The 121,896-nt window shown below is 40.7% G+C and overlaps 1 protein-coding gene across 1 annotated transcript; it reads left to right on the forward strand.

Moving 5' to 3' along the window:
- The first annotated feature begins 34,100 nt into the window (after positions 1-34,100).
- Positions 34,101-119,496, forward strand: cwc22 (CWC22 spliceosome associated protein homolog). The gene is made up of 21 exons (XM_063052063.1): positions 34,101-34,293; positions 56,020-58,487; positions 64,520-64,710; positions 68,174-68,241; positions 71,192-71,305; positions 77,914-78,150; positions 80,186-80,314; positions 82,901-83,069; positions 83,186-83,239; positions 92,335-92,470; positions 92,557-92,763; positions 97,718-97,780; positions 98,909-99,010; positions 100,967-101,051; positions 104,352-104,412; positions 109,251-109,328; positions 109,543-109,695; positions 111,734-111,861; positions 114,518-114,619; positions 114,701-114,924; positions 118,514-119,496. Exons 1-21 carry the CDS (start codon positions 34,283-34,285, stop codon positions 119,101-119,103), a joined length of 5,370 nt encoding a protein of 1,789 aa, XP_062908133.1. The 5' UTR covers positions 34,101-34,282; the 3' UTR covers positions 119,104-119,496.
- Positions 119,497-121,896: the final 2,400 nt, after the last annotated feature.

A 121,896-nucleotide genomic window follows, 5' to 3' on the forward strand; every position in this document is an offset into this window, starting at 1 on the left:
CAAACGCAGTCTTATGGTGGTAGTGCAAAGAGTCCAAGTGATTTATGAAATAAGTGAGAGGAGAGACTTCCTGAACCAGCGATGAAGAAAAGACAAAACTGCTGACGTAGATCCCAGCCGAGAAATGCCTTGTCCGAAGAGATCATGAAGAATAAGATTTCTCACAGTAACTGACCTTTCGCTGGAGGTGGTCACCACACAACACCCAAGACCATGCAGGGGTTAACCGAAAGTGTGTGCCACAATACCCGTATGGACCATACCAAATTTCAATCACAGAATGCCGTTGATTTCTACCCAACTCTTTGGGTTCATACGAAGCTGGTAATATACATACCCCCTCCCCCTCCCCTTCCTCCTCCCTCCTTCCTCGAATACGTAACCACCGACTGTGACTCCCCAACGAAACAACTACTCAACAAACTGTGGTCTCCCCTTTTATACCAGTTGGAACATGCCATCACATGACATCACATCACCCCACTATCATGCTAATTACATCATACCAATCTCACGAGACAATTACATCATGCTCACGAGATACTCATGGGGGACAGGTAACACCAGCCACAGTTCCAATCTGCTATTTAAATCCTGCAAATCATTGTAATTAACGTTGTAAAACAATAAAACATGAACACTTCTGGGGAGTTTAGAATTAGTACATTTGGCTCATCGAGTCTGCTCTCCCATTTCATCATGGTTGATCCATTTTTCCTCTCGGTCCCAGTTTCCTGCCTTCCTCCTGTATCCCTTCATGCCCTGATCAATCAAGAATCTATCAACCTCTGCCTTAAGTATACATACAGACTTGGCCTCCACAACTGCCTGTGGGAATGAATTCCATAGATTCCCCATTCTCTGGCTGAAGAAATTACTCCTCATCTCAGTTCTAAAAGGATGCCCCTCTATTCTGAGGCTGTGACCTCTGGTCTTAGACTCTCCCACCATAGGAAGCATCCTCTCCACATCCACTCTATCAAGGCCTTTCACCACTCCATGGGTTTCAATGAAGATTTAATCTTATTCTTTTGAATTCCAGTGAATACAGGCCCAGAGCCATCAAATGCTTTTCACATGACAATAGATTCATACCAAGAATCATTTTCATGAACCTCCTTTGAACCCTCTCCAGTTTCAAAATATGTCTTTATGCAAACTCTTCCAGAAATTATTAAATAATTTTTCAAAATAAGGAAATTAGTTACGAAATGCAAACAGTTATTGAATAGGGGAGGCAGCTAGTTAATTCAAAAGACAACCAGTCTTCAAAAACAAAACTGTTTAAATGTAGCCTCTGGCAGTAATCAGTTGCCTGGAGTAAGCTGCCAATTCACAGTAGGAGTCCACTTAAGAGATCTGCTTTGGAAAATGGCAGGACAGAATCTTTAACTGACACTTGTAAAACACAGTAGATTCTGGTTAATTGGGACACATCAGGACCAATACAAGAAGCATGGCCTCAATTAGCTGAGGTTTCATGGAAATAGTTTAAAAAAGACAAACTACCATGTAACTGAAAAACAAATTTTGTATTTAAATGAAATACAGAACGAATTAGAACACTACCATTATCACTGCAGTACAATAAAACTGTGTATTAGTTCCTAATTTTATTGACAGAGGAATTCATTCAGCGTATGCTACTGAGTTCTTTTGATTGACTGTAAATGAACAAAATTGGTGTAGAAACCTATTGCAGATAATAGACTGCCTTCATTGCCTTCCTGTATGAGGTAGATTCAGAAATCACTGCTGCTTAGTTTGGCATTTGTCAGCCCAAATGAATAACATAGACAAGTACATGCAACTGACACTATTTAAAAACTATTTGCTCTAAGTACAGTGTAGTTGCTAAAGGCCACATAAGTATATGCAACTGATCCTAGTTGGAAACTGTTGCATCCTCCAAATCTACGTTTTCATTGCAATATTCAAGGTGATTGTTGATACCTTCAAATTCTTCGTAGTTCCTAATTTGTTGAAGTAGTGAAATTGTTTCATTTTCACTCTTAGTCGTTTCTCACATCTCCAAGTCTGAATGCTTGAAATCATAGTGAGCAAAACAGTTCTGAATTACCTTACTTGTTATTTCTCGCCAACTGTCAGTGACAAAAAACACTGCTTTTTGAACACAAACACACACAACTGACACCATTTATAAACTGTTCACTATCAACTTCAGAGGACGATGGAGACAGGAGCCCATCAATGGCCTATGCTCCACTTAGGAGCTAAGGGCCAAAGTAAGTAAGTAATATTGTCTAACAAAGAAGTTTAAAAACTAACGTTCTGTGTTGATTTCCTCCAGAACCCAAAGATACAGAAGTTCCTAGGCCCTTATGATATGTTGGAGCAACATTCCTCTGGACCAAGGCTCATTACACAGTACATATAACTCACACATAAAGTATTATTGCCACAAATAAATTAACAAATAATAACAAATATATGAGACAATTTAAAAAATAAGCAGTATAGTCTAGTGGCATTTCATACAGGATGGGAGTGTATGATAAGATTCATAGGTGGTGGCAGGGAGTCTTACGGCCTGGAGGAAGAAGTTGTTTCCCATCTTAATAGTTCTTGTCGGAATGCTACTGTATCTCCTCCCTCATGGTAGGGGGCCATAGAGATTGTTCGATGAATGTAGAGATCACTGACAATGCTAAGGATCTTGTGTATGTAGCATTCCTGATAAATATCTCTCATAGAGCCCAGGTGAGCCTCTCAGCAGTCCTCACAGTCCTTTGTAGGGACTTGCAGTCAGATGTCTTGCAATTCTGGGACCTGACAGTGATTTAGCTGGTCAGGATATTCTTGACGGTGTTGCTGTAAAAAATGGTTAAAATGGGGAGAGGAGGAGAAGCCTCACTCATTTCAGTCCTCTCAGTAAGTGGAGATGCTGCTGTGCTTTCTTGGACAAAATGGTGGTGTGGTGAGATCGTCTGTTATGTGCACTTCCAGCAACTCAGTGTTCCTGACTCTCTCCACAGGGGCACTGTGTATGTGCAGTGAGGAGTGGTCAGCCTGCACCTTCCTAAAGCCCACATTCATCTCCCTAGTCTTGCCCATGTTGATATTCAGGTTGTTGTACGCGCACCATTCTACTAACCACTCTGCCTCCTGTCTGTACGCTGCCTCGTCATCGTTGTTCACGAGGCCAGCTACTGCTGTGTCATCGCCGAACTTGATGACTCGGTTTGAACTGGATCTAGCAGTGCAGTCATGTGTCAACAGCATGAACAGCAGTGGGCTGAGCATGCAGTCCTGGAACGCACCAGTGCTCGGTGTGATGGAGCTAGAGATGTTTCTAACAACACAAACTGTCTGTGACATTTGTGCCAAGAAGTCCAGGATTCAGTAATGTAAAAAAGTGTGTAAATGTTTTGAAGAATCAAAGGAAGATGCAGACAATAAGACAAATTGTTTGATATAAAAGACATCAAGGTCAAATTTGAGTTTGTCATATGTACAGATACCAGAAAACATAAATAAAACCTAAATTATACATATTTTTCATGAGAAAATACACAATTAGAACATAGCAAAGTTCATTTTAGTGTAAAGTGGTTAATATGGTCATAGTAGTGATTTGGATAGTTAGGGTCGCTTGTGATGGAAAAAAATACTCAGAATCAATGTGGATGTCATCATGGTGCAGAATAAATTACAAATCAATCAGATGAAGCTTTATGAGATCATGAGATATCTATGATCCAACATCTTTAGAGGGATTGGAATTTGTGTCCTGAATCTGCGAAGGAACAAGAGGCAGGCAAGCATTACCACTTCACACTCCAGAAGGATACTGAAGAGGTAAATGAGGAACAGATTATTTCTGTACATTTTCCGATTCATCTTTTGTCTCACTGTCTTCTTGTGACAGTGAGACAACTTTCTGTATTTGACTGTCCCAGTTTTGATATTAGGATCTTCTTTCCCATATTACTTCTGCCAAACCATATTAATTTTAATCATGTCTTACCATTCATAAATAATTAAATGGTATCTTAGTTTTGTTGTCCCTGCGTGAAAGATGCCATGTTGCTTCTTCCCCTCTGCCATCCAACATTGAACCCATGAACACTACCTCACTTCTTTAAAATTATATTTCTGTTCTGCACTATTTTTAATCTAACTTTTTTGATTTACTTCTTTTTTTCCTTCTACAAACATTTGTATATGTCAGTGATAACAAACCTGATTTTGATTCTGATGCTGTTAATATGACCTGTTTGAACCCACAGTCTGCACCTACTTGGCATGATCAATGTGACAGAGAGCATTCCGTAACAACACACACACACACACACACACACACACACACACACACACACACACACACACACACACACACACAGCCTTGTCACTCTGCTATCATTGCGCTGAGTGTGCGCACTTCAATGTCTTCCCCGATATATTCTTATAATGGGTCCTAAACCGAGCCGATACACTCAGGTTGCCTTTATGGTGCCTTTCCCACCACATAAGGCAGAATATTCCATTTTTTTCGGAATGAGGATGTGTAAATGTGTAGTATTTCATGTAGAAACTTCTGTTTATTTTGTAATGATTGTAACTACATTATGGGGTGCATCATATTCTAAGTCATGTGTAGTCTTAAGTTAATTTTGTGGGTAATAAAAGATGGTATGTCCTGGTGCCGAATAAAATGAGGCTTTTCACCCTCAGTAGGAGAGGGAGATTGGGGCTGCCAGGACAAAATCGTATGGAGCTATTATTGTTTTCTAGTAGATATCTTTTATAAATATTGGCAGTTTTCTCTAATTTTGCAAACTTTGGACGTTTGATTTTTGACACATTTAATAAACATCCTTGTATTAAAGTGCTAAGCAACTACAGCCATTTTTTCCTTGGGCCAGAACTCACGTATCTAATAATCACAATTGATACTATAAGTTTGCTTATCCAGAAATTCCACAGAGAAATCCAAATCTCCAAAATTACTACTTTCATGGCACTACAAAATTGGAAAATGGGAGGATGAATTTATACTGCGTTCCCTATGCCAATCTCTTATGAGAACACAAAATTATTATTTCTCTTTTTATATTGACACTCAATTTTTCTGGCTGTAAGTTTGAAAAAATTGTGTACAGAACGAGGCATCAATATTAGAAAATCATGACTGCTCTGAAATGTGTACAGAACGAGGCATCAATATTAGAAAATCATGACTGCTCTGAAACGCGTCCAATCCCAAAATAGGACAAGGCTTCAGAGGAAATATGCAGGGATCATATGAAATATATAAGTGGTGAGGTTATCAGACCTTTGAAGCTTTTTTATGTGTAAAACTGTATAAATCTACTTTGTCCCATCACACTGATGTCTCAAACTCACCCATTAAAAAAAAACAAATGCTAAACGTATTGTGCAGCACTCTTGACAATATTAATGAAGCCTGGGTCCAACTCAGCAAGAATGTAGAATATCCTCTGCAACGAGTGTTAAACATACAAGTACTGAGCTGATGTGTTGATTTGCTTTGTATATGAGCAAAGTTCCAAGCAAATTGTTGAATTCAAGTTTGTCCCTCTTGTTATGCGAAATATTTTTTTCTTGATCTATTACACCACTCCTCAGCAAAAGCTCAGTCTGATGTGAGCCCTAGCAGAGCTCCTGATCTGTTTCATCGTGTCTTTGATCCAGTAGTTTTTGAGAAAATACAGTTGTTTACATAAATTTCAAAGGATCTAAGAAAAGAAGTATCATGAGATCTGTGAAATATTCCTTCAATGTAGACAAAATTTAGTGTGTAAAAGAGCATGATTTTCAATAGTTATTTAAGGACATCAGTGAATCCTCCACAATCACCGTTTGCACAGGTGCACCACAAGGCTGTGTGCTCAGCCCCCGACTTTACTTGCTTTTACTCATAACTGTAAAGTGGAACACAGCTCCAGTTCCATATTTAAGTTTGCTGATGACCCCACTGTTGGCTGAAAGAAAGATGGTGACAAATTAGCATATAGGAGGAAGATTGAAAATCTGGTTGGATGGTGCCATAACAACAACCTATTACTCTATATCAGCAAGATCTATGACGTGATTATTGAGTACAGGAGGAAAAAATTGGAGGTCCATGAGTCAGTCCTTATTTGGGGATCAGAGGTGGAGATCATCAGCAACCTTAAATTCCTTGGCAAAAGGCACCAAAGTATTCGGGCTCTCACGACCAGACTATGTAACAATTTCTTCCCCCAAGCCATCAGACTCCTCAATACCCAGAGCCTGGACTGACATCAGCCTACTGCCCTCTACTGTGCATATTGTCTTGTTTATTATTTATTGTAATGCCCTCACTGTTTTGTGCACTTTATGCAGTCCTAGGTAGGTCTGTAGTCTAGTGTAATTTTGTGTTGTTTTACGTAGTTCAGTGTAGTTTTTGTATTGTTCATGTAGCACCATGGTCCTGAAAAACGTCTCGTTTTTACTGTGTACCGTACCAGCAGTTACGGTCAAAAAGACAATAAAAAGTGACTTGACTTGACCGAAGTTTGCGTAGATTTGGCGCAGTGTTTATAGATGAACAGTGGAGAGTGTCAGAACTGGCTGCATCAAGGCCTGGTATGGAAACACCAATGACTAGGAATGGGAAAGTCTACAAACAGTGGTGGATACAGTCCAGTCTATCATAGGATAAGCCTTCCCCTCTATTGACCACAACTACAATGAAAGCTTCCACATACTTCCTATAATGAGGTGACCAGAAATGAACACAATACACCAAATGTGGTCTAACCAAAGTTTTATAGAGCTGCAAGATTACCTTACGGTTCCTGAACTCAATCTCCCAACTTCTGAAGGCCAAGACACTATAAACCTTCTTAATCACCTTATCAACTTGCACAACAACTTTAAGGGATCTATGGATATGGACCCCAAGATCACTCTGTTCCTCCCCCTGCTAAGAATCCATCCATTAACCTTGTGTTCTGCCTTCAAGTTTGATCTTCCAAATTGTCATAATTCACAATTTCTTGGATTGAACTCCATCTGTATCTTCTCTGCCCAGCTCTGCATCCTACCAATGCCCCATTGTAACCTACTACTGCCTTTTACATTAATTAAAAACACTTCCCACCATTGAGCACATCTACAAAAACTGCTGGCAAAAGGAAGCGGCATCCATCATTAAGGACACCCATCATCTAGGCCATGCTCCTTTCTTGCTGCTGCCATTGGGAAGGAGGTACAGGAGCCTTAGGGCCCCCACCACCAGGTTCAGGAACAGTTATTACCCTTCAATGGCATGGATAACTTCACTCATATCAGCTTTGTGCTGATTTCACAACCAATGGGCTCACTTTCAAGAACAATTAACTCATGTTCTCAGTATAATTTATTTACTACTTTATTATTATTATTTGTATTTGCACAGATTGTCTCCTTTTGCACATTGGTTGGTTGTCACTCTTGGTATATATTTTTTAATTGATTCTATTGTATTTCTTTGATCCACTATGAATGCCAGCAAGAATCTCAGTAATATGTATATGGTGACATATACATACTTGGATAAAACCTTTACTTTAAACTTTGAACTTGCAACTCAGAAAATGACATGAAAGTGAAAGTGGAACACTTTGTCTACAGTTCGGCCAATAACTGCTATACCGTATAATGAAAATGTTTTATTACACTGTGTCTATAAAAAGTATTCATCCTCCCCCTTGGAAGTTTTCACGTTTTATTGTTTTACAGCATTGAATCACACTGGACTTGATTTGACACTGATTAACAAAAAAAATACTCTTTTGTGTCAAAGTGAATACAGATCTCCACAAAGTGATCTGGATTAATTACAAATATCAAACACAAAATAATTGATTGCATAAGTATTCACCCCCTTTAATATGACACACCAAATCATCACTGGTATGGCCAATTGGTTTTAGAAGTCGCGTAATTAGTCAAGTGGAGATTACTGTGTGCAGTGAAGGTGTTTCAATTGATTGTAGTAAAACTACACCTGTATCTGGAAGGTCCAATTGCTGGTGAGCCAGTATCTTGGCAAAACCTACACCATGAAGACAAAGGAACACTCTAACCAATTCCGTAAAAAGGTTATTGAAAAGCACAAGTCAGGAGATGGATACAAGAAAATTTCCAGGCCACTGAATATTGCCTGGAGTACAGTTAAGTCAATCATCAGGAAATGGAACGAATATGGCATTGCAGTAAATCTACCTAGAGCAGGCCGTCCTCAAAAATTGAGCGACCATGCAAAAAGGGGACAATTGAGAGAAGTCACCAAGAGACCTATGACAACTCTGGAGGAGTCACAAGCTTCAGTGGCTGAGATGGGAGACACTGCGCATACAACAATTGTTGCCCGGGTGCTTCACCAGCCACAGTTTAATGGGAGAGTGGCAAAGAGAAAGCCACTGTTGAAAAAAACTCACATGAAAGCTCGGCTAGAGTTTGCCAGAAAGCACATGGGAGACTCTGAAGACAGCTGGAAGAAGGTGGCATGCATAGTCAAAACACTCAAAAGAGGCCACTATCCAAAAGAGACCAAAACATAGAACGGCCATGGCCCATCGCAATATCATTAGAGACTGCAGCAAAGGATGCAGCAGAACTACAGAAAAGGTTAGAATGTGAAATGCACAAAATGTCTATGAGTGGTGTAAAAAGCCGAAAATATTATTGATGTGGCGAATCCTCCCATGATGCAAATTACTGTTGGTTCAAGGAAAAAGACTGCAGAAAGTGTCACAGACAAGGTCACATAGAATGAGCAAAGCAGACAAAAGCACAACCAAGTGAAAAGCCTCAAACACAAAACTAAGCAAATACATAAAGTTACCGAATGTAAAACAGAATCAGACAACATAGAGTCTAATAAAGGTGAACTGTAATGCCTAGAACTGCACAGTACAACTGAAGCAGATCACAAAATCATCTGGAGCACAGTAGATGTGTCTGGTGTAAAACTGAAAATGGAACTGGATACAGGGCCAGCTTTGTCCATAGTTCCAGGCAGACTATTTTCTAAGGTACTATCAGATAAGAAATCATTGATGCTAAAGACTTACACAGGTGAAAAAGTGTCTCCCAAAGGCAAACTGAAAGTAAATGTGATGTATGGGGGTCAAACACAACAATTAGAGCTTTATATATTGGAAAGTCGAGGGCCAGCACTTTTCATATGTGAATGGTTGAGAAAAGTCCAACTAGAGTAGCACTCAATCAAAGCTCTCAGTGTAATATCAACAGGCAATAGCAGCCCAAATAGTAGCACTGACCAGAGATGGGCACAGCTGCTTAATGCTACTGAGAAGGTGTTTGAGAAGGGGATTGGTAATCTCAAAGGCTGAAGGCCAGAATTGAACTGGATGAAACAGCAACACCAAGATTCCATAAAGTGCATCCAGTGCCTTATGCACTATGTCCTAAAATGGATGCTGAACTGCAGAGCTTGGAGGCATCTAGAGTTCTCTCTAAGGTTGAGTGGAGCGATTGTGCCACTCCCAGTGTCCGGTGATCAAGAAAGGGAAAGCGGAGCTGTTGGCATACGTGGGGATTTCGAGGTGAACATCAACCCAATGCTGCGTACTGTGTTGTATCCCCTGACATGAATAGAAGACATTTCTGCATCTTTGGCAGGCACGGTGAGGCTTTCAAAGATTGACTTGTCACAAACCTATCTGTAAATGGAGATTGAGGAGATAAGCAGGAAATTCCTCACAATCAACACTCACAAAGGACTGTTCCAGTATAATCGTCTCATCATTGGCGTTGCATCAGCTCCAGCAATTTGGCAAAGAGCAATGGACCAAGTGCTCCAAGATAGCCCAGGAATACAGTGTTACCTCAATGACATCATCGTGACTGACAAAAATGATGAAGAGTACCTACAGAACCTTGGTAAAGCGCTTACCAGGCTGAATGAGTGTCATCTGCATGCTAAGAGAGAGAACTGTGAGTTTTTGAAAAATGAAATTTCGTATTGTGGACGTCATTGACAAGCATGGCTTACATAAGTCACAAGAGAAGATTGAAGCAGTGCTACAGGCACCCAAACTGGAAAATATGTCACAACTCATGTCATATTTGGCCCTTGTAAACTACTACCACTGGTTTCTCTCAAACATTGCTACAGTGCTGCATCCATTGAATGCATTGTTAAAGACAGGAGCAGAGTGGAATGAAGATCAGACGTGGAGATGTCATGCAGACCAGATACTGGATGCTCAACTGAAGAACATACCTGAGTCAATTTCATCCAATAAGACAGACACATTACAGTCACCGGACTTACCTCTCAGTGATGATCATGTCACTATCAGCAACGTGACACGGAAAACCGAGAACGTTGTCTTGGACAAGGCACCTACCAAACCCAATTCCTCTCCACAGGTCCAGAGGCATGACAAGAATGTTATCGTTGACAAGACAGCTGCCAAACCTGATGCCTCTCCGCAGGTCCAAAGGCTCTATCCTGAAAGAAACAGAGTGCCACCCAAAAGACTGAACCTTTAGAACTGTGAGCTGTGAAGTTAGTTACGGATTGTTATTGTGAAAGCATATTTATTTGGATATGGATTTATAAAAGGGAAATTGAATGTTTTGTTCATATACATTTTTATGTTGCATTAATCTAAAGGGGGAGTGTGTAATGTATGGAGCTATTTCTTTTAGAGCAATGGACCCCGCCCACCCCCCCCCCCAGTGCTATGGATTGATGGGTTGTCTACATATGCACTGTTGTCTACGTATGCACATTGTTCTCTCTCTTTCTCTCGTTACAATGTGAATTCACCAGTTAAAGGCATCTCCCACATGCATGCTTTTATTTAATCGATATGTAGTTGTGCACAGACACAGCAAGATCTGTTTTCACTTTGACACAAAAGAGTCTTTTTCTGTTGATTGGTATCAAAAAAGGCCAAATTAAATCCACTGTGATTCAATGTGTGCGTGAATACTTTTTACAGGCACTGTATTTCATTGTGATACTAAAAAAGACCATTCATCCCATGGAATTTATGTTGGTTTTTGAAACAATTTTATCACTCCTATTCCCAACTTAGTTCTCTGCAACCTTTTCTCTCTCGGATGTCCATCAACTCCCCACTGCGTTTCTGGCCACCCACTTACACCCTGGGCAATTTACAGTAGCCAATAAACCTCCTGATGGCTAATTGTTTCAAAAGTATAAGGAATTTGAAGAACCCATATGGCCACAGGAAGAATCTTCTAGCTCTTCACAGAGAGCACTGGAGTTCAGGATCAAACTGAGGATGCTGAGATTGAAGCCAAATCCAGGCAACTGTGCTCCCTTGATCTACATAACCTGCCAGCAAGTTCCTTGCGCTAATTGAAGCATACTATTATGAACAATAGAAGGAATGAAGCAGAATTTTAAAAGTAACAATATAGATGGTCATGAATCAGCCTGTTGTCAGATGTACATTCCTTTGCCTCACTCCCTGTTCTTAAGACACTGGCAGTAATGAAGGAACAGTGGTTAAAAAGTAACAGATGGTGGACAGTGGGAGGCCTAGAAAGCATTCCACAGAGTACTTGAGTCTATACAGCAACTGAGATCTCAGAGAAACATTATTGCACGTCAGTTAACAGATTAAAATGTTGTTTCCAGGTTTCAGGTTCACTGATGATACATTTAATTTATTGTTCTAGAAAATTAAATATGTTTCATTTGTTGCTTCAGTCAAAATAGGGCTCATCAGCAGTGGTTGGCGGCTCATCTAGGAAAAGGAAAGCTCTGGCCTCAAACTTCCGCTGCCTTGCAGCTATACCCACTCGTGGGGAAGGTTTCGAGAGTAAATCCCGAGGAAAAATCTTGAGCTGGGGTCCTTAAGGCAATCCTTTGTTGATTTCAACTCTGACTGGAAACTCCTGGTGCCAAACTGTATCGGTCTCTGCCATTCCTTTGGATTCATCAGCTGCATGGGGGTGGCTAATGCATGGACAACAGCTTGCTCTCCATATTGTACTGTCCTGACTTGTGTATATAATACAGATGGCTTGGACACAACATCCATGGTCAACCCTGACCAACAGAGACCTCTCTCATTTGTTGTATTAATGTAGCAGAGATGCATATTGTTCATTCATTTATGTATGATGATTACGTTAACCTCGGTTATGCACAATAACTGAGTTTTTTGCAGGAATAACATTTTAATTTTGGAAATAATTTCTATCATGTATATACAGAAAATACAATATAATCAGTTCACACCTTTATATTCATTGTGCCATTAAGTCAAAACCTTGTATTTATAAAACCTCTTTGAACAATACAACTTTAACTCTACACTGGCCAGAGCACCCCTGTGTCAATTGGAGGCAGGACCTTAGACTGCAGTCCTTCACCACAAAGCCTTTGCATTGACTGCACCAAGCAGTAGTGGGTCTCTTTCCACATGCTCCTGCAGCCTGGAATGTGCCAGGCAGCAGCTTTTACTTCTGGACATCTCATAATACCGGAAGACCAACAAGTTTCAGGCAGACCAAAGTGCATTGTTCACCTTATTGATGATCTTCCAACAGCACTTAGGGTTTGTCTTCATATCCATGTCTAAGGAACAGCCCATCGATCAGAGTTCTCTGTTATGAGCCTCAACAAGGATGCTCACATCCTTTTTCAGGACCTCCTTGCAAATGTACAGTCGACAAAGAAGTTGGTAATCATCATTCAACCAGCTGATCTATCTCACTCCTGTACACCCCCTCATCACCAGCTAAGATAATACCAACAGTGGCACCATCTGTGAATACGAATGACATTTGAGCTGTGCTTAGCCACACAGTCATGAGTATAGAAAGAGCAGAGCAGCAGGCTAACCACACTTCCTTGAGGTGCACCTGTGCTGACAGTTGTAATGATGAGATGTTATCGCCAATCCATACTGACTGTGGTCTCCTGATGAGGAAGTAACGGATACAACTGCAGAGTGAAGTACAGAGGCCCAGGTTTAGAAACTTGGTGATTAACACTGAGGGGTTTGAACAAAGAGCTACAATTGATAAACAGCAACCTGACATGTTTTTCAGTGCTCCAAAGCAGAGTGGAGAGCCAGTGAGATTGCATCTGTTGTAGATGTATTGTGATGGTTGGTAAATTGCAGCAGGTCCAGGTCTTTGCTCAGTCAGTAATTAATTCTAGGCATAACCAACCTCTCAAAGCACTTCATCACAGTTGGCGTGAGGACCAGAGGTCGCTGATTGTTGAGGCTGTGCACCCTGCTTCTCTTGGGCACCAGTATGATTGAGACCGTTTTGAAGCAGATGGGAATAGACTGCAGCAGTGAGAGGTTGAAAATGTTCTTGAGCTCTCTAGTCATCTGGTCTGCACAGGCTTTTCAGTTCCGTGCAGGATAAACCATTGGGGTCTGTCACCTTGTGGGGTTCACCCTCTTGAAGCACGTTCTGCCATCGGCCTCCAAGACAGATATCACAAGGTCACTGAATGCTGAACGCACATGTGTAGTTCTATTCTCCCTTTCAAAAAGTGCACAAAGGGCATTAAGCTCATCAGGGAGTGAGGCATTACTTCATTCTCCTTTAGGTTTCTCCTTGTTGGAAGTAATGGTGTGTAAGCTCTGTAACAGCTTTCATTCATCCAACTGTGTCTTTAATTTTTCATGGAACAGCCTTTTGACATGCACAATGGCCTTCCACTGATCATACCTGGACTCGTGGTGTTCTGGATTGGCTGTCTTAAAAACCACAGACCAAGCTCTCAGCAGACTGGAAATCTTCTGGTGCATCGCAGTCTTCTGGTTTTGGAAAATTCAGAATGTTTTCAAGGCACACTCTCATCCACATGGGTCTTGAAGAAACCAATAACTACCATGGCATGCCCATTCATACATGAAAATGAAATGCTGAATACGGTCCAGTTCACCAATTCAAATCAGCCCTGTGAACTCCCCTCTGCTTTCCTAGACCCTAATCAGTCCTCACCACTGTTGCTGTAGTCCCCATGCTCTGACTGCATGCTGGGAGTAGAAATACAGCCAGTTGATCTGACTGGCCAAAGAGTAGGCCTGGGATGGCATGATCAGCATTCTTGTTGATGGTATAAAGAGATTGATAATATTGGCTCCCCTAGTTCCACAGGTTACATGTTGGTGGTAGTTTGGCAGAGACTACTTGAAGTTGGCCCCACGATAGTTGGAAAGGGGTCAGGATACATCGGTGAACCAGGCTGTGTTCAAGGACTCATCAGTGGATCTGAATGAATACACTGCAGCTGTCACAGACTTTATTAAAACAGTTGCAAGTGAGTGTGCTCCCCAAAAAATTATTCGGATTTTTCCTCAACCAGAAGCTCTGAAGGAATCAAGAGATGAGAAATCTGCTTAGGGCTAGAGCAGAGGCATTCAAGTCTGGTGACCAAGAAAGTCACAAGAGGTCCAGGTACAATCTCCAGAAAGCCATCTTACAGGTGAAGTGACAATTCTGGACTAAACTTGACTCAATGAAGGATGGTCAACAGTTATGGCAGGCCTTGAATACCGGTCAGCTCTTATAAAGTTAAATCAAGTGACTTGGGTGACAACAGGGCTTCGTTTCAAGATGAGTTCAATGTCTTTTTTGCTCACTTTGACCATCAAAACATGGAGGAACCTTCACAACCTCCCACAGCCTCCAATGATCCTATGATACCAGTCTCTGAGGCTAACATGCGAACAGCCTTCAGGCGGTGAACCATGGAAAGCATCTGGGCCAGACAGGGTGCTTGACCAAGTGCTAAAGACCTGTGCTGATCAACTGACTGGAGTGTGCACTGATATCTTTCACGTCTCACTTCAGCAGTCTGAGATACTCACCTACTTCAAGCAGGCTTCAATATATACCAGTGCCTAAGAAGAACGTGGTAAACTGTCTCAATGACTATCATTCAGTAGCAAATACATCCACGGTGATGAAGTGTTTTGAGAGTTTGCTGATGAAACATATGAAATCCTGCCTGAGAAGCAACTTGGATCTGCTCCATTTTGACTACATTAGCAACAGGTACACAGGCAGATGCCACCTCATTGGCTCTTCACTCAACCCTGGAACATCTGGATAGCAAAGATGCTCTTTATGGACTGCAGCTCAGCATTCAATACTATCATCACCTCAAAACAATCCAATAAGCTACAGACCTTGGCCTCAATACCTCCTTGTGCAATTGGATTCTCGAACTCCTCACTTGCAGACCGCAGTCAGTTTGGATTGGCAGCAACATCTCCTTCTTGATCTCCATCAGCACAGGTGAACAAGGCTGTGTGCTTAGTCCCTTGCTTGACTTGCTTTACCGTTATGAGTGTGTGGCTACTGTTACATAAATGGAAACAATGAATATCAATTGAGACAGGTTATATAAAAACAACCAAACATTTATTAAACACGGATAAACGATTTAAAAAAAACAAATGAAAACTTTAACCAGAAGTTAATCGATATGCAGCCGTTCAACAAATTGAACGAAACCAAAGGTCCATGATCCAGTTTTCATCGGAGGATCAGAGGTGGAGAGGGTCAGCAACTTTTAATTTCTTGGTGTTATTATTTCAGAGAACTTCCCATGGACCTGGCATGTAAGTGCAATTATGAAGAAAACACGGCAGTGCTTCTCCTCCCTTAGGAGTTTGCGTACTGTGGATTTACCATAACATCTAAAACTTTCACAAACTTCAAAAGATATGTTGTGCAAAGTATATTCACTGGCTGTATCATAGCCTGGTATGGAAACACCAATGCCCTTGAATGGAAAATCCTACAAAAAGTAGTGGACGTGGCCCAGTCCATCATGATAAAACTCTCCCCACCATTGAGCACATCTACATGAAGTGCTGTTGCAGGAAAACAACATCCATCATCAGGGATCCCCATCGCCCAGGACAAGCTCGCTTCTTGCTGCTTCCATCAGGAAGAAGGTACAGTAACCTCAGGACTCACACCACCAGGTTCAGGAACAGTTATTACCCCTCAACCATCAGGTATTGAACCAGTGGGGATAACTTTAGTCAACTTCACTTGCCCCATCATTGAAATGTTCCCACAATCTATGGACTCACTTTCAAAGACTCTTCATCTCATGTTCTTGATATTTATTTCTTTTTGTATTTACGTTGTTTGTTGTCTTTTGCACATTGGTTGAAAACCCAAGGTGCTGCAGTCTTTCATTGATTCTGTCATGGTTGTTATTATATTATGGATTTATCGATTATACTTGCAAGAAATTGAAGCTCAGGGTTGTATATGGTAACATATATGTATGTACTTTGAAAATTAATTTACCTTGAACTTTGAGGATGCATTGTCTCATGACTTTTGATCGCAGTGCTCAGCTCTCCCAGAATTCAGTTTAATGATTTGCTTGTGCTGTTACTAGGATTACAACAGAAAACTTTCTTGAGAGATAGAATAGACAACAATTGACAGCTAGATGTTTCAGATTAGGGGAGTAGGATTGAGAAAGAACTGCCCCAACTGTTCACCACAATGAGTTAATCGTGAAGCAAGTCCCTTTGCCTTTACCTGACACTGCTGTCTGCTACACGTGTTGGATGGTAAAAAACCGCAGCTAGAGCATTGTGCCTGGAGTGTCGTGGTGAGCCAGCACTCACCCCTGTTGATTATTCAATATTTTAGTTGTATTTGAGAAATACAGTAAATGTATTGTTTGATTAAACATTCTTGTTTATTTAAAACAATGGTTGCAGGTTATATGTAAAAGTAAGTGAATTGCATATGCCATGAGGCCACCACGTGATATATGCGTGCTTTGCTTGAAGTAAACATGAACTAAGACTCGCATCTCTCAGCTCTCTTGCTTTCCTTTGAATTAGTTTAACATTTTAGAGTTACATGGTTTTAGGGGTATTTTGAAAAAGAACCCAAGACGACTATTTATCCATTGAAGCACATCGAGACATTCGAGTTTAAAAAAAGAAGCACATAGATCAAACAAACAGATAGATCAATAGGTACTTTATTGATCCCAAAGGAAATTAGTGTCACAGTAGCATTACAAGTGCACAGATATACCAAAATACAAATATTTGAAGGAAATAAGAAAGAATAAAAAATAAATTTCCTCAAACAGCCTAACTGGAGGGGGTCATCACTTCCTCAGCTATAGGTTGACTCATTATAGAGCCTAATGGCCGAGGATAAGAATGACCTCATATAGTCTCTTCGGAGCAGTGCAGTTGTTTTTGTCTTTAAAAAGTGCTCCTCTGTTAAGCCAAGGTGGCATGCAGAGGGTGAGAAACATTGTCCAGAATTGCCAGGATTTTGCATAGGGTCCTTTGTTCTGTCACAGCCTCCAGTGTGTTTGACTCCTAGAACAGAGCCAGGCTTTCTAATCAGTTTATTGAGCCTCTTGGCATCACCCATGTTGATGCTATTACCCCAGCACACCACTGCATAGGAGATTGTATTGGCAGCAACAGACTGGTAGAACATGTGAAAGAGAGGTCTGCATACTCCAAGGGACCTCCCTCTCCTCAGGAAGCAGAGAAGACTCTGGCCCTTCTTGTACACAGCCTCTGTGTTAGTGCTCCACCAAGTCCGTCACCCAGGTGCACTCCCAGGTACTTGTAGGCCCTCACCTCATCCATGTACACACCATCAATCGTAACAGAGAGCAGTGCAGGCTTAGTCTTCCTAAAGTCCATCACCATCGCCTTTGACTGATGTTGAGCTGCAGATGATTCAGCTTGTAGCATCTGACAAAGTCCTCCACCAGGGCTCTATATTCATCCTCCTATCTTCCCTTTATACACCCAACTATTGCGGATTAATCAGAAAATTTCTGCAGATGATTTGACTCAGTATTGTACCTAAAGTCTGAGGTATACAGGATAAACAGAAAGGGAGCCAATACAGTACCCTGCAGGGCCCCAGTGCTGCTTGTAGCCGTGTCTGACACACAGCTCGGAAGCCGCACAAACTGTGGTCTGCCAGTCAGGTAGTCCATTATCCATGATACAATGGAAGTGTCGAGCTGCATTGGATGGAGCTTATCCCCCAGCAATGAGGGCTGTATGATATTGAAGGTACGTGAGAAATCAAAAAACATGATCGTCGCAGTGCTGCCTTGCTTATCCAAATGGGAGTGTTCTCTGTTCAGCAGGTAGATGATAGCATCGTTGACTCCAATGTGCTCCTGGTAGGCAAACTGCAGGGACCGAGGGTTGATCTGACCAGGGGTCGGAGGAGAGCCAGGACCAGCCTCTCTAGGGTCTTCATGATGTGTGAGGTCAGGGCCACTGGGCTCATTCAAGACTTTCAGTTTGTCCTTCTTGGGAACTGGTACCACACATGATGCTTTCCACTCAGTCAGGACCGATGAAATAGCGTCCAATGATCAGGAAGGCATCACTGTGCGTTGATCTGTGACGGCTGATCACGATGCTCAGCTCCTCCAATGTTTGCCTGATATCAGCCAAGGATGGAATGTACACCGCTAGCGGGTAAAGACAGAAAAGCTCCCTCAGCAGATAAAATGGATGACACTTGACCACTAAATGTTCCAGGTCAGATGAGCAGGATTGAGGTTGAACTGCCACGTCTGCGTGCCACAATGAGTTAATCATGAAGCAGACCCTGTCAGGACTGGAACTGAGCCATCTGGTCTCAACTTGGTGAACTGCTGCTGTGCTCCAGCTGCAGATTGTACTGCTCAGCATCTTTTAGTGTTTTCATCTGGAGCCTGGACATGATATCCAGTCCACCATTAGCATGCCACATCATCCAGTTGCATAGATGATGTTGATGGCAACACTGGGAGGAGCCAGCTTCTTAATAAGCATGGGAACGATATACATGTTGATCCACTGGAGCAGAGTATTTCTCAACATTACATCAGCCACATCATTGGCTACGGTGATTGTAAAGTTGTTTCCCCACAGCAGGATACTCAAGCTAGGAGCCTGGCAATTGCAGTGACCCTTGACCATACTGACAACCTATGGGACCACAGTCACAATAATATTTGAATGTTGTGAAGATGCAGTATCTACACTCTTGCAGAAAACGTCAAACCAACCGTCACCTTGCCAAGGCTGCAACACAATATGCAGTGGTTTTCACACCATGCACTTTGATTGATGCAATGTTCACACCAAAAGTTCATGGTTTTTGAAGTTCACTGGACAATGGTCGATCAATGTCCTTGGCTTTTGTAAATTGTTACACTGTTTTCCCACAAAGCTACTAGCACTGATCACCCCACCTGTTCTCCCCTTGGTGAGAATGTGTGATCATTGTACACATGTATAAAAGGTCGAATCGAGGTGGCAGGCTTGGGACCAAGAGTGTATTGAAACAGCAGAGCTCAGGTCTGAGTGTGAGGAATAATCCGCTGTTTGGCTGACTTAAGCACCAGGCCAGATTGAAAAGATCAGGGTGTCAGGGCCAGAGGCAAAGGGCGAGTTGGAGGTCAGCTCACTGCGTGTGAGATTTACTCATCTGTGCGCTGAACTGAGGCTGTGACCTACAACCAACTGGCTCCTGGACAGCTCCCCCTCCCGGTTTCACCTTTCACCTTGTGTTTCACCCTCCCCTCCCTCCATCTTTTAACTCTGCTCATCATCTTTTTTTTCCCTCCAGTCCTGATGAAGGGTCTCAGCTTGAAACGTTGACTGTACTCTTTTCCATAGATGCTGCCTAGCCTGCTGAGTTCCTCTTACATTTTGCTTGTGTTGCATGGGCTCCTGGACCAGCTGCAGTGATGAACTGGCTTCATGGCTGTGGAGTCACTTTCATATACTTCAGTTCTGATGTTATTTGCTTACTTTTTGTTGTTCACAGTGATGCTTCACTTCCCTTGTCCTGGAAATTGTACAGCAGCTTCTGTCATCCTGCAGTGTACTTGAAGGCAACTTTGAAATATCAGTTACCTGTGGAGTCCTGGAGACAGTGGATGTCCTTGGCCTCAATCATACGGCATTCCACCATGGACTTCCTAAAGAAGAAATTATGGTTTATAGGTTTTCCTTTGCTGAGATTCTTTATAATCACCTTGACTGTGTTATGAACCCCTTATCTTGCAGCAGGGTTCCTTGTTGACACACTCATGAAGAAGCAATTTCTATCAGATTATAGTTGCTAAAAAGAGGAGTTAGATTGGTTGCTGATCAGTGTAAAGATCTACCCATGCATTAGTAAGTTCTCTAATCACACTGCTACATGATTCGAAGAAGACCTTGAAGAATTCTTGTAATCATCTTCCCCCTTCTCTGTCGTCTTCCTTGCGTTTATCATTATCCTTGAAAACCTCACTCTGAAGATCTCATAGTTGATTACAGTTTCTCCCCAACCAGGTTCAGATAGCATACACAAACTTAGCCAAGATCAAGTCTGTTTCCTGGATCGCAAAGAAGGTAATCCAGTCATTCTGGATGGCTGTTTTCCTGGCTGAACCATTGCTTTCCCTCTGCTACTATGAACAATGGACTTCACCACATCTCAACTATTTCCCATGCCTCTCTTTCACTCCACCTTTTCTGCCTCATTTCCACCCCATTGTCTTCACATTCACAGATCATTCTCTGTAATTTCTGTGACCTTCCACCACCAGACCCATCTTCCCCTATCCTCCACTTTTAGCATTTCACAGGAATGCAAAGTCAACGTGAGCACATGGTCAAAGAGTCAGAGAGCAGCAGAAATCTAATCAGCAAAAGGTCCATGCTATTGTCATTCTGAATGTGCATCAAAATAACACTGCTCATGGAATCCGCAGCAGGTTGCCAGCAGCCTTTGGTTGACCAGCAATTGTCATGCAAAATCTGAGTTTTGAATTTGCACTAGGCAAGATTAGAGGCTTCATTGACATAGAGCAGCCTTGTGAAAGAGAGAGGTAGGTTTCAATTAATGTGTGTATTTTTAAAATCAGTTACTGGCACAAATTTAATTTTAAACATACATAGTAGCTATCTAGTCTTTCAATTTTTAATATTTAACTCCGTAATAGCATGATTAATGTTTGTAATCTTTTGAAAATGCTTTCATTAATTGTGAATGCCAGGCATATTCCAGTTCTCTGACAGCCATGACAGCTGCTAAACCTGAGGGCATGGTTTAAAAGCATTATTGGGAGGGGACTTCCCAATCATACTTAGAGAGCTCTGTGCTGTGCTGGGCCTTGCTGATCAGTAGCTCGCTCCAGGCCATTGTGAGTTAGTCAGTGAGTGATGGGCACAGGTGATTCACCATTCACTGAGACAGGCTGGACAATTTTTGTGACAACTGGTGATTTGCTGAATTTGATGACTTAGATGTAGTCAACAGCAAAAGGTAGCCTTCCAGACATGAAGATATAAAATAATTTGAAAAGCATTGAAAAGGTTCTGCTATAAATGGGATGTCTAATGCAGCAATTATAGTTTAATTGAATCAAACTTCTCAACCTATTCTCAGTTGATACCAGTTTCCATTTACTCTGGATTAGGTTAGATTGAAACATAGAGTGAAATCTGCCATTTGCATCAATAACCAACATAGTCTGAGGATGTGCTGGGGACAGCCCGCAAGTATCGCCATGCTTCCGGAGCCAAAATACCATAGCCACAACTCACTAACCCTAACGTGTGCATCTTGGGAACGTGGAAGGAAACCGGAGCAGCTGGTAGAAACCCACGTAGTCATGGGAAGAATGTACAAACCCCTTACAGACATTCGCAGGAATTGAACCCCGATCTTCTGGTCGCTGGCATTGCATAAAAGCATTCATTGAATGTTTTAAGTAACCAAAAGCAAGCTTTTATATAGTGCCTATGATGTAATAAGACATTTGGAAAACAGAGAAGGATCTCAAAAACTTGGCATTTGTGAGAGATGCTGTGTTTAAAGCTTGTCATTTTCCTTGAATTTTTCCATGTAAATCTCAGCGATGTTTCAAATACGATTATAATTGTTTGTATGAACCATGCTGCTAGTATTCTTGTGTCTGGTTTGTGGTTGTGGTTTCTCATTCCAAGAACTTGAGCATGCAAATTTAATTGACAGCGTTCCATAATATCAAAGGTGCTGGTTTTCAAAAAGACATTGAATTATCTGCTCTCTTAAGCAAATGCAAAGAAGGAGGGAAAAAGATGGAGGCAGGAACAAATTGTAGCGATGTGCTACACACAGAGCTAGAAATAACGCCACGTGGTCTGTAAGTCGCACTCGAGACTCGTTTATTCAAACTTTGCGGCACTGGCTTTTAAGCAGTTCCCTTCCAGCCCTCTCCGGGCGGAAATGACGTCAGAGGTGCATTACAAAAGTCTTTCCCCGCGTGCGGGCTATTTTGTGAGCCGGTTCGCTTGTGTAGAAAGTGGGTTGCCACATAACCCCCACCCCAAGAACCAGCGATACACCCCCAATATCCACAGTCTGGATCAGTCTCTGTTTGGGCGGTCTGCCTCTGCGCCACAGTGCCTGAACCTCGACCGGCTGCGCCAAGTCCACATGGGCCAGTTTGAGTCGGTCCACCATGAAAACCTCCTCTCTCCCCCCAATGTCCATAGAAACCATAGAAACCATAGAAAAACTACAGCACAGAAACAGACCTTTTGGTCCTTCTTGGCTGTGCCGAACCATTTTCTGCCTAGTCCCACTGACCTGCACACAGACCATATCCCTCCATACATCTCCCATCCATGTATCTGTCCAATTTATTCTTAAATGTTAAAAAAGAACCCCCATTTACCACCTCGTCTGGCAGCTCATTCCATACTCACACCACTCTCTGTGTGAAGAAGCCCCCCCTAATGTTTCCTTTAAACTTTTCCCCCCTCACCCTTAACCCATGTCCTCTGGTTTTTTTCTCCCCTTGCCTCAGTGGAAAAAGCCTGCTTGCATTCACTCTATCTATACCCATCATAATTTTATATACCTCTATCAAATCTCCCCTCATTCTTCTGCGCTCCAGGGAATAAAGTCCTAACCTATTCAACCTTTCTCTGTAACTGAGTTTCTCAAGTCCCGGCAACATCCTTGTAAACCTTCTCTGCACTCTTTCAACCTTATTTATATCCTTCCTGTAATTTGGTGACCAAAACTGAACACAATACTCCAGATTCGGCCTCACCAATGCCTTATACAACCTCATCATAACATTCTAGCTCTTATACTCAATACTTTGATTAATAAAGGCCAATGTACCTAAAGTTCTCTTTACGACCCTATCTACCTGTGACGCCACTTTTAGGGAATTTTGTATCTGAATTCCCAGATCCCTCTGTTCTATTGCACTCCTCAGTGCCTTACCATTAACCCTGTATGTTCTACCTTGGTTTGTCCTTCCAATGTGCAATACCTCACACTTGTCTGTATTAAACTCCATCTGTCATTTTTCAGCCCATTTTTCCATCTGGTCCAAGTCCCTCTGCAGGCTCTGAAAACCTTCCTCACTGTCTACTACACCTCCAATCTTTGTATCGTCAGCAAATTTGTGATCCAATTTACCACATTATCATCCAGATGATTGATATAGATGACAAATAACAATGGACCCAGCACTGATCCCTGTGGCACACCACTAGTCACAGGCCTCCACTCGGAGAAGCAATTCTCTGCTACCACTCTTTGGCTTCTTCCATTGAGCCAATGTCTAATCCAATTTACCACCTCTCCATGTATACCTAGCGACTGAATTTTCCTAACTAATCTCGCATGCGGGACCTTGTCAAAGGCCTTACTGAAGTCCATGTAGACAATATCCACTGCCTTCCCTTCATCCACTTTCCGGGTAACCTCCTCGAAAAACTCCAATAGATTGGTCAAACATGACCTACCACGCACAAAGCCATGTTGACTCTCCCTCATAAGTCCCTGTCTATCCAAATGCTTGTAGATTCTGTCTCTTAGTACTCCCTCCAATAACTTGCCTGCTAGCAACGTTAAATTTACCAGCCTATAATTTCCCGGATTACTTTTCAATCCTTTTTTAAACAACGGAACAACATGAGCCACTCTCCGATCCTCCGGCACCTCACCTGTAGACAGCGATATTTTAAATATTTCGGCCAGGGCCTCTGCAATTTCAACACTAGTCTCCTTCAAGGTCCGAGGGAACACCCTGTCAGGTCCCGGGGATTTATCCACTTTAATTTTCCTCAAGACAGCAAGCACCTCCTCCTTTTCAATCTGTACAGTTTCCATGATCTCACTACTTGTTTCCCTTAATTCCATAGACTTCATGCCAGTTTCCTTAGTAAATACAGACGCAAAAAACCTATTTAAGATCTTCCCCATTTCCTTTGGTTCCGCACATAGCCGACCACTCTGATCTTCAAGAGGACCAATTTTATTCCTTACAATCCTTTGGCTCTTAATATACCGGTAAAAGCTCTTTGGATTTTCCTTCACTTTGACTGCCAAGGCAACCTCATGTCTTCTTTTAGCCCTCCTGATTTCTTTCTTAAGTATTTTCTTGCACTTCTTATACTCCTCAAGCACCTTATTTACTCCCTGTTTCCTATACACGTCATACAACTCCCTCTTCTTCTTTATCAGAGTTGCAATATCCCTTGAGAACCAAGGTTCCTTATTCCTGTTCACTTTGCCTTTAATCCTGACAGAAACATACAAACTCTGCACTCTCAAAATTTCTCCTTTGAAGGCTTCCCACCTACCGATCATATCTTTGCCAGAGAACAACCTGTCCCAATCCATGCTTTTTAGATCCTTTTTCATTTCTTCAAATTTGGCCTTCTTCCAGTTCAGAACCTCAACCCTAGGACCAGATCTATCCTTGTCCATGATCCAGAACATACGCGGACCCGTTGTTACTGATCACCTTGAACGGCCCCTCGTACGGCCACTGTAGCGGTGCCCGGTGTGCGCCCCTTCGTACGAATACAAACTTACAGTTCTGCAGGTCTTTGGGTACGCAGGTCGGGATCTGCCCGTGCTGTGAAGTCGGTACAGGGGCCAGTTTGCCGAGCCTTTCACGTAGTCTGTCCAGGACTGCTGCGGGTTCTTCCTCTTGCCCCCTTGAGGCTGGTATGAACTCTCCTGGGACGACCAGGGGTGTGCCGTACACCAGCTCGGCCAACAAGGTGTGCAGATCCTCTTTGGGTGCTGTGCGGATTCCAAGCAGGACCCAGGGAAGCTCGTCCACCCAGTTAGGCCCTTTCAGGCAGGCCATGAGAGCTGACTTTAAGTGATGGTGGAAGTGTTCCACTAGTCCATTCAACTGTGGGTGGTAGGCAGTTGTGTGGTGTAGTTGTGTTCCCAACAGGGTGGCCACAGTCGACCACAGGCTGGAGGTGAACTGGGCGCCCCTGTCGGAGGTAATGTGGGCCGGTACCCCGAAGCGTGCTACCCAGGTTGCAATCAGCGCTCTGGCGCAGGAATTGGCGGTGGTGTCATTGAACGGGACCGCCTCTGGCCATCTCGTGAATCGGTCTACCATAGTTAGGAGGTACCGCGCTCCTCGTGACGCTGGCGGGGGCCCCACGATATCCACATGAATGTGGTCGAACCTCCGGCGGGTGGGTTCGAACTTCTGCGGCGGGGCTTTGGTGTGCCGCTGCACCTTGGCTGTTTGGCACTGCGTGCACGTTTTGGCCCATTCGCTGACTTGTTTGCGAAGTCCATGCCACACGAACTTGCTGGAGACCAACCAGACGGTTGTCCTGATAGATGGGTGCACCAAACCATGTACGGAGTTGAAAACTCGCCGCCACCAGGCTGCCGGGACGATGGGGCGAGGTTGGCCGGTAGCCACGTCACACAGGAGGGTCCTCTCACCTGGGCCTATGAGGAAGTCTTGCAGCTGCAAACCCAAGACTGTGGTCCTGTAGCTGGGCATCTCGTCGTCTGCCTGCTGCGCCTCCGCCAGTGCTGCATAGTCCACCCCCGGGGCAGGGTCTGGATAGCTGGTCTGGAGCGTGCGTCCGCCACGATGTTGTCCTTTCCCGAGACATGCTGGATGTCCGCGTGTACTCGGAGATGTAGGACAGATGTCGCTGCTGGCGGGCCAACCAGGGATCGGACACCTTTGTGAATGCGAAGGTCAACAGTTTGTGGTCTGTGAACACGGTGAACGGCCTGCCTTCTAAGAAGTACCTGAAATGCCGGATTGCCAGATATAGTGCCAACAGCTCCTGGTCAAAGGCACTGTACTTGAGTTCAGGTGGCCACAGGTGCCTGCAGAAGAATGCCAGGGGTTGCCAGCACCCCTCGATGAGTTGCTCCAGCACCCCACTGACTGCTGTGTTGGATGCGCCCACTGTGAGGGCGGTTGGAACGTCCGTTCTGGGGTGCACCAGCATTGCGGCGTCTGCCAAGGCTTCCTTGGCTTTAACGAAAGCGACCGTCGCCTCTTCATCCCAAGTAATGTCCTTGCCTTTACCCCGACATCAGGGTGAACAAAGGGCGCATGATACAGGCTGCTGAGGGGAGGAAGCGGTGGTAGAAGTTCACCATACCAACGAACTCCTGCAGGCCTTTGACTGTGTTGGGCCGGGCGAAGTGGCGGATTGCATCTACCTTGGCAGGCAGAGGTGTTGCCCTGTCTTTGGTAATCCTGTGGCCCAGGAAGCTGATGGTGTCGAGTCTGAACTAGCATTTGGCCGGGTTGATCGTGAGGCCGAAATCACTCAGGCGGGAGTAGAGCTTGCGGAGGTGGGACAGATGCTCCTGACGACTACTGCTGGCTATGAGGATGTCGTCCAAATAGATGAACACAAAGTCCAGGTCGCGTCCCACCGCATCCATTAGTCGCTGGAACGTCAGTGCGGCATTCTTCAGGCCGAACAGCATTCGGAGGAATTCGAACAGGCCGAACGGGGTGATGAGTGCTGTTTTGGGGATGTCCTCAGGGTGTACCAGGATTTGATGGTACCCCCGGACGAGGTCTATTTTGGAAAAGATGTTTGCCCCATGCAGATTTGCTGCGAAGTCCTGTATGTGCGGCACGGGGTACCGGTCTGGAGTTGAAGCCTCGTTCAGTCCACGGTAGTCGCCGCATGGTCTCCAGCCCCCGGCTGCTCTGGGCACCATGTGCAAGGGGGAGGCCCATGGGCTGTCAGACCGCCGTACAATCCCCAATTCCTCCATCCTCTTGAACTCCTTCTTCGTCAGGCGGAGCTTGTCCGGGGGGAGCCTTCGTGTGCGGGCGTGGAGGGGTGGTCCCTGGGTCGGAATGTGTCTGGGCATGGCTGCCGTGAACTGCGGTGCCAGAACCGATGGAAAGTCCGCCAGGATTCTGGTGAATTCGTTGTCAGACAGCGTGATGGGGTCCAGGTGTGGGGCTGGCAACTTGGCTTCAGCCAGGGAGAACGTCTGGAAGGTCTTGGCATGGACCACTATTTTCCCTTGCAAGTCGACCAGCAGGCTATGGGCTCGCAAGAAGCCCGCCCCCAGGAGTGGTTGGGCCACGGCGACCAGTGAGAAGTCCCACGTGAACCAGCTGACACCGAACTGTAGCTGCACTGTGTGGTGCCATAGGTCCGAATCGTGCTGCCGTTTGCGGCCCTCAGGGTGGGTCCCGTTGCCCTGTTGCGGGTGTCATACCTCGTCAGGGGTAAGAGCTTATTTCCGCTCCGGTGTCGACCAAGAAGCGGCGTCCCGACTGTTTGTCCCAGATGTACAGGAGGCTGTCCTGGTGGCCAGCCGCCGTAGCCATTAGCGGCGGCTGGCCCTGGTGTTTCCCGGGAACTTGCAGGGCGGGCGACAGCAGTGGGCTTCTGTGCCCCACCGCTGGTGGTAGAAACACTACTGTTCATTGGCCTCCTCACTCCTGCCTCTGGGTTGTGTGCGCTCTGTTGCCGGCCTGGTCTCACCTGTTGTTGGGCGTGTGGCTTGGTAATCTGTCCGACAGACACCCTGCTCTCCTTCTTGGCTTTCCACAGCACATCTGCCCGGGCTGCCACCTTCCGGGGGTCACTGAAATCTGCGTTGGCCAGCAGCAGATGTATGTCCTCGGGCAGTTGTTCTACGAACGCCTGCTCAAACATGAGGCAGGGCTTGTGTCCTTCAGCCAGGGCCAGCATCTCATTCATTAATGCTGACGGCGGCCTGTCTCCCAAACCGTCCAGGTGCAGCAAGTGGGCACCTCGCTCACACCGTGAGAGGCCAAAGGTCTCTAAGAGCAGTGCTTTGAACGCTGCATATTTGCCTTCTTCGGGGTTGACTGTATGAAATCCCCAACTCGTGCGGCTGACTCCTGGTCAAGGGAGCTCACCACGTAATAGTAATGTGTGGAATTGAAGATATCTGCCTAATCTGGAACTGGGCTTCTGCTTGGTCAAACCACATGCGTGGTCGCAGCGTCCAGAAGGTTGGCAGTTTTAGCGAAACTGTGTGAACAGATGAAGATTCGATCATCTTTGGTCCAAATCCCGTTTGGACCGTCGGGGTCACCAATGTAGTGATGTGCTACACACAGAGCGAGAAATAACGACACGCAGTCTGTAAGTCGCACTCGAGACTCGTTTATTCAAACTTTGCAGCACTGGCTTTTAAGCAGTTCCCTTCCAGCCCTCTCCGGGTGGAAATGACGTCAGAGGTGCATTACAGAAGTCTCTCCCCGCGCGCAGGCTATTTAGTGAGCCGGTTCGCTTGTGTAGAACGTGGGTCGCCACAAAATGGGGTACTTGAGGAGTATAAGAAATGCAAGAGAACACTTACGAAAAAAATCAGGAGGTTGCCCTAGCAGACAAGATGAAGTAGAGTCCTAAGTGGTTCTACAGATATATGAGGAGAAAAGGGATTGTAAGGGACAAAATTGGTCTTCTGGAAGATCAGAATGGTAATCTCTGTATGAGCCAGAGGAAATGGAGGAGATATTAAATGAATCATTTGCATCTGTATTTACTCAGGAGATGGACATAGAGTCTATAAAAGTGAGGCAAAGCAGCACAGAGGCTGTGGACCCTATACAGATTACAGAGCAGAAGGTGTTTGCTGTCCTGAGGCAAATCAAGGTGGACAAATCCCAGGGCCTGACAAGGAGTTCCCTAGGATCATGTGGTAAGTGCAGAAATTGCAGAGGCTCTAGCAAAGCTATTTAAATGATCCTTAATAACAAATGAGGTGCGTGGGATTGGAGGATAGCTAATCCACTTTTTAAGAAAGTCTCTAAGAATAAACCAGGAAATTATAGGCCAGTGAGTCTGACATCAGTAGTGGGAAAATTACTGGAAAGTGTTCTGAGAGACCGTATATATGAGTGTCGGATAGACAGGGATTGATTAGGGATAGTCAACATGGTCTTATGCATGGTAGGTCATGTCTGACCAACCTTATAGAGTTTTTCTAGGATGTTACCTGGAAAGTTGATGAAGACATGGCAGTGGATGTTGTCTATATAGACTTCAGCAAGGCATTTGGCAAGGTACCACATGGGAGGCTGGTTAAGAAGGTTCAGTTGCTTGGCATTCAAGATAAATTGGATTAGACATTGGCTTTGCAGGAGAAGCCAGAGGGTGGTCATAGATGATTCCCTCTCTGACTGGAGGCCTGTGACTAGTGGAGTGCCGCAGGTATCGGTGTTGGGTCTGTTGTCGTGCGTCATCAATATCAATAATCTGGATGATAATGTAACTAGTTGGATCAGCAAATTTGTGGATGACACCAGGATTGGGGTGTAGTGGACTGCAAGGAAGACTATCAAAGCTTGCAGTGGGATCTGGACCAACTGTAAAAAATGGGCTGAAAAATGGCAGATGGAATTTAATGCAGACAAGTGTGAGGAGTTGCACTTTGGGAGGACTAACCACGATAGTTCTTACACAGTGAGTGGTCGGGCACTGAGGAGTGCGGTAGAGCAGAGGGATCTGGGAATACAGGTCCATAATTTATTGAAAGTGACTTCACAGGTCGATAGGGTCATAAAAAGCTCTTGGTACATTGTCTTAATAGATCAAAGTATTGAGTACAGGAGATGGGATGTTATGACGAAGTATAAGATGTTGGTGAGGCCGAATTTGAGTATTCTGTGCTACATCAATAATTACATCAGTGCTGCTTCATGTGCCCATGCTGAGCTCATCGACTTTATCAACTTTGCCTCTAACTTCCACCCTGCCCTCAACTTTACTACTTCTTCCACTTTCAACACCTCCCTTCCCTTTCTCGATCTCTCTGTCTCTATCTCTGGAGACAGTCTATCGACTGATATCTTTTATAACCCCACTAATTCTCACAGCTACCTGGACTACACCTCTTCCCACCCTGTCACTTGTAAAAATGCCACTCCCTTCTCTTTGTCCCTCCATTTCTGCCACATCTGCTCTCAGGATGAGGCTTTTCATTCCAGAACTAATGAGATGTCTCCTTCAAAGAAAGGAGCTCTTTTCCTCTACCATCAATACTGCCCTCACCTGCATCTCTTCCATTCCACGCATGTCTGCCCTCAACCCATCCTCCTGCTGTCACTCCAGAGATACGGTTCCTCTTCTCCTCACCTACCACTTCACTAGTGTCTGAGGCCAGCACGTAATTCTCCATAACTTCCTCCATCTCCAATGGGATCCCACCACCAAGCCCATCCCCCCCCCAACTTTCCGTTTCTGCAGGATTCATTCCCTACGCGATTCCTTTGTCCATTCGTCCCTCCCCACTGATCTCCCTCCTGGTACTTATCCTTGCAAGCAGAACAAGTGCCACACCTTCCCCTACACCTCCTCCTCACTACAATTCAGGGCCTGTTCTAACATGTCAGTCCATGGCTTCCTTTAATATTGTGATGAGGCCACACTCATGTTGGAGCAGCAACATCTTATATTCCGTCTGGCATGAATGGCATGAACATTGATTTCTCGAACTTTCGGTAATTCCCCACTCCACCCCCCTTCACCAATCCCCATTCCTGTTTCCTTCTGTCACCTTGTCTCCTAACCTGTCTATCATCTCCCTGGTACTCCTCCTCCTCCCCTTTCTTCCAAGGTCTTCTACTTTGTCCTATCAGATTCCTGCTCCTCCAGCCCTTTATCTCTTTCACCAATTAACGTTCCAGCTCTTTACTTCACCCCCTCACCCTCTCCCAGTTTCAACTACCACCTTGTACTTCTTCCTCCTCTCCCCCACCTTCTTATTCTGACTTTACATCTTTTTTTTCCAGTCCTGATGAAGGGTCTCAGCCCCAAACAATGATTGTTTACTCTTTTTCATTGATGATGCCTGGCCTGCTGAGTTTCTCCAGCATTTTGTGTGTGTTGCCTTGAAGTATTGTGTGCAGTTTTGGTCGTGTGCCTTCAGGAAAGATGTAAATAAGATTAAAAGAGTACAGAGAAAATTTACAGGGATATTCTTGGGACTGGAGGCCCTGAGTTATAAGGAAAGATTAAATAGGTTAGAACTTTATTCCTTAGACTGAAGAAGAATTGATAAGAGTCATACAAAATTATGAGGGATATAACTGCAAGTAGGCTTTTTCCACTGGCTTTGCGAGAGACTGCAACTAGAGGTCATGGGTTAAGGGTGAAAGGTGAGGTGAAATATTTAAGGGGAACTTAAGGGGAAATCTCTTCACTCAGAGGGTGGTGAAAAGTGTGGAATGAGCTGCTAGTACAAGTGGTGGATGCGATTTTGATTTCAATATTTAAGAGCAGTTTGGATAGGCATTTGGATGGGAGGGGTATGGAGGGCTATGGTGTGGGTGCAGGTCGATGGGACGAGGCAGTTTGAATTGTTCAACACGGACTTGATGGGCCTCTTTCTGTGCTGTAGTTTTCTATGACTCTTAGCCAATAACAATTTTTCAAAGAACAGGTTTTCCAATATATCTTGACCAATATTTACAAAGTTGCAATACGTAAAACAGTTCATTCACTTTTATTTTACTCTACTGCCATTTGTGCCGTATAAGAACAAAAAGTTCTGGAAGCACTCAGTATGTCTGGCTGTGTCTGTGGAAGTAAACCAAAGTTTCAGATCAAAGATTATTGTCAAAACTGGAACAGAGAGAGAAATCAAGTTCATTTAAGTTACATAGAAGGTGGAGAGAGGGATGGATTGGACAAAGGGCATATCTTTGAATGGGTGAGACCATGAATGGTAGAGCCTACAAGCATATTGAGAAACTGCAAGGCCAAGGAGCCATAAGGTGGCAGTAGAAGTAGATAAAATGGGGCATAGAATATCAGAGCAGGGAGGATTTATACAACTTCATGTAACATTGATTGGGATACAGATGGAGTCCTGTGTGCACTTTTGTTCTGGTATGGCACTGGTGAACTGAAATACCCGTTTCTGTGCTGTATGACTCCATAATCATGGTGGCCGTGAGGATAAATTAGTGATGTCTTTCAGTCAAATGGATTGGTGGGGAGGCTAGAAAATGATAATACAAACAAAGAAGCCTAATTGTTGCACGTAACAGTATTATGAGACATGCCTGACAGGCCAGGCTCTACTCATAGAGAAAATAAATTGTGTTGATTTGAGAGGTCATGACTTATAGCAGAAACAACCACCCTTGGTACAAAGAGAGAAAGCAAGTTACAAGAAGTTGGAGAATTTGTTATCAAGTCCAGATGGGACCAACCGTGACTGCTTTGAAAGTACTGAATTAGCAGGACTTTGAACATTCTCAAAACGACTTGAAGGTAGTTTATAAACACAATTCTTTTTTTTTCCTTTTGTTCTTTCTTCTGGAGCCAAATATGCAATAGATAGTGCAACAAATAGCTGATGAATTCTTTCCCTATCATCTCTTGGCTCTGGTTGTTGTGACACAGTAGCACAACTAGTAAGTAGAGTTATTGCCTCACGGAGCAGAGATACAGATCCAGTCCTGACCTTCAGCACTGCCTGTGTGGATTTTATATGTTCTCCCTGTCATTCCTCTTCTTTGTCCCAGTTTCCTCCCAAGTGTGGGCTCATAGGTTAGATTGGCTCTGTAAATTGCTCCTGGTGTGTTGGTGAGTGGTTGAATTTGTGGGGGGGGGGGAGAAAGTGGGAAGGTGATGAGAATGTGAGGAGAATAAAGCATTAAAATGGGATAAATGTAGAATTTGGGAGGCTCATGGTCAATGTGGACTCGGTGTGCCAAAGGTCCTGTTTCCAAGCTGTATCTATGGCTCTATTTTCTTTGGAAGGAATCACAACTACCACTGTTTTATTTCCAATGTCTGTGAGCTCCACCTGTTGCAGCTCCTAAAATATGGGACATAAAAGATATCTGAGAACTTCAGACATGCTCCTTTATGATTGAAGCACATAGAGCCAAGAGGGCAGGTCCACCCATAAAATAGTTCTATATAGCTCAACAATACTTGCTATCCCTGCATTGTAGGTGACCGTGACCAAAGATAAGCCTCGAGTCTTTTCCCTTCCCATTTCCTGCTATTTCCTTGGTTCTCCTGTGCTTGGGGAACAGTAACCCAGGAACCAGATTAGATCCAAGGCAAACTCCTAGGTCCAATCAGATTTAGGTCAATACCCAGCTCAAGATGCAGGTGTCCTGTACCAGTGGGTTCAGGTCTCTCAGAGTTGGGGTACTGCATTGGTGTCTCAGGTTTGTTACTGTGCAAGATTGTTAAGGTACTATGGTGCTCGGCACAAACCTGTGAGCATATAACTCTACAATAATATTGCAGATCTATCACCCTGTAACTGTACTACACAGGTTTCTACATGACACTACTGTACTTAAAATTTCAAGTTCCTCACCTACCACAGCCTTCCTTCCAGATTTTATTCTTGTTCGTGAAAGGGGTCTGTGAAGTAATGATTATTAAGGGCAAACCGTAGAAAGCGCATACAGCTTACTGACTTTAGTGAGTGAGAAATGACCCTCAGAAAGCGAAAGGTAGCTTTAAAGAAAATATGACCGGCGAAATGTTTCCTTCTCTTGAATGGCCCTCGGAAGTGGTTTTGGATGGGAAGACTCGTTTCCCCACTGAAGAGTTGTACACTACTCTTTTGAAGGCGCTTGCAATTAGATGGAAGGTGATCTGAAAGCGGGGAATCGCTTATGTCTGCACTTAAGGAAGCTGATGTTGCAGTTGGCGGCTTGGCGTGAACGCGGAAGTTTCCAGACGCGGAACGTGAGGTGGCGTTGCCGAATGACAGCGCTTGTTCCCCAGTGCCGGGTCTGAAGGCGGGAGTCGGGGCGCTGCGCTTCACTCCTCCAGCCTGAGGGGGTGCGCGCTCTGGCTGGGTACAGCTGCACCGGCGTGCGCGGCGCATCCTCCCTGTGTCTCGCTGCACTGGGACCCCACCATATGGTGAAGTGAAAGTTACGGCTCTAAGGTGGTAAAGTTTCGTTGTTTGGAAGCGCAGCAGAGTGCGGTGCCCGGCGGTGCACGAAGCGGGGGCCGCCGCCTTGCTCTCAGAAATGGCCAGGCGGTGAGTTGTCTTCTCTTCCGCCTGCTTTCGGGCGAGCGCAGGCCGCGATGCCTGGAGCTGTCGGTGACTAAGAAGCCGGTCAGGGAGTGCCAGGGCTCGGCAGCAGACGCGGAGGCGCGGCAGGCTGAGGTTGGGGCCCAAGTGTTGCGTATTTGTGCGGCCGGCCGAGCCGGGTCGGACTGACTTGGGCTCGATCGTGTTAAGTTGTCATCGTTCAGGAGTTGGAGCTAGGTTGGGAGAAAGCAGGATTGCTCGCAGTGTGATGGTGGCGGCGAGTGGGTCTTTCGCTACACCCCTAAGATAGGAGCTTGTGTCCTGACATAACTGGTAATTTCAAACTTGGAACTGGGTTTCCAACTCCAGTTTAAAACTCTGTGCTAAATTGCTGTTCACTTGGTGAGAAACAGCTTTTTTTTTGTCAATTTCTTCTGCATATTATTTGCTGGTTATTATTTTGGGCAGTATTGTAATTTATATATAAATTTTTAAATGTAAATATTTTATTGTAGAATGTGAAATACTATGAATGCGACCAGGTCAACTTTTGGTAAAGCAAAATCATGTTGGATATTTAGTCCTGAATTTAGTAAAATAATTTGTATTTAGGCTCAAACTGTCGAAATTGAGTCCCTTAAGTAGTTTGTAGCAAATATGAATTTGGTGACCTTTGAAATGCAAATTATTGGGAAACTAACATCATAAGTTAAATATGACAATACAAGGTGCCGGCAGACATACCTTTACTTCAGTATACTGATTTAAAATTATTCATATGCATTTATGAACAAAATAGGCTGTTACATCTAGATTGGCAAATATAGCTATTTGGACAAGGCTCCAGAGTTGTTTCTGAATTATTTGATCTCATTTGGAGAATTTGTAAAGTCATTTTGTTTCAGCAGTTAGCATTTGGTAAGTGGGAACCATCACAAGCATTGTAAACACAATCGAAATGAACACACTAATGCAGTTGAATAATCACTTTTGGACTATACTTGACTCTGTTTTTGTGGCTTGGTCAGTTTGTTTGAAAGCACCTGACAAAATAAGAACATGCAGAATAGGGCGAGAGAGGGGTCTGGGCCTGAAATGTCGACTGTACTTTTTTTTTCCATGGATGCTGCCTGGCCTGCTGAGTTTCTCCAGCGTTTTGTGTGTGTTACATGAAGAATAGGAACAGGAGTAGAGTAGTAGCAACAATTCAGTAAAGTTACAGGGATCTGCAGATTTCCTCGTGTTTGCAAAGTTACAGGGATGTTGTTTTCTATTGAAGGCACCAGATATGTTATTGCTGTCGATCTATACAATGGGAGAAATTTATTATTGGGAATAGAGCTTATCAAAAAAGCTTAAAGTCAGCAAATATAATTCTGAACAACAGGAATTCTGCAGATGCCGGAAATTCAAGCAACATACATAAAAGTTGCTGGTGAACGCAGCAGGCCAGGCAGCATCTCCAGGAAGAGGTGCAGTCGACGTTTCAGGCCGAGACCCTTCGTCAGGACTAACTGAAGGAAGAGTGAGTAAGGGATTTGAGAGGGGGAGGGGGAGATACAAAATTTTTGGACTCCCCCTCCCCCTCCAACTTTCAAATCCCTTACTCACTCTTCCTTCAGTTAGTCTTGACGAAGGGTCTCGGCCTGAAACGTCGACTGCACCTCTTCCTGGAGATGCTGCCTGGCCTGCTGCGCTCACCAGCAACTTTTATATATAATTCTGATTCTATTTTTGTGAAAAGATGTAGGTCCCCTATTATGTACCAATGGCCCTTGGAATGTTGAAAAGCTTTAACAGTCAGCATATAATTTCTTTATGTCGTCATATCTACAACCATTTTGTTTTGCAACTAGGAAGTGACCAGATTTGTTTTTTAATGCACAACAATTGTAATGTTGTTCATGCTTAAATGCTATTTTAATGGCATTGTTCTTGTCCTCTGTAGATCATGGTTCCATCCAATTTCTTTCCATGCACTGTGCTAGGCATAGGCAAATGTTCTGAGGAATACTACTTTTTGCATTGCATTGGATTGATGTTCCCCCTCTACAGTGTTATTGCAAGGTCATGAGAATTCACCCATTTTCTTGCTCAGTATTTATTCTGGATGAAAGCCTTCTTAGTTGTAGGAACTTCCTGTGTTCAGATTGTCTGAAGACAATTTTCTGCGAACGTCATTTGCATTTTCTGGCGATAAAGAATATTCAACATACTGATAATATAAAAAGCTTGTCCATTGTTTTTGCGATTATCTCATGGGGTTTTCCAGTTTCAGATGAAATCCAAGCCACTCACATCAGAGTGTTCTCATTTTGTTCTAAGCATCTTAACTTTAAACTGAAAGTGTCAAACCTCTTTAACTTAATATCAACTTTTCCATCTCTTCAATTACTTGTGTGAAATGACTTAAGCTTAAATTAGAGTGGAATCTGGTATCATTAAGGAAGCAATAAATTCCATGGGTAAAGGATGAAGGAGGATAATCTAGTTTATTATCTCATGATATTTACCCCTCATATTTTTCTCTTTTTAAGATAGCGCCTCATTCTGCATTCTAGTGAATAAAATGCAAACCAATTCAACCGTTCCATAGAACTCAGGTTCTCAAGTCCCAGCAACATCCTTGTAAATTTTTTCTGCACTCTTTCAAGCTTTTCAACACCTTTCCTATACTAATTGCATATAGTACTCAATATTTGCCTTCAGCAGCATCTTATACAACTTCAACATAACATCCCAACTTCTGTTCTCAGTACTTGATTTATGAAGCCCAGCTGTCTTCACAACCCTATCTACTTGTAACACTTTTAAGGAACTTTAAATCTGTATGAAATGTACCAGAGTCAAGAATGGTTCCAGAGGAAAATCACAAATGTCACTCCACACTTTGAGAAGGAAGGGAGGCAAAAGAATGGAAATGAGAGGGCAGTTAGTTTGACTTCAGTGGTTGGTAAGATATTGGAGTCCACTATTAAGGATGAGGTTTAGGTAGATTTTGAGGCACACTATTAAAAAAAAAGCCAAAGTGAGTATGATTTTGAGAAGGTGCCACACATGAGGCTGCGTGACAAGATAAGATACTAGCATTGATAGATTGGTTTACTGTCAGGACAAGAATGGGAATAAAGGGATCTTTTAATGATTGGCTTGTGGTGTTGCACAGGGATCAGTATTGGGAACGCTTTTCATGTTTTATATCAATGATTTTTGGATAATGGAATTGATGGCTTTGTGGTCATGTTTGTGGATAATATAAAGTTAGGTGGAAGGCAGGTAGTGTTGAGGAAGCACAGGAGGACATAGATTAGAAGAATGGGTGAAGAAGTGGCAGATACAATATAGTGTGGTAAGGATTGATAGAAGGAATAAAGGCACATACTATTTTCTAAACAGAGAAAATTGAGAAGTTAGAGGTGCAAGAGGACTCGATAGTCCTCGTGCAGGATTCCCTGAAGTTAACTTGCAGGTTGAGACATTGGTAAGGAAGACAAATGCAATGTTAACTTGATTTCAAGAGGGCAACAATACAAAAGCAAGGATATAATGCTGATACTTTATAAAGCATTGGTCAGACCCCATATGGAGTATTGTGAGCAGTTTTGTGCTCCTTATCTAAGAAAAGATGTACTGGCATTTGAGAGGGTCCAGAGGAGGTTCACAAGAATTATCATGAGAATGAAAGGGTTAATATAGTTAACCCTTCAATGGATTCTGATAAGACGGCAGCTTGTACAGTCACAGCAGCCTCTCTGGGTCTAACCAAAGGTAGAATGGTTTGTTGTTTATGTATATTTTATGATAGCAAGACGCTGCTGCATTTTAAGAACTTGAAACTGCATACCATGTTGTTACGTGGACTTGTTGCATACTGTTGTTGGGTGGAGACAGTGCATGGTTTTACAAACAGTGTAAATGATTGTCGTGGACATTTCTTTTGTAATTGCAAGACCCTGTTGGACATTGGTAATGCAGAATACAGCAAGTCCGGTTCACTGGGCAGCCATGTTGCCTTGGTTGTTCCACAGACTTGGACTTAATGTCACATGTGCAGCCTCCCAGGAGAGAAGACACTGAGGCAGAATGAGAGAGTGCACTGGAATCTACTGGGTTGGGGGTTCTGCCCTCCAGTATTCGGTCTCTGGAAGACAAGCTGGACCAGGACAAAACCCAGTGCACCATCAATCTACAGCCCATGCCACTACAGGCCGTATTTTTTTGTGTGTATGCTCTTTTCTGCTATTGTAACTATATGCGCTGTTGGTTTGCACTTTGACCTTGGAGGAATGCTGTTTTGTTTGGCTGTATTCATGTATGATTGACAATTAAGCTTGTGTGAGGAGTGTTAGATTGCTCTGGGCCTGTACTCACTGGGATTTAGAAGAATGAGGAGGGATTGCTGAAAACCTTAATTCAGTTTATCATAAGATATAGGAGCAGAATTGGGCCATTTGGCCCATCACATAATTAGGGGTAAAAATAAAATCATTATCTTTTAATTGCTCCTCCACTGTCCATTTTATCTTTACCAACCAAGACTCTTTTGCTCATCCTATCAATTTTCGTCTTTCCTTGCGATATGAAATTGCTATGTAAATTGACCTAAGGTTTATTTCTTTTAGAAGACCCTGGGTTGGGTTGAGTTGTTAAACTGAGACTCGGTGGCTGCCCTCTCAGATAAGTGCACAAGATACCATTACAGCATTTCAATGAAGAGCAGGACAATTATCCATAGAGTCCTGGACAAATTTATCCCTCTATTTTTATCAGTAAAATAGATTATCTGGTCATTATTTATGTTGCTTTTTTGTTTAGCTTGCTGTGTGGAAATTAACTGCCACTTTACTCTGAACTTAGAGTAGTTGACTCTGTATTTCACTATCAGTGGAGTTTTTTGAAGTCTTCATTGGAACATAAAAGGATATATATATAATATCCATACTCAGAAACTGGTTTTTCTTTTAGGTGACATTATCAAATTTTGTTTGAGAAATCTTAAAGCACTTGGGGTATTCTGCTTTGTTAAGGTTTTAGTGACTACAAATTATCACTGTTCTATTGTGTCAAGAATATGTGCTGAAATTATGCAATGTGCTAGAGCTTTGAATGCATTGTTAGTGAATAAAATCTTCAAGGTATATAAATTTTGGGAGTTCCTTGATGGTACTTGAAATTAATGTTTATAAGCAAGTGTTCTTGGCATTTGTATCAGTGTTCCAAGTACAAACAAGCCTTTCATTCTAGCAGGTTTAAACTGATGGTGCTCTCTTGAGCTACTTCATTTAACTCCATTTGTTAGCTCTGTGTTGCATTCTCATTCGTGAATTCTTTTGGATTCTCTTTAAATGCATCTACTAAAATCTGGAATGAGTTCTACCTTTTAAACGCTGAGCATGGTCAGGATCAGCTTTATTATCACCTCTGTATGTTGGGAAATTGTTTTGCAGCAGTGCAGTGCAATACATAGAAAATTATTTTCAGTTTCAATAAGAAACATAAAAAATTCTGCAAACAGAGAGCAAATTAAATGATGTACATGGACTTTTCAGAAGTCTGATGAAAGAGGGGTAGAAGCTGCTCCTAAAACATTGAGTGTGTCTTTAGGCTCTTGTACCTCCTTCCTGATGGTAGTGATGAGAAGACGGCATGTCCTGGATGATGAGGGTCCTTAATGATGGATACTGCCTTTTCGAGCAGTACCTTTTGAAAATGTCCTCCATTGTGGGGAGGCTAGTGCCTATGTTGGAGCTGGCTGAGTTTGCAAATTTCTGCAGCTTTTTCCTATCTTGTGCAGTGGCCTCTCCAGACCAGACGGTGACGCACCAGTTAGAATGCTCTCCACGGTACAACTGCAGAAATTTGCGACAGTCTTTGATGACATACAAAATCTCCTCAAACTCTTTATGAAATGTAGCTGCTGATGTGCCGCCTTTGTAATTGCATGATCATGTTGGGCCTGGGATTAATCCTATGAGGTGTTGATGCCCAGGAACCTGAAGGTGCTCACATTTCCTCTGCTGAATTCTCAATGAGGACTGGTGTGTGTTCTCCTTCCTGAACTCCACAATTAGTTCCTTGGTCATACTGACTTCAAGTGTAAGATTGTGGTTGTGACACCACTCAACCAGCTGATCTATCACATTCCACCATTTCACCATCTGAGATTTATAGATGGCGTGAGCTGTGCCCAGTCGTAGTCATGAATGTAAAGAGAGCAGAGCAGTGGACCTAGCAGGCATCCTTGAAGTGCACCTATTTTGGTTGTCACCGAGGAGATGTTGTTTTTGATCTGTGGTCTCCAGATGAAAAAATCAAGGATCCAGTTGCAGAGGAGGCTACAGAGCATAGGTTTTGAAATTTGTTGATTTGTACTGAGGGTACGTGTTGAACATTCAGTTGAAAGCAAATAACTGCAGCCTGATATAGGTATTCAAGGCAGAGTAGAGAGCCAATGAGTTTGCATCCTTTGCAGACCTGCTGTGATGGTAGCAAATTGCTAGTCTTTGCTCAGGCAAGAGTTAATTCTAGACATGACCAACCTCCCAAGGTACATCATCACAGTAGATATGTGTGCTACCAGGAGATAGTTGTTAAGGCAGCTCAGTGCACTGCCAAGTAAATCATCTAGACCTGACACCTCTTCCTCTTGAAAGATGTTCTGACATTGGCCTCCGAGACGGATATTGCAGGGTTGCCAGATGCTGCAGCAATTCTCACAGAGCTGCCTTTCTTAAAAATTAACTATCTGCTCTTTTACAATTTTAAAATATTTTGTCTTGCAGTTAAATTATTTTGACATTCTCAAATGCACATTCCGTCAGTTAGGTTAGTAATTGAAGCATCATTGAACAGCATCATAAAAGCATTTTAGTTTCAGAGTAATTGAGTGAATTAAATCCTTCAAGAAAATAACGATGGAGAATTTTTGTTGTTTTTTTTTGTTCGTGTCTGTTAATGTTTGTCCTTGATTTCGCTAATCTTCAGAATGAGGTATCATTATCACAATCTTCAATCTGGAAGGATGGGTTTTGAAACTTGATGCCCTGCTACGTTTTATTGGTATGTGCAGATGGAGTGCATTTTTTTTGGAGGATCCAAAGCATTAGCAGGAACAATGCTGGCCATGTTATCCAGCACAAAATTCCAAACCTTGAGTCGGCACTCCAATTTGAACTCAAACCAAGCAACACACATCAAAGTTGCTGGTGAACACAGCAGGCCAGGCAGCATCTCTAGGAAGAGGACTGACGAAGGGTCTTGGCCCAAAACGTCGACTGTACCTCTTCCTAGAGATGCTGCCTGGCCTGCTGCGTTCACCAGCAACTTTGATGTGTGTTGCTTGAATTTCCAGCATCTGCAGAATACCTCGTGTGAACTCAAATCAAACAGCTTTGCAAGTTTGATCTGCATGCATCACCATATCACCAGTAATGTTGGAACAAATTAATATTTTGCCAGTTAATTTTGGGGGATTTTTTTGCTATATCTTACCATGATTGATTTTCATGTAGATGTCCATTATGTTTTCACAAAATGCATTGAAAATCTTGTTTTAATTTTTACACTGGTTTTGGAATCAAAAGGGCAATTCTTTCATTCTCGGTGCTAACCCTGCCGTAAACCTGATTTAAAAAAAATTTACAGCAGTTACATGCATGTTTTCCTGGATCTACACCAAAACTCAAGAAACTTTTCTGGCATGGGAATTTTCTTCTAGGTTTTAACATTGTGTGGGATTGTCAAGTTATAAATTCGAAGATGGGTTAAGTATGCAATTTCCAAATGCAGATGTCTTTATATTAATTGGTACACTGGGGTTAGTAGCTCTTAAAAGAGAAAAGATTGACTATTAAACATCCTTTTCTCTGATACTACGAATTAACAAAATATTTTGACGAAGAGCATGTTTTATGCAAGCTCCCTATTATTCTTTTTCACTTCAATTTTTCTTTTGGAGTTCACTTGAAAATGTAATGCTTATTCTGCAGTGAACATGGGTGATTAATTGTGTGGGCTTCATGGAAGCATAGCGATCTAAATCTTCCAGTGGCTGATAGGCTGTTTGGAGTAATTTGTATTTATCTGTGATGTATGCGGAAATGTCAGTCGTGGAGGATTTTGTGATGAATTTGGCTCTGAAGATGCCATTGTTGGGTTGAACCTATTTCATTTTATAGATATAGTTGGAAGAAATCTACTTTCTCTAAGACGCACTCTCCCTGCAGCTCTTAACTCAATTTCAAAATTATGACATCTCTGACAACCAGACTTCTTATTTTTGATATGTTTTAAAGGCATAAAATTGCAGCAAATGCTGTAATGGATGTGTACATGTCTGTTGTGTGAAGCTGGGAATTGGATTCATGTTTATAATCTCTTCTAAGCATGTAAATGACATTAATTTGTATTAACTACAGTTTAGATATTTTATATCACCAGTAATGTTGGAACAAATTAATATTTTGCCAGTTAATTTTGGGGGACTTTTTTGCTATATCTTACCATGATTGATTTTCATGTAGATGTCCATTATGTTTTCACAAAATGCATTGAAAATCTTGTTTTAATTTTTACATTGGTTTTAGAATCAAAAGGGCAATTCTTTCATTCTCGGTGCTAACCCTGCCGTAAACCTGATTAAAAAAAAATTTACAGCAGTTACATGCAGTAATGAATATATAGAACAAGTAGTGGGATTAACCATTCACTGTCATCCTTGACTCAACTAAATATTGCACTATCAGGTCTTGTCCTCTGAAACTTAACTTCGTGATCATGTTGAAATGTAAAGGTAGTAATCTAAATAGAATTGCAGCTAAATAAACTTTATATTTTAAAGAGGAATCATGGAAATTTAGCAGAATATCTATTGCTGTTAAAAAGGGCTTATTGATCCTGGTGAAGAAATATGTTAAATCTTTGCCTCCATTTATTTGTCTTTTCGGGAGTACTGTAAATTTTTCTGATGTGCTTAGAGAAATAGAAAATTATTTGGATTCTGTATTTTGATACCTGTCTAATGTGTGTGAGGAGGTTAAATACTACATATTTTTCAGCCAAATTAGGTTTTTGGATTGTATTTGACTTTATGCTGATACATGATTTAAAAGTGAGATTAATGAAAATTACATTGTAGTGTTGTGCTTTGAGATGATGGATTGATCAGTGAAGGTTTCCAATTATATATCTTTGAACAAAAAATTAATATTTTTTTTCTTCTGCTCCCACTGGGGAAATTTTTGTTCTTTGGGACAAGAGAATTGAAAATACGTAAGATATTTTGCAAATAAGTGTGTGATTAAAAAGGATAAATTATTTGGACTGTAATTGAATATGAATGAGTTTCAGGATGGAAGTTTGTGATGACAAAATGGGATTGATTTATGTTAGAAATGCTGATGGCTGGTGATTCAGTGAAAGAAGAACATTTTCTATCTCTAAATAGTACTTGCATATTGCAAGTAATGTTAAAGTATACATCTCGAACAAAACACCTCCACCTTGGCATTACTGCACTTGAATTAAGTTTGCAAATGGCAACAGCATGCTTTTGCTATTCTTAGAACAGCTGCAGTTGGCCTGCAAAATGTTCATTACTCCTTTTCCAGAATTCAAGCAACCATAGAAATACTAACAAAATTTGTGATATTGTTTTGGATCAGTCAAAAAAACTTCTTGGCCCTTTTAATCATTGTGAAAGATGGTATTTATACATACTTTTCAGAAATGATTATTTGTTATATCTCACTAGATTATTGATCCTTTTACTTACCATTTTTACTTTTAAAAAACTCACCAAAGATTTATGCATGTGGTCTGGGCTCGTGCACAAACCATATAAGTGGTGCAATTGGGGAATTTCCTTAAGATTTTGCCATTATTTATTCTTCAAGCAGTGCAACAAAATGACTAACTACTGATTTGGAAACGAGAGAATCTGCAGATGCTGGAAATCCAAGCAACATACACAAAATGCTGGGTGAGCTCAGCAATCCAGGTAGCATCTATGGAAAAAAGTGCAGTCGATGTTTCGGGACAAGACTCAAGGTCTTGGCCCAAAATGTTGACTGTAGATGCTGCCTGGCCTGCTGTTTTCCTCCAGCATTTTGTGTGAACTACTAATTTAGTTTTTGTTTCCTTATTCTTACATTGCATAGCTGTAGCATTAAAAATATTCAAAAGCTTTGATTGCTTAGACACCTTGTCACATTTATGGTGCTGTTGAAATTCCTTGTTATATTATCAATTCTTGTTTGCTTGGATGTTTAATAAAGACATCGGACTAGAAATACTCATCTATTAAGTTTTGGATTGTTTCTGCTCTTCCACGCTAATAAAAACCCTGAGAGTAGTAAATTTAAGAAAAAACATGAATTATAAAAGAAATGCTGGACAGGTTTAAAAGCTGGAACCATTATTCTTGTTGATATTTGCTTGCCTTTCTTTGTTATAAGGAAATTTCATTTTTTGACACATGCCTGCATTCACCTATAGAAAATTAGCTTTAAGATTCAAAAATTAAACAATCTTGCACGTTTGGCAAGGTTTGATATTAATTACATGAATAGCACAATTAGGGATTTTCCCTGATTGCTTCTAGTAGTTTGGTGAGAAAAATATGTAAATAGATAAAGAAAATTTTTGACTTGCAGGTGACCTTTTATTTGGTATAAGTTCTGGTTCAGCCTCCTGGATGCAGTTTGAAAACTATTAATAACTTCAGTCTGAGAAAATTACATCAATTGGTCATAGCTTTCTTTAGTTCTTATCCAGATGCTTCTCTCATACCATTTCTGAAAGTGAAAAATTACGATTGTCATCTATTATTTCTCTACCTCTTGAAGCCTGACAGTGGAGCTGTTTTACTACCTTGGATGGATATAACTGTATTTTCATTGCCAAACTCTGGACATTGCTTCAGAAAATCCCATTATTTAGTACAAATACCAAATTGAATAATGAGTTCACGGTGAAATTGATTGCCTTGGTAAATACAGGTAGGAGCTAAATTATTTTAGAATCAGAATCCAGTTTATTATCCCTAACATACAACATTTGTTATCTGGCAGCAGTACAGTAGCCAATTGTACCTATATAACAATTCTGCAAGGAAAGTGAATGATTTTATTCTAAATGTTTTAAGCAAGAGTAACTGTAGTTCAATTAGCTCGTGTCTCACAGTGGTGAATATATAAATGAGTAAAACTCTTGGATTTTGTTTGTTCTTAATTATCACAATTGGTGTGGACAGTAATTTTAATCTTTCTTTAAGGAGAATATTATCAAATTATTCTTTCTTGTGTGGTCTTGAAATCTGAGTATAACAACTATGGTATAACAACAAGTATGGGAGTAATGCCTCAACTTGTATGAATCTTCTACATCTTAATGAAAGCTCGCACTGACTTAAAAAAACCACATTGAAGAAGTGGCCAAAATTGGAAATGAAGACTGTTGCCTCTAACCCCTGTGTGAACAGAAATGTTTCCCAACCTATGAGTAATCTTTGAAAAATGTTACTGATTTCATTCTCAAATGTAGCAACTAATTTGTTTATTGTGAAGTCTCACAAATAGTAATGGTATGAACTGAGTAGCTTTGTTGCTGTTGAAAGGAAAAAATAGGTTAGGTTTAAGCTGAGCAGCCGTTGTGGGAATAGACAACTGAGGCTTTGGCTCGAGGCTTCAGCAAGAAGAGATGGAGGCAAAGGAATTTGGACTTAGAGCGAGAGCAGGAGGATTGAAAAGAGCTTTTGCTGTGGCTGGTGAGCTCAGCCTCATGTCATGCTCCTCCTGTACAGTGTGGGAACACGGAGGCTGCCAGGGTTCCTGATGACTACGAGTGCTAAAAGTGTGACCAGCTGCAGCTCCTAACAAACTCCATACATTTCCCTACACTGTATTACATCTTCCCATTTCTTTGCCCATGCTCCTAATCTGTCCAAGTTTTTCTCTATACTCCCTGCTTCCTTAACACAACTTGCCACTCTATCCATCCTTGAATTGTTAACAAACTTGGCCAGAAGGGCCTCAATTCCATAATCCAGATCATTCACATACAATGTGAAAGGAAGTGGTCCCAACACCGAACCCTGTAGAACGTCACTAGTCATTGCCAGCCAACTAGAAAAGGCCCACTTAGTGCCCGCCCTTTGCCTCTTGCAAGTCAGCCAATCTTCTATCCGTGCTAGTATCTTCTATATAATACCATGGGCTCTTATCTCACAAAGTAATCTCATGTACGACACTGTGTCAGAGGCCTTCTGGAAATCCAAGTAAGTAACATTCACTGACTCTCCTTTCTCTATCCTGCCTGTTATTTCCTCAAAGAATTCCAATAGATTTGTCAGGCAAAATTTCTCCATCAGGAAACTATGCTGACTTGGACCAACAGATTTTTATTATGCGTGTCCAAGTACTCTATAAGTTCATCCTTAATAAAGGACTCCAACAACTTCCCAACTACTGATGCAAAATACTTGAGTTTGTCAGCCATTTCTTTTGTCTCCCATTACTATCTCTTCAGCATTTTTCTTGCAGTCTGGTATCCATTCTCACCTCTCTTTTACTCTTTCTACATCTGAAAAACTTTTGGTATCCTCTTTCATATTACTGGCTGGCTTACTTTCATATTTCACCTTTTCTCTCCTATTGCTTTCTTAGTTGCCATCTGTTGGTTTTTAAAAGCTTCCCAATCCTCTAACTTTCCACTGCTTTTTGCTATATTGTATGCCGTCTTTCGCTTTTTCGCTGTCTTTGACTTCCCTTGTCAGCCGCGGTTGCCTCATCCTCTCTTTAGAATACTTCTTTAACTTTGAGATGTATCTATCCCGAGCCTTCTAAATTGACCCCAGAAGTTGGAGCCATTGATATTCTGCTGTCATTCCTGCTGGTGTCCCCTTCCAATCAACTTTGGCTGGCTCATCTCTCATGCTCTGTAATTCCCTTTACTCCACTGTAATAGTGAATCATCTCACTTTATCTTCTTCCTCTCCAACTGCAGGGTGAATTCTATAATATTATGATCACTACTTCTGAAGGGTTCCTTTACCTTAAGCTCCCTAATCAATATGATTCATTATATAAAACCCAATCCAGAATTGCCCTTCCCCGAGTTGGCTCAACCACAGACTGCTTGAAAGAGCCATCTTCTAGGCACTCTACAAATTCCCCCTCTTGGGATGCAGCAGCTACATGATTTTCCCAATCTGCCTACATTTTGAAATCCCCCATTACTATCATAATACTGTCCTTTTGACATGCATTTTCTATCTCCCATTGTAATTTATATCCCATGTCCTGGCTACTATTTGGAGGCCTGTATATAACTCCCATCAAGGTATTTTTACCTTTGCAATTTCTTAACTCTACCCACAAAGATTCTACGTCACCTCTTTCCGGGGGTTTGATTTCATTTTTTACTAATGGAGCCACTCTATCCCCTTTGCCTACCTGCCTGTCCTTTCAATACAATGTATATCCTTGGATGTTAAGCACCCAACTACGATCTTCTTTCATCCACGACTCACTGACACCCACAACGCCCTACCTGCCAATCTCTAATTGCACTACAACATCATCTACCTCATTCTGTATGTTGTGTGCATTCAAATATAATACCTTCAGTCCAGTATTCATCACCCTTTTCGATTTTGCCTCCATATTCCACTTCACATCATCCCACAGACTACAGTTTTGCCCTATCATCTGGCAGCTCAGTCTCACTACACACTGCATCCACTTGTATATCAACTACCTCATACTCATTCTGGTTCCCATCCCCCTGTCAAATTAGTTTAATCCCTCCCCAATAGTTCTAGCAAACCTGCCCACAAGAATGTTGGACCTCTTTCTCCCCCCCCCCCCCCCCCGGGTTCGGGTGTAACCTGTCCTTTTTGTACGGATTATACCTTTCCCCGAAGAGATCCAAATGATCTGAAAATCTGACGCACTACACCAATTCCTTGCTGAGCATTTTTCTCCCAAGTCACCCTATTCTTAACTTCACTGGTATGTGGCATAGGCAGCAATCCAGAGTTTACTACTCTGCAAGTCTTGCTTTTCAGCTTTCAACCTAGCTCCCTATATTCTCTCTTTAGGACCTCCTCTCATTTCCTATTAAGGTCATGAGTGCCAATATGTACTTCTGGCTGTTCTTCCTCCCCCTTCCAGAACGCTCTGGACCGAATCTGAGACATCCCTGATCCTGGCATCTGCGAGGCAAAATTCTGCCCAGATTTCTTTGCAGGGGGATGGGAACCAGAAAGCCAGGGCAGTTAGTGGAGTGGTTATGGAGATATATGTAAAGACTTCAGGCAAAGTCAGGAAACAAAAGGTTGTGTATTGTGGGACTAATGTTTTGAGCAATGCAAGAAGTATTATAGGAAAGGCAAATGAGTTCAGGGTGTGGATCAACACATGAAATTATGATATTGTAGCCATTACTGAGACTTGGTTGCAGGAGGGGCAGGACTGGCAGTTCAGTATTCCAGGTTCCCTTGTTTTAGACGTGATGGAGCAGGAAAGATTAAAGTGGACGGGGTGGTGTTACTGGTCAGGGAAAATGCTCAGGACTGATTGGAGAACTCGTGAGGCTTTATGGATGGAACTGAGAAATAGGAAAAGTATGATCACTTCAATGGGGCTATATTATAGATCACCCAACAGTCTGGGATTTTGAGGAACAAATTTGTAGTGATATCACAAACTGTTGCAAAAAAACAACGTTGTTATAGTTCAATAGTTCCATTTAATATCACAGAATATATACAATATACAGCTTCTTACTCTTCAGACAACCAAAGGGACCCCCCTCCCCAAAAAAAGTAAGAACTCCAAAGCCCTCTGCCCCGTCATACACAGGCAGCAGCAAGCAGCACCAATGCTCCCCTCCCACTCCCCACTTATTCTAGCATCAGGGATCAGTACTCCCTCCTCCCACCATGCAAGCAACAAAGGGAGACCATGGTCTACAGTATATCAAAAACTAACTGTTCATTCCAACGTTTTTGACATCCCACAGGCTCTCTCTCACTGACAAAGGAGAGACAAATATCGCTCCTACAGTGACAGGGGAGACAACAGTCATTATTTTGATGTTACAGTCAGTCTAAAACATTGCTTTTTATTTCAAGTTCCTTGACGAGAACTGACAAATCGATTTCCAAGTGCAGAGCCTTCCAACAGCCATTTTAGCTATCTTTGATGTCCACAAGGCCACGCAGGCTCCGAACACGCTGGACTTCAGGCCGCACCTGGACATATTGAAACACCACTGATTGAGCTCCAAGAGCAGGAACAGCTCGTCGTGCAGGACTGCAGTTGTTTTGAGTGTCACTGTATATCAAAGATCCGGATAGGATCCCAACCACCATGAGAAGGAAAATAGAGACATTGCAACAGGAAGGATTTGACTGTTTTGCCAATGAGCTGGGAGAAGTCGCCTGCTTGTGCCTTTTTATAGTAGGTCATTTTAACTTTCCACATATTGACTAGGACTTCCGCACTGTAGAAGGACGAGATGGGATAGAGTTTGTCAAATATGTTCAGGAAAGCTTCCTTAATCAGTACATAGAAGTCCCAATGAGAGCGTGTACAATACTTGATCTGCTGTTAGGGAATCAAACAGGGCAAGTGACAGAAGATTTTGTCGGGGAACACTTTGCACCTAGTGATCATATTGCCATTAGTTGCAAGGTAATTAAGGAAAAGGATGGCTCTGGCCCTCTGGTTGAGATTCAGAATTGGAGGAAGACCAATTTTGATGGTAGCAGAAAGAATCTAGCAAGTGTTAGCTGGCAAACGTGTACTTGGTAAGTGGGAGGCCTTCAAAAGTGAAATATTGAGAGTACAAAGCTTGTGTTTGCCTGTCAGAATAAAACGCAAGAATGATAGGTTTAGAGAACCTTGGTTTTTTAATAGATTGTGAGGTCCTGGTTAAAAAGAAAGGAGTTGCTTAGTTGGTATAGGCAGGTAGGAACAAATGAGATGCTTATGGAGAAGAAGAAATGCAAGAGAACACTTAAGAAAGAAATCTAGACGTCTAAAAGAAGGCAGGAGGTTGCTGTGGCAGATAAATTGAAGAAGAATCCTAAGGGCATCTACAGATATATTAAGAGCAAAAGGATTGCAAGGGACAAAATTGGTCCTCTGGAAGATCAGAATGGGTAATCTATGCCTGGAGATTACTACTTTACTTCTTAAAGACATGGTCTATAAGAAATAAAGCAAATCAGCTGTGAGATCGTGGACCTTGTACGGATTACAGAAGAAGACGTGTTTGCTGTCTTGAGGTAAATCAGGGTGGGCAAATCTCCAGGACCTGACACGGTTCTCCCTCAGATCCTGTGGGAGGCAAGTGCAGAAATTGCAGGACTTCTAGCAGAGATATTTAAATCATCCTTGGTGACAAGTAAAGTACTGGAGGATTGGAGGATAGCTAATGGTGTTCCACTGTTTAAGTAAGGCTCTAAGAATAAACAAGAAAATTATAGGCCAGTGGGCCAAACATCTGTGGTGGGAAAGTTTATTGGAAGATTTTCTAAGAGACTGAATATATGAGTATCTGGATCGACAGGGACTGATTTGGGATAGGCAGCACAGCTTTGTATGTGGTAGATCATGTCTAACTGATCTTAGAATTTTTTGAGAAAGTTACCAGAAAAATTGATGAAGGCAAGACCGTGGATGTTGTCTACATGGATTTCAGCAAGGCATTTGACAAGGTTCTGCATGGGAGATTGCTCAAGAAGGTTCAGAACCTTGGCATTCAAGATGAGGTTGTAAACTGGATAAAACACTGGTTTTGCAGGAGAAGTCAGAGAGTGGAAGTAGGTGGTTGCATATGACTAGTGGAGTGCCGCAGGAATTGTTGTTCATCGATATCAACAGTCTGGATGATAATGTGGTCAATTGGATCAGCAAATTTGCGGATGACCCCAAGATTGGTGGTGTAGTGGACAGGGAAGAAGACTATCGAACCCTGCAGTGGGATCTGGACCAGCTGGAAAAGTGGGCTGCAAAATGGCAGATGGAATATAATGCAGATAAGTGTAAGGAGATGCACTTTAGAGTACCAGCCACAATAGTTCTCACACAGTGAGTGACAGGCACTGAGGAGTATGGTAGAACAAAGGGATCTGGGATTAAAGGTACATTATTGGCTAGCACGAGCGGGCATAGTTTTCAGGTGCTTGGAAGTAGGTACAGAGGAGATGTGAGGGATAAGTTTTTTTACGCAGAGTGGTGAGTGATTGGAATGGGTTGCTGGCGGCGATGGTGGTGGAGGTAGAAATGATAGGGTCTTTTAAGAGGCTCCTGGATAGGTACATAGAGCTTAGAAAGATAGAGGGCTGTGGGTAAGCCTAGGTAAGGGCATATTTGGCACAGCATTGTGGGCCGAAGGGCCTGTATTGTGCTGTAGGTTTTCTCTCTATATACATAATTCATTGAAAATGTTGTCACAGGTAGATAGAAATATATTGGCCTTCGTATATCAAAAGTATTGATTATAGGAATTGGGATGTTATGCTGAAGTGGTATATGACATATGTGAGATCTCATTTGGAGTATTGTGTATAATTTTAGTCATGTACCTACAGGAAAGATGTAAATAAGATTGAAAGAGTTCAGAGAAAATTTGCAAGGATGTTGCATGAACAGAAGGTCCTGAGTTATAAGAAAAGATTGAATAGGTTAGACTTTTATTCCCAGGAGTGTAGAAGGTTGAGGAGAGATTTGATTAAGGTATACAAAATTATGAGGGATATATTTCAGGTAAATGCAAGCAGGCTTTTTCCACTGAGGTTGTGTAGGACAACTGGAAGTCACTGGTTAAGGGGAACATGGGGGAAGCTTCTTTACTCATGGTGAGAGTATGGAACGAGTTGTCAGTGCAAGTAATTACTGGAGCACTGCTCTTCTCCCCCTTCTCTTCTGAGCTACAGAGCTAGACAGTGCCAGAGGCCTGCTCATTGCAGCTTCTCTCTGGTAGGTCGTTCTCGCCCCCCACCCCCCCACCCCCAGTAACAGTATTCAAAGTGGTATACCTATTATTGAGGGGAACAGACAAAGGGGTCTGCATTGGCTGCCTACTTCCTTTCTTGACAGCCATCCAGGTGTCTGCCTCCTGCAAATTAGCTCTTATCTATCACCACCTCATTCTTCCGTATGAGCGGAGGAACATTGAGCTGCAACTCCAGTTCCTTTATATGATCTCTTCGGAATTGGAGCTAGGTGCACTTTGTGCAGATATAATGGGAGACTGGAGTTCTTCCAAAGTTCCCATATCTCACACAAGGGACATAACGCTTAACTCTGGATCCATTCTCAGCGCATCAGCTATGTACAAACAGAAACAAAAATTACTAGAAACTTACTTACAGCCAGCGTCTGTGCTACCCAAGCCTGTTGAGCCAAAGCCAGCCATTCTAACACTGCCTCACTCCAATAATGGCCGCCCACCTGCAGCTACTTTTTTTTTTGTTTGCTTCATTTACCACTTGCTCCTGAAGTTTCTTGAAGTTTTCACATGGCTCTTGTACTGCAAGATGTTGCTCTCTCACTCATTATTTCAAGCAAAGTTCAAGAAGCGAGTTATGTTGCATGTAGGTACCAATGATGTAGGAAAAAAGCAGGAGAAGGTTCAAGTTGAATTTAGTGAATTAGGAGATAAATTGGAAAGTAGGAACTCAAAGTTAATAATCTCAGATTTATTATCTATGCAGCATGTGAGTAGCAATAGCAACATAGTTAGGAGAGCAGGTTTCAGATTTCTGGGGCATTGTAAGTGGATCTAGAGAGATGGAACCAGTAGAGACTCGATGCCCTACAGCTGAGCAGGGCAAAGATCAATGTTCTTGGGAGTGTTTGCTCATGGTGTTTGGGAGGGAATATGTGAATCTACAGAGTCAGGAAGACAGGGAAACAATGCAAATCTAATGCAAAAGTTAGAAAAGAGAAAAGTAGAGATTGAAAAGTCAAGCACAAAGGTCACAAAGTTTACCAGATTCTAAAATGACTGAGAGTGTAAAGGCAATTTATCTGAATGCATGTAGTATTCAAAGCAAGCTTTAATTCAAATGATTAGATGGCCATTTCAGAAACATAGTTGTAGAGTGGTGATGACTGGGAATTAACTATCCAAGAGTATCAGGTAATGTGGAAGAATTGGCTGGAAAGTCTGGGAGGTGGGGCAGTGCTCTTAATTAAGGATGAGATCTTGATGATAGTGAGAGACAATATAAAATCTGAAGAGCAGAATGTTGAATCCATCTGGGCAGAGTTTAGGAATAGTGAAAGGAAAAGAAACACTGGTGGGAGTCATCTATAGACCTTTGAATAATAACATGACATTGGCATGGGCAATATACCAAGAAATTTCTCGTGCATGTGTAGGGAGCTTGATGGAATGCATCCGGTGGTGGCTTTTTTGAACAGAATGTCATTGAACTAATGGGAAAATGCTATCTTAAATCTGGTCCTGTACAATGAGACAGATAAAAATTAATGATCTTGTAACTGGGGATCCAATTGTAGAGTGATCACAGTATGATTGAATTTCTCATAAAAATGGAGGATGTAATAAAATTCGATTAGATTATGAGGACACTCAGTCCTCGTTTATTGTCATTTAGAAATGCATGCATTAAGAAATGATACAATGTTCCTCCAGTATGATATCACAGAAACACAGGACAGACCAAGACTAAAACTGACAAAAACCACATAATTATAACATATAGTTACAACAGTGCAAAGCAACACCGTAATTTGATAAAGAGCAGACCATGGGCACAGTAAAAAATGTATTAGGAAAGTAAACTAGCCCAAAATATAAAAACAGGAGAAGTTTGGTAATGAGCACGTGTGAGAGAAAAGCTGGAGAAAAATATCTTGAAGAATTGATTATAATGAATTGAATCCCACCACTGCTGTTGGGATTTTAAACTCATGTGCAAATAGATCCGTAGAAGAAAATTAGGTGTCAGGAATGGATTTCTCAAAACCTCCACTTTGTTTCACCATTATTTTAATTACATGAATCAGATTTGATTTAGGAGCTTAAAATAAAAGAACCCTAAGGAGAAAGTGATCATAATATGATAGAATTCACTGTGCAGTTGAGAAGAAGAAGCTAAAGTCTGATGTATCAGTATTATAGTGGAGTAAGGGGAATTACAGAGGCCTATTCCATTTGGCTGAGGATGATTAGTGGTGTTTTGCAAGGGTTTGTATTGGGGCAGTTTCTTTTCAAGTTAAACGTCAGTGATTTAGATAATGGAATTGATGGCTTTGTGGCCCGGTTGGCAGAGAATACAAAGGCAGGTAGTGTTGAGGATGTATGGAGTGTGCAGAAGGACTTAAACAGATTGGGTGAAGAGGCAAATAAATGGCATATGGAATATAATGTAGGGAAAGTGTATGGTCATGCACTTTGGTAGAAAGAATAAAGGTGTGGATGATTTTCTGAACAGGCAGAAAATTCAAAAATCAAAGGTGCGAAGGGACTTGGAAGTCTTTGTACAGGATTCCCTAAAGGTTAACTTGCAGATTGAGTTGGTAGTAAGGAAGGCAAATGCAATATTACCATTCATTTTGACAGGACTGGAATATAAGAGAAAGATGTGATGCTCTTTCAGGCATTGGGCAGATAGCACTTGGAATTTTGTGAAAAATTTTGGGCCCATTGTCAAAGAAAAGATGGGCTGATACTGGAAAGGGCTCAGAGGTTGTTCACAAGGATGATTCTGGGAATAAAAGGGTTAACATGTGTTTCATGGCTCTGGCCTGTACTCGCTGGAGTTTAGAAGATTTGGGCGGGGGGGGTAGGAAATCACATTAAAACCTTTTGAATATTGAAAGCCCTAGTTAAAGTGGATGTGAAGAGGATTTTTCCTGTAGTGGGTGAGCCTTGGATCAGAGGGCATAGCTTCAGAATATAGGGGTGTCCATTTAAAATAGATGAGGAGGAATTTCTTTTGTCAGAGGGTAGTGAATCTGAGAAATTCATTGCAACAGATGGCTGTGGAGGCCAAGTCATTGAGTATGTTTTGATTAGTCTATTATGGGGAGAAGGCAGGAGAGTGGATTTTAGAGGGATAATAAATCGGCCATGATGGAATGGCAGAACAGACTTGATGCATCGAGTGGCCTAATTCTGCTCCTGTGGTCTTAATGCCTTATTATCTTTCAGGGGGTGACATTGTTTCTTGTTAGTTTGATGCATATTTAACAATACATTCTTTGGTGATCTGGGATGGACGGCAGATGCTTATTGTCAGTGTGAATGAAAATGAATGGAAAAAAAACAGCAGAAAACTGGGAAAATTGTCGAGGCTTTGCTGAAGATCAAAACTTGCATGGCTGAGAGGCACATTGTGGAAGTACCAATTCTATCTCAACCCTGATAGCTTCGATGTCCAGTAAAGCCCCAGTGTTTGTGCTAGTTGGGCTTGAAGTCATGTTTTTATATAGCATTTTTGCCATGTTTTAAAATATTCCATGATATAAAGGATTAACTGAAAATAGTATTGCCAATTAGTATAGTGAGGATTTGAGTCAGGCTCCTGTTAGGAGCACTGAGATTTTATTGTATGTCGGACTTTGATGCCAGTCCATTGTGACCAAAATGAATAATTGTTGAGGAAAAAAATAAAGTTTAAAAAGAAAAGTTAATACAAGAAAACTTTAGTAGTTTTTAGCGATTTCTCAAATTTCTCTTTTCTCTCTTCAGAGACAGCAGCAGTGACAGTGATTCCAGCTCATCCAGCAGCAGCAGTGGCAGTAGTAACAGCTCTTCCAGTAGCAGTTCAAGCAATTCAAGTGGAAGTAGCAGCAGCAGTAGCAGCAGCAGCAGCAGTGGTAGTACAGGAAGCAGTAGTGGGAGTTCTTCTTCAAGTCTCGAGAAGAAAAGGGGAAAATCACCCAGAAATACCAGGAGGAGAAAAGAAGAAAGGCACTCTGAGAGAAGAGAGCGAACTTCCTCACATGGGGACCACCGGATGAGGACATCTAATCGAGACAGAAGAGATGAAAAGCTAACCTTCAGAGAAGAAAGGCATTCAGATACCAAACAATCAAGCTGGTCAAAGGAAAGAAGGCCAGAGAGTGTCAGAAGGCGCCGTTCACCAGAACCTTCTTGGAAAGAACCTTCAAGAAGTCATAGTCCTCAAGAGTTTAGGCGAAGGTACAGTCCAGATTCAAGGAGTAAAACTGGGGATGATAGGAATAGAAGACGCAGAAGAAAATCTAATAGCTCTTCCCCCAGACAACAAAGGCGGGAATGCAGATCCACTTCCCGCAGTCCTCGCCGGTCATCAAGGAAAGAGGCTACAACTTCAAAGTATAGCATTAGATCAGAGAAGGCTGACAGTCACAAAAGAAGTCCGGACAGTAAGGACAAAAGATCTAAAGAAATGCGCCCATCCAGTAGCAGGAGAAGTTTACAGGTAGAAGAAAATACTCGTCGAGCACGTTCAAGAAGCTATAGTCCTTCAAGATCAAGGCAGTTCCATTCAAGTCGTGATTCAAAGGAGAAAATCAGGAAGAGTAGACATCGAAGATCAGATAGCTCGTCTCATAGTCCTCACAGAGAAGGTCATAAAAGTTCCAAGAGTCCTGATTCACATTCTTCAAATATAAGAAACAAATCCCAGAAAAACAGCAAAATAGTAGAATCTGAACCAGAGAGAAGAAAAGAAGAATGTATTGTTACACAGGGAAGAGGTAATGCTTCTGAAAGTCCAGATAGTAATGAGCCAAGCACCAAATCACCAAGCACCAAACAGTCTGAAGTATGCTCTGTTGGAGAATGTTCCCGAAATAACAGTCCTGAAAGTACAAAACCAAATTCTCCAAGTGTCTCCTCCAGAAGTAGAGGTGATGATCGTGAATGTACTCCTCAAGCACAGCAACAAAAACCTGATGCTTCACCACATTCAAGTGCAATAGAAACACACAAATCAGAGATAGAAAGTCCCAGATCATCACATGATGAAATTTCTGATTTTCAGAAAAGCAGAATGGTACGTCCAGATTGTCTGGAAGAAAGTAAAACTCCTACAAACCAGGAAGAATGTAGCCATGAACCAAGTCCTGACCAAGGGACACAGAATTGGTCCGAGAATATACATTCCACAAGCAATAGAACTCTTACTGTCTCTCCTACAAGTTTGGAGAAAGATTTGCCTGCAAGTATCAGCAATGAAGAATCAAGAAGTAAAAAGAAAAGTAAAAAAAACAGAAGTAGAAATTCTTCTGCAAGTTCAAGACGAAGATCGTCCAGTACATCATCTTCCACCTCCTCATCATCATCGTCTTCATCATCATCATCCTCTTCTTCCTCCTCTACCTCTTCCTCATCCTCATCATCTTCATCGTCTTCAACATCCAGTGAAGAAGAGAGCAAAGATAAGCCTGGCTCTGATTTAGAGCAGCGGATATCACTTCCTGGTCTTCATTCTGAGAAGTCACCATTATCTGTACTTGACGATGGTGGGAGAACAGGACCTGATGGTAACAAAGACAGGTTTGAAGCTTTTCAATCGTCAGATGAAAAAAGGGTGCTTTGTCCTGCAGATAGTACTGGAAAAATCCCTTCTCAAAGTCATAGTCCTCTGCAGGACCAGGACCAAGACCAATCCCAGTTGCCAAGTTCGTGTGGTCAAATGTATGGAAATCAATCACCTGAAAGGGAAATACAGAGTCCTAATGGAGTATCTTCAAGTGAGAAAAAACATGACTCCGACGCATCAGAATCTTCCCCAGTTCGGGTTACACCGAGTTCTCAAAAAAGTGGAAAGTTTCTGTCAGACACTGAAAAAATAGATGAAAGGAGCAGTCAAAAAATAAGTCCTGAAAATAAAGAACCTGACAGTACTTTGTCATCTGATCTGGGAGGTGATAATTCAAATATCCAAAGTCCACATGTATCCAGTCAAAGACAACAGAGTCCGATTTTAGGAAGTACTGATGGAAAGGAACCAAAGTATCCTCAGAAAAAGAGGCAACGATCATCTTCCTCTGAGAGGAGGGATGGTTCTGGATCCAGATCCGGATCTGAGAGTCCGGGTGCACCTCCTCGGAAGATGAAATCCAAGTCATGTAGCCCAGTTTCAAGTTTGAGGAAACTATCAGGACATTCTCGGTCATCTTCACCCAAAGAGCAGGATGAAGAGAGCAGAAAATCAAGGGACAAATCAGGTATAGTGATTTTGGATATGTCAATCTACAAATTAAGCTTACTTTTGTAACTGAAAATCTACCCTCTTTAAAAATAGACTTATTTTTTAAATTTAGTTCATATTAATGTGTTGGTGCAATAGATAAAATTCTATGCATCAGAGAGAGCTACACAACTTGGTTGTGGCACCACATAAAGAAATACAAATGATAACTTAGGTAGGAGTCATTTCAGAAGTGTAATTACTGAACCTTTTGTCTAAAGTGTATAACTACTGCATTTCAGTATGTCTTGAATATTTGGCTATTTTTATTTAATGATCATGGTATTTATATTTTTGTTTAAAGAGTTAATACAGAATTGTAAAGAGTTATTCCAACAGAAAAAAACGTCTTTCTCATTACTCTTTGTAAATGGGTACTTAAAAGTCATTGTGGACTTGGTGTTTTGGTGTGGTGTGACCTCAAGCCTTTGCAACATGAATCCTCTGTACCTAGCTTAGTGTTAAACCCCACTAAAGTTTGAGACGACTCTCAAGAAGTTGCTTTGTTGAAACTGTAACCTGCTGTTTAAGCTTCAAACAAATTAGACATTCTGTGGGGTAACGCTAAACCAGGTACAGAGGATTTATGTTGCAAAAACTTAAGATCATGCCACACAGAAACACCGAGTCCACAATGACCTTCAAGCAACCATTTACACCAATCTTATTTTCCCTGCATTCCCATCACCTTAATGCAGATGCTTTCAGTCACTTTGGGCAATTTACAAAGGTCAATGAGCCTACCAATCCAGTTTTGGGATGTGGGGAAAACTAGAGCTGGAGGAGACCCGCATGGCAACAGGGAGAATGTGCAAACTTTGATTAGGACAGCTCCGAATGTCAGGACTGAACCTCGGTCAATGAATTAGTGAGGCAGCAGCTCTACCAGCTCCATCACTCCTCTTCAGAGATTGTCAAGTAATAGTTTTATATAGGTCAGTGTGTTGCATGGACGTTGACAAGACCCCTGCTTGCATATTGCAAAATGGAAGTATGTACCACGGAGGACAGCAGATCAGATCCTTTCACATCTGACCTTGAGCCGTACTACTGGACTCCTAATGTTAGAACCAGCAACAGGTGTAGGTCAGTCAGCCCATTGAAACCATTCTTCTGCAGTGTCCCCTATAGCTAAAGTATCTGAGGCTCTTCATCTTGAATATATTCACTTACCTCAACCCCACTATTTTCTGGCTAGCAAGCCTAAAATAGGAGACAAATGGTTTGCAGTAAGAACTCAGTGGGTCAAACAGCATCTGTGGGAAGAAAGGTGTTGCTGCTGTTGCACATTTAAACTCTGTATCTGCCCTAAAGCAAAGTTTCAACCCGAAACGTCAATAATTCCTTGCAAAATTTACAAGTCACTACCCAAAAATTTGAGATACAAAGTAACACTCACTCTCAAGAAATGTGTGTGCACATGTGGTAGTGTAGGGAGGGATTTGGCAGTAGGAATAAACAAAGAAATAGAGGTTTTTTTCTTTTTCAACTTACATTTCTTGATCCATGCACAGATGAAGAGGCTTTGCAATACAGAAAATAGGGACAGGGACCACTTTCTAGAAACACAAACCTCCATGAAGCAGGGGGTTGCCTGTATTATCTAATTGTCTTTCACCCATCAGTTGGTTGGGATCAAAGTTCAAAGTAAGTTTATTATCAAAGTATATATATGTCGCCATAGACAACCCTGAGATTCATTTCCTTGTGAAAATACTCAATAAGTCCAATAATCATACTAGAATCAATGATAGACCGTATCAACAAGATGACAACCAATGTGCAAAACAAACTATGCAAATACAAAAAAAAATATTATAAGCAATAAATATCGAGAAAATGAGATGAAGTGTCCTTGAAAGTGGGTCCATAGTTTGTGAGAACTTTTCAATGATGGGACAAGTGAAGATGAGTGAAGTTATCCACTTCTGGTTCAGGAGCCTGATGGTTTAGGGGTATTAAGTGTTCCTGAACCTGGTGGTGTGAGTTCTGAAGCTCCTGTACCTTTTTCCTGATGGCAGCAGCGAGAAAAGAGCAGTACCTGATTGGTGGGAGTCTCTGATGATGGATGCTTCTTTCCTGCGACAGTGCTCTGTGCGGATAATGCTCAGTGGTGAGGAGGGTTTTACCCACCATGGACTGGGCCATATCCGCTATTTTTTGTTGGATTTTCTGTTCAAAGGCATTGGTGTTTCCATAGCAGGCTGTGATGCAACCAGTCAGTATACTGTCTACCACATATCTATAGAAGTTTGTCAAAATTTGAGATGGCATGTTAAATCCTTGCAAACTTCTAAGGAACCAGAGGCGCTGCTGTAATGCAGAGGAATTTAAAGTTGCTGACCAGCTCCGCCTCTGATCCTTGAATGAGGACTGGCTCATGGACCTCGTGTTTCCTCCTCCTGAAGTCAATAATAAACTCTTTAGTCTTGCTGACATTGAGTGAGAGGTTGCTGATTCTTCACCACCTTTGATTCGACCTATGACGGTGTCATCAGCAAACTTGAATGTGGCATTGGAGCTATGTTTAGCCACACAGTCGCAAGTATAGCGTGTAGCTAAGCACACAGGCTTTTGTTGCACCTGTACTGATGGAGATTGTGGAGGAGATGTTGTTTCCAACTGACTGGGTTCTGCAAGTGAAGGAAATGGAGGATCCAATTGCACAAGAGTGTAGTGAGGCCAAGGTCTTGAAGCTTATTGATTAGTCTCGAGGGGATGATAGTATTGACTGCTGAGCTGCAGCCTATAAAGAGCATCCTGATGTATGCATATTTGCTGTCTGGATGTTCCAGGGTTAAGTGAAGAGCCAATGAAATGGCATTTGCTGTGGACCTATTGTGGTGGTAGGCAAATTTGAGCAGATCTAAGTCGCCCATGGATGTAGCTTCCTAGCTGTCTACATATCAATGTGCAAGCCAGGACAGTACAATATGGAGAGCAAACTGTTGCCCTCACAGCAAGCTTCTCTTCTCCATGGAGCTGATGAATCCAAAGGAATGGTAGAGACCAATACAGTTTAGCAGCACCAGCATTGTAGTTGCCAGTCTGCATTGAACTTGAATATAGGACTGCCTGCAGGACTCCAGCTCCAGCTTTTTCCTCTGGGTTTACTCCTGAAACCTTACCTATGAGGAGATATAGCCCGCAAGGCAGTTGAGGTTTGAATTCACTGTTTTCCTTCTGAGACGAGCAGCCAAGGCTGACGAGCTCCATCTCCTGGAGCAACTGGTTTTAAGGTGCTAGTAACCTGCTCTTGCCCTTTCTGCTGTCAGTAGAAATGGTTCTGCCGGGTTTTTTACCTAAACGATACATGAAATACATGAAGGTCAGGAGCAGGACTTGGTTGTCAGAGGCTATTTGAGACGTACGCATTGGGAGCATTTGATAGGTAGTGGGAGTTTATCCACACTAACACCCTCCCCTCCTCCCGGACTCTGACAGCCTTAAGGAACCGTCACATATCAGTAGGCGCTTCTCTTCCTGACGAACTTAACGTATTCTACGCAAGATTCGAACAGAAGAGGAGCGTCCTACTCCCTCCAGATGAACCGGACCTGGTGGCATTGAGATTCATCGTCACCGAGGAGGATGTTAAAAGGGCCATCCTGAAGGTAAATCCAAGGAAGGTGACGGGCCCAGATGGCGTCCCGGGATGGGTTCTCCGGAACTCTGCAAGCAAGTTAGCTGGAGTGTTTGCTGACATCTTCAACTGCTCCTTGCTTCAGTCTAAGATCCTCTCGTGTTTTAAGAAGGCAACGATAATCCCGGTGCTGAAGAAGAGCAAGGTGGCATGCCTGAATGACTATCGACCTGTGACTCTGACATCAATTGCTATGAAGTGCTTCGAGCGATTGGTTATGGCACACATCAACCACAGCCTACTGGTCAACCTCGAAGCTTTGCAATTCGCCTACCGGAGCAACAGGTCAACAGCAGATGCCATCTCTCTGACTCTACATTCCTCCTTAGAACACCTGGAGAATAAAGACGCATACATAAGGCTCCTTTTCATTGACTACAGCTCTGCCTTTAATACCATCATTCCAAATAAACTGATCCCTAGGCTCCGGAACCTGGGCCTTAGCACTCAGATCTGCAGCTGGATCTTCAACTTCCTCACAGACAGGACCCAGGCTGTAAAAATAGGGGGCAAGCTCTCCTCTACAATCACTCTGAGCACCGGTGCCCCACAAGGCTGTGTACTCAGCCCCCTGCTGTACTCACTGTACACCCATGATTGCGTAGCCAAGTTTCCATTGAACTGAATATACAAGTTTGCTGATGACACAACAATTGTAGGCCGTATCTCGGGTAATGATGAATTTGAGTACAGAGAGGAAATTAAGAGCCTGGTGGCATGGTGCGAAGACAATAACCTATCCTTCAATGTCAGCAAGACGAAGGAATTGGTTGTTGACTTCAGAAGGAGTAGCAGACCGCACGACCCAGTTTACATGGGTGGTGTGCAAGTGGAACAGGTCAAAAGCTTTAAGTTCCTTGGGGTCAATATCACAAATGACCTGACTGTCCAACCAAGCAGAGTCCACTGCCAAGAAGGCCCACCAGCTCCTTTACTTCCTGAGAAACCTAAAGAAGTTTGGCCTGTCCCCTAAAACCCTCACTAATTTTTATAGATGCACCGTAGAAAGCATTCTTCTAGGGTGCATCACAACCTGGTATGGAAGTTATCCTGTCCAAGACCGGAAGAAGCTGCAGAAGATCGTGAACACGGCGCAGCACATCACACAAACCAATCTTCCGTCAGTGGACTCACTTTACACCGCACACTGTCGGAGCAGTGCTGCCAGGATAATCAAGGATGCGACCCACCCAGCCAGCACACTTTTCGTCCCTCTTCCCTCCGGGAGAAGGCTCAGGAGCTTGAAGACTCGTACAGCCAGATTTGGGAACAGCTTCTTTCCAACTGTGATAAGACTGCTGAACAGATCCTGACCCGGATCTGGGCCGTACCCTCCAAATATCCGGACCTGCCTCTTGGTTTTTTTGCACTACCTTACTTTCCTTTTTTCTGTTTTCTATTTATGATTTGTAATTTAAATTTTTAATATTTACTATCGATTTGTAATCCAGGGAGCGGGAAGCGCAGAATCAAATATCGCTGTGATGATTGTACGTTCTAGTATCAATTGTTAGGCGACAATAAAGTATAAAAGTATAACGTTTTGAATTCTGTCTCAGATCAGGTTTATTATCTGTGACGTGAAATTTGTTAACTTAGCGGCAACAGTTCAATGTAATACATAATCTAGTACAGAGACAAAAAAAAATAAAACATTAAAATAAATTTTAAAAGTAAATCAATTAAGTATATTGAATAGGTTTTAAAAAGTGTGCAAAACAGAAATACTGTATAGTAAAAAAAAAGTGAGGTAGTGTCCAAAGCTTCAATGTCCGTTTATGAATCGGACGGCAGAGGGGAAGAAGCTGTTCCTGAATTGCTGAGTGTGTGCCTTCAGGTTTCTGTATCTCCAACCTGATGGTAACAGTGAGAAAAGCCCTGGGTGCTGGAGGTCCTTGATAATGGTTGCTGCCTTTCTGAGACACCGCTCCCTAAAGATCTTTTGTATCTGTCTTTTGTAACTTGTCTGTTGTGTCAATAAAGCAAGGTGCATGTTGATTAGCACTAAACTGCAGTTTGGTTATGGATGCTCCTTTTTTTTAAAACAAGTTAATATAATATAATTAATATAAATAAGGAAAACTATCTTTGTTATCCACTCTTTCCTTCTAGTGAGCTGTAATATTGAAGTATACTTTGGTAAATGTTATAACAGTTTGGTTGGTCATAATTTGAAATACCTTGCTGGGATTGTACTTTGTAGAATAAGCACTTGAATTTTGTAGTATGTTTCAGAGTTTAATTAGGTATATACTAATTTTTACTCTTTTATTTAAGTAGCTTGTGTGTGAAGATTGAGATTCTAGTTTAAAACATTTAAAATTATGATCCAAAATATAGTTGTGACTCTGTTAAATTTTGGTCAGGCATACAAATGGTTGAAAACATTCCTCAGAATGAGAGAGAAATTGTCTCTGCCAGTGAAGCTCCCGTTAATTTGGAGAATCCTGTGAGGATTGGAGGTGGAGAGATTTCAAGTAGCTCAGACAGTGAGGAAAGTGCGGCAAGCAGTGGTACAGCTGTGCAAAAAATGAAAAGCAGCGTGGTACAGATACAGGTAAGGCTATTCATCAGTTAATATGTAAGACCGTAAAACCCATAAGATATCGGGCCAGAATTAGGCCATTCAACCCATCAAGTCTGTTCCACCTTTCCATCATGGCTGACCCATTATCCCTCTTAACCCCATTTGTCTTCTCCTTGTAACCTTTGACGCCCTGCCTAACCAAGAACCTATCAACCTCTGCTTTAAATATACTCAATAACTTGGCCTCAACAGCCATTAATGGCAATGAATTCCGAGATTCATATCCTCTGGCTACAGAGATTCCTCCTCATCTCTGTTCTAAATGGACTATTTATTCTGAAAGAAATGGCAGACTAACTTAATGAGTAGAGCACTGGATCCTTTCTTAACTTGGGTATTTTTCGTCAGCCTTCACTGTGGAAGACATCAGCAGTATACTAGAAATTCAAGAGTGTCAAGGGCAGAAGTGAGTGTCGTTGCTTTTACTATAGAGAAGGTGCTTGGGAAGCTGAAGGTAGATAAGTCAACTAAACCAGACGGACTACACCCCAGGGTTCTGAAAGAGGTAACTGAAGAGATTGTGGTGGCATTAGTAATGATCTTTCAAGAATCACTAGATTCTGGAAGACTGAAAAATTGCAAATGGCACTGCAGTCTAAGAAAGAAGGGAGGCAGAGCCAGGAAATTATAGGCCAGTTAACCCGTAGTTGGTAAAATGTTGGGAGTCCATTATTAAGGATGAGGTTTTGGGGTACTTAGAGGCATATGATAAAATAGGCCAAAGTCAGCATGATGTTCGAAAGGGAAATTCTTGTCTGACAAATTTGTTGGAATTCTGAGAGGAAATTACAGGATAAATAAAGGAGAGTCAATTGATGTTGTTTACTTGGAATTTCAGAAGGCATTTGACAAAGTATCACACGTGAGGCTGCTTAACAAGGTAAGAGCTCATGGTATTTCAGAAATGATACTAGCATGAATAGAAGAATGGCTGACTGGCATGAGGCAAAAGTGATAAACAAGGGGGCCTCTATTCCAGTTCTGCAGAAGGACTTGGGCATATTCATGGAATGAGCAAAAAAGAGGCAGATGGAAGTGTGTGGTCATGCTCTTTGGTAGAAGGAATAAATACGTAGACTATTTTCCAAATGAGGAGGCAATTCAGAAATCATATGTGCAAAGGGACTTGGGAGTACTCGTGTGGCATTCCCTAAAAGTTAACTTAAAGGTTGAGTTCAAGTGCATTGTTGGCATTCACTTCGGGAGGACTTGGACTTAAAAGCAAGGATGTAATACTGAGGCTTTATTAGTCCTTGGTCAGACCGCACTTGGAGTATTGTAAGCAGTTTTGGGCTACGATCTAAACAAAGATGTGCTGGTATCGGAGAGGGTCCAGAGGATGTTCATAAGAATAATTTTGGGAATTAAAGGATTAATGTATGTGGAGCGTTTGATGGTTCTGGGCCTATACCTGCTGGAGTTGAGAAGAATTGGGTGTATCTTATTTAAAGTTATGGATATTGAAAACCTAGTTCGAATAGGTGTGAAGAGGATGTTTCCTTTTGTGGGGCAGTTAAGGACCAGAGGCACAGCCTTGGGATAGAGAGACATCCCTTTAGAACAGAAATGAGCAGGAATTTCTCAAGCCAGGGGATGGTGAATCTGTTGAATTCATTGCTACGAACAGCTGTGGTGGCCAGGTCATTGAGTATATTTAAAGCAGAGGTTGGTAAGGTTCTTCATTAGTCAAAGCATCAAACTTTATGGGAAGAAGCCAGGAGAATGGGTTTGAGAGGGATAAAAAGAAATCAGCTTGACGGAATTGGGGAAGATACTCAATGAGCCAATTGGCCTAATTCTGCTCCTATATCTTATGGTCCTATGGGATATGAGCTCAAACTTGTTCGGAAACCCTAGCAAAGAATGGCATTGGCAACAGCAGCTGTGCCCACTGTTTTGCATTGGATTGTCACTGATACTGCAGATCATTAGTGAAATGGCCAAGTTTAAATTCATGATTATCCTGTTGTGCTAATGTCTTTACTTCATTGGGGGGTGGGGGAGAGCTAATTGCACCAGCAACAAGTTCATTGGATGCACTACCCAAGATCCAGATATGTATTGCAGATGATTTCAATGAGGTATTCACCATAAGAACATAAGAAATAGGAGCAGGAGAAGGCCATCCAGCCAATCGAGCCTGCCCCGCCATTCAATAAGATCATGACTGATCTATCTGTAAACTCAGCTCCATCTGCCTGCCTTTTCCCCATAGCCCTTAATTTCCCTACTATGTAAAAATCTATCTTAAATATATTTAATGAAAAAGCCTCAACTACTTCCCTGGGCAGAGAATTCCACAGATTCACCACTCTCTGGGAAAAACAGTTTCTCCTCATCTCTGTCCTAAACTTTCTCCCCTGAATCTTGAGGCAAAGTCCCCTAGTTCTAGTCTCACCTACCAATGGAAACAGCTTTCCTACTTCGATCTTATTTACCCCTTTGAAAATTTTGTATGTTTCTATAAGATCCCCTCTCATTCTGTTGAATTCCAGAGACTATAGTCACAGGTGACGAAATCTCTCCTCATAGGTTAACCCCTTCATCCCTGGAATCAACCTGGTGAACCTCCTCTGCACTGCCTCCAAAACCAGTGTATCCTTCCTCAAGTATGAAGACCAGAACTGCGGACAGTACTCGAGATGCGGCCTCACCAGTACCCTGTATAGTTGCAGCATGACCTCCCTGCTCTTAAGTTCAATCCCTCTAGCAATGAAAGCCAACATTCCGTTTGCCGCCTTAATAACCTGTTGTACCTGCAAGCCAACTTTTTGCGATTCATGAACAAGCACTCCCAACTCACTCTGCACAACAGCATGCTGCAGTCTTTCACCATTTAAATAATAATCTGCTCTTCTATTATTCCTTCCAGAGTCTTGCAATTACCAACGTTGTATTCCATCTGCCAGACCTCGGCCCACTCAGTTAACCTATCTGTATCCCTCTGCACTCTCCACATCCTCTGTCCAATTTGCATTTCCACTCAGTTTAGTGTCATCACCAGTAGTTGAGCATCCTTTTTCTATGGACCAGGATTATTCAAACCACTTTAGTCACTTTTATTCTCTTTTTCTAATATCATCACTCCACACTGTTGACAAATGATAATTGACCATTCTCAGTACAATATTTCTCTCTCCATGCTCCAATACTTTGAGCAGCTACCTTTCCTTGTGACTTGCTCTTAAAACTTCCACATCCCCCACTCTCAGAACCAACCCGATTTTATATCTTTTTTTGGGTTCAGAACTCATCAATTATATATTTTTTCTTCCCGTGCTGTGCCACTCCAAACTTAAAACTACCTTCTGCAGTTTAGGAAGAAACTGGGACTTCTACTTCTGCTTTGAAAGCTATCTAAATCATGTCAGGAGAAAAATGGCTTATTTGCTTAATTGCTTGTATGATCTTAATGTTACTTCTATTTTCTCAGCTTAACTCAAACGAGGAGAGGGCAGACAGCCACAGTCCACGTCGAAGAAGTTCCTCTCCTGAACACAGGTAAAGTTGGACCTTGAGTTATTTGGGCTTGTGCTTAAGCAAAACTTAATGTAACACAAAGATTTTGATTCTGATTTCACGTGCCTACAATTTGAACGGGAAAAAAGTTTGTTTATTTCTGCTGGCCTATACTTTCCATTTCTGTAGTAAAATAAGCTATTGAGTCAGCCATTTCTCTGATTATGAATATGTTGTAAGTATGAAATGCAGCAGCTACAAGATCCACATACCTGACCTTTTCAGGAATTAGGACTTGCACTTTCTAGAGGCACTGTTCTCATTTTCTGACACTTCAGTAGATGAATATAATGAACTGATGTAGGCAAATACAGACAGTAGTGGAAATGGACAATTAACACGTAGAGGGAAGTTTTTATGGTTCAAAGAAAAAATGGTCAGCACTTCATAACTAATTGTGTTTTAATTTTGCAGTACAGTCTGAGAATAAAAAAGGGCCAGTAATTGAACAAAAGAGAATATTCAGGAAGTTCTTACAACACAAGTAGAGCATCTTTCATAGCACAATTTTTGCCCTTTGGATTAAAGTATAGCATATGATACAAAGCAATCTGATGGTTAAGCGCAGAAAGGGAAGCAATATCCTCAGAAATCTCTCAAGGAAAGTGAGAAAGGAATTGAAAAGAATCTACATGTTTAAAAAAAAATCAAGATACAGTTGGAAAGGGCAGAAACAATCTGGAAAGAAGCATAGCTTGACTCATGTAGTTAACAGCAAAAATAAAATTTAAATCAAAACAGACTTAAAACTCTTTTACAGATAGAAACAGAAACTAGCAATGACTCTTGAAGAAAGAGCAAAGATGGAATAACCAGAAGCCTATTTTAAAAATAGGATTATAAGTTTCTTTTTAATGGGGGACAAAGGGGCTGGGAAGTAATCAGAAGCTGATTGCGGAATTGGTGAAGCCAGCAGAAAAAATACCCTCATAGGTAAGAACTGTAAGACAAGTGACGCATTTTAGGCAATTAGGCAGTCAGATATTGCAGAAGTTTTGTGAAGCAATGCAATGAGATGTTTGGAAGATGTGTAGCCTGGATTAATCTTTGAAGCTGGTTGGTTAGACGCTGCTAGATGTGGCGTAATTTGAAGAATGGAAGGAAAGTTAAAGTGAAATAACTTTCTTTGTCAAGTGACAAAAACATGCATTAAGGTTCTGCAGTAAAGGATTAGTTTGCTCTTTTGCTTGGTTGATAAAAGGGATTTTTTTTTATAACAGTTCAAGTCTTGTTTTAACGATTATTTCTAGGTCAGTTAGATTGTCAGTGTTTTGATGATATAGCATTAAATCATAAGTGATTTGAAACCTGGAAGATGCAGGATGGCTGGTGGCGCAATGACAACGGCGCTGGACCTGGGAAGAGGTTCCCGGGTTCGAAGCTAGTCAGGTCCGCTCCCGAGTATGCTTTCCATCCGTGCCGGGTTGTGTGTCGAGATTGCAACTCAACCTCACAAAATAAAGGGAAAATACTGCAAAAATGTCTGTGTGAGGAGTGACGTGCTACAGAGTGCCGCTCTGTCTCGCTCCGCGCCTTGTAAAAGCCATGAAAAAGACATCATCACGGACGCACGCAGACGCACAGACTCGCACGCATGCAGGCACACACCAAAACAAAAAAGAAGGAAAGAAACCTGGAAGATGCAAGTAGAGCCAAATGTGTAGGAATATGCAGCTTCATGTTCAAACTATTAATTTGCTGGAAAGCAAATTAAAAGCTTTTCTATAAATGATAATGGAAGTTTAAGATCAACTATAAGGCTTTTAAACAAGTAAAGTTTCAAAGATTTGTTATTTTTCTCAGAAGTACAAATTGACATGTCATGAAACTAATGATACTAATGGACAATGTGGGAAAAAGTAGCTGACCATTGGGATACACTGATCAGTTTGAAGCTGGTGACAAAGCAGCTTTGACATTTTCATTCACCTTGAATAAAGTTAAAAATTTGTTGCATCATGTCTGAGGAGTCACTGACTGTAAACAAAAAAAGGGGATTCATTCCAGAAATTAAGGTAATTATAGAAATAATGTCAATTAGTTCTTCAAGCTTTGTTCAATGCTGAACTTTTAGCAAAGAACGAGTGAAAGAACAAATTATTTAAGAAGAAAACTAAACATGTCAGATGGATGAGTGTTTTACTATAGATCTGTGGACCATTTGGTATTTGTTCACAGAGCCATGATTTACAGAATGTTTATAGTTTTCTTTATTCTATGGGTAAAAAGAATTGAGAGGGTACTTTGAAATGCTTATTGGTTCTCAGAAAATAAGAGTTTGATTACCTGTATTAAACAAACATGGAACATCACTTACGTTTTCATTGTGTTGAATTTGGCAAAAGCAACTTCTCAAGTGTTCATTTATATTTACAGAAATTACCTTTGCTGTGAACTTAGTTTTTATATCAGCAAATGTTTAATTTGACTTCGATAACTGCGGAAAAACTGATTTCTTGTCCCTTGAAATAATTGTATAAGTGTTTTCTCTTGTATAAAACTTTCATTTGGCTTGCTCATTTTCTTGCTGTTAAAGAAATTCTCTGATTAAAATCTATTTTTTTTAAACTCTCTTGCTCATTATTATTAGATGGTACATAATATATATGGTAAGTATTGGTCGTAAATTTGGTTAAATGAAGTTAAGGGTCTTTCCTTGAGTTGGCAAAATAACAACACTTAATGCTTGCTGCAACTGCTTCTGAGATCCAAGTTTTCATCCTGAGTGGAATAGTTCATTTTGTTGGCCTAATTTTCCTGCAAGTTAGAAATTTTTTGATGAAAATGGAGCAGTGAACTCAGTGGTAAGTGTATATGGTCATAACTACAAGTTTGTCTGGAATCCTGTATGACAGGCAATTAAAAGTAGTTAAGGTCAAGGACTCTTTTCTGTAACTATCAGAAAACGTGGTAATCTGTTTTTCTTTTACAGGCATAAAGGTCGTGAAAGGTCGCGCTCTAGATCCCCTCGAGATACAGGCAGGAATGCTTGTGACAGAAGAGTATCCAGCAATGGCAGATATAATGACAAAAATTTACAGTCTAGGTATTTAATTTTGCAGTTTTAATTCAATAACTGAGATAATAAAAAACTTCATTCTGTAACATTTGTTCCTGCAGTTCACTGGTAGCTTACAGTAAGTAATATCATGTTAATGTAGCACACTCAAGATTTTGATGGTCTTCGACTAGCATATTTTTTGTACAACTAGGTATTTTTCCCAATCTCAACCCTAACATATTTTGAATTCACTTTTAGGGTGTTATACAGTAATACAAGCTTCCCAGTGATTGCTGAGTTCAGGAAACTGAATCCTTGGGGGTATTTGTTCTCTCACAGAATGATCAGGATTTCCAAGCAGTGGGTAGTAGTTTGTCAGAGTTGTACTGTATTGACAGATCAACCAGTTCTCTTGCCCTTGGCCATATCTTCACAATTGGCTATTCCAATAGGGAAACTGTCAAATGTTAGGAATTTGTGGTTCAACTATAGCTTGCTTCTCTCCCCTTCTGCATTCCATATCCTGGCCTGGCAGCATAGGAGCTATCTGTTATTTTGCAGATGTTTTAATTAACCTCTACCCATAATTCTTGTGCTTCCCAAATGTTTACTGCTTATTGATATTTATTTTAGTTTGTGTTTGTATCTTGTTCAATTTGAGCATTGCTCATTGAAGCTGTATTTGTATGCAAGTCTGTTTTTAATGTCTCAGGATTAAAGATTTGACGTCCTCACTGCTTCATCCTCCCTCTCAGATAGCATTAGGTCTTAATAAAATCGGATAGCATTTGTTCAAGGATATCTCGTGGAAGATAAAGTAATATATCCGATGTGACTTTGCTCCAATTGCTAAAATATTAGTTAATTCCAGAACAGTGCTACCTCATTGTGCATATACTCCACATCTAACTATGCACTTCCCTGCACGTTTGCAGTTTAAAGTCCAATTATGTGGATTGCATAATATTCTGAAACAAAGTGCATGAGAGCTTTTTACAAAACCAATCACCATTTATTCTATATGATTCTATCTGATGATTTTTTAATTGTTTTCAATCCATCCTGCTAATTTAATCTTTTAAGATACCTGGAAATAGATTTACAATCAAATGTCCTTCAATCAAGAGTATATCAATTTTTTTTTGGTGTGCTGCAATCATTGCAAGAAGTTGCTCATTAGTGAGGCAGCATGAGGTTTAAAACGAGCTTGGGGCCTTTTAGATCTTTTCAGCAGGCACTCAGAAGGGGCCAATAGACAAGAGTCAGATGTAAGTGGACTGGCCATCTGATGACTACATGTTGTCTTCCTGATGACTACATCTGCAGGAAGTGCACGCAGCTTCAGATCAGAATTGACAAGGTCAAGGAACTGGAGCAGGAGTGGATGTAGTCAGGATTATCAGGGAGGCTGAAAATCTCATAAATGAGACTTTTACTGTGGTGATCACACCCAGAGTGCAGACTTCAGATAGTAGATGGGTGACGACCAGGAGAAATAAGGGGAGTGAGCAGTCAGTGCAGGGTTCCTCTGTGGCTATTCTGCTCAGCAACAAGTATACCCCCTTTGGATACTGCTGGGGTGGAATGATCTATCAGGGACAGAAGCAGCAGCCAGGCTAGTGACAATGTGGCTGGCTCTGAGGCTCAGCAGGGAAGGGTAAAGTCAGGCAGAGCGGTAGTAACATGAGACTTGATTGTTAGGAGGACAGACATGAGAATCTGTGGCTGCAAAAGAGACGCCAGGATGTTGTGTTGCTTCCCAACTGCTAGGATCAAGGATGTCTCAAAGCAACTGCAGGAGATTCTCAAGAGAGAGGGTGAACAACTGGAGGTTGTAGTACACATTGGCATCAATGATATGATTAGAAAGAGGGAAGAGGTCCTGTGCAGAGAGAATTGGGAGTTAGGGAAGAGGTCCTGTGCAGAGAGAGTTGGGAGTTAAGGAAGAGGCTGGAAGAATGGGACATCCAAGAATAGAATGATAGTACAGATGAATGAGTGGTGCAGGGGGCAGGGTTTCAGATTTTTAGATCATTGGGATCTCTTCTGGGGAAGGTATGATCTGTACAAAAAGGAAGGGTTACACCTGAGCTCAAGGGGGGGTCTAATATCCTTGTGGGCAGGTTCATTTGAGCTGTTGGGGAGGGTTCCAACTAATTTGGCAGGGAGATGGGAACTGGCGTGATAGGACTGAAGGATGGGGCAGTGGAGAAATATAAGTAGATGCATTATTAGTGAGATGGTAAGGAAGGATAGGCAGATGATAGGGCAAAATTGCAATCAGTGGGATGAGTTGAAGTTTAACATGGGGACAAATTTGAAAAGGCTGATGAATACAGGACTGAAGGTGTTATACTTGAATGCATGCACTATACAGAATAAGATCGATGGTGTTGTAGTGAAGTTAGAGATTAGCAGATATGACATTGTGGACATCACTGAATTGTGGCTGAAAATCATAGTTGGGAGCTTAACATCGAAGGATATACATTGTATCAAAAGGCAGGTAGGCAGAAGGGGAGGGCTACTTCTGTTGGTAAAAAATGAAATGAAATCCTTAGAGGCTACGTAGGATCAGAAGATGGAGAACCTTTGTGGATAGAGTTAGAAACTGCAAGGGTAAAAAGGCCCTGATGGGGAGTTATTCGCAGACCTCCGAACAGGAGCCAGGATATGGGATATAAATTACAACAGGAGATAAAAGGCAAATAAGAAAGTCAGTTTTACAATAGACATGGGGGGTTTTAACATGCCAGTAGATTGGGAAAATTGGGTTGGTGCTGGATCCTAAAAGGGGAATTTTGTAGAATGCCTATGTGATTGCTTTTGAGAGCAGCTTGTGGCTAAGCCTACGAGGAGAAAGGAAATTCTGGATTGGGAGTTGTATGATAACCAGATTTGATTAAGGAGCTTAAGGTAAAGGAACCCTTAGGACTCAGTGATCATAATATGATAGAATTCAACCTGTAGTTTTAGAGGGAGAAGCTAAAGTCAGATGTTTCAGCATTACAATGGAGTAAAGGGAATTACAGCATGAGAGACGAGCTGGCCAAAGTTGATTGGAAGGGGACACTAGCAGGGATGACGGCAGAACATCAATTGCTGATGATTCTGGTGTCAATTTGGAAGGCGCACAACAGATACATCTCAAAAATGAATGTATTCTCAAGGGAAGATGAGGCAAGGGAAGTTAATGACAGCATAAAAGAAAAAGAGAGGGCATGTAATATAGCAAAAACTAGTGGGAAGTTAGGGGATTGGGAAGCTTTAAAAATACCCAACAGAAGGCAATTAAAAATGTATACTAAACAGAAAAGATGAAATATTAAGCTAAGCTAGCCAAAAAAATTTTTTTCCAGAAATATAAAGAACAAAATAGAGTGGATATCAGACCACTGGAAAATGATGCTGGAGAGGTAGCAATGAGGGACAAAGAAACAGTAGGCAAACTTAAGTATTTTCAGTCGGTCTTCACTGCTGAGAATGCTAGCAGTATGCCAGAAACTCAAGAGTGTCGGAGGGCAGAAGTGTGTATAGTTGATATTACTGGGGAGAAGATGTTTAGGAAGCTGAAAGGTCTAATGGTCGATAAGTCACCTGAACCAGACGGACTAAACCCGAGGGTTCTGAAAGAGGTAGGTGAAGAGATTGTGGAGGCATTAGTAATGATCTTTCAACAATCAGTAGATGCTGAAATGTTTCAGGAGGACTGGAAAATTGTAAATGTCATTCCACTCTATACGAACGGAGGGAGGCATGATTTAATCTGAAAGGAATTTGTAGGCCAGGTAGCCTGACTTCAAAGGTTGGGAAGATGTTAGAGTCTATTACTAAGGATGAAGTTTTGGGGTACTTGGGGCCACATGATAAAGCAGGCCAAAATCAGCACAGTTTCCTTCAGGGGAAATCTTGCCTGACAAAGCTTTTGGAATTCTTTGAGGAAATAACAGACAGGATAGATGAGAGTCAGTGGATGTTGTTACTTGGATTTTCAGAAGGCCTTTGACAAGGTGCCACACATGCGGCTGCTTAATAATATATTTGCATGGTATTACAGGAAAGAAACAAAATGGATAGAAGATTGGCTGACTGGCAGGAGGCAAAGAGTGGGAATAAAGGAGACCTATTCTGGTTGGCTTGCAGGGGCTAGTGGTGTTCTGCATGGGTCGGTATAAAGACTGCTTCATTTCACATTATATGTCAGCGATTTGGAAGACAGATTGATTGAGTTGTGACCAAATTTGCAGACAATACAAAGATGGAGGGTCAAGTAGTGTTGAGGAATTAAGGAGTCTGCAGAAGTACTTAGACTGATTGGGCAAAGAGACTGCAGATGTAATATGGAGTAGGGAAGTGTATGTTCATGCACTTTGGTAGAAGGAATAAAGATGTAAATATTTTCCAAATGAGAAGTTTCAAAAATCAGACGTGCAAAGAGACTTGGAAGTTCCTGTGCAGGATTGCCTGAAGGTTAACTTGCAGGTTGAGTTGGTGATAAGGAATATAATACAATGTTGGCATTCATTTTGACAGGACTAGAATGTAAGAACAAGGATGAGAAGCTGAGGGTTTATAAGGCATTGATCAGACCGCAGTTGGAGTATTGTGAGCAATTTTGGGCTCCTTATCAGAGATGTGTGTTGACAATGGTGAGGCTCCGGAGAAGGTTCATGAGAATGATTCCAGGAATGAAAGAGCGAGGAGGAGAGTTTGATTGCTCTGGGCCTGCACTCGCTGGAATTTAGAAGAATGAGGGTGATCCTATTGAAACCTATTAGATATTGAGAGGTGTAGGTAGAGTTAATATGACGAGGATGTTTCCTATGGGTGAGTCTATGACCAGAGAACAGAGCCTTGGAATAGAGATGAGGAATTTCTTCAGCCAGAGTGTGGTGAATCTGTGGAATTCATTGTCACGGATGGCTGCAAAGGCCAGGTCATTGAGTATATTTAAAAGAGTTTGATTGATTCTTGTTTAGTCAGGTCTTCAAAGGTTCCAGGGAAAAGGCAATAGAATGGGGTTGAGAGGTCAGCCATGATGGAATAGTGGATCAGACTCGATGGGCTGAATGACCTAATTCTGCTCCAATGTCTTACGGTCCTTGGAAAGTTTAGCTGAGTCTTTTCTGGTAATTTGTATAGGTTTCTTGCAGATTACTGAAGCAAAACCTTTCATTTCAATATTCATGCAATTAACATTTGCCCTCTTGCACCTTTGAAAGACATGTTTTCTTTATGCAAAATTTTATGTCAGGAATTTAAAAGCTTACACAGCTGATATAGTACTAAAGGTAATTTTTTCATAAGTACTTTGGACTTAATTATTTTGAAATAACAAGTCTCAAGATATACAAGGTAATTTATCTTCATATGTTTTGGTTTGGACTATTTTGTTCCTGGACAAATGGATGAAGAGGTTATATGGGTTTGTATTAATCTCTCAGTCCATTTGATTTGCAGTAGAAGTTTGCCATTTGGCTAGGATATTATGCGAATGAAATTGGCAAAGTTGGGATTGGTTTATTTTTGCCACATGAACTGAGGTACAGAGAACATTTGGTTTTGCAGAAGGGTCTGTTGCACTTACGGATATCATGCAGTCCACATTCTACTTCAATATTCTTTTGACAAATACTCCTTTGTAACATTACAAAGTTTAATAATAACACACGTATGCTTTTCACGTTACAGTAATCGAGCAAATCACACCATTGTGCATGCATTGAGGTAGTAAAGAGAAACAATAAAGTATTCAGTTACAGAAGGGTAGTGCAAGCCATAATGAGGTAGATTGTGAGGTCGAGAGTTCATCTGATCATTCCAGAGAAGGCTTTCAATAGTCTTATAAAAGCAGGAGAGAAGCTGTCCTTGAGCCTGTTGGTATTTGCTTTCAGGCTTTTGTATATTCTGCTTGATGTGTGGAGGAGGGGAGAGAGAATATTCAGGATGGAACGGGTCATTCGTTACACTGGATGCTTTATCAAGTCTTTTGATTAGTTGTAAAGGGAGCTATGTGGAGTTGTAGTAAATAAGCTCTCGTCAACTGTAGTTCTCTTTACTGTCTATGTGTTCCAGAGATGTCGGTTGGGCCAGGGGAAAGGTAACTTTGGACCTGTTATGATGGTAGGCAAATTACAGTGGGTCAAAGATGTGCAGGTGGTTGGAGTTGTGCATGCTTGAAGAAATGGGACGTGCAAAATTGCAAGAAAACACGAATACGACAAGGAGAATTTTATCACAGTCACTAGAAATAATTCAGAGAAATACATAAGTGATTTTAGTTACACTGAGACAAATGAAAGATTGTATGACTTTCAAAGGGAAATAGGATAAATACATGAAGGGAAACCAACAGCAGAGCTTTGGGGAAAGAGCAAAGAGGTGGATCAAGTTAGATTTGATTTCATAGAGTAGGATCAATGGGCAACATTAATTTTTCTCAATCCAGCTCACATTTAAAACAAGATACTTCCACAGACAGTTTACAAATGTGATGTTGGGTATTTGTAAATGAAAATGTTTGAAATTTTCACAATAAATGGGACAGTAATGTACGTTTTGTGGATACAATAAATAACCTGCCAAATTTGGAAATTGTTTACTGTGTATATTTTGTATGGACTTCTAAAAAAAAATAGATATTTTCATTTTAGAAATAAAGACAAAGAGAGACACATAAACATAGATCGTGAATCAGATCACAAGAAGAGGACAAAATCACCATCACCTATAACAAGGAATGAGGAAGATGATGTCACTCAAAGTTCCAATGAGCCCCCATCGAAAAGGAAAAAGGCAGAATTGGATCCTATTCTAACACGGACAGGTGGGGCATACATTCCTCCTGCAAGACTAAGAATGATGCAAGAGCAAATTGCGGACAAAAGCAGGTAAGATGTAAATTGTCAAAATCTGTTTCTAAATTGCATAACTAAGGCAGTGAATAAATATAGTATTCTGAGTAGTGTATCTCTGATTTTTTTTTACCCCAATTTTAATTTATGATTTCTCTCAATATCGAAGCCTTTTTCAACCCAGCTCTTTCTTTTCCCAAAATTTCAGTCATTGTCTTCTGGTTCTTAATATTTCTATCAAGAGCAGTTCTTCTTTAAGAGCCGCCATTATGTTGATTATCTCAGTCAAGTTGCCTTATAACACCAACCAAAGGAGCATGTGATCCTGTGTGCTGTAGTCATGCTCTCGACCTGCTTTGACACCTTAGAATTTGGGTTTGCATATGTTCAGGTCTCTTTTTTTCTGCATGTCCTTCAGTAATGTACCCTTTCTATTTATATCACCCTACTTCATTCATCCTACCAAATGCATAATTTCACCTCCTGCTTACAATTGCATTTCACTATACATGGGAAATTTGCCACAAAAGTCCTCATTTTCTACAGCAGTTGATTCACCTAACCTGTTGGTTGTGAAGTGCTGTCTTGTTCATCCATCGCATTAGTAGACTTAAAGGAAAACTGTGGTTTTAGCATGAATCCTTGGTGATTAGCATTGCACACCTTCCTTCAGCCTGAAAAAGCTTGTTCTTTTTTGTCCTGAAGCTAGTTTCCAATGCTTGTTGATTTCAGCCCATTTAACCCGTAGATTTTTTTATTCAATTTTAAAGGTAATAATTTCCAGATTATTTTAATGTCAGCAAGTTCATGAGTGTTCACATGAATTCATGACTGCTGAGATGCATTTGGGATGACTTGTCTTTGGGATTGGTTCTGGAGTATATGGCGCTAGTGCTGTCTAGATGGGTTGTGGATAGGAGTAAAGCAATTAGGAGTCTGTAGATTGGTAGTTTTGGTTAAAATGGTCATGGTCACAGGAAAGGATGATAAATTAGGAGGATTATCAGTGAGGAACAACTATTGGGAGCACACCCGAGACTTCCAAACATACTGTTTGAGACAGAAGCGTAAAAGATTTTTCGAATTTTGTCAATGGCAAAAACAGCAGAATAGTATTCGGATTAGAATTATGCCAATACTAAATGAGATACATTAAGTATTTACAAAGCACAAGACTTTCGTTAGCAATATTTAGCGAACTGAACAAGATGGTGGGTAATTCTGAGTTTGGCTTAGCGCCTAGTAGATAGAAAGAATATTAATTGGAGGGCAGTTTTAAGGCAATGATCATAACAGAAAATTTAGCTTTGCTGTGATTCAAACTGGAAGAACTAGTGGTACTGAACTGTGAAATGATTGAACAAGAATAGGCTAGAAGGCCAGTCTCTCTCAAAACAACCGGAGGCATTTAAGGAGGAAATTTGGAGAGTTCAGGGTAAGCATGTTGCTACAAAGAGAAAGGGTGGAAGTACCCAGTCTCGAATTTTGGAGGGTGAGGTGAGGTGAATAAAAAGGAAAGATGAGCAGAAAACTATCAAGAGTACAGCAAGTTTATTGCTTATTTGCATGCAGAAAATATATTGATTGGATCACCAGAAAGGATCTTGCTGATCAATTGTCCTTGACTTGTATTGTCTACATATTTTCTATTTCCTTTTAAAACCTAACTACTTCTTGACCTGGTGACCAACACCTTCAGTTTTTCTTTATTGTGAAATCTTGAAAATCAGACACTCACAATCCATGTGCTAACAATAAATGCCAGATTTACTAATTCATCCGTATCACTGGTTCCATTGCATAGCTGTCTGTTTGATGTTACGTTATCCAGTTTAAATTTAGTATAAGTAAATGTCTTTGGTTCCCTTTGTAATGTCCTCTAACCTCTGGTTTTCTCTTCTGTCACCACTCCCACCTCCAAAGCTACTAACTTTGTAGGACTTTTGTTTTTCTAAGTTCAAATAATTTAGAGGTTGCTTTTGTTTCCCTTTTTCAATGTCTTGTTATTTTTCTTTTCCTTTTAATGCACTGTTTGTTTCTGTGCTGATAAAACTTTGTCTTTTTGCTGTAGTTTGGCATATCAGCGAATGAGTTGGGAAGCATTAAAGAAGTCAATTAATGGTCTCATCAACAAAGTGAATGTCTCAAACATAGCTAATATTATTCATGAACTTCTTCAAGAAAATATTGTTCGGGGAAGGTATGTATGTGTGCACTTCATATGTCTGCACCCTGAGCAATTTTTTGTGCTCTGTTAGGCGTTTGTAGCTCGTAGGTTAAGTGTCATTATTGTTTTACATAACTGCAAACATTTGGCTGGAGTTCCAGAAAAATACTCTGTATTCTATGTTCACTGATTCCCTTCTTCTCGGTCTCCTCTTAATTGAAGGGTATGGCCTGAATACTACTTTATCTACCACACTGGTTTAAGTGAGACCCAGTGTGGTGCATGGCTATTGTATCATCTAAACAGCATCATGTGGGAAGACCATAATGCTTTGACAGTGGGTTAAGCCATTCCCCATTATGACAGTAACAATGGCATTCACAGCTATTAAATTATTTGCTGAAAGAAAACTATCCTTTGGAAAAATCAAACTGCAGGAGTAATAAAATCCATTGTTGACTCAGTGTTAAAGTTTTCCTTTACTACATTGATGATTGCATTGATGCTGTTTCCTGCACCCATGCAGAGCTCGTCATCTTCATCAGCTTTGCATCCAACTTGCACCCTGTCCTCAAATTTGCCTGATCCATTTCTGACACCTCCCTCCCCTTTCTCAATCTCTCTGTCTCTAATCTCTGGAGACAGCTTATTTTTTTATATCTTTTATAAACCCACTGATTCTCATAGCTACCTGGACTATACCTCTTCCCAGCCTGTTACTTGTTTTAAAAAAATGCCATCCTCTTCTCTCAATTCTTCCGTCTTTGCTGCATCAGCTCTCAAGATGAAGGTTTTTATTCCAAAACTAAGGGTATGTCCTCCTTCAAAGAAAGGGGCTTCCCTTTGTCACCATTAACACTGCATTCACCCGCATCTCTTCCATTTTACGCACCTGCCCTCACGCTATCCTCCCACCACCCCCATCGAGGACAGGACTCCTGTTGTCCTCACCTATCACCGCCCCCACCCCCCCCCCCCAGCCTCCTCATCCAGCAAATAATTTTCTGTAATTTCTGCCATCTCCAACAGGATCCCACCACCTAGCAAATCTCTTTCCCCCCACTTTCTGCTTTCTACTGGAATCACTCCCAACGCAACTCCCTTACCATTTGTCCACCTCCACTGATCTCCCTCCTGGCACTTATCCTTTCAACCAGAGCAAGTGCCACAATGCCCCTACACCACCTCCGTCACTGCCATTCAGGGCCTCAAACAGTCCTTCCAGGTGAGGCAACACTTCAACTTTAAGTCTGTTAGGGTCATTTCCTGTGTCTGGTGCTCTCGGTGTGGTCTCCTGTATATTGGTGAGACCCAACAAAGATTGGGACACCACTTCGATGAGCACCTACGCTCTGTCCACCAGAAAAAACAGGATCTCCCAGTTGCCATCAATTTTAGTTCTACTTCCCATTCCAACATGTCAGTCCATGGCCGCCTCTACTTCCACGATGAGGCCTCAATCAGGTTGGAGGAGCAACACCTTGCAACACCTTGTATTCTGTCTGGGTAGTCTCCAACCTGATGACATGAAATCAATTTCTTGAACTTCTGGTAATATAACCCCCCCCCCACCCAAACCATTACCCATTCCCATTTCCCTTCCTCATCTTATCTCCTTACCTACCCATCATCTCCCTCTGGTGCTTCTCCTCCTTCCCTTTCTTCCATGGTCTTCTGTTCACTCCTGTCAGATTCCCCCCTCTCCAACCTTTATCTCTTCCAGCAATTGACTTTCCAGCTCTACTTCACCCCTCCCCCCTTCACCTATCACCTACTACCTATTTCTTCCACTCTGCTCTCTTCCCCCCCCCCCCCCCCCATTCTTACACTGACCTCCCTCTTTTTTTTTCTCCAGTCCTGATGAAGATTTTCGGCCCAAAATTGGACTATACTCTTTTCCATAGCTGCTGCCTGGCATTTTGTTTGTGTTGCTTGAATTTCCAGTGTCTGCAGATTTTCTCTTCTTTGCAGTTTTAAAAGGAAATCTGTTACTGCTCTGCCTTGCAGCATTTCCTCTCCATGAAAGTGAATGGAGTTATTGAACCTGCATCAGGTCTGACATGATAAGCTGTGTTATAGTTAGCACTCTGCCTCTTAACTCCATGTGTGGACAGTCATCAAATCACAAGCACATTGAGAATTTTCAGTATTTCCCGCGTGCCCTTGAGATTCCCTTATTGGCACAATGCTAAGGAAGAGTGAGGGTGAGAAAATGTTAACAATTCCATGTTGAAGCATTAGCACTTATAAGAAAACCCTAGACATTTATTTGGCATTTATAGAAAATCTATTCCAAACTTAAAAATGTAACCACTACTTTCACATTCTTAAATAAAAACTAATGCTTTATTGTTGTAAAGAAGCATATGTAAGATTTATACATGTTGTATATTTAGATTTATTGTGATTGTTACCAAAATGATTTGCTCGGTAGTAGTATTAGTATGGATAATGGGAAATGAGAGGGAAATTCTTAAATTCAGTAATATTTCAAATTGAGTTAAGTTTAAATCTCAACACTTTGAAGGTACTGAGATTCTGTTTTCCAAATACTTCAAAATGTGTTCAAAAATAAACATATTGCTCTCCAGTACTCATCTCTGTGTTCTTTTCATACAGGGGATTGATTTCAAGATATATTATACAGGCACAGACGGCATCTCCTATATTTACACATGTTTATGCTGCTGTTGTGGCAATCATAAATTCTAAGTTTCCTCAAATTGGGGAGCTGATTCTCAAAAGATTGATTTTGAACTTTCGCAAAGGTTATCGCAGAAATGATAAGGTGAGCAGGTATTTTTGTTAGAGGTACCAGTTAAATATCGAAAAGGTTTTTAGTATCCACAAACCTTTTTCCATTTGCTGACTAAAAATCTAACACTTTTGTTTTTTTCTTTCCAGCAACTGTGCCTTTCAGCCTGCAAGTTTGTAGGTCATCTTGTTAATCAGAACGTTGTAAGTATGGCTTCAAAATTTCTGCTCCTGCGAGTGTGTGTAAGGAAAATTGTTCAGTTTCATTTATAGAGTGGGACTTGATTTGCATTTGCTTTTAGCTGGAGTTATTGAACATTCTGGGAATTAGCTGAACGTTTTAATTTCTTCTACAAATTCCAAGGTAATTCTGATATTTTTGTTATGATGGCGAGTTCCTATTATTGGAGTCAGGAATGTTTAGCTTCAATATGTGAGCATGATTAGTAAGCCATCTTGCCCTTGAGCTAGTTTACTGTTCGTCAAAATCATCTGCCTAGGCTCCATTTTCCTGCACCATCTCTCTCTATCCTTTGATTTTCAGAAAACTATCAATCTGTTACCAATGAACTTGATGACTGAGCCTTCACAGCTTTACAGAGAAGTTTAGGATTCACCGCCCTTGGAGTGAAGAAACTTCTACTTGTCTCAATCTTAAATGGATATGCCTGATTCTGGATGCCTGTCAGGAGGAAGCATGCTCCCTGTACCCATCATATCAAGCTCTGTAACATGCTTTTTTAAATTTTAGTCCATAAATCAATGAGATTTTACTCTGTGTGGGAATGGTGTGATTTCTGAATTACAAAGCTAGTAAGTCAGTGACTAGTCGGGGAAATCCAAAGATAGACATTCCAATACCATCTTGACAACTATGGAATTTAAATTCAGGTTTTCATATCTACCAAGCTGGAATTTTAACAGACTGAGTCATTAGAAAATTAGAATGACTTTTGTTCCATCTGTATGTAATTTCCTGAAAGTGAGAAAATCTTACTCCAACATTTACTTGACTCAAAATCCACCCTTGTGATTACTCCCCTGAAATGGCCTGGGAAACGTGTCAGTTCAATTCAGTGTGTAAATAAAGTGCTGGCCTTGCAAATATAACCCCGATCCTTACAAAAGAACAAAACAATTTTAACTTTTGAGCTCTGTTCTCAGCAAGAATGAAACGCACAGGTCTTACTAATTTTTTTTGATTGGATGTGTTGTTCAATTAGATTAAACTTTAGGAGATTCTCAGAAATTGGTCACCTTTTGAAACCCACAGGGGTGGGACTACGTTCAGTGAAAGTGTATGCCATTTAAGTTTCCATTTGGTTTCAGATTGCCAAAATGAGTTTGAGCTCAAACTAGTGTAGATTAAGTTTTTGAAGTTGTGTTACGAGGGGAAAAGCATCTAATTCAGAATTAGTCACTCTAGTTTAAATGTAAGCTGAAATCTTGAAGATGTGAGCACAGTTGGCAACTCTGACAATAACAGAATGAAATACAAAGTCGTTTTAGTTTGGTTTTTGAACATCAAGTTACTGAATCCTTTTGACCATTAGTGGTGTATACATTTGAGTGATTTTATCATTTTGATTTGTAATACCTCTCCTCTATAGGCCTGTATTTTATTAATAGCATTCACCTTGCAGATCTTGCAGTTTCCCTCTTGGTTCAACTTCAACTCTGTTAGTTCTTTGGTACTTGATCATTCCTTAGCAAGAAGTGCATGTGTGTTTACAGGCAGCAAGATCCTGACTTGGGCTGACAGATAAACTTGTATTCGTGCCAGGTGTGTGTCAGTAGATAGCCATCTCCAATAAAAGAAAATCTAACTATCCATGACATTTGCTGGCATCACCCTTGAATTCTCCCACCACCATTCCAGGGGTCACTGACCAGAAACGCAAGTGATGCAACCAGGTTGTGACCCAAAGGACAGGCTGCATAAAATTCGCCCCAGCGCCTTTCAATTGACTGCAAGGCACAAGTCAGGAGCATGAAGGAATATTCTCCACTTGCCTTAGGCAGTCGCATCCATCCACACCTTTAAACTTCATTCCTTCAATGCAAGAACACGATGGCTTCATTACGAAAATGAGCTGTAGTTCTTGCCAAAGCTTCTTTGACAACACCTTTCAAACAATAACCTGTAAAAATAACTGTAGGCTTCCTCATGCAGTTGATCTGTACAAGAGCAATGGGTTGCACTTCGACAAGAGGTACCAATATCCTTGCAGGGAAATCTGTTTGTGCTGCACAGGAGGGTTTGAACTAAATTGGCAGAGGGTAGAATTCTGAACAGGAGCAAGTTGTGGAATAAAGCAGAAGTCAGCAAAAGCAATTCTAGCAATCTGACGGCCAGAGACTTAGTAAAGGCAGGGAAAGGAATACTCAGTTAAAAAACTCGGTTTATTTTCAAACGTGAAATTTAATAGGTAAGGCAGATGAACTCAGAACATGAATTGACTCTGAGAATTGGAATGTTACAGCCATGGCTGAAGGGAAGAGTGGGACTGCAGCTTGGTGTTCCATAACACAGATGCTACCAGTATGGAAGAGGTGAGGAGGGGATGTATTATAGACCCCTTTCCCCCCTCAATAGTCAGTGGCAACTTGAGGAGCAGGTGTGTTTGTGTTGAGAAATTGCTCATAGTTGTAAGAATAATTGGGTTGTATTAGTGAGAGTGTTAAGGGTCTAAATGGGATGGAATTTGTGAAATATGTTCCAAATTGTTTCCTGAGCCAATGTATATAGAAAGGGCACTGATTCAAAGGTGCAATTCTGGACCTCTTAAAAAATGAAGCAAGGAAAATAAATGATATGGAAGTCAGGATGTACTTTGGTGATGAAAAAGTATAAAACAGGTCCACAGGCTAGGGTCCTAAACTGGAGTAGAGCAAATTTTGGAGGAATTTGACTGGATTTTGCAGAGGTTGATTGGGTGAGCCTCTCTGAAGGGAATCATAATTGGAGTTATTACTACCATATCTCATGAAGTTTGTTATTTTGTGGAAGCAGTGCAGAACATTTAAAAAATACTGTATGTTACAATAAATCAGTTGTGAAAAAGAAGAATACCGGTGTAGTATTCATGGACCATTCAGAAATCTGATCGCAGAGGGGAAAAAAAAAAGCTTTTCTTAAAATGTTGAGTATGGGTCTTCAGGTTCCACCTCCTAACGAGACGAGGATATATTCCTCCGTCTCCGCCGCATCTGCTCTCAGGATGAGGCTTTTCATTCTAGGACGAGGGAGATGTCTTCCTTTTTTAAAGAAAGGGGCTTCCCTTCCTCCACTATCAACTCTGCTCTTAAACGCATCTCCCCCATTTCACGTACATCTGCTCTCACTCCATCCTCCCACCACCCAACTAGGAATAGGGTTCCCCTGGTCCTCACCTACCACCCCACCAGCCTCCGGGTCCAACATATTATTCTCCGTAACTTCCGCCACCTCCAACGGGATCCCACCACTAAGCACATCTTTCCCTCCCCCCCCCCCCGCATTCCACAGGGATCGCTCCCTACACAACTCCCTTGTCCATTCGTCCCCCCCCCATCCCTCCCCACTGATCTCCCTCCTGGCACTTACCCGTGTAAGCGGAACAAGTGCTACACATGCCCTTACACTTCCTCCCTTACCACCGTTCAGGGTCCCAAACAGTCCTTCCAGGTGAGGCATCACTTCACCTGTGAGTCGACTGGGGTGATATACTGCGTCCGGTGCTCCCGATGTGGCCTTTTATATATTGGTGAGACCCGACGCAGACTGGGAGACCGCTTTGCTGAACATCTACGCTCTGTCCGCCAGAGAAAGCAGGATCTCCCAGTGGCCACACATTTTAATTCCACATCCCATTCCCATTCTGACATGTCTATCCACGGCCTCCTCTACTGTAAAGATGAAGCCACACTCAGGTTGGAGGAACAACACCTTATATTCCGTCTGGGTAGCCTCCAACCTGATGGCATGAACATCGACTTCTCTAACTTCCGCTAAGGCCCCACCTCCCCCTCGTACCCCATCTGTTACTCATTTTTATGCACACATTCTTTCTCTCACTCTCCTTTTTCTCCCTCTGTCCCTCTGAATATACCTCTTGCCCATCCTCTGGGTCACACCCTCCCCCGCCTTGTCTTTCTTCCCGGACCTCCTGTCCCATGATCCTCTCGTATCCCCTTTTGCCTATCACCTGTCCAGCTCTCGGCTCTATCCCTCCCCCTCCTGTCTTCTATCATTTTGGATCTCCCCCTCCCCCTCCAGCTTTCAAATCCCTTACTCACTCTTCCTTCAGTTAGTCCTGACGAAGGGTCTCGGCCTGAAACGTCGACTGCACCTCTTCCTATAGATGCTGCTTGGCCTGCTGCGTTCACCAGCAACTTTGATGTATGTTGCTTGAGACGAGGACATATTCTTGATTGTGAGGGTCCTTGTTGATAGGTGCTGCCATGGTGGTCTTACTGGGCACTGATATGATTAATGACCTTTTAACAGTAGCAGTAAGCAGTTGAAGATGTGCTCAAATGCTCCAGCTCGTAGATCAACACAAGTTTTCAGTACCCTGTCGGGTATACTTTTGGGGCTTGACATCTTCTGAGGGTTCACCTTCTTGAATGATGTTCGAATGTTGGCCAACAAGACAGCGATTATGGGATCGCCAAAAGCTATTGGGATTTGCACAGGTGTAATTTTTTCCCCCTTTCAAAGCGTGCATAAAAAGCATTCTCATCAGGGCATGAAGCAATATAGCCATTTATGCTGTTAGCTTTTCACCTTGTAAGAATTAATGGCCTGCAAACCCTACCAGAGCTGTCATGCATCTGATTATGTATTCAGCTTCACAGAGAGCTACAGTTTTGCTTTCACAGTGGCCTTTCATGAGTCATACATTGACTTGTTGGGCTGTAGTTCACTGTCTTGAAAGCCATTGATCTAGCTCGCAGCAGCCTGTTTCATCCAGGGCTTCTGTTTTGTGTATAGTCAGTATGCTGTTGAAGACACTCGTCCACGCTGATCTTAATGAAGTCAAATGGTAGGTTGGAGACTTTTAAGAGTGATAGCAAGAGCCTAGGAGCAACATTTTCCTGTTCAGGTGAAAGGTAAATCTGGCAAGTTGAGGGAACCTTGGCTGATAAGAGAGAGAGGTGCTCTTCTCAAGAAAAAGACAGAAGCATACATTAGGTGTAGGAGGTTGCGATCCAGCAAATTCCTTGATGACTATAATAAGATTAGGAATACTCTTAGAGAGGGAAATCAGGAGGGCAAGGCGAGGTCATGAGATGGATTTGGCAGGCAAGGTAAAGGAAAAGCCTATAAGTTTTGAAAGCTGCATTATGAGAGTAAAAGGATGACCAGGGAGAATCCAGATCCCCTTATAAATCTGCAGGACCCCCTATGTCTTGAGCCTCAGGAGATGGGTGGGATTTTTATTAGGATATTTCTCCTTTGTATTTACTCAGGAGAAAATCATAGTTGGTCAGAGAATATGGAAAAACAAATGGAGATGTTTTGGAGAACATTCATATTAACAGGGAAGGTGTATTTACAGACTGACAGGGCACTAAAGTGGATAACTCCCCGGGGCCTGACAATTGATGATCCAGACGACTGGAAGGTGGCTAATGTGTTGTTGTTTAAGAAGTGAAGCACAGACAAACCAGGGAACAGCAGGCATGTGGTGGGAAAGGTCCCACTTTGAAGAGGTAACAGAAAGGGTGGATGAGGGCAGGGCAAGGCTTTCAACAAGTTCGCTCATGGTGTGGAAGATTAAGTGCTATGTGGTCCATGGGGAGCTCAATTGAGGGTTTCAGAATTGGCCTGGAGGTAGAGTGGTGTTTGATTGAAGGTTATTTCTCAGAATGGAGGCTAGTGACTAGGTGGTGCTTGAACCTTTGTTATTTGTTACTTATAAGCGATTTTGATGCAATTGCTCAAGATTTGACCAGTAGGTTTGTGAAAAACATAAAATTGGGAAGTGTTGATCATCAAGAAGACTATCATTGATTACAAGGAGATCTTGATCAGAATGAAGTTCATCACTGGCTGATGTTGTTACTACAAGTCATGACAAATTACATTACATTTTGGTTTGCTTATGTTCTCAGGCACACACTCATCCACACAGGTCTTGATGAGGGGGAGGGGAGGGAACTTTGACTCAGACCATGAGAGGCCTGCATCAGGCATTTTCATGCCTTACAAGGTGCAGATTGGAAGTCTGTGTGGGGCGCTACTCCTCGCACAGACACAGGTCTTGATGAAGTCGGTGATTACTGTGGCATATTCATTCAGATCCGAGATTAATCCTGAATGTTATCCAGTCCACAGACTCAAAGCAGTCCAATAAGTGCTCCTCTGCCTCCCTTGACCATACCTGTATGTCGGAAGTAGAAGTACAGCCAGGTGATCAAACTTCCTAAGGTGTGGGCGTGGGATGGCCAAGCAAGTGTCCTTGATGGTGGTGTAACAGTGGTAGTGTGTTGGCTCTTCTGGTTCCATAGGTGATATGTTGGTGATAGTTAGACATATTTCAAGCTGGCCTGGTTAAATTTGAGAGATAGGCTGAAGAGTAGCAAATAGATTTCAATACAGATAAGTGTGAGGTGATGCAATTTGGAAAGTCAAAACAACTTAGTACTATGTAGGGGCAGGGAAAGGATAAGTATTGGGGAGTGTAAAGAAACAAAGAGACTTATGAATACAAGTGCACAGTTCACTGAAAGTGGTGTTGGAAGTTTGACGGTGGTGAAAAAGGTACTTCGCACATGAGTATAGGAGTTGCACATTACGTTGCAGCAACTTAAGTCTTAGATGAGACTGCACTTGAAGTACTGTGAGCAGTTTTGGTTATGGTATAATACAAAGGATGTGGTTAAACTTGAAAAAATGCCAAGAAGATTTACAGGGATACTACCAAGACTAGAAGGCCTGAGTAATGAGAGAAGCTGGCCAGGTTAGATCTTTGTTCCTTAAATCTGTAAAAGAATGAGGAGTGATCTTGAAGAAGTGTTCACTGAGATTATGAGAGGTTCACTGGTTCAATTTAATGTCAAAGAATGGATAGAGTATACAATCTGAAATCCTTAGCCTTCGCTGAGGCATAGGTATGGAGGATGGTAACAGTCTGTTCCTCAGAGTAGAGAAGACCAAAGCTGGGAAGGGGGCATAAATTTAGGGTGAGGCGGGAAAGATTTAAAATGGACCTGAGGGAAAATGCTTTCACCGAGAGGGTGTTGAGTATATGGAATTAGCTGCTGCAGAAGGCATTGAGGTAAGTTGAATAGTATCCTTTAAAAACCACTTGGGAAGGTAGTTGGAGGGCTGGAACTTAGAACTATATGGGTTAAGCGCAGGAAATTTTGACTAACTCGGTAGGCACCATGGTCAGCATGGACTTGTTCAGCTGAGAGGCCTGTTTCCATGCTGTAATGCTCTGTGATTCTGACTATATGAGATTCCCTTTTTATAAATGGCAATTCATTGATCAGAGCTGCTTTAAAATCTTGGAAATGCCCACCTAACAGTAGTGGGAGTGACTTGGATACCCAATGATTTATAAGGGTGGTTTATCACCATATCAACTGTAGCTGAGGTTGCATAATAAATATTGGCATTTCTCATGAGATTCTCTTTTCATGAGTAGACAAATATAGCTTTGTTGAGATTTTAATTTCTCTCCTGATTTTCATTGGATTCTTGGCACTTTAACTTTCACATTGCCCATTAACTTATTGGGCATCATCTCTGCCCTTGTCTTTCCATCGATTAGCTCATGCCTTCAATACTTTTTGACTGATAATTCCATCATTGTTTAGCCAGAATCAAATCAGTTCACTATGTATTATTACACACTTCTGAGAACTTTCCAGCCTGCTGTTAACTGTTTCCCAGCTATCTTTTATGTTTGTTTTCCCTTTAATGACGCATCTTGGATGTTTCTGTTAAAGATGTTATAATCAGAATCAGGTTTATTATCATCAGCATGTGTCGTGAAATTTGTTAACTTAGCAGCAGCAGTTCAATACAATACATAATAGAGAAGGAAAAGGTAATAATAAGTAAATCAATTACAGTATACGTATATTGAATAGACCGTGCAAAAAACTGAGATAATATATATAAAAAAAGTGAGGTGGTGTTTAAGGGTTCAATGTCCATTTAGGAATCAGATGGCAGAGGGGAAGAAGCTGTTCCTGAATCGCTGAGTGTGTGCCTTCAGACTTCTGTACCTCCTACCTGATGGTAACAGTGAGAAAAGTGAATGCCCTGGGTGCTGGAGGTCCTTAATAATGGACGCTGCCTTTTTGAGGCACCGCTCCTTGAAGATGAAATGAATGTTGAAAACACTTGTCCCATGTCATTATCTTTTTGGGATCTTTTTGTGCAAATATCAATAATGGAAGGAATGTTTTTATATTAAAAATGTCAGTTAATCAAGTTTGCATTGAAATGCAGTAATCACTGTTGGCAAAGGTCCTTTGAGGAGTTGGATGACCTTTCTTTCCAATAAAACTTTTTATTGAGGAGAACTTTGCCAAACCATTTGAAAATGAGCATTAAATTGAGGTAACTTTCCAAAAGCATTTGTTTTCAGAAGCATGAACAGTATGGTGAGATCAGAATAATTCAAATATGCAGACTGCATTTAATTGGTATTGATGATGAGTTCAATTTAATAAAATCTGATCAAATAATGTCTACCTGTTTTATTCATTGCACAGAGATGTTTAATCATTAACAACTTACCTATGAATTTTATTTTGATGTAATTGTGGTTTTAAGTTTCAGATAAGCAGCAGAATTTTGGTAAATTGAGCTTAGTTTACCAATTTTTAGCAAAATTCATTAAGGGGACATTGTTGATCAAGTCACTGAGGAAACTTGGCTCATTTCTTTTAATACCTGCTTGATTTGTTCATTTAAATTTCTTTAAATATTTTACCTTAAGTTCAGTGTATGGAATTTCAGTATTGCATTAAAGTATTAGTATGACTTATAGACATTACCCTCTGTCTCATGACATTACCCACTGTCAAGAGAAGCTTAAGTATGTGTTATTTTCAAATAAAAATGAATCCATCATTTGTCAGTCATTGAAAAGAAAATGTATTGTGACTGTACTAAATAATGATGCAATGGAAATGTAGGAAATTGAAAGGGAAAGCTAAAAGTATTTGAAGCGAAGTAAAGTTGGACACCTTTGCCTGTATCAGTGGATGAAAAGAAATGTCACTTAAAATGAAGGCATGAGATTTAAAGGGAACAGCGCATTTGAAAGAAAACTTGTTTATTTCTTTCACATTAGGCCCATGAAGTCTTATCTTTGGAAATGCTCACATTATTACTGGAACGGCCTACGGATGACAGTGTTGAAGTGGCAATCGCTTTTCTGAAAGAGTGTGGAATGAAACTGACAGAAGTTTCTCCCAGAGGCATTAATGGTAATTGTGACTTGAACCTGTGTAATATAGTGAACCCATTAATTCTTATTTTTGCTGCTGCTAAAGTTATTTGGTTCCTATTTCAGCAATATTTGAACGTCTTCGGAATATCCTTCATGAATCTCAAATTGACAAGCGAGTCCAATACATGATAGAGGTTATGTTTGCAATTCGTAAGGATGGATTTAAGGATCACCCCGTCATACCCGAAGGTCTCGATCTGGTTGAGGAAGATGATCAGTTTACTCATATGCTTCCCTTAGAGGATGATTATAATCCTGAAGATGCGTTAAGTATGTCTTCAAACTTGCCAGTGTTAAATTTATTAACATTTTTCATGAACTGTGACACTTCATTTTTTTTCCCAGTTCTGTTTGGTACAGTAAAAACTTGAAGGGGTTTGCGAAATATTTACCTATTTGAAAGAATGTGGTAATACATTAGAATACAAAGGAAACTATTGTCACAAAATTAAATCAAAATTATTCAATGCACATTATTTAACAAAGTCATCAGTTTGGTTGTGCAGAATGGCCAGCATTATCATGGAAAAGGATAGAATCAGAGAGGACAGGAAAATCTTTAATTGGGGAAGGGCAAATTATGAGGCTAGAAGGCCAGAACTTGCGGGTGTGAATTGGGATGATATTTTTGCAGGGAAATGTACTGTGGACATGTGGTCGATGTTTAGAGATCTCTTGCAGGGTGTTAGGGATAAATTTGACCCAGTGAGGAAGGTAAAGAATGGTAGGGTGAAGGAACCATGGGTGACAAGTGAGGTGGAAAATCTAGTCAGGTGGAAGAAGGCAGCATTGATGAGGTTTAGGAAGCAAGGATCAGATGGGTCTATTGAAATATATAGGGAAGCAAGAAAGGAGCTTAAGAAGGGGCTGAGAAGAGCAAGAAGGGGGCATGAGAAGGCCTTGGCGAATAGCATAAAGGAAAACCCCAAGGCATTCTTCAATTATGTGAAGAAAAAAAGGATGACAGGAGTGAAGGTAGTGACAGGATTAGAGATAAAGGTGGGAAGATGTGCCTGGAGGCTGTGGAAGTGAGCGAGGTCCTCAATGAATACTTCTCTTCGGTATTCACCAATGAGAGGGAACTTGATGGTGAGAACGATATGAGTGAGGTTGATGTTCTGGAGCATGTTGATATTAAGGGAGAGGAGGTGTTGGAGTTGTTAAAATACATTAGGACGGATAAGTCCCCGGGGCCTGACGGAATATTCCCCAGGCTTCTCCGAGGCAAGGGAAGAGATTACTGAGCCTCTGGCTAGGATCTTTATGTCCTCGTTGTCCACGGGAATGGTACCGGAGGATTGGAGAGAGGCGAATGTTGTCCCCTTGTTCAAAAAAGATAGTAGGGATAGTCCGGGTAATTATAGACCAGTGAGCCTTACGTCTGTGGTGGGAAAGCTGTTGGAAAAGATTCTTAGAGATAGGATCTATGGGCATTTAGAGAATCATGGTCTGATCAGGGACAATCGGCGTGGCTTTGTGAAGGGCAGATGGTGTCTAACAAGCCTGATAGAGTTCTTTGAGGAGGTAACCAGCCATATAGATGAGGGTAGTGCAGTGGATGTGATCTACATGGATTTTAGTAAGGCATTTGACAAGGTTCCACACAGTAGGCTTATTCAGAAAGTCAGAAGCCATGGGATCCAGGGAAGTTTGGCCAGGTGGATTCAGAATTGGCTTGCCTACAGAAGGCAGAGGGTCATGGTGGAGGGAGTACATTCAGATTGGAGGATTGTGACTAGTGGTGTCCCACAAGGATCTGTTCTGGGACCTCTACTTTTCGTGATTTAATTAACGACCTGGATGTTGGGGTAGAGGGGTGGGTTGGCAAGTTTGCAGACGACACAAACGTTGGTGGTGTTGTAGGTAGTGTAGAGGATTGTCAAAGATTGCAGAGAGACATTGATAGGATGCAGAAGTGGCAGATGGAGTTCAACCCGGAGAAGTGTGAGGTGGTACACTTTGGAAGGACAAACTCCAAGGCAGAGTACAAAGTAAATGGCAGGATACTTGGTAGTGTGGAGGAGCATAGGGATCTGGGGGTACATGTCCACGGATCCCTGAAAGTTGCCTCACAGGTGGATAGGGTAGTTAAGAAAACTTATGGGGTGTTAGCTTTCATAAGTCGAGGGCTAGAGTTTAAGAGTTACGATGTAATGATGCTGGTTAGGCCACACTTGGAGTACTGTGTCCAGTTCTGGTGGCATCACTATAGGAAGGATGTGGAAGCATTGGAAAGGGTACAGAGGAGATTTACCAGGATGCTGCCTGGTTTAGAGAGTATGCATTATGATCAGAGATTAAGGGAGCTAGGGCTTTGCTCTTTGGAGAGAAGGAGGATGAGAGGAGACATTATAGAAGTGTACAAGATAATAAGAGGAATAGATAGAGTGGATAGCCAGCGCCTCTTCCCCAGGGCACCACTGCTCAATACAAGGGGACATGACTTTAAGGTAAGGGGTGGGAAGTTCAAGGGGGATATTAGAGGAAGGTTTTTTACTCGGAGAGTGGTTGGTGCGTGGAATGCACTGCCTGAGTCAGTGGTGGAGGCAGATACACTAGTGAAGTTTAAGATACTGCTGGACAGGTATATGGAGGAATTTAAGTTGGGGGCTTATATGGGAGGCAGAGTTTGAGGGTCGGCACAACATTGTGAACCGAAGGGCCTGTACTGTGCTGATCTATTCTATGTTCTATGTTCAATTGTGATATTATGGATTTTGCAATATCACACCAGTTGGGAAACGGACCAGACTAACCACCATCTTAGCTCTTCTACCTTCCCCTTGACTTAGTGCATTCAGGAGCATAGGGTGTAACTAGTTTGACTATTGATCCTGTTACATACCCCGTAACTGGGTTGCCAAACCAGCAGAAATGGATCTTGGAGTCTAGATTACTAGGACTAAGAAAGTTTTATTAAAGAAACAAGCAACACAGTACTCTAATCAAAAGGATAATGAATGCAACAGTTCAGCAATGATAAACATACATGTACACAGAATTAAGATAACAGGATCAATCAAGCTCTATCGTTGTCTAGGGGTAAATGACCAGTTTCAAAGTGATGCAAAGTTCAGTTCAATTTAGTTCAGTTCAGTTCGCAGTAATCGCTGCCATGGTGATGGACAGTGGGGGGAAGGAGAGAGAGAGCAAAACGAATGAATATTCAAGGCTTCCACACAGACCTTCGCAGTCAGCTTTCGGGCGAGTCCTTTGTGATGTCATCTGAGGTCACCGACCGTGACCCCTCCGTTTCCAGATACGATCGTTTCCCTGCGGTGAACCTGGCACCCAGGCAAGGGTGGACACACACCAGGTTCCTGCCGATCGTGCCTTTCCACCCTGTGCGTCTATGGCCCGGTCCTGCAACCGGTCTTCCAAAACTTCCCACCGACTTGTGAGAGACGCACCGCTTCCAGGGTCTTGTTACCTCGGGTGTCGTGTGTGTGTCTTGCCTTAGCGAACTTGTCCCTTTTTATCCCCCTGCTGGGGTATCGCCTGTCCATCACTTCAAACAGTTCAGGGTTCAAAGGGGGAGCCGATCTTGACAGCTCTCTCCTTCTGTTACTCTCTCTCCCGTCCCTTCGTTACACATCTCCAAATGCTGCTCCATTCTTTTCCTTATCTCTCTCTCTCCTGAAGACAGGTGGCAGACCAACTGCTGATCCCGCTGGTGCCAGCACAGGACAGCTACATCTTAATCTATGTGTATTCTTGTCACAATCCAGAGACATGATTTTGAATCTTATTATTGCAACTAGAAAATTTAAATCAAAGAAAACACTTAAATAAAAAAAAATTAAATTTCACCCAATAACAATAACCATTAATCTACTTGGTTGACAACAAAGCCCTTCTGATTCATTCATATCCTTTAGGGAGGGAAAACCTCTTCATAATCAAGCTAGTCTATATGAAACTGGAAGCCCACCATTCTCTTTGAAGTTAACTGTTTTTTTCACAGGCCATTTGGGGATAGCTGATAGATGTTGGCTATGTCTATATCTATGAATAAATTATAAAAACTTCCAGAGAGTCTCTTCTTTATGTAGCAATTCCTGCAGAGTAAACCAGTTCACACCAGTGCAATTCACTAATGTATGTGTACTTAGAGGGTAAAGAAAGGTAGTTGCTTAGATTCAATTTCAATGTGATTTATACTGCAATTTGAATTCTTTTCACATGAATATTAGTTTTCACAATCACCTCTCCAAAATATATGAACTGACCTCTGCATATTTCTGCAATTATGATAAAAATAACTTTTTGGCAATTTGAACATAGAACATAGAAAACCTACAGCACAATGCAGGCCCCTTGGCCCACAAAGTTGTGCTGAACATGTCCCTACCTTAGAAATTACTAGGCTTACCTATAGGCCTCTATTTCCTAAGTTCCATGTACCTATCTAAATGTCTCTTAAAAGACCCTATTATATCCGCCTCCACCACTGTTGCTGACAGCCCATTCCACACACTCCCCACTCTGAGTAAAAAAAAAACTTACCCCTGTCATCTCCTCTGTACCTACTCCCCAGCACCTTAAACCTGTGTCCTCTTGTGGCAACCATTTCAACCCTGGGAAAAAGCCTCTGGCTATCCACACGATCAATGCCTCTCATCATCTTATACACCTCTGTCAGGTCACCTCTCATCCTCTGTCGCTCCAAGGAGAAAAGGCTGAGTTCACTCAACCTATTCTCATAAGGCATGCTCCCCAATCCAGGCAACATCCTTGTAAATCTCCTCTGCACCCTTTCTATGGCTTTCACATCCTTCCTGTAGCGAGGCGACCAGAACTGGGCACAGTACTCCAAGTGGGGTCTAACCAGGGTCCTATATAGCTGCAACATTATGTCTCGGCTCCTAAATTCAGTTCCATGTTTGAAGGCCAATACACCGCACACCTTCATAGCCACAGAGTCAACCTGCGCAGCTGCTTTAAGCATCCTGTGGACTCGGACCCCAAGATCCCTCTGGTCCTCCACTCTGCCAAGAGTCTTACCGTTAATATTATATTCTGCCATCATATTTGACCTACCAAAATGAATCACTTCACACTTGATCTGTTTTGTCTGCATCACCACTGCAATTTTTTTTCTAAGTTTATCTTCTAATTTAGGTTGTCCTTTGGTTATTTATATTTAACGTGTTAAGCGTGGTAAACTTTACGTTGGATGGTTGAAATGTTAAACCTTTCCTTTTAAATATTCTTTCAAATACAGACGTCTTCAGGATGGATTCAGAGTTCCTTGATAATGAACAGAAGTACAAGGATCTAAAAAGAGGTGAGATCTCGAACTCCATTTATATACACAGGCTAGTCTGAGGGGGGAAAAAAAGACCTTTATTTGTTTCAAATAATGAAACTTGGGCAGTGGCTAATATTTCGGGCTAATGATCTTTAAATGACCTGCACTATTAACTTTATTCTGTAGATGCAAAGGTATAAATAGCAATACATTTTACATGGTAGTAGCAGTTGTCCATATTGTCCTTTGATTACTCTTACCATTTAGTAAGAATATTTGCTGAACAACTCAATACAGTATTTGTACTTCACCAATGTAGAGATTTACAAATACCTACAACCCTTGAAGTAAAGGTAATTTCTCTACATCTTATTCTTTAACTGGCTGATCTGTTATCTTGAAACTATATTATACATTTTGAAATTCTATTGAAAAGAAACCATTTTTCAACATTTCCTTTGTTCATCCCTCTCTGAAACTTGTATGTTTCAATTTGATGAAACATGTTTTTGTCAACTTCAGTGAGTTTTTAACTAAGCTTGGTCAATTGTCCATTTAGATAACCCCTCATCTCAACATTCAGCCTTGTAAATTTTCAATGGCGTGAGTCACTTGTGCTCCAAAACACTTGATCGGGGCCAACATTTGATATTAACTAATAAAAAGGCCACATGAAAATATGAAATAAAATCCGAATTTGTTTTAAGATACTCAGAAGTTTGAGCAGCTGTTAGTTCTGAGCTAATATTCTATAAACAACTTGAAATGTTAACTCAGTGTGTGTCTCTCCACAGATGACCAATTCAGATTTCCAATGTTTTCTGTTTTTTTTTAACATAATGTATTTACCCTTGTTAATTTCTTGCTGCACCCGCAATTATTATTTTTATATCTCTGTTGATGGTCAAATATCCTACTGCATGCAAAACGGATATTTCTTCAACTCCTGCTGGATTTCACTGAAATTTTGATCAAGAATAAATTTGGTCTTTGATTTTCTGCTTGTCATTCATTTATTCTTTTCATATTGCTCATCTGTTCTCCTTTTAAATCTGTATAAATAAAGATTGTGGAACAGCGCTGCTGCAATAAAAGATTCAAATGTGTTGGGAAGTAAACAGGTTTCGTATTGCTGATTGTAATTTATGAATGTATTACCCACAGAAATTCTTGATGAAGGTAGTAGTGATTCTGCTTCTGGTGGTGAAGAGGGTGATGATGATACAGAAAGTGATGATGATGAAGATGAAGCTGAGACCGAGGAAGGTATGCAAATATTTGTTGCTTAGTTCTACAATGTTTATTCATATGTGTGCTTTCTATTGATTCTGTCAGATTTTTTTTCAAGCTATTCAAATTCAAGTTTTTTAAAAATGCTGCCTTCATTTGCAAAAGATGATTTTGACACTTAGTTTGTTCTCAGTGGGTTGATTAAATTTATCATCCATTTCTAACTGTTTTGGGTCAATTGATGTTGGCCTTGTTTCTTCATTTCTGTCTCCTGAACATTTTGGGAACTTTTAAAAATAGGTCAGTTTGTACAGATAGCTCATTGGAAACTGAGATTTCCATGCATGAACACCAAGTATAAAATGTGTTTGAGGTCAGATGTGGAGATATATATATATATAACCTCTCACTGTGCTCTTGTACTATTGAGTTTTGTATCTTTTTGAGCTGAAGTGATGGATGAACTTTGTATTTTTTTGCCATAGCATTATGCCAGTTAACTTACATTGAAATGGTAATTTTAACATTTTTTTTATTCTCTCAGGATATATTTTGCATAATTTGCTGTAATTACTGTTTCAAATATATTTGAAGTTATTTTAGAATTCATTTTGAGTGTTTTTAATTGTTTGTGAACAATAAGTGGTTAGTTTGACCACAGGGCTAATGGTGGGTAGGGAACCAGGAACTACAGAACTATTTCAATAAATGTAGTTATTATTGTAATGTATGTTTTGGGCAATATGTCACTTGATGTTGATGCTGTTGCTGCAAAATTGTTGCTCTTGTTCTTGGTGACAGAGGCTGCATGAATGGAGTTGCTTCTGAAACATAGCAATGGCATCTTTCTCTGAAGCCTTTTTTCAATTTACTTTGTGATTCATCTGTCTGTGTTCCTTGGGTCGTAGCTGTTCTGGTCTTGTCTTCCTGTGCTTTGTATTTAAGCAAGTTATAGTTCTGTGTTTTTTTATTTTTGTATTTGTCTGGGGATGATACCACAATTGGGAGTTGTGGATAGTGTAGCAGACTGGCAAAGAATATAGTATGATATAGATCAGTTGCAGATATGGGCAGAGAAATGGTAGATGGAGTTTTAACATGGATAAATGTGAGGTGTGGCATCTTGGTAGGGAAAATGCAAGGGGACATTACACTGTTAATAACAAAGTCCTCAACAGTGTCGCTGAGCAAAGAGGTCTTGGGTTCCAAGTTCATTGCCCTTGAAAGAGGCTGCATAGTTTGGTAAGGTGGTTAAGGATGTTTATGGAATGCTTGTTTTTTTTATTTGAGGCATTAAGTTCAAAAGTCAAGAAGTTGCAATTTTATAAAACTCAAGTTAGGCCAGATCTGGAGTATAGTATACAGTTCTGGTTACCCTACTATAGGAAGGATGTGAGGTTTTTGAAAGGGTGCAGAAGAGGTTTACCAAGATGTTGGCTGGTTTGGAGGGCAATGTGCAATCACGGGAGACTGCATAAACTTGGGTTGTTTTCTCTGGAGCGCTGGAAGCTGAGGGGAGATCTGATAGAGGTTTACGAGATTATGAGAAACATAGTGGACAGAGAATGTTTTTTGGGATGGGAAGGTCTATACCAAAGGGTATGCATTGAAGGTGAGAGCAGATAGGTTCAAGGAGGATGTGAGGGGTAAGTTTTTTTTATGCAGCAAGTCCTGGATGCTTGGAATGTGCTGCCTGGTATGGTGGAAGAGGCTTTTAAGAGACATTTGGATAGGCACGTGGATGTAAGGAAGATGGAGGGATATGGACATGGTATAGGTAGGAGAGATTAGTGTTTTTGATTTGCTTTTATGATGGTTCCGCACAGCATTGTGGCCCGAATAGCCTGTTCCTGGCCTGTGTTCTATGTCTGTTAGAGATCAATGTAGAACTTACGGAAAAGGACGAATAGAGCACTGAACATGGCAGATTTTCACCACAAATCACTTTTTAAGTTTTATAAAAAGCTGAAATTTACTTTATTTTACTTATAGGTGTAAAGAAAATAACCATACATGACAAGACTGAAGTAAACCTTGTTTCATTTCGTCGTACCATTTATCTTGCTATCCAGTCCAGGTAAGTAAATGTCTTCAGTGCCACTTGAATATTTTCACCTTTTTATCGGAACTCATTGTAAAAGTTTTTTTAAAATATTTATGATTCCAAATAGCATTAATTAAAGATAGTATGGTTATTTTGAACTGATTTTGTGTAGACTTTGTCTTTAATAAGAAGGACATGGTGCATTGATTTTATTTTAAGGAAGTATGAACACTAAACACATTGGACACTGAATTTAGTGTCTATTCTGTTGAATTGGTTATCATCTTGACATTGAATGCAGCAACAAATCTTTTCCCACAGATTTATTGCTGTTGCCCCAGCTAAGCTGGTACAATTATTAGAGATTTTTTAAAAATCCAAAGCTGCACTGGCAAAAGAGAATCCACATGTAACAGTGTAAAAACAGAGTCCAAATTATGCATTCAATTTTCTACTGCCAGTTTGTTTCTGGAAAATATATTGTTGAAATTATCTAATTGGAGAGCAAGTGAATGTTAAGAAATTTTGGGAGGTGAATAAAAATGACGAAGTGTATTTGCAGTAGATATTTTGATTTGATTTTATGATATTTTAGGATATTTTTCTTTAGTGTTACAAGATACTGCAAAAGAGGGAGAGGGATTAAACATTAATTTTAAATTGATCCTATTATTACGTATCTGAGGAAATTAAAGAAGAATATTGTTTGAGGTAACAAATTTGTTATGCATGTGAATTTCGTCTCGAGTAAAATCTGGTCCATTTTCAATCATTCCCAGCTGCAGTATTGCTTATTTCGTTGCCAGTATTGTAGGATAAGTTTAAATCCTTCTTTGCTTTAAGCAGTGATTTCTTTTATTACAAATTTATGCATTTATCAGAATCTGAGCATTGCTGGCAAGGCCTGCAATTATTGCCTTTAAAGAGATGATGGTGGTGAGCAGCAGTCTTTAACTGCTGCAGTACTCCAGGGGAATGTACTTCCAGAATGAACAGCAATGTGTTTCAAGTAATGATATTGTGCGATTTGAAATGAAGATTGGAGATAGCTAACTTCAGAGTCTGTTGTCCTAGTTCTTGGTGGTAAAGGTAGTTTGTTTGGGAGGTGCTGTCATAGTGACCTGATTGAGTAAATGTCCTGCTTTTCATAGATGGCACATAATGCAGCTGCTGTGTGCTGGTGATGACAAAAGTGATTATTTGAAATGGTAGATAGGATGCCAATTGCTTTGTCTTGCATGGTGTTAGACCTCTTTGTTGTCAAAGCAAGACTTACCCAGGCAAGCAGAGACTATTCTATCAGAATCTCAACTTGTGCCTTGTTTTTGCTGTCAAGTCTTTGGTATCAGGAGATGAGTTACTGGTCACAGAAGTCACACGAAGCAAGCAAAGTATTTGACTAGTCCGATTGAATTGGGTGATTCCCCAAGATGTTTATAACATGGCAACTTGGCGATAGTAGGGCAATTAATGTTACTGTTAGATGATTAGATTCTTGTTGGAAATAGTCATTGGCTTGCACATGTGTAGCTTGGATATCACTTGGGTTATATGTGGGTCCAGGTTAATGACTTGAGAGTGGACTGATGGTTAAAGGGTAATACTGTTCCTGAATCTGGTGGTATGGGTCCTAAGGCTCGTGTACCAATTGGTTATGGAGTGCGAGATTTCTGTGTTTCAACCTATGTATTATCAGATCCCGTGCTCTTTGCTATGTTCCAGTGCTGCCAGTCATTTCCTGATGTGTTTTGAAGTGGATTGAATTGGCTCAAGCCTGGCTTCTTTGCTGGAGATCTCAAGATGAAGCCATGTAGCAGGAGTGCAGAACATTTAACTAATGTGTTGCCAGCACATTTGCTTAGATTTTTTTGTTGCATTGTTTTGCTCTTCACCATCCGCGTTTTCCTTTTCTACAACTTCCCTAAGCTCGCATCTAGTGCTTCCAGCAGACCTTTTTTTCCACTCCTCATTAAACCAGGACAGATCTTCTGGTTTTATTATGATTCATATTGTGATTTCCTCCTGAAATAGGCTCCTTTGAAGATATTGCCTTCATTAGCCAAGGCTTAGATTGTAAGAACGGGAGTTATGCTGCAACTATATTTACTGTTGCTGCTTGGTCACTGGATACATGTTCAACAGCTGTAACAATTTGAGTTGTGTTTCAGATGCAATACTGATATCGTGTATCACCAAGAATCTAAATAGTGCTGAGTTAATTGTATTACATTACATTATCATAATATATAATCTGAAATGACTTTTTTTTCCCCCTGTATCCTGATGTGACAGTTGTGGCATTAAGGAGGTGAAGTGCACAATGTAAAATTAATCTTCCAAAGTGAAATAATATCTAACCTGAAGAACTTGTCTCCTCTCTGGACAGTGCCAGGCTGATTGAATGGTGACTGCATATAATGAAACAAGTAACAAATCACATGATTTTCCATACCTCAGTGTTTTTTTTCTCTTCTACTATCCATTCTTCCCACTTTCTCTCCTAATGTTATCAAATTTGTTTCTTTTGGGATTACCAAAATACAAAAGGTTACTTGGCCCACATACTGTTGAAGAATTTGCTTTATTATTGACTCAGTTCAGTGTAAAAAAAATCAAACAATATTTATCAAAATACAAGTTAGAGAAACTGCAGTTCTATTTGATGTATATAGGCTGAGGGGATCTTGATTTGTAGCTATATAGATCATTGAAAGTGGTATTAGATTTGATATAACAAATGTAATGGAATTTGTAATATATTGAAAGTTGTGGATGTGAAATTGTAGAAGATTTAAATTAGGATGCAGTGTGCATACGTAAGAATCATTTCAAAGTACATAAAAGGAAAATAGCATATCGGCATTAATCTACTTATCATAAAATGTGCAGTTTGGTTCAATTACTCTGAAGTTATTAAGGTTTTCAATCAATTGCCTTTTGTTGGGGCATCACTTTAAGGTGACAGTAGATGGGCTTAACAGTTTGAACTGTAAATTGAAAAAAATATCATCTTGGGTCAGGATAGAGAATTGAGGTTGGGTCAGTGGAATGTACAAAGCTACCTTGGGTCACAAATGGAAATGGATTCTTAAGCATAAGGCAATAATATTTCGAATAGTGTGCGTGCTATGATCTTCAAGAACTTTGACATTTTGGTACTTTTCAAGATTTGTGTAATGTTGAACAACTGATTAGTTCATAAAATTGAGTATTCATCTTTTGCATTTTACCTCTCATTGGTTAATTTATCTCTACATATTTGAATTGAATTAAAATTTGGTCAGGTCATACTTTGGGACTTTGTTGTAAAAGAACATTATTGTATTTCTATAGTTTGGATTTCGAAGAATGTGCACATAAATTATTGAAGATGGAATTTCCTGAAAGTCAAACTGTGAGTATTAATTTGCATGTTTTGGGTTTCTCTATTGATGCAGGAGGGCGCAATCTGTGTTGGTACCTATTGATCAGATCATTTCACACTGGCACTGAGTTAGAAGAAGGTAAAACAATAATGCAGAATAAAAGTGTAACAGTTACAAGGAAAGTGCAGTACAGATAAAAATAAGGTGCAAGATCATAACAAGATAGACTATGAGTTCAGGTGTCACAACTTAATCATACAATGGAACTGTTTAATTACAGTAGAGTGGAAGCTATCCTTGAGCCTTGTGGTATGTGCTTTCAGGCTTTTCTATCTTCTGCCTGATGGAAGAGGGGAGAAGAGAGAGTATCCAGCGTGGGTGGAGTTTTTGATTCTACAGGTTCAGAATCAGGTTTATTATCACTGACATACGTTGTGAAATTTATTGTTTTGTGACAGTAGTACGGTACAAGGCATTTAAAAAAAGTTATGAAGTTACAAAAACTAAATAATGCTCAACATTCTTTAAATGTTGAGCGTGCATCTTCAGGCTCCTGTACTTCCTCCCTGATGGTAGTAATGTGAAGAGAGCATGGCATTGGAACTTCCATACTGGGCTGTGATGCGACCAGACAGAATGAGCTTCAGTATACATCTATAGAAAGTTGCAAGAGTATTCATAATGGAATAGAGCTGCTGGCATGCTGTCTTCATGATTGTGTTAATGTATCGGGCCCAGAGCAGATCTTCTCAGATGTTGACATCTGGGAAATAGAAGCTGCTTGCCTGTCCCACCGCTGATCCTTCATTGAGGACTAGTGTGTGTTCTCCTGACTTCCCTTTCTGGAAGTCCACAATCAATTCCTTGGACTTGGTGATATTGAGTGCAAGGTTGTTGTTGTTGTTGCAACACCACTCAACCAGCCTATCTGTCTCACTCCTCTATACCTCCCTGTTGCCATTTGACATTCTACAACAGAGGTTTCATTGACAAATTTGCAGTTGGTGGTTGAGCTGTGCCAAGCCATCAGTCGTAAGTGCAGAGAGAGTGGAGCAATGGGCTAAAGAACAAAAGAGTTTGAGGTGTGCTTGTGTTGATTGTCAGCAAGGAGATATTACCAGTCTGCATTGATTTAGTACTGGGAGGATATTATTGAATGCAGAGCTGTCGTCGATCAAATCCAACCAAAGTTGTTTGCAGCACTCCGGGTATGTTCTAAGCTCAGTTCATTTGAATGAAGTAGAAATTTGATATTTTTGCTCCATGCCTTTTGTAAAAAAAACACTTCAGTTTTGTTTTCCTAATTACTTATTGTGTCTGTGTACTGATGTAATGTTACTTTTCTTTTCATTAATTCATGTTATTTCGTCTCCATTTAAGGAATATGCTGCTTCCATTCTATATACCAAGGTGGATACCTAGTTATCCAAAATGCATATTCCTTCTGTTTTGCTAACTTTGGTAATTGCAAGTTGTTGCTCTGAAGAACTTTAAATGTTATTTTTGTATATTTATCTGAAAACAGCATTGGAGAGAATATAATTCTTGTTACTAGCAAACATACAGGTAACTGAAACAAAATGTTGAAATGCATTAAGCTGCTTCACTCTACACTTTAATAAATACATGGGTTAAAATTTCAAACTTTTATGTGGGGGAATATATTTTATTTATTGACAAGTATATTCTTGAAAAATCTCTTTGCCATTCATCATCTATGGTCTTGATACTGACCTGTGCTTTATTTAGCTTTTCTGGAGGGCTCTGTACAGTCTTTATTTCATCTAGGGCTGCAACATTTAGAACGTGTTTTCTATGGTTTTCCAACTCATGATGGACAGCAGTGATACAAGGCTGCCTTTGAAAATTTCAGACAGACTCACTGACTAGGATAATGACCTGTTATTCCTTTATTGTTGGACAATCTGTGTGCATTACAGGAAGGAGCAGGGAAAGGGGAATAAAAACATAAAAATGGTGTCATCATTCAGTACAAGAAAAATATATTTTATAAGGTGTAGACAGTTATTTAAAAAAAAAATAGTTTTAGTGGAAACATATTTAGGTCACTTTGCTCTATTAGCCAGACACACAGTAAATAATGGTGTTACTTAATGTCACTAGTTCTTAAACAAAAAAACACTAGTTTTATTGAAAAGCTATTGTTGCCAGAAGTAAATCAATTGCAGGTTTTGCAGGAAATAAAATGGATTTGCAATTTTGCTTCTTGATTGAATAGTTTTCAGTTATAGTTTTGAAATTATCCATTTACTCCTTAAACTTTTTTTCAATTTAGACTGTTTCATGAGAATGGGCCCTTTCCTTTTTTTTTGGTATCTTTACTAACCATATGTTCAAATGAAGAACTATAAAGCTCAATCGTTTAATCGCATATTGTGTACTGTTTGTTATTTTGTGGTACTGATTAGTAACAGGAGACACTTTAGCGCAGCATCCACCCAAAAAAGATTTCTTAAGTTTGGCCAGGCCGTGGGTTGTCTTCCCCTAGATTAAGCCGCTAGCTGAACTGAGAGTTACAGAGGATGCCTTTCCAATGGCACTCCTTGAAACTTGAAATGATCGCAAATCCAAGGTCACATGAGTTTCCAAGAGTTTGGTTGGATATTACACAACAATCACGATATTATTAGTTGATGAATATGGCATATGGGCAAAATCTTAAGGAATGCAATATTGAAACATACAAATATTGTACAGATTATTTTGCAGTATAGAAACATTTACTTTGTTTCTAACTTAACAGTAAATAGAAGTATCTATGAAGTACATGTCAGGCAAGATATTCCAGGTTGTTCATAAAAAAAAGTTAAAGCTACTTATGCAAAAACCAATATCAAATTGTTAAAATACATGAATAGGAATAACATTCAAAATGAACTGAGATTTTTTTCACAGTGGAATGAAACTAATTTGAAATTATAATATATGTAATTCTGGTGAATTAGAAACCAGATGAGGCCAAACTGTCAATCATGCATTGTGGATTTAAGAACTAATGCAACCTAGAGCAATTGTTTCAAGGGTGAGCAGTTTTTAATTTCTAAATATGGTTTAAAATATTCAAACTTCAACGGTTTCTACTTGTTAACATGGTTTCTATTTTTTTTGTCAGAATTTTGTCTTGTTAAATATTCCAATGGAAATTCTGATCACAGAACTATCAACAATTAAGTGTGGTAACCACTAAGTGGTGCTACAGGGCCTTCTATTTAACATTCAGTGACTGAATTTAACAATCAATTTCTAATGTCCCACAATTTGCTTTAGAGTTTGAAGGTGCCCGCTGGGGGAGTTTTTCAAGATACGCAAATTCTTTACCTAGCATGAGGGGTTGCATTTGAAGGTGTTGCAGGGATGAATTAGACAAGCTGTCTCACTCAGGAGCTGGCACAGACACAATCTGCTGAAGGGCATCTTAATTGTGTTATAATCATTCTATGATTTTTGGAAATGATTTCACTTTAAATTTTGAACTTCCTGTAGTTCCTTGCAAATGTTAATTGACCTCATTTGTTTAAATCTTTCTTTGATATTTTTTGCTGTAGATGAAATTTTGTTTTCATTACTTTTATTTGTCTCTTTTCCTTACATTCAAACTTTTTATGTCATTTTGGGATTTGGATTTAACATTTTCTTTGTTTAATGTATGGTGTGTTAGCCTTTACTAGTTGTGAGATTAAGTTCAAGAGCCATGAAGTAATGTTGCAGCTCTATAAAATGCAGATTAGACCACCCTTGGAGTATTGTCTTCAGTTCTGGCTGCCTCATTACAGGAAGAATGTAGAGGCTCTGGAGAGGGTGCAGAGGGCATTAGCTTCCATACACGGTATATCGTATCCCAGGAACTCTGGTGCCACACTGGCAGTTTTTCCAGACTTGCGACTGTTACCCTTTCTGATATACCAATGTACTTTTATCGACCTTTTTGAGATGTTGTGCAGTGGTATATTTTAAAGTGAATCAAACGAGTTTAAAGGGAGTGCAGAAATGGGATCCCAGTGAGGAGTGGGGCCCTGGTGTGTTTGATGGTAATGTAGAAACAGGTCCCATTGAACCAGATACCAATCAATTGACTATTGAAATTTTACTGTAGTTTATGCTAACAATTTAAATTGGGAAGGGTTGAAAACTCTTGGATTTTCATGCACAACAGTCCAGAATTTAATAGAATGGTGCAAAAAAACCCCCCCCAAAAAATGTCTAGTTCTGTGGGCAAAAATGCCTTGTTAATGAGAGAGGTCAGAGGAGAATGGCCAGACTGGTTTTAGCTGACAGGAAGGTGACAGTAACTCAAATAACTGCGGGTTACAACAGTAGTGTGTCGAAGAGTATCTTTAAATGCACAACACGTCAAACCTTGAAGTGAATGGGCAACATCAGCAGAAGACCATGAACATACACTCAGTGGCCACTTTATTGGGTAAGACGGTACTTAATAAAATGCCAGTGAATGCAGCTTTTGAAATGAAATCATTTAAAACAATCATAGAGTGGTTATAACAGTACGATTTCAATTTGGTTAAATAAGTAACATGAGTAAAATGGAGGCATTATAAATTTACATATTTAAAATATATAACCTATTTTCACAAATTAAAATGTGTGTTTTATTACAATTCACATGACAAATGGAATAATCATTAATGTGTAATAGTAGGATTATACGTTTGTAAAAATATGGTCTAAATTAAACTCTGTAATAATAAAATCAAGCTTTTGTTTGATATTTTTCCCCATAGAAGACTTGCCTCCGCAATGTTTCTTGGTCTTGCTCTCCTGATTGTTTTCATGGCCACCTTAATTTTGTTTATTTTTTAAAGCTTTGAACCTGTCTTTCTCTTCACAGAAAGAACTATGCAATATGATTTTAGATTGCTGTGCACAACAAAGAACGTATGAAAAATTTTTCGGTCTTTTGGCTGGTGTGAGTATCGTTGTAAATATTACTGTATGTGTTTTGTCAGTGGTTAAGAACTGATCATGTAAAAACTGTTGTTAAAATTGCTTTGTATTGTGGTATCCCTCAGTCCATAAATTCTAAATGTTTTACCTATTTCTCTCTGAACATAATATGTCAAGCATTTATTCTGGTAAATGGGGAATTGTATGCTTCATGCTCTATTTCAATATCATTGCAGCGCTTTTGCATGTTAAAAAAGGACTATATGGAAGCTTTTGAAGGAATCTACAAAGAACAGTATGAAACTATACATCGGTTAGAAACCAACAAACTACGCAATGTGGCCAAGATGTTTGCACACCTCCTGTACACAGATTCAATTCCTTGGAGTGTAAGTCATGGTCAGAGGCAGTACTCCATTTATTTGTGTTTTCTTCGAGGATTTTTTCTCTCCGATATACATCTTGAGGCCCAGTGAATATTTCAGGTTGATTAAGGTTAAAATAAATACCTTTTATATCAGAAAATGTATTTTTTGAACAGAATAATAAATGAGTAAAAGGTTTGCTCTGTAATGAGCCAGTCAGTTTAGTTTTTACTTAGTGGTAATACATTATTATTGCCCTACCCATTTTCCTTTATTTCCTTTTTATCACACTGTATGCTAAACACCTAAGCATTGCCATCATCCTAGCTCGAGTTACTAATTCCAATACGGAATTTTCTAAGCAGTTTCTTGTTAACTTTTAACTATTGCCAGCAACAGACATTCAAGTTATAGATGGAAAAAGAAAATGCTTGTAAGAAAGGCAAAGTTAATGTTACGAGAGCTTCCAATATGCAGGCAGATTGAGAAAATCAGATTAGCACTGGATCCCAAGAGAAGAAATTTGTAGAATGCTTAGATGGTGGCTATTTAGAGCAGCTTGTGGTCATGCAATTATGGTTAAAGGCAATCCTGGAATTGGTGTGTGCAATGAACCAGATTTGATTTGAGAGTTTAAATTAAAGGAATCTTGAGAAGGTTTGGAGTACTTGCAAACACATGCTGACATGGGCAGAGGTCAGCATGGTTTCCTGAAGGGGAGAAGGAAGTTACAAACAAGATAAGACAAAAGAGAGTCAGTGGGTGTTTACTTGCTTTTTTAGAAGGTCTTTGATAAGGTGCTGCAGATGAAGCTGCTAAACAAGATAGAAGCCCGTGGTATTACAGTAAAGGTACTCACATGAATAGAAGATTGGCTAATTAGCAGAAGGTAAACAGTGAGAATAAAGGGGGCCTTTCCTGGTTGGCTGCCAGTGACTTGTGGTGTTCCACAGGGGTTGGTGTTGGGACCCCTCCTTTTCATGTTGTATGTTAATGATCTGGCTGATGAAATTGATGGCTTTGGAGCCAAGTTTGTGAATGATGCAAAGGTAGGTAGAGTGGCAGACAGTGCTGAGGAAGCCGGGAGTCTGCAGAAGGACTTAGGTAGAGAAAATGGGTTAAGAAGTGCCAGCTGGAATGCAGTGTAGTGAAGTGGATGTCATCTACTTTTATAGAAGGAGTAACTGTGTAGATTATTCTTTAAATGGGGAGAGCATTGAGAAATTGGAGGTGCAGAGGAACTTGAGTCTTTATACAGATTTCCCTGAAGGTTAACTTCAAGGTTGAGTTGGTAATAAAGAAGGTAAATGCAATGTTAGCATTCATTTTGAGAGAACTAGTGTATAAAAAGCAAAGATATAATGCTAATGCTTTGTGATTTTGGTCAGACCCCACTTTTAAGAGTATTGTGAGCAGTTTTAGGTCGCTCATCTAAGAAAAGATGTGCTGGCATAGGAGACGGCCCAGAGAAGGTTGACAAGAATGGTCCCGAGAATGAAAGGGTTACCTATTATGAGGTGTGTTTGGCTCTGGGCCTTAAAATTCATTGGAATTTAGAAGAATGGGGAGGGGGATTCTCATTGAAACTTATCGGATATTGAAAGGCCTGAATAAAGTGGACGTGGATTGAATGTTTCCAGTAGTGGGGAAGTCTAGGACCAGAGGGCACAGCCGCAGAATAGAAGGGCATACCATAAGACAGATGAAGAAATTCTTCAGCCAGAAGGTGCTGTATCTGTGGAATTCAATGCCCAGACAACAGTGCAGGTCAAATCATTTGAGTATAATAAAGCAGAGATTGATGGCTTTCTGTTAGTAAGCATGTCAAGGGTTACTGGGAGGAGAAGAGTATGGTGTAGAGATGGAAAATTAAATCAAGCACTCTTCATGGGCTGAATGACCTAGTTCTGCTCCTGTGCCTTATGGTAAATGGTCGAGTTAGATAAATGTCATTGTATTTATTGTCTTTGAATTGTTTAAAATACTGCTGAAGAATGAAATATGTTTTAAAAGTAGCTAATTAAATAGCAAACTTCATTTCAGTTTCCCTGCATACTTGTAGGTTCTCGAATGTGTCCATTTAAGTGAAGAAACAACAACATCTTCCAGCAGAATCTTTGTAAAGATCCTTTTTCAAGAGCTTTGTGAATATATGGGACTCCCCAAACTAAATCAAAGACTACAGGACATGTATGTGTAACTGTGCTCCAGGACAGTGTATTTTGTTTTGAGTTCTATCCTGAATTAAGATTTCCAAATAGGCTGAATGCTCCAATGTGCATTTCTTTTCAGTTATTATATGTTCATTCATGTTTTTATATTGCTGATTTGATATCAAAAAGGGGATCTAAGAGATCCAGTAATTTAGATTTTTTTATACTCTTGAAATATATCTCAATGCCTTAGTTTTGTTTTTTATTCCAAATAAAATATTTGCATGTACTTAATTGCTGCATGTGCTGATGACTAAAATAATGTATGATAGTTCATTTTAAATTTGTTCTGAAAGTGTTTAGGGATAGATAGTAACAGTACTTTGGTCTTAGTGGTCTATTTTTTAAACATCTTTTTTATTGGAGTCACTTCCATAAATATTCAGTCAAAGATGTGCTTACTCATATGCTTGCTACTAAGATATAAGTTGGATTAGTCTGGATTGAATTTGCATAACATTGATGTCAAATAGAAATGCATGGACTTGCTTGAGCACTTTATTTCCAATACAGGAAAATCGGCAAAGTCTTGAGCAGAGGTGGGGTAATGGTATTTGTACAGTGTGTTGTAAAAATATTTTCAGCCTCCAACCCTTTGTTCACGTAAATGAGGACTACAACTGGGGATCAACTTAACTGAGAATTTTTATTTGTGAATCACATGCTGCTTTACAATTTTCTCCAAGTTTTTTGGGAAAAACCTGTGTAAAGTGTGAAAAACTAAAAATTCAAAAACTGTCAGTGGTTCAAAAGCATTCATTCGCCTTTGTTCAGTATTTAGTTGAGCCACCTCTCGCTGCCAGTCGTCTGTTTGGATACAGTTAAGTCTCTTAGCTTTGCACAATGTGATGGAACAAGATTTGCCCATTCCTCCTTGCAAAATTGCTCAAGCTGTGTCAGACCAATTGGGGAGTGGCAGTGGACAGCAATCTTGAGGTCTTGCTGAAGACGTTCAGTCGGATCAAGGTCAGAATTCTGACTGGACCAATCAAGGACATCACTTTCAACACAAACAAAATGCTGGAGGAACTCAGCAGGCCAGGCAGCATCAATGGAGAAAAGTGCAGTCAGTGTTTCGGGCTGAGACCCTTCAGCAGGAAGTTTAAATCTTCCCTTCGACTGCTCAGTTCCTCCAGCATTTTGTGTGTGTGTGTGTGTGTTGCTTGGATTTCCAGCATCTGCAGATTTTCTCTTGTTTGATATCACTTTTCTTCATTTGAAGCCACTCCATGGTTGCACTGACAGTATGTTTTGGGTCATTGTCCCGCTGAAAGACTAACTTCCTTCCCAGTTTAAGCTTTCTGGCAGAGGCTACCAGGATCTGTCTGTATTTAGCAACGTTCATCTGCCTATCAATCCTGACCAGATTTCCAGTCCCTGCAGCTGAAAAGCATAGCATAATGCTTCCTCGACCATATTTTACAGTAGGGATGGTGTTACCTGGCTGATGTTCAGTATTAGATTTATGCCACACTTGCCACTTAATAAATTCCACTTCACTGTCATCTGCGACATGACCTTCATGCACATATCTATGGTATCTTCTAAGTGACACTTTTCAAAGTCTTTACAGGCAAGCAAATGCTTTTCGTTAAGCCAGAGCTGCTTCCTTGCTTCTCTTCCATAAATGCTCCTTTTGTTCAAGGCCTTAGAGTGTGGAACCATGAATTTCATCTCCATTTACTGCTATTGACTTTTGCAGCTCATTCAGAGTAACTGTTGGCATCTCAATAGCCTCTCTTGCAAATGCCATTCTTCTCTGACAACAAATTTAGAGGGGTAATGTGGCTGTGGTTTCATATTTTTCCCACTTTTTCATGATGGACTGAGCAATGAGCACCAAAGTATGTTCACTACCTTTCAAATGGTCTTGTATCATTCCCCAGATTTGTGCTTCTCTTAATAGCACTTCCCTGTCTCACCTTGAATACTCTTTTGTCTGCATTTTGGTTTGGTCTGTTAAAAATCTACCATACTGTTGGAACGTAGAGTGGAGGGGGTATTTATTCAGATAATTCTCCAATTTTCTATATCAACAAATTGGGTGAGTAATATACATTGTTAGCCGGCTGGTGGCGTAGTGGCATCAGCTCCGGACTTTGGAGCGAAAGCACCAGAGTTCGAATACAGCCGGCTCCCTTGCACGCTTTCCATCCGTGCTGGGTTGAGCATCGAGCTAGCAACTCGGCCTCGTAAAAATAAGAAAGCCTGCTTAAAAAGAACACCGTCATGACGGCGTCCCGATGGGAGTTAAGGGCTTTCTTCTTCTTCTTCTTAATATACATCGTTACACCTGTGGAAAGTTAGCATAGTCATTACAAAGGGATGTGCACATTTTCAGATTCACAATTTTGGTTTTTAATTTTTAGTAAATTATTGACAGATTTTGGAATTTTTCTTTTGATTTGACATGCACAATATTTTGTAGATACGCTCAAATAAATTGCTAGTTCAATATATTTTAACTTTAGAAAATGAGTTAGTAAAATGTGATAGTTGTGGGGGCTGAGTACTTTTTCCAAGGCACTGTATAATACAGCTAACCAAGATTATTTGACCTTGTATTAAAGTTTCTATTGCTTTAAAGCATAATATTGTTTTTTAAGTAGTTTTTCTTATTGTTTTTATTACAGAACTCTGCAGCCTTTCTTTGAAGGTCTCTTTCCCAGGGATAATCCACGCAATACTCGATTTGCTATCAATTTCTTTACCTCTATTGGTCTTGGAGGGCTAACGTATGTATAGGTTTTTTTGGTTCCTTCACAAGATTAGTATTGTCTTCTTCCAATAATATTAGTTTCTTCTTTCCAATACAGAGACGAATTACGAGAACATTTAAAAAATGCTCCGAAAATCATAATGACACAGCAGCAAGATGTTGAATCATCAGATTCTTCTTCCTCATCCACTTCCTCCTCGGACTCTGATTCAGATTCTTCCTCCGATTCAGAATCGGGAAGTAGTGGAAGTAGCAGTGACAGTGATAGCAGTTCAGGATCATCTAGCAGTAGCTCATCTTCCAGCAGTAGCAGTGATTCAGGTATGTTCTTCATGGATAGCTTTTGAGCCTTGCTCCATACTGAAGAATATTTACATACATAAAAGGAAAAAATAAGACAAATCCTTTTGCACATTATTCTCTCACCTCTGTTACTTTCGTTGCAGAATTTATTTCTTCAATCTATGACAAAAATCTTGTGAAGTTCCTCATTTATGGCTTCTCATTTCTTCCTTTCATTATAAAATGCAGCTATGAATAAAGACTTATATTTTATGAAGGGAAAATTTAATTTCTATTTGGTCATAATTAATTTTAGCAGATACTAGGGTCATGATTCAAAAGCAACAATATAAATGAGATAATTTGATCGCTACTGTGTTGAAGAGATTTCAATTTACTCTTAAATTGTGGTTATATATATTTTGTAGAAAAAGTTGGGAATGTGTAAGCCTACGTTGTGAAGTTAGAATATCAACTGAAGTATTTTGTAAACACATAATCAAAATACTTTAAACTGATCAGAAATTATTTGACAATTGTTCCATGAACATGATTTTTCTGGGAACAAGATTTTCAGAAGGCCTTTTGCCCTCAATAATGGCTGATGAGGTAGGCTTCCATGTGCACCAATTGAGTTCTGATGTATTGCTCAAATGGACTCAATTGCTTAGAATGTCTGGAATGAGTGCCAGCAGTTGGTAGGGAAAGAAAGCTTGACTGTTGTTGTTAAACTTGTTAAATCTGTGGATTAGGGGATCACCGGCAAGCCCAATGTTTTATCATCCATTCTGATTGCTTTTATCTAGAGAAGTGAAGTCATTTGAGTAGGCTCACCATTTAAACCAGTTTATTAGCCTAAAAACTCAAATTACATTAAATGATTTTAATTTTTTCCTAGTTAACAAGAATCATCAACAACTTGAGTAAATAACTATTTTTCATAAGCTTTTGCTAAGTTGTTAATGCATATAAAATGTAGTTTTCCATCTTGGGAGTGGGGTGTGGGGAGGCAGGAGGTTGAGGCTGAGAAGAAAGATGGATCAGCCATGATGAAATGGAAGAATGGACTTGATGGACCTAATAGCCTAATTCTGCTCCTATATCTCATGGCTTTGTATTTATAATGCACGATTGTCAAAAACATAAAAGGCATTAGGAAAAAAACAATCCCCCATTTTTTTCTAACCCTGCATAAATGTGATTTGCACTTGTGATCTAAATGTACGGAGTAAGTGAATGTCATTTGAAGTGAAGTGCTTCGACTTGTACTGTTTTGATTGACAAAGATCATACCAAAAACTTTAAAAGGGGGAAAAGACTTGGTATTCTGTAGCAGGTGTCAGAAAGATTTTGCGTCATGTTCTGTGCATAAATTTGGAGCATGATGGAATACGTACAACCTGCCTGAATGAGAGCAGCTCAGTAAGCTTGGTAATATCCAGGGCACAGTATCCCATTATCATAATGTTAACAAAAAAATAGAAATAGCCCTTTGAGCCTACTCTGCAATTTAGTATGATCATGGCAGATTCTCAATCCCAAGTGTGTATTCTTTCTCTTTGATTATATCTGTCCCACTCTCACCCACCCCACCCCACAAGAAGCCAGGGATCGCGTGCTCTGCATCTTGAATGTTTCAATTAAATTGATATTCATAAAATTCATACTTCTTACCACTAATTGCACCATGGCTGCAGTATGTACCATCCACCAAATTTGCTTACGAAGGCTAATTCCTCCACAGCATTCCCAACCACCAAGTATAAGGACGGGAACACATGGAAATATCATCTTACTGCTGATTTGAAAAATTCACTATTGCTTTATTACTGGTTTTCAGTTGTGAAGATCCCTATCCAACAGCACCATTGGAGTACCGTGACCTGTAGTTCAGGCAAGCAGCGCATCATCACCTTCTCAGGATAATTAAGAAGGGTTTTGCCAGCAACCTCAAACTCCTAAGAATAATTTTGAAAAAATGGCCTATTAAAACATACCAAGAATAAAATCGGAAAAGCAAATTGAATCACCCACTGCGGGTCTAGTGGTTGTCATATGGACAGCTGTGGATCTGTAGAAGTATTTGGTATAACTTGAAAATGAGGTGCCATGTATCTCCACTGATTTATTCTTCTGTGAGGCTGAGCTTAGTCTTTCATATTATTTATATTTTTAAAATGCCAAATCATAGCAACGATGTTACTCCCCAGCTTATTGAATTGCCTGAATAGTTAAGGGCAATTTTAATTTACTCTCAAGATGGCAACATTTTTTTTTCAGAGGTATACTGGATTTTTACATTCAGTATTTAGTTTGAATAATGGTAAAAATTTAACAGAAAGATAATGAAGTGTGATAATTATGTTGTGCCATCATTCTCAACAGATCTACTTTAATGTGATTGAAATTGAAGAAAACAGATTGGAAATTCATTTAGTAGTGATATGTTTGGGGATTAATTTTGCACCAACGATTTGAAGGCAGCAATATTAAATGTGTACACACACAGACAGATTGTCCAATAATTCAGAATAGCTGCAGGCAATCTGTCAAAACTACTGTTCATATTCATAGTTTGACTAAAACTGAGCCAGTCACAAAATATCCTTCTGTAAAAGATTTTTTTTTCACTTCTCCAGCTTTCCCACAAGCATTTTATCAACATGCCAAGTCTTGCTTTTGCGTTTGTTTTTCATACACAACCCAAATCAGAGTCTTTTACAGCATATCACGCCCACACTGACACTGAGTCATACCAGATATCCATGACAGGAAAAGGCAGTCCTGGTGTAGGCTGGGACAATTCCTTTACAGTCCCCCCACTGAAATAGATTCCTGTCACCACCTGATGGTGGCACTAAATTTAAACTTGAAACTGACATTCAAGAAATGTGTCCCAAATCTTAGCAAAATTCACCCTCCACTTCCTTGCCAGGATTCCACCCTGACCAAACAGGAACAATTGGAAATACTCAGCATCTGCATCTGTGGAGAGTATAACAAAGTTACTGGTGTAGGTCAGAAGCACCTCTTGAGTATTTACATCATTTTCTCATTTAGTTTTAGGGTTCAGCATTTGCAGCTGAATTTTTTACTGAGCCCAGCCAAACCCGACAGATGGCCAAGTGCATCGGACCTGTAGTTGAGTAGCTGGGCTTTCATCTGTAAATATCAACAGTAACTGAGCATAAAAATGTTACTCTGTTTTGCTTTTAGTTACATTCTTAAGATCCTCATTTCTTTAGTCGTGCCAAGGCTCGTTGTGTAAAAATCCATATTCAATGTTTTGTTGGGCTATTACAATGCTAGTGCAGGTTCATTTTTTTTTGTTTAAAGCTTTGCTGCATGTTGCTTTTGTGGTATATGTTTTAACCGAAATTGTAATTCCCACCAGCAGTTGGATGGAATATATTGACTAACCGTTTGATATATAAATGTCAGCTTCTCACACATAGTGATTGTACAACTAATGTCATTGAACTTGTAATGATTGTGCGACTCTCAGCTACGCTTTCAGGAAATCCAGTGATCTAGAATTATATTTAAATATTAATTCCATTGCTTGCTGAAAAAGGAAATATTTATAGTCTGCACATTGGAAGTGACTGAGTAAATCTTTTTTTTCCAGATGATTTAAATTCAAAGAACCAGAAAATACAGAACAAAAAGGACCGAGGTGAAGAAAAAATAGACAACAGAAAAAGGCCACGTGAGAAAGAAGGATCTAGAAAAGAGCAAGAACGTGGATATCGAGGTGGAAGTGAGGAACAGGAAAGAAGTAGTGTCAGAACACATAGGAAACCTAGAGAGAGAAGAGATGACTCAGACAGACATGATAGGGAGGACAGGAATGAAAGAGATCGCAAACGCAGTGATAGGTATAAAGAACATGATCGAAACCGTGACTTTACAGATAAACATACTGAATACAGAAAAGAAGATGCAAGGAACCATTCTCGTTCTGAAAATGATAGGAACAGCTCCAGGAACAAGGATAGCAATGATCATTACAGTCATAGCAGAGAATTGTCAAAATCTAGAGAGAAGTGTCGTGAAGAAATCCAAACCTCGAGAAATAGTGAAGAAGACCGCCCAAAAAATGGTGTAGATAAGCGATCTGGAAAGCACGATCGTCTTGAGAGTAGATATTCAGAACGTTCTAAGGACTACAGAAAAGATGACGGCAGGTACAGGGAAAGTTCTCCAAGAAGACACTGAGTATTTACAATGCTGCTACTAAGCAAAAATTAAAAAACTGCATTGCCAAAGCTCTGATGAAGGCCACAGAAATCCAATAACTAAAGAAAAAGGAACCAGGTCTTGGATAGAACTGCCGATCTGTACGTAGTTTCCACTGGAATCTCACAAACTGCTATTTCCAGTTGTCATCTTTTGTAATTAGTGAAATCTGCATTTAAAAAGAATGAGTAAATACATTCAACCAAGTCTTCTTTTTGGACAAACCTGGAAGGTGTGCAGATTTATTTTGTGGACAGTGATACATTTGATAATGGATTTATAGAGGATTTGACATTCTCTTATTTCATGTAAATGTTTTGTTTGTCAACTCAAATAAAAATCGTGCAGATATGTCACCATTTTGGAGGTTTTTAATCAACTATTTTTTTTTGTTTTTCTACGATCTATATTACATTAGCATTTAAAACGGGTTAAAATAGTCACCAATATACCTTTGACTTGGAAATACATAGATATAGTTTGTTTCTTGAAAATGTACCATAGTATTTTTAAATGTTAGGATATATATATTATATTAATTTGACGTGTATGCCATAAAAATTTGTCTACATTTATGTTTACCTAGTGTATATGTATAGTAGATATTCAAATTAATATTTTGAAGTGCCTTTTCTGAAGCTTGGATAATTAACATTAATTGATGTACAATATAGGCAAATTGTCCTGGAAAACACTGCACTACTACTTTAATCTTGAGATGTTAACAATATTCCAGTGCTGCCACTGTGAAATGTGATTGTTTCATTTTATTATTTGCCTGGATAGTTTAAAGCCTAGTTTTGCTTTTGAAAATTTAAATTCTAGCTTATTCAAAACTACTCGATGGAAAGAAAAATGTTGATTTTTGTTGTACTTTGTGTTTTTTGTTAACCAGATACCAAAATCAATTCCTTTTTATTTTGTTATCTTGCATGATGGAAGCCAAAACGCATAATGTTGCTTTGTAATAGGCAAAAAAAAAGTTTCATTGTTGAGTTCAGCTCACTATTGAAGCATTTATTGGAGGTAGCTTGGCCTTCCAAAAAGGCTACATGAGATCTATTTGTTTTGGTCGTATTCATCGTGTTTATGAGAAAGTGGCCCTTTCACAATAGTTATACATGTTTAAAATTACCAAAATATAGTCTACTTGTAACTATTAAAAAACTGACCTACTTAATAAATTTAAAAGTATTCCCTCCAGATTTGGGTGATACTGCTAAGACCTCATTCACTACTTCCTGAGGAGGTGATGGTGATGAGAATATTTGAACTACGGTAGGATTTCTATTGATTCAGCTCTCTTGATTGTTTTAGATGGGGAATTCCTGAATATCAACTGAACATTAAAGAAAGGATGTCAGTGCACATCCAATTCAGAATAGTATGGGGGACAAGGAGAAGTAGAAAGTAATAATATTTGCATAGCTTATTAAGGTTCTTGCCAGTTTTCAAAATCAGGACATTTGCAGTGTTTCTGAAGTGAGTCTTATTTGCAGGGCATCTCTACATTATATCTTGTAGCAAAAGAAGATTGAATTTCGCAGATAGGTTGCCTCTTGATCGAGAACGAAGTTAAGTTCTTAAATGATGCTGCAGCTGCACCCCTCCAGGTGAATGACAGATAAACTGTCATAAGCTGAATGAGCCTTGCTGAGAGTAATCTCAAGAAGTAATCTGCTGAAGTGTAAACACTTCGTTATTTTGGTCAGGTTTAGGCCAGCTTTTGTTCAATCATTATTGTTCTGCACTTTGGTGTAAAGAAGTCTCATCTGGTCCTTAGTTGGAATTTCCAGTCATCAACCCAGATATTGTTATTGGTCTAGTTGTGCAGTAAATTATTAAGCCCTTTGACCTTGTTAGAAGAGCTCAGAACGAAGCCGAATCATTAGCTAATGTCCATCCAACTTTATGTCAGACCAGTGATGAAACTACCGAGGTCAAAGGAACCCTTCAGGGAACCTTCAGAAGTGAAACCGTGATAGTAGCCTCCAGGCAAGACATTTTCCTGCATCCCTTTCACCTAGTGCCTCAGTTAACCTGGATTGTAACAGAATTCAGAGTTAAAATGTAATCATATCTATTTTGACTTGGTGCCCTTTGATTTTTTTTCTCTCTCTCTCCTAATCAGCTTTCATTCTCACGATTGGAATAAGGCTGTAATGAAGCCTGTAATTTGAGTGTTGCTGATAATATACAACTTAGAATTCTTAAGTAAATATCCCTTGAGGGGGCAGTTAATGGTTCCTTCTGTTAGTGATGATTGGTGCAAACTTAAATTAGCCATTGGTCTATCATTCAGGCATTCAGCTTTTGGAGGTGCAAGATGTGGAGGGGGGAAATACATGAAGAGTTTTTAAGTTTGGTAAACGTCACTGTGATAGCTTTTCTAGAAAAGGCATGGACTGCAATGGCTGTATTTTGACAAGGAGGTGGAGTATGTTCAACAATTATTATCTTTAGTTATTGTTGACATGTTCATCTTCATGCTCACTTCATTGAACTAAAATCAATCTGGAATATCTATTGCTCTGCTGCAATGTTACAGTATATGTAGTGTCATGTTACTGCTATTTGTTTTTTTTTCCCTTGAGTGATGCATATCATTTCACCTTATTGTTAACTTTTTTAATCTTGTACAATGCAATCTGCAAAGTGAAACGATTTTGTGTTCATGTGGACTGTGTGGTAGTCTCTCCCCCTACTAATATTGCTGATGTTGATAAAGTCTCAAAGGTTACAGTTCTTTCTTAACATAAAGTAGTTCTAATG

This window comes from Mobula hypostoma, chromosome 6 (genome assembly GCF_963921235.1).
Source record: "Mobula hypostoma chromosome 6, sMobHyp1.1, whole genome shotgun sequence".
NCBI classification, from domain to species: Eukaryota; Metazoa; Chordata; class Chondrichthyes; order Myliobatiformes; family Myliobatidae; genus Mobula; species Mobula hypostoma.

What these genes read in the sequence shown, in the direction of transcription:
- cwc22 (XM_063052063.1), top strand. An exon ending in GTTATCGCAGAAATGATAAG is followed by an intron (nt 83,070 to 83,185) that starts GTGAGCAGGTAT and finishes TTTTCTTTCCAG; the next exon opens with CAACTGTGCCTTTCAGCCTG. An exon ending in GTACAAGGATCTAAAAAGAG is followed by an intron (nt 97,781 to 98,908) that starts GTGAGATCTCGA and finishes TATTACCCACAG; the next exon opens with AAATTCTTGATGAAGGTAGT.